Genomic DNA, 143,692 nt, shown 5'->3' with positions numbered 1-143,692 from the left:
TTGTTAAGAACGGGAAGCTTTGTGGGGCTACTGCCCTTTGCAGCCCTGAATTGATCTACCACAAGAGGAGCAGCTAAAGGCACAGACTCAGGAGTTTCCGTGGTTGTAGTTGAAGATTCTTCTGGAAAGTTGGGCAAAATTTTCTTTTCATTTTCAACTACTTTACCCATTTTAAGCTTTGGACAGTCCTTTAGTTTCAACTCAAGAAACGGGTTTTTTTCTTGGGATTTGGATCCCAATGCAGATTCAGATGAAGGTAGAGAATGAATCAATGGCTTCTTCGAATCTAAAGCCAAACCCGAACTTGAACTGGGGTCAATTGCCTGCAATGGACATGGGTTTTGTTGATGGGGATCATCCCCAGAAGAACCAGAAGGGTTATTCGGATTCAAACAAACATGTTTCAGATTATCAATACATCCACAAACAGAGCACAAAGAATCTAAACCCTCATACTGAACTTTCTGCAGAGTTTGCCCAAATTGGATACTATAAATAAGGGGATTGCATAAAGTAATCCTGATGCAAATTCGAGCAAACATACATTTCTGTCTTCTTTCAGTTACCGGATCAATTTTCACGAGACAAACGCCGATGGCTTCCGCAATTTTCTCCAGTATCTCCTTGTCGTAATATTCGATACCGAGCTCCGGGAGACGAATCCATACATCGACATGAAGAATTAAGGCTTCCGAGGGTTTGAAATTAGGAACCCATGGAACCACATGAATGCAAAGGTGAGAAATCGACCAAGGAAGCTCTTCGAGGGCTTCAGTGTAGTCTGAAGAGTTGGAGAATTTGAGAACGAAAAAGCCAAGCTCTAGCTCGAAGACGTCCAAATCTCCAGTCAGACGAAGATAACGGCGAAGACGATGGGCGAGTAGCCGTGAATGGACGTTGTTGCCGAATACACGGGCTATGAGAGAGTGATGGAAGTCTTGAGCGATACGAGCTGTTTGTGAGGGAGTAAGGTCAAGGGTTGGATAATGGGGATTGGAGTTTGATGAAGAAGACATCGGCCTCTTGTACTTCTTCCTGCTAGTGGAGGTGGGTTCGTCGTCGGGGGTGAGTCGGCGGCTGGAAAGAGAGTGTTTGGAATGAACCGGCGCCATGAACAAGAGATTGGAATTAGGTGGAGAAGAGGGTTGCGATTGAAGCGAAGGAATGGAGGACATATGAAGGAACGGAGACCTAATTTTTCCATCTGGGTATCGAAATCCATGGAAATTTCGAACAGAAGGTGTAGAGAGAATTTGCAGAGAAATTTGGAGACGATGGTTCGCTAAAGCAGTCTTGCCCCGAACTTAAATAGACCTTTTTTTCACGATACTCTGACCGGTTCGGTTCTTTGAAAGCATAACATCAATCCACCGGTCGGCAGGTTTTGGAAAACTTCAAACAAAATTTTCACTGTACTCCCCAATGATATATTTTTAATTTAGAGTTATTTTTGCAGTCATTTCATATATTAACTATGAGAACAATCTTTTAATATTTTTAAACGAGTATTTTTGAAACTTTTCAATAATAAAAACAAAACTTTAACCGTTTTCATTTGAGATTTACGACCAAGATGTTTTTGAACAATTTTTGTTTATAGTACACTTGGTAACTTTGCAATACATGAGGTTTAAAATATCTTCCATATAAATATTTATAATAAACTTTAAACTCTAATTTAATAGCTTTTTAACATCAAATTTTGATCCAACATCGATTAAGTTTGAATTAGTAAATATTTGACATAAAAATAAGAAATTTAGAAATAGTGAAAAGTTATATATTTCTTATTTTGAAGTTAACTGACCATGAACATGAGATCAATATTTTTAATGTAATGTTGCTGAACGTTTTAAAAGTAAATAAATTTACTTATAATTGAATTTAAAATCTAAATAGTTGATATGGAATTAAAATCTATAAACAAAGACGTATATATTAATGAAAGAAATTATTATTTCATGATATAATTGTTTTGGTGACAGGCGAAAAACATATTTTTATATAATTTTTCAAATAAACCTTCTTGTTAAAGATGATTTCTTTTTAGATTGAAAGGAGAAAAACACTATCTAATTTTCGATAATGCTTTCTCAAATGTATTTTTCATACAAATTTGTTGATTTGTTATATACTTGTTAATGTTAAAATTATTATAAAAGACGACCGTAAAATATTATGAAATATTAATCATCGGTGCAGGTTGTTGGAGATGGTTATGAGAAGTTCAAGGTCGGCAGTCATTAAACATCCAAGAACAACACAATGAAAATAAGGTAGATGACTAGTGAGGGTATTTTGATAGCGGTATAAATTATACAAATTAGAAAAAAATTAACCATTAAACACTCTATTCTAAAATTATTTTGGCCCATGGTCACACATTCCAATTTTCTTCAAAATGACAAACAATTCAAAAGTTAAACAAAAGAAACACCTTAAATCAAAGGGCAACAGCTCCAACAATTCACTATCACATCATCATCTTGAATCTTACACAATCCCCCTCACCCAACACACACACACACACACACAGACACACACACACACAACACAATCTTTTCAAATTATTCTCAACAAAACACGAAATAAAAGCTCTAAATTAATTGTATTTCAAATCACTAAGAAGATGGTATCTAATGCTTGTTTACTTTCTCTCCACAGTATGCCATCATGATATCCATCAACCTTGTTGAAGCATAGAAGAAAGTGTTTCCCCACAGCTCTGGTTCGTTGAGTTTACAATGGAAATGCACTGATGCAAAAACCTTCTGTGAGCTCTGGGAATTCACTTCAGTTTGCACATCTTGCCGTGACAACATCATCCAAACACCACCATTGTAGCCGTCTGGCTTTCTACTATAGAAACCATCGAAACCAAGCTCTCGCATAACCTCATCCGCATCAGAACTGCTGATCTTGGAGCCAAAGATCAGCACAATGGATGGCTCGTGTAGTCCAATCAGATCTTTCAATGCTTTTTTTAGCAGTGCAATGTCCTTCCCATCAAAATTCCAGCACAACATTTTCTTGGAACACAATGAAGGCATTGATGCAGCCTTAGAATCGACTTCATTCTCGTTTTCCCTTCCTGGATTCAGCACAAAATTGATAGCATACTGGGTTTGGTTTGATCCTGTGGTTGTTGGGACTTCTGAAAATTCAATTTCAAGGCTCATGGTCGTTGGATCAATCGTATAAACAGTCGGCCAACTATCAACAAAATTGACTACTCCAAATGGCGTGTTGATCATCTCTTTCACTGTTGTTAATTGTTGACTCACAGTCGAAAAGAGATTGAGCCCAGCCTCGACAGCAGATGATGAACGTGATCCATTGTTATGAAGTGCAAGCTTTGTGGGGCAGCTGGCTTTTGCAGCTCTGAATTGATCTTCAACAAGAGAAACAGCTAAAGGCACAGACTCGGTAGTTTTCATGGTTGTAGTTGAGGATTCTCTTGGAAAGTTGGGCAAAGTTTTCTTTTCATTTTCAACTACTTTAACCATTTTAAGCTTTGGATAGTCCTTCAAATTCAACTCAGGAAATGGGTCCTTTTCTTGGGATTTGGATCTCAATGCTGATTCTAATGAAGGTAGAGAATGAATCAATGGCTTCTTCGAATCTAAACCCAAACCCGAACTTGAACTGAAGTCAATTGGCTGACATGGAAAAGGGTTTTGTTGATGGGGATCATGCCCAGAAGAACCAGAAGGGCTATTCTTATTCAAACGATCATGTTTTAGATCATAAACAAATCCACAAACAGAGCACAAATAATCTAAACCCGAACTTGAACTCGGGTCAAATGCCTGCAATGGACATGGGTGTTGTTGATGGGGATCATACTCATCATAAGGGTTATTCTGATTCAAACAAATATGTTTTAGATCATCAACACATCCACAAACAGAGCACAAAGAATCTAAACCTTCATATACAATGTTCTGTCGACTTCCCTCTATGTGGATATAATGAATAAGGGGATTGCTTAAAGTAATCGTAATGCAGATTCGTGCAAACACATATTTCTGTTTTCTTTCAGTTACCGGATCGATTTTCACGAGACGGACTCCGATGGCTTTCGCAATATTCTCGAACATCTCCCTGTTGTAATGCTCCATACCGAGCTCCGGAAGACGAACCCAGACATCAACAAAAGAGATGAAGGCTTTCGAGGGTTTGAAATTGGGAATCCATGGAAACACATGGATGCAAAGTTGAGGAATCAACCAAGGACGCTCTTTGAGTGCTTCAGAGTAGTCCGAAGGGTTGGAGAATATGAGAGCAAAAAAGCCAAGCCCTAGAGGGGAGACGTTCAAATCTCCAGTGAGAGGAAGATGACAACGAAGGCGAAAGGTGAGATTCTCATGATGGATGTTCTTGCCGATGACACAGGCTATGAGAACGTGACGGAATTCTTGATTGATACGAGCTGTTTGTGAGGGAGTAAGGTTAAGGTTGATGGTTGGATGATGGGGTTTGGAGTTTGGTGAGGAAGAGACCGGTCTATTGTACTCCTTCCTGATAGTGGAAATGAGTTGGTCGTCGACGATGGATTGGTGGCCGGAAAGGGAGCATTTGGACTGAACGGGCGCCATGAACAGGGGATTGGAATTAGCAGAAGAAGAGGATAGGGATGGAAGCAACGGAAGGGGAGATTGATGAAGATAAGAAGATCTAATTCTTCCATTTGAGCACTGAAATCCATCAGAAGTTTGGATCAGAAATTGGAGAGAAATTTGAAGACGATTGTTTCCTATGCAGTGTTGGCGTGAGCTTAAATAGACGCAATTTTTACGATGGCCGAACATTCTCCGCGAAATAAATTGGTCAACGGTTCGGTTTTTTTTCTTTTCAGTTTTGAACCAATTAATTAATTTATAAAAGAAAAAACCGGTTTTTAGTTTTCGGTCTTTTCTTTCAATTTTTCTTTCTGGTTTGAATTATATTATTTCCTCAAATCAAAACTCAATTCCAAAATAGTTTTTTCTTTCGTCAAATAAAAACCAAAATGTTGATTTTTATATTAAAAACCAAACCAAGGGATTGATTTGGTTCAATTTGGGTTTTTGGTTATTTTGTTGCACTATCCGTTACTCTTCCTTTTAAAAAAAATTCCTAAATTTAGAAAGAAAAGAAAATGTAATAATCTCGTCGGTTTGGTCAATGAATTATTTTCTTTTGCAATTTTTAAAAACAACATTCGAAATAGTCTATTTTTTAAAAAAATTATTATCCAGTAAAAGAAATATACATTCACCTGATTCACGTTGAAAGTTTAAAAAAAAAACCTTTCCCTATCTATTTTGGCTCACTTTAAGTGACTGTAAATTTGAAAGATAAAATAAAAGATAAAAATATGATGTTATCTAGAAAACCATATCTTAATTAAATTCATATTAAATCGATAAATAATTTTAATATAATATGTTAAAAATTCATAAGCTTAATTGTGACAAACCATAATGTTAAAGAAATTGATTTATAGGAGTATAAGTGTATCAAATGACATGTTTAGAAGTAGTCTTTGCAAACTTTTTTTCTTTTGGATACATTATATATGTAGAAGAGTTAATCAAAATTAATGGCCTAAAGTATATAAAATGTAAATCTTTGAAAATTTGTGTTTAAAATTTTCTTCTCTACCATTATCTTCTTTAAAAAAAAATATTTAAAGTAGTCATTAGAATGATGCAATTTGTCTACTATCATATATAAAATAAAATTATAAAAATAAAATATGATACTTATAAGAAAAAAATAAATTTTGAACATGTATCGAATAGTTAGAAACAGTCGCACCGAAGAACTACGTTAAATAATTAATTAAAAATCTTATATCTTCTCGTTTTGTGGTGTGGTTGATTGTATAAATATGAACAACAAAATAAAGGGAAAAAAAATCTTGAAAGTTTGGTGTTGTTTTTCCAATTTTCATTTTGGGAGGTGCATTTTCTTTTACTATGTATTATATAATTATAAAACTTGCATGGTTGGAATTTAAGATGAACAAAGTTTGGGCCTGGAGAAGATGGTAAAGTGGGCTTTATAGGCCCAGCCCAAGCGAAGAACCTTTGTTTTTAATATCTATTATTATTATTTTAAGGTATGGGGAAGTGAGGGTTGTTAGGGTTATTATTTGAAGGGATGGGTATAATTTGGGCTTTTTGATATATCATAAATTCTTTGGACTTCTCAATTGACACTCAAAAATACTTTACCCAGAATTTGTTTTATGTGTTTCATTTTAAAAAAAAAAATAAAAATAAAAATGACATTTCTCAAATCGTTTTTGAATTATTCAATCTGAGTGATAGCCACACCACTAGCCATTTTATGAAAATGACTCCAAATGAAGCAATTGAAATGACAATCCAAAACACCTTAGTTTAATTTAGTTAATTTTTAATTATAAAATTTCAAACAAATTGAAATTAAAACTTACCATTGTAAAACTTAATAGTGACAACTAGTTTGGGATCAAATTTAATATATTAGTCATCAACTAATCGACAAATAACTTGAAAATTAACAAATTAAAAACTCTAAAAAGTCTAATAGAACAAATTAACACCTCAAAAGTTGATGAATGTCGTCCACCTCTCAGTTGTCAAACTATGAAAAGAAAATAAAATTCATCATGATTGGCATCTTTCTTTTAGAACAACAAATAGAAGTATGAAAATTTAGAAAGAAGATCATGCATCTCAATTGTCGATAAACTATACCCGAACCTCCCAGAAAAATGGATTTACATTCAAAGAAAAGAAAGGAAAAGGGTAAAAGAGTAAAAAGTGCTTGAATCAAACTGAAGAAAACTTATAAAACCCTGTTGATTGAAAGGACCAATACTCATAAAAGTAAATTTGGTTATATACAAAAGAACCCTTAAAGAAACGACATATTGGTCTTTTTCATCCACAAAGTTCAGGTATTTTTACCCTTTTACTCCTAAATCAATCATGCGAAAGTGGCCATCACCATGGAGTAATTTCTCCTCTGAATATCAAAAACAAGTAGTACTTTGTTTACGATTGGGCAGGGAGGGATGACCTAGACGATTATGCCATAGATTTTGTATGGCAGGAAGCAGAGGTTGTCATTAATGCGATAGGTTTGTTTAAACTGATGTTGGAATTGGGATGAGCTTTAGCTAGTGATAAACCGTATGGTCGTTCATGAAGTTGTCATTGTAGTAAAATTTTCCCAGTTCCCTGTGCCTTAACAAAACAGACATTTGGATGAAATTCAAAAAGGCAATTGTTGTCTTTGGTAAACTAACACTCAACAAATTTTTCTTTATGTGACGTACATGTAGAAGATTTTGAATAGAGAATATAGGTGAATTTAATGTGGGTGAGTCCAACGTATTAGTAGGAATAAGAAAAGAATAGCCAGAGTGAAGAATTTTCAAACCTGTTCCATCACCAACATGGACTTGTTCTGCTCCATTGTAGTTTGTACCTAAAGATAGGTTAGCTAGATCATTGGTGACATGATTTGATGCTCCTGTATCTGGATACCATCCATTGGTGTTATTGCTCTGGGATGTAGACGCCATGTATGCTTGAAAATGATTATTTCCAGTTGTGTTCTGGCGGTTGAAATGGTTGAATCTTTGGCCAAAGTTAGTTTGATTGGGTGCTGGAGTGTTGATGAACTGGCGCTGAAAGTTTGGATCATATAGAGAGTAGCATTTCATGGCTGTATGTCCAAATCCATTGCATTTGACATTGTGGTTTTGAATTGTTCCAAAATTTCTTTCCTCTACCATGATTACCATTGCTATTTCATCTTCCTCTGTTATTTTGCCACTGATTGTTCCACTGAGGTTGATTTCGATTTCTTTGATAAGTTTTCTGAGAATTTTGTTTTCTTTCATCTGGTCCAGAAACAATATTTGCAGTGGGTTGTGTTTCATCTATATTTATCATAGAATTTCTCTTCAGCCTACTTTCATGACTCATTAGTAAGGAAACAATTTCTTGTAATGGTTTTGTTTTTGATTTTGCAGAAATAGCAGATACAATTGCATCGTATTCTGTACCTAGTCTAGATAGAATGTAAACTATATGTTCTTGCAAAGAGATAAAGCATCCAACCTCATTTAGCACAGCAACGATGTTCTTTATCTTGGTAGCATAATCTTTGATAGACTGACTTCCTTTCTTTGAAGTTGGCTTTTCAACTGCATAATTTTTGCTGTGTTTGAGGTGAGTATGTTTGCTCGAGCATCACCCAAATTTCTCTTGCTGTTTTGCACCCAATCATATTTGTGACAATGTCTTCAGTCATCGAACCCATGAGCTAAGAACATAATAATCGATCTTGCCTCATCCAAGAAATGTATTCTGGATTGTCAACTAATTCTGAAGAACTTTCGACGCTCCTCCTCTCCGAGCTTCCTTCTGTAGCTTCTGTATTTCTTTCTATTGTAATTGTATTCAAGATTTTCTTTTCTGGTTGTGTTTCTTCTGAGTACACGATTTTTCAAAGAGTGCCCATATACTGTGTTGATAATCTGCAATTTCCATGTAAGGTAATTGTTTTCTATTAGCTTGATTACTGATAGGTGGTGGCTTGGATTCACAATCAGACTGTTGTTCTTGTTTACGGGTTGGAAACTTTCATTGATTTGTGTTGAATTGAGAGAAACCATTGCTGTTAGGCTGAGGCTCTGATACCATCAAACAAAACCAGTAAATGCAATTGAGAAGAATATTTTCTTATTGATCTTTGATTGAAGAACTATCCAGTATATATAGAGAGTAGTTCTTGAAACTGTCAAAACAGAATTTACATCAAAGTTATAACTACAACAGTTATAACTACTTAACTGTCTCTTTAATGGGCTGCCTTAATATAAGTCAAACTGCAAAGACAAAGGAGAAGAGAGAAGAACAAATGAGCACAAGATTTACCGTGGTTCAGCAATAAATGCCTACATCCACCTCCAAATAATCCATTATATCAACAACAAAGTTACAAGATCACAACATAATATAACCCCTCACACATAAATGCCGGTCTTTCCAGCCATTCTTAGCATATTATCAACAAGCAAAAGCAATCAATAAGTAACACAGTTCTTGAGATTATAGATCTCCAAGAAGATGGTATCTAATACTTATTTACTTTCCTAGTTTACTTCATCAATATGCCAATGAAGTCATCCAGTTCGTTGAGGTATAGAAGAAAGTCGATCCCCACGGTCCAGAAGATGTTTCGGTATCTGCATTTGAAGGACTAAATGGTTGTACATTGGTTTCAGAATGAAACGTTACTGATGCAGAAACCTGTTGTGGGCTGTATGAGTTAACTTTAGTTTGCACATCTTGCTTAGACAATAACAACCAAACACCACCATTGTAGCCATCAGGCCTGCTGCTGTAAGAGCCGCAGAAGGCAAGTTCCTGCATGACCTTAACCGCATCAACACCGGTGATCTTGTTGCCAAAGATCAGCACAATGGATGGCTCATGTAGCTGAATCAAATCCTTCAATGCTCGCATTAGCTTGGCATTGTCCATCGCATGAAACTTCCAGACCAACATCTTCTTAGCACATGGTTCGGACCCTGACTCCACCTCCAAACCAACTCCACCCTTGTCTCCCCCTTTCATAGTTGGAACTAACTCGATTGTGTATTGATTTTGATTCGACATTGAGGTTGTTTGCACTTCAGACAAAGAAATGTTAAGGCTTGTGATCTTCTTGGGGTCGATCGTGTAAACAGTGGGGAAACTGCTGTCATTGGTCTCTTTAGATGGCGAGTTGCATATCTCTTCCTTTCTTGTCAAGCATAGGATTGCATCCGAAAGGAACTTGAGAGTAGCCTCTGAAGCAGGAGATGGTTGTAGGAACGGAATGCTTGCGGTTGGTGATGGTGGTTGGCTATTATGGTCTGCAATCATGGTGGAGTTGATGGTTTTTGCATCCTTTAACTGATCCTCAACAACAGAAGGGACTACACATTTTAACTCAGGAGCTTTAATGGTTATCGTTGAAGATTGTTGTTTTGGCAAGCTGGGCAACGGTTGAACAGAGATTTCACATTTCTCCTTTTTCTTTGGAATTGCTTTATCCTTCACATGGACATGTGGAGAACTTATTCTTACACTAGTACCTGCTTTTCCAGATTCACTCTTTGGAAGGTTAGGCCAATTAATCGACTTCAAATCAAGCTGTGGGTTTTTTTCAATGAACCTAGAAGATTCCCAAGCTGACACCCGTGAAGATTCAGGAATCAATGGCTGCTTTGAACTTGAAGTTGACCCAAATTCCTTAAAATATCGAGTTACAGAGTGATGGGGTTCATCTCCATGGGGATTGAATCCATAAGAACCAGAAGGATTATTCAAACTCGAACAATCATGTCTCAAATCACCAACACGATTACACTTAGCACACAACTCAAAACCCTCATACTCAATCCTTTGTCGAATTCTACCAAGTTCGATCATCGATGGAAGAGGATCGCACAAATTTACCGAAATACAAAAGCGAGCGAACTTACATTTCCAGCGATCTCTAGTAACAGGATCGATCTTAACAAGACGACCACCAATGGCGTCCGCAATCCGTTTCAAAATTTCCACGTCGTAATACTCGATGGAAAGCTCAGGGAGACGGATCCAAACATTAACAGAAGAATTGATAGCTTCAGAGGGTTTGAAATCGGGAGTCCACGGAAAGGCGTGGATACAGAGATTAGGGATTGACCAAGGAAGGTCTTCCAGAGCTAAATAATCAGTTTCAGAGAACTTAAGTACGAAATAGCCGAGACCTAGCTCGAAGACCTTCACATCTTGAGTTAGACGAAGATGATGGCGAAGGCGAGCGGCGAGTTGACCTGGACGCGTGTCCTTTCCGACTACCCGAGCTATGAGAGAGTGAATGAACTGTTGAGTGATACGAGTGGTTTCAGAGGGAGTGAGGTTACAGTTGCAGACAGTGGCGATGGTGGTTGAAGGGCGAGATTCGAAGTCCGATGAGGGAGAAATCGGGGGTGGTACTTTGGGCTTCTTCCTGCTGAGATAGTTTCTGGCAGCCGCTTCGTCGTCGCCGGCGCCGGTGGGTGGGTGATCGGATTGAAGCGCCATTGTTGGTTGAGGAAGTGACGATGAACGTTGGAGGAATAGGATTGACACCGAAACTAGAAGATGAAGGAATTATGGAATTCTTAAGAAATTTCTGCTTTCATTTCCACTTACACTACTCCACACCGCACCCAATCAAATAAATTAAATTTAAACAAATAAATAACACACAAACTATCAAATTTTTTAGATTGAATATTAATTCTTTTAACAAATAGTTATTTGGTTTCGTTGTTCTAAACCATCTCTCAAAGTTCCAGATTTTTTTTATTACAACTTTCATCTAACCTAAAGAAATGTTGTAATTTTATCATGTATTTAAAGGTTGTTTGGGACCCTAAATCGAATTAAGGAGTTTGGAGTTAGAAATTTAGTGTTTAGAATATAGAATTGTTCAATTTTGAATTAGAAGAAAAAGAAGAAGTTATGTGCAAGAATTTAATAATGATCAACTAATAAAACTTGGTAGAATTAAAAATATTTAACCCCAAGGATATTTCTTTTGCAAACATTTATGAATTTTGGAGTGTTATTCGATGGTTAGTTTGTTTATTATCCGATCTTTATCTTTGAACAAAATTATATTTTTATTAAAAATATTTGTCTTATGAATGGTTTTGAATTTTTTTAATTAGTAGATGAATTAATTAAAAAAAGTTACATCGATGGTTAAAATTGTAACATATCGTAAGTTTAAGGTCATGAAAGTGAAAGTTGTCTAAATTGATATAACATAAGTTTAGGGTTAAAATTGACCATTATCTTTTATTTATAAAAATAAAAACGGTTTTTGGTTTTTTTAGAGTTTTTTTTTTAGGACAAAAAGAAACTACTAAAATACAAAAAATTCATATTTTATTCTTGAGTTGCGAATAAAAAGAAATAAATCAACTTAATAGTTTTTTAAATCAATATTACTTTTATCTCAAGAAATGAATTATGGTGAATTTTATCTATGTATTCCAATTTTCCATTGGAGCTTCTTCTTATAACTTTTCTTTTGAAAGAAATAAAATTCAATTTTACATCTCTTCTCCAAAAAAGAAAAATCAAATTTAATCTATTAGTTTTTAAAATAGATTATTTTATTTATAAATTTATTAAATATAAAATTAAAAAGATAAAAACTTATTATACGTTTTTTAAAAGTTTATGAACCAAATGGATACAAATTTTACATAATCGAATTTGTCCCCGTAAATATATTTTCACTTCATTATGCTCCAACTTAGATTTGGTATTTTTTCCTCGATAGGGGAAACTGCCATAATAATTTAAAAATAGCCTTTTGTAGTATGCCATGAAACAAAGCCATATTTCAAGTGGGACATGTCATAAAATTGTCTATATCAACCCATTTAATTTTTTTTTCTTTGTCTTTTTTAGTTAACCAACCAAACTTATATTTGATTGAAGAAAAGAAATTAATGTAACATTTTTTTTTGTCTTTTGTCAATAAAAGACAATAAATCAATAATGTTCAAAGATCCAATTATCATTAGAAGTAAATTGATTGATTACAATATTTATGATTGAATTGAAAAAAAAAAATGACTCTAACTGAACTGATGGGAGAAAACTTTTAGAGTGTTTTCCACCTAATGAAATGGTTAAGGAAATGGTCAGAAGTGGTGATTTTAGAGTTTTGATCGTAATTTGTTTGATACAACTCTAATTTAGCTAAATAACAACTTACTTCATACATTTCTTACGTGTTATTTTCAAATTTGTTTTAACTGACCAAAATCTCGACTTTCCAATTCTTCGATAATGCTTACCTGATTCTAACCTTTGAGGTGAGGCTGTGCGTTATAATTTAGTTTATTTCATCGTTACTTATTTTGGAGTAACAAGTCTAAGTGATTGAAGTTCGAAATCCAATTTCCAACCTTATAATGTCCGCATATCTCAAAAGTGATAGATATATGCTGAAATCACCTATAAAATCACAATCAAACCACACTCTCTCAATGTAATAGAGTTAGAACAAGAGAGCTCAGAGAAGAGAAGAACAATTGAGCATATGATTTTCAAGTGGTTCGGCAATAAATGCCTACACCACTTTCCAATAATCCATTATAGCATAAACAAAGTTACCAGATCACACCAACATTTCATACCACACTAACAGGATGCATAAACTTCAGAAGCCATTTTCAGCAAATCATGCAACAGAAAGGTTACAAAACTCTGTGATTAAGATCTAAGAAGATGGTTCTTATATTTCTTGAAAATTACCTTATCAGTATGCCAATGCATTGCCCCTCGAATACGTTGAGTCACAGAATGAATCCAGTCCCCATGTTTGCAATGATGTCCTGATCATATCTGGATATGAACGCCTAGCCATTGGTTCATTGATTTCCAATTGAAAATATGTTGATGCAGAAACCTGTTGTGTGCTGTATGAGTTAACTTCAAAGACTTCAGTTTGCACATCTTCTCGGAACATAAACAGCCAAACACCGCCATGATAGTTATCAAACTTCTTAATATATGAACCAGGGAAAGCGAGCTTGTCCACAACCTCCTCCACAACATCATCAGTGATTCTGGTGCCAAAGATCACTACAATGGATGGCTCATACTTTTGAACCATGTAGTTTAATCCTTCTATTAGATTGACATTGTCCATCCCACGAAAATTCCAGCCCAGCATTTTCTTAGAGTCCAATGCTGATATCGCCTTCGTTCCACTTCTTGGAGTCGACACAAAGCTGATAGAAAACTGGTTTTGTTTTGGAGCAGAGTCAGGATTTTCTGAAAGACCAACTTCAAAGCTCTTGATAGATTCAGGGATCGTGTAAAGAATTGGGCGTCGATTGATACCAAATCCCTGAGATGACGCGCTGGTTATCTTTTTCTTAAGAATTGAGCGTGCGATCCCACTCGAACAGAACGTGGGGATGGTCTTTGAAGAAGGAGATGATGGTTGGGTTGAAATGCTTGCAGCCAATGGCGATGATGATGGTTGTGGTTGGTTGTTGTGAACTTCAAGCTTGATGGAGCAGCTGGTTTCTGCTGGTGTGAATGGATTTTCAGCAGGTAAAGGGGCTAAAACCATTGACAGATTCAAATTCTTCTGTTCGAACACAGGAACTGAAATGGTTGATGAAGATGATTCTTCAAGGTTTGAGGAAATGGAGAGGGATTGAGGCAGGTCTTCTTTAGGCAAGTTGGGAAATATTTCAAATGAACCTCCACATTTCTCCTTCTGCTTTTCAAGTGGTTCATTTAACAATCCAGATGATTGAGGTAGAAGAGGGCTTGAGCTCGTTCTTGTAGCTGCTTTTTCAGAGCCTCCCATTGAAGGGATTGACAAAGCTTTCAAATTCTGCAATGGGGACTTCGATTCTGTTCCAGGAACTTCAAATCTAGAACCCCATGCCACTGAAGATTCAGAAGGAACCAATGGCTGCTTTGAATTAGAGCCATTCCTTGGATGATCGGGTTCAAAACTACTAGAAGAACCAGAGGAGTTCAAACAATCATGCTTCAGATGAACAACACATTCACAGCGAGGGCACAACACATCAAAACCCTCATACTCAATTTCCTGGAGAATTTTTCCGATTCTAATCGAAGAAGGAAGTGGCTCATACACATTGATTCTAACACAGATCCGAGCGTACTTACATTTCTTGCGATCTTTGGTTATCGGATCAATTTTCACAAGAGCTTCACCAACGGTCTTCCCAATATCTCGTAAAATATCTTCCTTGTAATACTCAATGGGAAGCTCTTTGAGTCGAATCCAGCAATCAATAGCAGAATCCATGGCCTCGGAGGGTTTAAAATTGGGAGTCCACGGGAAGGCGTAGATGCAGAGATTAGGGATTGGCCATGGATTGTCTTCTAAGGCTAGAAAATCAGTCTCACAGAATTTAAGCACGAAATAGCCAAGACCTAGCTCGAAGACATCGGGAAGTTCAGTAAGACGAAGATGACGGTGAAGGTGACGGGCGAGTCTCAATGGACGGATTTCCTTCCCAACGACCCAAGCTATAAGAGAGTGAGCGAACTCTCGAGCAATAAGATCGGTTTGAGAGGCAGAGAACTTACAGACAGTGGAGCGGGTGGTTGAATGAAGCGAATTGAAGTCCGGTGAGTGAGAAATGGGTTGCTTGGACTTCTTCCTGCTTCCATGGTTTCTTGAAGCCGCTTCGTCGGAGCCGGCGCCGGTGGGTTGGTGTGGGGAGTAGAAAATCTGGGCCATTGGATTTGTCGGGAGGATGAACGAAGATTGAAGTGGGTTGATTGTTGTAGAAACTCGAAGAATGGTGGGTTGAATTTATAGCGATGAAATTCTTCCATCTCGGACTTCCTCAAGTGAAAATGAAAGAAATTTCTTGAGATTTTTCCGAAAGCTCTACAAATTAATATGGTCTGCGTAATGAAAAGTTTGTACGATCCTTGTTTGGACGTTGACGACTATGTAGATGATTTTTATTTTTACAATTATACCCCTTCCCAATTACTTATTTTTACAATTTTAAGGGTTGAAATACCATTTTTGGTTATTATTTTAATTCAATTTTAACTTTTCTTTTTTAAAAAACAAAACTACCATTACATTCTCAACCATTAAAACTAAATTTCGGTTTTGTATCGACTAAACTCTCAGATTTATAATAATTTATAATAGTGGTACAAATTATACAATCTTTTTTTTTTTTTTACGAGTTTGAAAACTCAATTTTAATGCTCGTATATACCTTTGAGTTCAATGTTTATAATTGAAAATTAAATCGTAGGGTATAGTTTCATATTTTAAGGAAAAGTTTTGTGATTTTTCTAAAATCAATTTTATTTTTCATTCTCTTAAAATTTTAATTTTCGTTCTATATACTTTTTTTTTTTTTTAAATCTTCACTTTAGTAGTTGGAAATTAATTTTTGGTTAAAATTGATTTAATAATAACAATAATTTGTGTGTCAAAAAAATATTGCAGGTAAAAAAATGTTGATAAATGATAAAAAGGTAAACTAAATTAGTAGTAGATATTAAATTAAAATCTTTATAAACACATAGAAAATCAATCCAAATAATATTTGGATTTATACATTAATTAATATCTGATTGTTGTGAAAAATTGGACAAGAAAGAAAGTGAATAGCATTTGAAATTAGTTTTTTCTTTTTCCTTTGATTTTGTTTAGTCAAAACAAGTGTAGTTCAATTCAAGTAGTATTTATACATAGTATCAATTTCAATGTTAAAAGTTTCCTTCTCCGAAAAAGATTAAAAAAAATATCATATTGAAAATTTAAATAAAATATTTTAATTATTTAACACAATAAAATTTTGCTGAAAAAGTTAGTTTGTAATGATTTAGTTTCGATACTTTTGATTTTATGTCAATTTAATCCGTAAACTTTGATATGTAATAATTTAGTCATTTTATGTTTAAATTTTATAAAAATTTAGTCCCTAATGTTTAAAAAATTATCAAAATCTGGTGTCAAATAATTTTTTTGTTATCTTATGGTGTAAAAGTTTGTATTTTATAAAAATAATTGAATCTCTAATTGGCTTGATGTAAATTTATATTGATTTATGTAATAAATCTGATTAGATTTTCAAACTAAGTTTTAAGATTGGATAAAATTGTCAAAAATTTCAAGACTAAATTATTGTATATTAAAATTTATAGAATAAATTATTACAAAATGGTACGCTCAAAAACTAAATCGTTACAAACCAACTAAATGGTTAATTTTACAAAAGTTTAGAGACTAAAAGTGGTTATAAATCTTTTAAATATGATATATCTTACCATAAAAAATTTGGACTTGAACCCTATTAAATTTCTCGATAAATAAATTTGTTAGTGTTAATAGGTTGATAGTTTTTTTTTTTTTTTTTTTGTTTTGTTATCATTAGAAATTAAAAATTATAAAAACAAAAGGCTATTAATTAATATAACCAAAACATTTATAAAAGTAAGGCATAAAAAACCAATTACTCTATAGAGATGAGAAAGTTAGGACTAATAAAGGAATTTACTTTGAAATTATGGGTTTGAAGTGTAAAAACCAATGAATGGGTCAAATAGTGGATATATGGTTTCCAATGGGTTTGTTTGATTTTGTTAGAATTATATGATTGCTGAGGTGTATATGAGTTGTCTTTTTTTGTATTTATCCTATTCATCCTCTCTATTTCTCATTTGACTTCTATTCTTTTTTTTAAAAAAGTACTTTTTTGGTCATTTTTCTTGGAAATTAATAGATTGTTTCTTTTTATCTTTACAATGATGTATGAATCAACCCTTTTTGATCTCTTTAAATCATAATTTTTGTGTTTATAGTTTTTCAATTTACTTGTTAAGATTGAAGTATAGACTAGACGAACTAACAAATAATTTTCTATTGATATTTATATTTATTTACTAAAAAGTTTGTCAATTCAAGACATAGCATTCTAAAATTAAAAAAGATTATAAACTACATTCAAGGGCCAAGATCCATCAACATGTCAATTATCGGATTGTCCATCGAGAAAAAAGAGGATTGTCAACTATATAAATTAATGTTCTTAAATCTTTAAAATTTACAGTTTTATTCGAAGATAAGATAAATATTTTATTTGTATAGGAGAGTGACCATTTAAACTTTTGACTTTTGATTAAGGATATATATATTTTAACCATTTTAACTACATTAATGTTCATCATTTTCGTGCTTCATTATCGGTTAATATAGGGATGAAATTGTTGGAAAAAATATTGACACAAAAACTTGAGATTCTGTTTAGTAACCATTTTGTTTATTGTTTTTAGTTTTTGAAAACTAAGCCTATTTGCTCTCCATTTCTTACTATGATCTTTATCATGATAGTTGAATCATTAGCCAAACTTCAAATGCAAGTTTTTAAAAGCTATATTTTTTAGTTTTTAAAATTTGACTTTGTTTTTAAACCACGTTAAAGAATATATAACAAATAAAAAAAATTTGGAGGTAGAAGTACAAACTGATTTAGTGTAAGCCAATGCAACTCGAGCCCCACTCCTTATATAATATTATAGAAAACTAACTTTTCATTAATATTATTAGTTATTTCCACTAATTGAATAGAAGATATCTTAATTTTAAAAGAAAAAACAAAAAAGCAAAATGGTTATCAAACTAGACATTATTTATTAATGGTAAAATACATTTAAAAGATGATAAAAGCAAACAAACAATGAACCTTTCTTCTATCTCCAAAACAAAAAAGGAAGGGAAGGGAAAAAACATGTTGTAATGTGGAATTGCATTAAGGATGTAATTATTTATGGGAAATGGCTAATAATAATAATAATAATAATTCACCAAGTGAAGCTGATGGAGTGAAAATGAAGGTTTTTAGCTGAAGCAGATCCACAAATGGCAGCAACCTCTTGCCTCAATTTCTTTGGACCTGAAGCAAGAACTCCAATGTTTTCCCCTTTGCATTCTCCAATTATTCCTACACCACCAAAATTTAGGGTTTAGGATTTAGGGTTTAGATAATAAGTCGAAATTTTAACTAAATTTTGATTTAGAAAATACTTACTTGGAAGATCAGGCCTTTCACCATAATGAACATTAACAGATTGATCAATAACTTCTAATGGATTACTCTCCAGTTCTATCTCTCTCTCACACCCAATCGCACATGGCGATCCATTAGGCGTACCTCCTTCAACATTCTGAATTTGCTTCCCTTCCTTCGCCGTTTCTCTTTTATTCCAAATCACCGCCGCCGTCGCCACCGTGAAAACTCCAAAACACAACCCCAGCATATGCAAAAATGACTTCAATCCTAAATCAAACACATCGTTCGTATTCCCATCAATTGGGTATATATAATATCGATTCAAAACCCCAATTAAGATCAAGAAAATCCCGAACGACGAACATATCACCCCTGCTAGCCACACCCATCCATTTCGCCCTAAGATTGCCGCCGCAGCCGACTCCCCAATATGGGATTTGAAAATCACTGATCTGATTTGTGGGTTTTCGTTTTGAGGGGATTTCTCTCTCGTTACATAAGCTTCGATTTGAAAATTGTGTGGAGTGGTGGGAGTTTGGAGGAGGTGGAGGAAGGTTAGATCGGCGGTGGTTTTGAAGGCGGAAATTAAGAGGAGTTTGGGGGTTTTGTTGTGATGGGAATTGGAGTTGTGGATTATGTGTTTGATAATGGAAATAAATGGGGTGATTCCACTGCCGCCGCTGATCATTAAGAGAGTGTCGAATTGGAGGAAGGAAGTGGAAACAGGGCCGTATGGACCTTCGAGGGAAACTTGAAGATGGTCGTTAATGGCGGATGATGAGGAAGATGAAAGGGTTTTGTAAAGCTTGGAAGACCATGTTCCTTCGCATTTGATGACGACGGAAAGCTTTTCTGGTTCTAAATCGCTGTGAGATGTGATTGTGAATGGATGCCATTGGAGCTTTGAGATGGAAGGGATGTTTATGAACATTGTGCTTGTTGGGTTGTACTTCAATCCTAACAAAATTGAACCAACCAAAATCTTAAATCGTATTCAATTCAGTTAACTCAATTTAGTTAACTTACCAAGTTTAGTTATCAAACTTTTGGACTACCAAGATAGATATTTTTCAAATAGAAAAGTACTAACACACTACCAAGTAGACTATATATGAATGCAACTCTGTTTATTGTAAGACTTATCAAACCTGGGTGCTTTGAGAAGTTGAGCTCTAGCGTTTGGCAGGGGAGGAGGCGAGCAGATTGTAGACGAACACGACGACGAGATTGGAGGAATCGAAGGTAACGATCGATGACAAATAGGTAGAAACCAGGGAGCATAACACATGCGTAGGAGATGCCAACATGAAAGATGAAGAAGACGATGAATAGAATGTAGAGATAGTGAGTGTAAAGAAAGAGTTCAAAGAACTTTCTACGAACACGAGGAATAGTTGTTGCCCACATTATGAGACCAAATACTAAAGCTAGTTCTCCAGCTATGTTTGATACATCTGTTTTAGCCCATTTAAGCATCTGTAAAAACAAATATCAATAATATTAGGTTAACAAGTCTTACTTACAAATGCATCTTAAGCTACATCTATCTTTGTGCAGTTCAATCCAATCACATTTAATATTATCAAATATTGACGTATGGTTGTTTTTTTTTTTCTTTTAAGTGTGTGATGTTTGATTAGAAATTACTTTTTGAAAAATTTAGTGTTTTTTTCTCTCTAAATTTTGTTTTTGGGTGTATTAGTTATCTTGTTCACATATTTTAACTCTTCAAAACTTTCTTTTGTTGAACGGTTGAAGAGAAAGTGGGCCTGAGGAAGAGAACCATATGGGCTTTGCAGGCCCAGCCCACTTGATGAATTTATTTTATTTTCAAAGAAGTGGAGGATTTAATATAATTTTATCTCATGGGTATTAATATTAATACTAATTTCATGCTTACATCAAACAATTCCCAATTAATAAATTAAAAAAAAAATGCATTGTCAAGTGGGTCCCAATTTCCTCAAATTATTGGACATTTGATCTACTTGAGAGAGAACTTTATTGACATTATTATTTTATGCATTCAAACTAGAGGAAATCATATACATAATGATGATTAATTAAAAATTTGATAGATATTAATTGCCTTTTTTTAAAAAAAACCAATTAAAATCTCTCTTTCCTATTGCGTTTGTTTTTGGAGTTGTCAAGAATATAGCAGCGGTGATTAGAAGGAAATTCTAATTAACCAATTAAGATCAGGAAAGTATTAGTTCCAATTTTAATTATAATGAAGTTACACAAATATGATATTGAACTAAAAGTGAAATTTGAATTAATATTAATTTTAATAGCAAGTATTACTAATGATTGGTGCTAAAATTGAATGAAGCATTGACGTCGGGTTGATATTTAATTTAATTGGATAGTTATATAATATAATTTATTGATGGTATTGCTAATATCGTGATTATATATATATATATATATATAGTTATAGTTATAATAGGGATTCTATCTTATCCATAAACAAGCTTAGAATATGAATAATGAAAAAAATATAGAGCAAAGAGTGTATTTTTTTAAATAATTTTAATTAATATAGTAAATTAAAAACAAAGAGTGTATTTTAATTAAGAAACAAAATTTGGATGGTATAAAAAAATAATTGGTTGTATATATTCAACAAAAACATTTGTAGTTTTGAACAAAAAAAAAAAAAAAAATTATATTATAGGGAAATTAATTAAAGGAGAATATTAGAGCAATCTTTTTAAAATATATTTTTAGTCAATAGGACGTTGTAATTGGATCAAGAATCCAACTTCATTATTGAAGACGTTTATTATAGTTAGAACGGGAACTCACTTGAGAAATATTATTAGTAGCAACCCAGTAAATAACGAAGCAAACGCCATGAGCAGAGAAAAAAGCCATTGTCATGTGGCCAAGCCATATGTGATACTTAATGCAACCCTCTGAGGTGAGACCAAGCAGCGGTAGTAGCGACGACCCGCGTGCGACCGGAAAGAACAAAAAGACCAAACAAATATTTCCAACAATTCCCAACCAAAACCCTGCACTTCCCAATCTAATTTCCCACCTGTCCTCAAAATCAATATTTTGATTGGATTGCTTAGAATTTGAACAAGAACAATAATAAATATGAATCATAATATATATATATATATATATATATATATATATATATATATATATATATCATGCAGCAGAAGTTTTTCTTACATTTTCTCGCTGATGAAGCTGTTGTGTAAATATGTGGCAAAGGACCAAACTAAAAGGGTAATGAACATAGTCAGCAAAGTTAATTCGGTCCATGATACGATCCCGAGCGGCCCTTTTACGATTGCTGGCTGCTTCCACATCGCCAAACCATGGTGCTTTGTTCCTTTTCTGTAAAACCTCAAATCTTTAAAGACTTGTCACGTTTTCAATATTGGGCTTGTTTGGTAACATTCATGATCTTTTTCTTCTCCTAATATTTTTATTTTAAAGTTTTATGTTTTGTTATTCACTATGCTTCAACCAATATTTCCCGAAAACCCATAACAAATGTTTTTGCTATTAGTTTTAGAATTTTATAAAGAATTCAAACTTTCTTCAATAAGTTATTCTGAAAAATGAACATGCATATATAGTAAGGAAATTAAAAATAGACTATTTTAAATGATAAAACTAAAAATGTTGAGTTACTCTAAAAACAAACAATTAAGATTAAATTGTTTAAGAAAATACGTACAATTTTTAAACCTTTCTTTGAAAAATAATAAGAAATAATTAAAACAAAACATTTATATTTCTAAAAAATTTAAAAAATAATAAAGAACATTATATTTACGTGTAATAAGTAAGAAGCCAATATTTTTTTTTGTAGAAAATAGAACAAACAAAATCGAGTTATCAAACAATCTCTTTTAGTCTACATTACCTGGTTTCGATGTTTTGATCACTACGCTTTTTTTCCAAATGATTGTAAACACAACCCAAAATAGCAATGAACAAAATGGGGAACGTATACATCAAAAGGGAAGTTCCTATAGCAAACAAAATCAACAAAAACTTTGCATCAACTTCAAACATAAAATTAATTATACAGAATAATGTAGAAAAACCAAAATCATAGATAAGAATGAACAAAACCTTCTGATCCAAAATAAGTAGATTGATAAGTTTTCTCTCTAATTTTGGGAAGCCATTTTTTTCTATAAGTATTTGTAGGCATCATAACCCAAAGAAAAATCCACCCCAAAAATAAAATTAACACCAAAACCCTAATGGCTAAGCTCAAAACCCTGTCTCTATCCATCACTTTTTAGCTCCAAAAAATGAATTTTGTTTTGTTCTGTTTTGTTTTGATCCAATCAAATTTTTATAGAAATCTTAGTGAAATGAATAGTTATTTATAAGAAGAGAATGTTGGGATTGCTTAATTAATTAGATAAAAGGTTGTTATAAGAAGAGAATTAATAGAAGTTTATAATATATAAGCATGGTTCATGGCTTGGTTTTGCACTTGATGAAAGCATTTCTATTATAATATATGGTGTTATCCAATGATACGTCGCCACGTAAGTTTGGGGGAATTGAGTTGACTTTGTGTGGAGAAAAATCAGCAATTGGAAGAGTGAGATTTGAAAACAAAAGCAAGAATCATGCAAGAGAATTTGACACACAATTTGATGATTCTTACATTGTATTATATATAGAATAGCATCAAATTTTGTAATCATATTTGTATATAATAGAGTATATGTCGTAATACATGTGAATGATATTGATTGCTTTGTGTATATAGATTTGATGACTACATAATTTGAATATGAGTTTTTAATAGTTAATTATGCCCTGGAGAATGAAAACCTATGTCATCAATATTTCTTATTGAATTGATGAATTGCATTTTTCTAAAGTTCAATATTCGATTATGTATTTTGAATTACTAAAAAATACAATATTAATTTATACTTCATAAAACTAATAATTCATAATTGAAACTCTTGTCTTTTTCTTTTCTTTTCTTCTTTTTATTTATTATGAATTCTTTATTAGTATATAAAGCATGTCAGTATTGTACAATTGATATTATTTGGTTTTAAGAAAAAAAAAAAACCTTCCACTCAAATAAGACTTTGATTTTTACAATTCTTCTCATTTTGATTTCTTCGTAGAGATAAAAAAAGATAAAATAATAATAATAATAATAATAACTCACGATCATTTGTAGTTCAAAATTTTAAATCTAGGCTTAAAATAGTATTGAAAAACTCTGATTTTCTCTAAATGTTTCGAAATTTCAATAGTTTAAGTTTTTTTTTTTGACAATATTTAAAGTGAGAGAATTGAATCTTAGCCTTAAAATTGATATGACAAACACTATATTAGCTAAACTAATATACTCGTTTTGAGGATGAGAATGAAATTTACTGTTATTTTTATTGCCGTTATCGTTATTTTATTATTATTATGGGCTCAAAACCCCCTCCTAATTAATAAAAACAATAATTTTGGCCACTTGAGATGGAGACAAAGTTAATTAGTGTAACTAAATATAATTAACAAAACAAAAACATTAAGGAAGTCAAGAAATAATGTAATGGTTTTTGATAATTGATGTGATTGATTAACTAAACTAAGTGCAAAATTATGGAGAAATTAAGAATGGCACGTGGAGTTAGATGTGTGGTTAGTGTATTTAGCGTGGCTTCCACGTGCACAAGGCCACACGTTGTGAAGCCTAGTCACTCTTACACGTGGGATTCCATTCCCTTTACAAAAACTTCATATCAATTTAATGTATTATTATTATTATTATTATTATTTTCTTGGAAACTCCAATTGTATTTTTCATATTCTTTGTTATTAATTTAATTTATTATTGACAAATTTTGTCTTTTTTTAAAGAGAAAAAAAAAAAAAAAAAAACTATAGTTTTATTCTCATATCATTCCATTTCCACCTTATCTCAAGCGATTTCTATAGGATCCTCTGATCATATTATCCTTCACCAATTTTTTTTTCTCAAGCTTATGATGTTAGTTTAATTTGGAGTATATATTCCCATCTCTTGAGTTGCAAGAGATCATGCTTCAAATTTATGTGTACCACACACTCATAAGATCTTTCTTTATCCACACACACAAATATATATATAGATCCAAAATTATTTAGATAAAGTCAATGGGTGAATTCACAAGATAACCTTCATATTCGAAACTCGTAACACCATATTTATACAAACAACATGCTTTAAATTATTAGCTCACCAAAGTTTTTATTAATTATATATCACCTAAGGTGAAACAAAAATCTTTGTTTTTTTTTTAATCTAACCTATAACATAAATTCATACCTTAAAAGTTAAACTTAAAAGTTGGTTATATATCATGTTGAAGAGTAATTATTAAATTATATATCACTTTTATTTATTTAAAATCACATTAAAATTAAACCTACTTAATTTTATGATATATTGGGAAGTGATAATTCTAAAATTGTTAATATTTCTCATCCAAAATCTAATATTGAGTCTATGGAAATGGAAAAATTATATCGATAGAAATATCGACATGTCGATGAAAATTTAGTTTTATGAAATTAATTGCCTGGCTATTTATTTGATAACATTCCTAATCTAAATTTGATCTCATATTTTAAAATGTTTGTTTCATTAATTAGGTCTCAAACATTATGTTTTTCTTTTGAGACAAAAAAAAAAAGTTTAAACTATTATCAGTGAATTTTTCACCAAACATGTAATTATAAAAAAAAGAAAAAAAGAAAAAAGAAAAAATGATGTCTCTTTTAAAATAAAATTTAACTTGGTTTTTGTTACACTGAATATTGGTAATTTGAAAGTAAATTATACTTTTAAATTTTAATATCTCGAAATTATTCATTATTCTAAAATTGAAAAATTATACATATTTTCAAACAAGATTATTAAACTACATATAGATTAGGTCTCTATAATACTACATGCATATATATATATATATATATATATATATATATATATATATATATTAAATGAAAAAAAATTAGTCTGATCACAAAGATAATATAATATGTGTAACTCTACATTTCAATTGAAAAACTTTGTAATTATAAATTTAAAAAGAAATTTTAGGGAAGAAAAAAAGAGATGAGTAGAAAAGTAAAAGAATATGCTTATAATTAGGCTCTCCTATGGTGTGATCCTCTCTCAATGATAGTTTCAAATTTTTTAGTGTGTCCAATAATGAAGACTACTTCACTTGATATATATTTATAAGGTTCTCCCTAAGTTTAAGCATCATTCCGATGTTTGAATATGATCAAGAGAAACAATTTGAAATTTATAGACTTTCTTACTTACAACAGTTGTACAAATCGACGAATTTATTGTTTTCGATCTAATTAAACACAGGAAATGACACACATTTTCTCTTCAAAGTGGCCGTAAAATTAAACTATGAAACCAATATGTTTAAACAAATCATGCATGATGAAAGAGAAAAACCAAATCGTTACCATAAATAATAACCAAACCTAAAAGAAGGAAAAAATCCTTAAAGAGAATCATATATACTACATATTTTTTTAGATAATGAAAGAATTTCCAAACGAAAACAATATCGTGCAAGATGGCCCTAGAGACTATCATGAGGGGGTAAGATGACAAATATCACATTAGAGAAGATGAAGAATAGGTTAACCAGCAACCTTAAATCATACATAAAAAAATATAACCAACGCTGAATTAGAGAACTAACGAATTATCCCTAAAATACCATTAATCTAATGAACATGATTGACTTCAAATTTTGGTTTGGTTCCTCGTATACTGCTTATTTATACAATGATAGGTACGTTCCAAATAAACAAGTATTAATAAAAAATCCTTTTGAATGCCAAAAAATTACCCAAAAATTCCAACCATATTAAATATAACAAAATAGTGAAAAATATCTATCTCAGATTATTTAAAAGAGTAGGTCTAGCATGAAAGAAAAAGAACTTGCCAGTTAGCTATAATGACACGCCTGCATTTGAAACTAGTATTACTTAAGACAATGTATTCACAAACATGTTCAGGAACTATTGTAGGCAAGTCACTATCACACAATGCTCTTATTTTCTCATACTAATACCTTCTCTTCCGTTTTACTTCTTCCTCATACGTAACCTCCAATATTTTAAACCTAATCACTCAACAATTTCAAACATTTTTTTAAAGATAATATCGGAAGAAAAGACCTAACATGAAAGAGAAAAGTTTATGAAGTAAGCCAAAGATAACTTGCCAACTTAAATATGAAACAATGAAAGCTTCATATATACTTAAAGCTCTCCCATTTATATTATATGTTTCTTATATTAAGGCAAGTCATCTTTGGCTCACCAAACAAAACTTTCATATCTTCATGTTAGATCTATCCTCCTTCTTTAAAACTTCTCGACAATTTCGAGCTTTGGGACTCCATGAACTTTTATATGCAAAAATGTCAACCAAATGGGATGAAAGCAAAAGTGGAATATATTCCCCCTATAGTTGCTTTATAGGTTGACTTAAATGCATGATATATGGATTTACTTTTTATTTCCTTCCCTTAAGTCAACTGTTCATTTACAACTTTTTTTTTCAAAAAATAAAATAAAATTTAGAAAAGGGTCCAATCCATTTTGCTTTTCTCCACCAAAAATAATATATTTTAATATATTTTTCTAATTACGTAGAGGTATTTGGGTCACAAAGTTAATTATTATAGTATGTAGGTTATAGTAGTTTGTGTTTAAAGTGTATACTATTTAAGTTTAAATTAATAGGAAGGAGAGATGATGAGTTATAAACAATAAACACTTTAGCAAAAAGACATTTGAAATAATAATCTTGTAGTTAGTTATGAGTTACAAAATGTAGAGACGTCAACTATTACGGTTCAAAACGTCTATTCCACCCATTTACAATTGAGGGCCCAAACGATCCACGTGATTTTAAATATTGAACAATGACCATGGGAGAGAACCACTAGATTTGATTGTGGAGTGTAGTAAAACTTAAAAAGTGTTAGTGTAGAGTTTAGACATCTTTTAGATGCTACTTCTTCATATTAATCAAACATGTTGTATTGAGAAAATTACTATTAACATATGGGAACGATAGTCACGTTTTAAGTGTTAATCTATCGATCTTAGACAAATTTGAAGAAATTTTAAAAAGTAGGCGAAACTAAACATAAACAATATAATTTAAGAGAAATCATTGTATAAATGACGAAAGTTGCTTAAAATATTTACAAAATTTTATACTATCAATGCCTATTTATGAAAAAGTTAATAAAAGTCTTTCAGTGTTTATCTATACACTTTTAGACATTTATAAGTTAACCATAAATATAATTAAAAAATTTAGATAGGTTTGCTAGTAAATGAAACTTAGACATATATATCCATGCATGTATGGAAACTACACGTTTAGTTTAAGAAGAATCTAACCTTAATATTTTTTATTCCTATACCAATATTTATGGTTCACTTAAAAGTAGGAGCCACTTTTATAAGAATATATCAATTGAAGGTTAGATCTAATATTTCAATATGCAAAGAGTTGACTTAAAAGAATATATTAGTCAACGTTGAAATGGACCTTAAATCCTTGGATAGGTTTAGAAGTAAAAAGAACTATAAAACATTACTTTATCGATGCACCATGCAACAACTTTGAAGAATATATGCAAATTCCTTTCATGAATTCCATCCGGCCATTTGCTTTGCTTTCTCTATAGCTATAAATATGGAGACTATCTAACCCACTTCAATGTCAAATACATTCATTATTTTTAATAGAGGAAGATCGATCTAACATGAAGATAAAGAGCCTCGTTTGGTAGCCAAAGATGACTTGCCTGTAGGACGTTATCTTCTTAATATTAATTTTGAGTTTCTTAAATATAGAGACTCTTAATTAGTTATATTACAGGCAGTTGTCTTGGGCTAATTTGACAAGCTCTTTTCGATCATGTTAGATTTTTTCTTCCTTTTAACTAAGAAAGTATCAAAAATTTCTTATTAAGAAAGAGTTTAAGATCAAAAGATCAGGTCCATCCAAAAAAGAAAAGTATTGTTTGATAGCCAAAAATGACTTGCCTGCTAATTCGATGAGCAAAAGAGATCTATTTTATTACTTAGAACTTGAATGAGCTTCATTTTCAGGCAATCTTTTTGGCTAATCTAACAAGCTTTTCTTAGTCAGTTTGCCCATACATCCTTTTTAAGGTCGGTGAGATATCCTCAAAATTAGTTTCATAATCTATATGTTCTTTAACATGTATAAACATTTGAAATATTAATTATTCTACCCCTCACAAGAAGTTTAGTTTGTTAATTTCATTATTTTGTTAAAAAAAATAATTTTATTGAGAAATATCAAACAAATGACATTAAAAAAATATTGTGATTGGTAAATGAGCCAATTAATAAAATTTTATAAGAGAAGTTACCAAGCAAATGAATATAAAAGCTTCTAATAATTTTCGGGGGAAAACAAAAACATTTGAAATTAACTTCACTATTTAAATAGTATTTAGTTTGCAATATCATATATACATATCAATTAGGATCTTGAAACTTTTATTCTATATATGTCTCTATTTATAAATTTTTTTTCAAATGAAAAGGTATATAGTTTTTGCGAGACAAAGAAAGTTCAAGATAAATGGTTCAGAATAACGAGTCTTTCATTATATTGGAGTCTAAGTCAATATTCACTAAATTAGTTAGGTTATTTGTAAGTATTTGCATATAATAATGTTCTCTTTTAACATACGAGAACGAAGAAAAACCATCAAAAAAGAAGAAGAAATGAACAGAAAAGAAAACTAACTTGGTTCTTGAAGAAGAAGAAGGGATTAGGGGGAAGGGCGTTGATATTTAATAAGGGTTGAAGAGACACCATTGAGGAGTTTAGACTTTGAATGAATCGATGAATTTAAAGGGATTTCAGTGCTCGTTTTTGTTGTGTAGAAAAATGAAGCCAAACTCTATTAACATATTTCCAAACAAAGGCTTCTTGAAAAGTTGCTACTTCTCTCAAGATTAATTGGCAAGTAAAACTTGTCATATATATAACGATAGGGATTATTTCTAGAATCGTCATAATGTGACTGACAGGATTATACATATTCGTTGCATGTAAGAGAGAGAAAATTTTAGGTTAAGTCATTTTGTAAATTTTGTTGATTTGGAAAAACAGAAATGAGAATTTAGACCATATCTTTCGATAAAATTGTATTTAGAAACAAAACCATAATAGTTTGTTCTAATTTTTAATATTAAAAGGTAGATTCTATTTCTTTTTTCAAAACCATAACCACCAAGTTTTAAATTTAACCAATTTTTTTTTTTATAAAAAAACTAGTGAAGTTAAAGTCATATACTCACATTATAAATAAACAATTTCAAATCTCTTTCATCTTATATGTTCAAATTCACAAATAATAAGAACGATAGTAATGATAATATATCATAAATACAATAATAATAATAAGGAAAGAATGAAAATAAAAATATAAAAAGAAACATTTGTGTTTCTTTCTTTTAAAATTATCTATATTTTCTATCTTTCAAAATTATATATATATACACATGCATATAAAGAAAATAATATGATAATAATTAAAGAGAATAATATTAGTTTATTAAACCAATACATTTGTAATACAGTAATTATAGGAATAAAGGATAAACTTTCCAACTCAAATAAAGAAGTGAATGATTGAGATTATCTCACTAAGTCTTACAAAATGAGTAATCTCGTTATGTACAATTTTTTTTGGTTAAATTTTCAACATTTGAATTTAACAAATGTTCTATATAAAGTGCAACTGCAACCTATAATTGTCTAGTAGGAAGATAAATTTCAAAATATGTATTGTTTGTCATTGAAGATTTGTTAATGATCCGTTATAAAATTGAGCATGCTTTGTCTTCCCTCAGATGTATAAGTAGAAATTTTTAATTTTTTAAAATCTTTCTTAATCTTACTTTTCATGTCCTCAAGATCCCTTTTATTCAAATGCGATATTGGTTCATTCATGTCTTCCTCATAAACTCGGGTGTTAATAGATAATAAATAAAGTAAAAGTTTGAATTTTGTATATATGTATTGATTATTAATAGAGTAAAAGAGCGACGAAAAAGTATTGTATTGTAATAACATTTTAAGTAACTTAATTTATTAAATTATAAATAATAAATAAATTTGAATTGTATGGTTATCGTTTTAATTACAATGACTTTTAACATCTCTACAACTTCTTCATTTTTTGTTTTATATCTTTTATTTCTTTTGAAATTCAAAGTATTTTGAAAAGGTTTCAAATACTCTATTAGAATGTTCATCATCAATCCTACAAATTTACCACAATGTATTAGGAGCCATTTAATAGTTCAAATAAAATTAAATAAACTATGATAAATCTAAAATTTGTCTAAGATACATGGTTTTTTATTTAAAAAATTCAATGATTGACATAATACGAATGCATGTTTACCATCAAATCTATAAACTTAACCACAATGTATTAATAACAATAATTTAAATAACAATTAAATAAACTATGATAAAATCTAAAATTCATCTTACACGTGATTTTTATTATTAGAAAAAATTCAAGGATGGACATATATACTACAAATGAATCAACTTAGCTTAGAATACTAATTAATTGGTGAAGAGTTACAAAAGCCCACATTTCCATGGCTTACCACGGTGATTGGTGAGTAAAAATAATTAAGTAAATAATTGCTTCTTTGCAAAAAAAAAAGGAAAACACATCTAGTGAGTAAAAAAAAAAAAGAAAAAAAAAAGAAAGAAAAAAGAAAATAAAAACAACTTAATAAGTAAAAAGAAATTCAAATATTTACAAGAAAATGGTTGAAGAAAGATCTTTATTTATATATAATTGAAGAGGATAAAAGGTTACAGATATTTTTAGATCTCATCATTAAATATAAATACATAAATATTAGAAATTAAATTATTGAAATAATTAGATAAAACTTTCATATTCTAACGTTCTTTATTTTTTAAATAATGTGTTAGGCATGGAGGTAAAAATTATTTGAAAAGGTAATCAATAGTTAATATTAATTTTATTCATTATATTGAATAAATAATAAATTAATTATAGAACAATATAATTAATAAATTTCTTTTACCAAAGATATTGAATGCATGCGAGTTATTTATTTATTTATTTATTAAATTTTTAATGTAAACAATAACTGATGTTTATTTTAAAATATAGGATCGTGTTGTAAATTATTTAAAATTTGACAAGGGATAGAATTGTCCAAAAATGATCTTTCCCTAAACCACTTTTAATATAGCTATAGTGAGGATAAGGATTAGGATACAAACATTGTTGTAATTGTTTAAGTTTATATTAGTGAAGTTTCGTTTCTCTATAACACATTGCCTCTCATATTATTTTATATCGAATCGAGTTATTAAATTTTATGTCTCTCTATCAATGCCTTTATTGTTTTGTTTCATATACGTTGTTATTACTGTTAGTTATAACATATTATTGGTTGTAATTTGTTGTAATTTGTAATAGATAAAATCTTTCGATTCGACATAAATATTATATACGTGTGATAAATATAGGACGAAAATATCCTTTGCCTTACTCTAGCTAACATATAGTAGGAAGATGATTTTGATATGATTTTACGTATTTTGTTATTTAGTGATTATACAAATTATAAAGCTCAATTCATAAACTTTCAAATATGTGTACGAGTATAGTTTCTAAACTTAAGACAATTTTTAGTTAAGTTTCTAAATCCTATGTTAGCAATTTAGGGCCCGTTTGGTAACGTTTTTGTTTCCTGTTTCTTGTTTCTGTTTCCATTTTTTAAGAAACAGAAGTGTTTGATAATGTTCCTTGTTTCTCGTTCTCAAAAAAAGTAGAAACGTTTCTCATTTTATAAAGAATTATTGGGAACAAAAAAAAGTAGTTTCTTCTGTTCCGTTTCTCAATTGCTTTTATTGGTTTCCTTTTTCTCAATTTATTTCTATTTGTTTCCTTTTCCTTTTTCTCAATTATTTTTTTTTCTTTCATTTTTCTCAATTATTTTTATTGGCTTTTTCTTTTTCTCAATTATTTTTATTGGTTTCCTTTTCATTTTTCTCAATTATTTTTATTTCTTTTATTTTCCTTTTTCTCAATTATTTTTATTGGTTCATTTTTCTTTTTTCAATTATTTTTATTGGTTTCCTTTTCCTTTTATCTCCATCGTCTTCTCCAAATAATCATCCTCTTCCTCTTTTACTCATCGTTTTTCTTTGCACTCTGTCTTCCTCTTCACCTTTCATCGTCTTTCTCGACAACCCGAACTCTTCCTCTTCGTCGGATCCATAGTTTTTGCCTGATTGTTCCTCTTCGTCGGATCCATAGTTTTCATCTTTCTCTTTGTGCAAATCTGGATTTTCGTTGTGAGTTTTTCTCTAAAGCATCATAGGTTAAGAGTTAAAGTTTAAATTTTGTTTTGTTTCTTTCAATTCTGAATATTGAAGACATAATAACTTACTTTAAAATTAATATTAAATTCTAGATGTCACGAAATAACAATGAGATTGTAGAAATTGATGGATTAAAAAGAGAAATTGCCTGAGTAAGAAATGATATTGCCAATCAAATTTGGTAACATTTGCAGGATAAATATAATTTTATGTTTATGTTATTATTTTTATTCGTGCATTGATACTTCTTCGTATTAAATGAATAAACTTTTGATAATTTTATTTGTTATGTTTGATGGATAAACCTATATTTTTGTTTAATGTTTAATTGAAGTAGATGTGAAAAATAAAAAATAAATCTAGAAGAAAATCAATAAACAAGAAACAGTTATTGAACACTTTTTTTGTTTCTGTTTCTTTTGTTTTTCAAGAAACAAAAAATAGAAACAGTTATCAAACGCATTACTGTTTCTTGTTCTAAAAAAAGAAGAAACAGGAAACAGAGAACAAGAAACAAGAAACAAGAAACAGAGAATAGAAACGTTACCAAACGGGCCCTTTAGTATCTAATTAGATTTTCAAACTTGAAAGAAAAAGCAATTCTTTTGTGTATAATAAAAGTTTAAAACATATTAAGTTACAAAATAAAAAAAATTCGAAATCTATCAAATATCAATTATTTTTAAAGTGCAGACATACGTTAGCCAATAGCCATAGCCCTAAAATAATATATAAAAAAAACACAATTTATTATATATAGTTTAACTTACCAAGATATTTATGCCAAGGATCCTTTATAAGGTCTCTTATAAAAAGAGATTATTTATTTTATATCACAACCCGTTAAGTTTGAGATTTAAGAATAATTTGGTAATTATTATGGATATTTATGTAACGACCCAACTTTTCGAACTAAGCTGAGGTCGTTACTTTACTACTAAGATACTTCATTCAAACATAAAACTTATAGAACATGTTTAAAAATTATTAATCAACCAAAAACAAAACAAAATCGTCTTCAGGCCCTATTTCAAAACAAATTCAGACATTCATATCGTCGTCTAGGAAATTATCAAAAACAAAACAACAAATAAATATCCTAAACAATATGACTCATTTTCACTCCTTAAAACAATTAAATTTAAAGACGTTTAGCAGAAGCATAAAGAAAAAGATATCTCCATATGGCATTCACGAATCTTTCTTGTCCCTTATCGATCTACCTCGCACGTTACCTTTACCTGAAAAAGTTAAACATAAAAGGGTGAGTATAAGATATACCCAATAAGAGACCCACTACTGGTCCCGTTAGCGGTAATAACAGTTAACTTCCTATTAAGGGGTACCCTGCAACATAAAAGTCTAGTGATCCCGCAGAATGCACACATCAATCAATCTAGTGATCTCGTCAGATACACATATCAGTCTAGTGATCCCGTCGAATACACGTATCAGTCTAGTGATCCCGAGGGATACACATCTCAGTCTAGTGATCCGAAGAATACACAACATGTGGTGATCCCGTAGGACACCGTGTTTGTAAGGTACGCTACCCCATAGGTAAAGCTAACAGTTACCCATCGGTCTAGTCTAAATAGTCCATGACAGTCATATACAAAACATCTCACTATTAGTTTAGTCTCTATACATATAATCAGTCAAGCAATCTAAATTTAGTCAACAGTCTAAGTGCAGTCAATAATCTAAGTTCAGTCAACAATACTGTTCCACTGTATATACATATATCTAGACTGTACATCATAGTCACACCATCTAACTCCAATCCATAGTACAAACCATCAATATGCAACTACCCCTGACAGTCATAGCATCTACATTCAGTCAACAACACAACCCATCAATATGTATAAACTACATATAACAGTTAAGTCGTCTATACTCTGTCAATAGCGTAACCCATCATTATCCAAACTACACATGACAGTCAAACCACCTAAACTCAGTCAAAAACACGACATATATATATATATATATATATATATATATATATATATATATATATATATATATATAATCTACACATAAAAGTCCAGACATCTAAACTCAATCAACGGCACAGTCCAACAATATAACTAAACTACACATAGCAGTCATGATGTCTATACTCAGTTGAAAGTATAACTTAGCAATACTTTTTATTTATACAAACAGTCGAACAGTGTAGTCATTATATTATAACTATCATATCAGTCAATACGTGTCAATCTAAAATTGAGTCCATTAGTAGAAGTCCCTTACCTCGAGATAGCTAATAACCCACAATTCTTACCACACAACTTACAATAAGGTAAAAGTGGACACTTGGACGAATGGACGAGGAAGACGGAGAAGCCAGTTGGAGAACCCACGCGCGACTCAACGGAGACGAGCTGAACGTGGATGGAGTAAAGACCGATTCAGATGGAAGACTAAACCACGCTCCCTGTCTTGACGCCTTTGATGGATGGAGGATGGGTCATGACGGTGAGCGGCTGGGGCTAGAGTTCAACGAACGGACGAAAGATGCGACGGGGATGAAGACGGAGTTGTGGCGAGCAACGCTAACTGGAACTCAAAGGCGGACAAAGAAATGGCGACCGATGGCGGCTTGCGTGGACGAAGAGACGGTGACCAGTTGCAACGAAGAAGAAGAAGGAAGATTGAGAATGAGGGGTTGTCAACTAGGATGAAGAAGAAGGAAGATTGAGAATGAGGGGTTGTCAACTAGGATGAAGAAGAAGGAAGAAGATTTTAGGGTTTTAAAAAAAGAGAAAAAAAAAAAAAATATAGTAATAATAATAATATGTAATAATATAATTATATTATATCATTTTATATTATATTTTCTTATATTATTATAAAAACATATTTTCCTTTTTCTTTCCTTTTTCTCACCAAACTCAAATAACACCATTTCCAACAAAATAAAATCGTGTTAAGAACTTACCTCGAAGTTTTGGGGCGTTGCACTTCATTTGTTAATCTTTTCATGAATATCAAGTTAAATAATAAAAAGAAATCTTTTTGAAGAATCTTAAAGATCATTTAATATTTGTGGATTGAGAGACCAAATCTCTATTTTTCACGTGATACATATGTATGTAACCAAAATTATTTATCCAAAGTCAATGAGTGAATAATTCACAAGATAAAACCTTCGTAATTGAAACTCACAACACCATATTTATACATGCAATATGCTTTAAATTAAACACACAAATGTATATACGATGTTTAACTTTAATTATATATTACCTAATAAGGTGAAACAAAAATCTTTGATTTTTTTGTCTAATGTATAACATTAAATTCATACCTGAAAATTCAAACTTAAAATTGAATTATTAAACTATCACTTTTATTATATTTAAAATCACCTTAAAATTATATATATAGGGGTTTTTTCAAAAAAAAAATAAATAAATAAAATAAATAAATACTTGACAAATTATTTACCCTCCATAGAACAAAATCATTAAAAGATAAAAATTTTTTACACTTGATTTTTTTATAAAGGGTAAATATTTTGTCAAATGTGTTCTATTTTTAACCATTTTTCTTTAACATACTTAATGAGAGTGATAGCTCTAAAATTGTTAATATCTTTTTTATCCAAATCTAAAATTGAATCCTACCTAAAAAAAATATAACCAACGCCAAGTTAAAGCAAACTAACGAAGCTTATCCCCAAATACCATTAATCAAATGTGATTGACTTCACATTTTCTCATACTCCTTATTTTGATGCAATGATAGCTCCAAAGAAACAAATATTTAATAAAAAATCCTTTTAAATGCCAAAACATTACTCAAAACTCCTACCATATTAAATATAACAAAATAACGAAGAATATCTTCCTCAAATTATCTAAAAGAGAAGGTCGAGCATGAAAGAAAAAGAACTTGTAAGTTAGCCATAATGACATGCCTGCAGTATTTAAAACAAGTACTACTTAAGATAATAAAGAAAGTTATTTCATAGACATATCCACTAACTATGTTGCAGGCAAGTCATTTTTGGCTATCACACAATGCTCTTATTTTCTCATACTATACATCACTTCCATTTTAGTAACATCCAATTTTTTAAACCTAATCACTCGACAATTTTAAACATTTTCTTAAAGATAATATCGAAAGAAAAGACCTAACATGAAAAGAGAGAAGTTTATGAAGTAAGCCAAAGATAACTTGCCAACTTAAATATGAAACAATAAGAGCTTCCTATATACTTGAAGCTCTCCCATTTATATACGTTTCTTATATTAAGGCAAGTCATCTTTGGCTCACCAAATAAAACTTTCATATCTTCATGTTAGATCTACCCTCCTTCTTTAAAACTTCTGGACAATTTTGAGCTTTGGAACTCCATCAACTTTTATATACAAAAATGTTAACCAAATGGGATGAAAGCAAAAGTGGAATATATTCCCCCTATAGTTACTTTATAGGTTGACTTAAAATGCATGATATATGTATTTGCTTTTTATTTCCTTCCCATAGAGTCAACTGTTCATTTACAACTTTATTTTTCAAAGATAATTAAATTTAGAAAAGGGTCTATTTCAATGCATTTTGCTTTTTCTCCACCAAAAATAATACATTTTAGTGCACTTTTCTAATTACGTAAAGGTATTTGGGTCACAAAGTTAATTATTATAGTATGTAGGTTACAATAGCTGTACTATTTTAATCTGAATTAATAGGAGGGAAAGATATATGATGAATAATAAACAATAAACACTTTAGCAAAAAGACATTTGAAATAGTAATCTTGTAGTTAATTATGAGTTATAAAATTTATAAACATCTGAACTATTATAGTTCAAAGCATCCATTCCACCCATTTAAGGGGTGGGTCCAAACGATCCACGTGATTTTAAATATTGAACAATGGGAGAGAGAAGCACTAGATTTGATTGTGGAGTATAGTAAAACTTAAAAAGTACGTTGATATAGAGTTTAGTCATATTTTAGATGCTACTTCTTCGTATTAATCAAACATGTTGAATTGAGAAAACTATTAATATATAGCAATGGTAATCATGTAATTTAAGTGTTAATCTTTCGATATTAGGCGAATTTGAAAATTTTTTAAAAAGTAGGTGAAACTAAACACAAATAATATAATTTAAGAGAAATCATTGTATGAATGATAAATTAAAACTGCTGAAAATATTTACAAAAAATTTCATACTATCAATGTCTATTTATGCAAAGATTAATAAAAGTCTTTCCGTGTCTGTTTATGCACTTGTAGACATTTATCATAAGTTAACCATAAATATAATTAAAAATTTTAGGTAGGTTATGAGTAAATGAAACTTGAACATCCATGCATGCATATGGAAACTACACATTTAATATAAGAAGAATCTAATCTTAATACTTTTTATTCCTACCGTAATATTTATGATTCACTTGAATGGACGAGTTGATATTATTGTTGTCCCTTTTATAAGAATATATCAGTTGAAGTTCGATCTTCTCTAATTTGTCAACATGCAAAGAGTTGACTTAAAAGAATATATTAGTAAACGTTGAAATGGACCTTAAATCTCTCAATAGGTTTAGAAGTAAAAAGAACTATCAAACATTGATTTCTCCATGGCACCATGCAACAACTTTGAAGAATATATGCAAATTCCTTTCATGAATTCCATCCGGCCATTTGCTTTGCTTTCTCTATAGCTATAAATATGGAGACTATCTAACCCCACTTCAATGTCAAATACATCCATTATTTTTAATAGAGGAAGATTGATCTAACATGAAGATAAAGAGCCTTGTTTCGTAGCCAAAAATGACTTGCCTGTAGGACATTATCTTCTTAATACTAATTTTGAGTTTCTTAAATATTGAAGAGACTCTTAATTATTAGTTATATTACAGGCAGTTGTTTTAGGCTAATTTGACAGGCTCTTTTCGATCATGTTAGATTTTTTCTTCCCTTTTAACTACGAAAATATGAAAAGTTTCTTATCAAGAAAGAGTTAAGATCAAAGAGAGGTACATCTCGAAAAGAAAAGTATTGTTTGATAGCCAAAAATGACTTGCCTGCTAATTCGATTAGCAAAAGAGATCTAAATTTATTACTTAGAACTTGAATGAGCTTCATTTTCAGGCAGTCTTTTTGGCTAATCTAACAAGCTCTTCTTAGTCATCTTGCACATACGGTGAGATATCCTTAAACTTCATTTCATAATATATTTGTTCTTAATTTGTATAAAAAATTTGAAAATTTAATTATTCTACCCCTCAGGATAAGTTTTGTTTGTTAATTGCATTATTTTGTTAAAAAAACAATTTTATTGAGAAATATCAAACAAATGACATTAACAAAATATTGTGAGTAGTAAACGAACCTATTAATAAAATTTTATAAGAAAAGTTTGCAAGCAAATGAATATGAAAGCTTCTGATAATTTTCAGGGAAAAAAACAAAATTATTTGAAATTAACTTCTCTAGCTATTTAAATAGTATTTAGTGTGCAACATCTTCCTTCTGAAACTTTTCTTCGATCCGTCTCTATTTACAAAAGTTTTTTCAAACGAAGGATATCTAATTTTTAGGAGACAAGGAAAGTTCAAGATAAATGGTTGAGAATAATAAGTCTCTCATCACATTGGAACCTAAATCAACATTCACTAAATTAGTTAGATTATTTGTATGTATTTGCATATAATAATGTTCTCTTTTAACATATGAGAACGAAGATGCCATCTACTTATTATTAAAAAAAAAAGAACATAAAAGAAAAGTAACTTTGTTCTTGAAGAAGAAGAAGGGATTAGGGGAAGGGCGTTGATATTTAATAAGGGTTGAAGAGACACCGTTGAAGGAGTTTAGAATTTGAATGAAATAATGCATTTAGAGGATTTCCAATGCTTGCTTTTGTTGTAGAAAACGAAGCCAAACTTCATCAACATATTTCCAAACTAAGGCTTCTTGGAAAGTTGCCACTTCTCTCAATATTTGGCAATTAAAACTTGCCATATATATAACAATAGGGATTATCCCTAGAGTCAGTCTCAATATGACTGACATTATTATATATACTCTTTGCAGGTAAGAGAGAGAAAATTTCAGATTAAGTCATATTGTAAATTTTGTTGATTTAGAAAAATAAAAATTTGAAATTAGTCAATATGTTTCGATAAAATGGTGTTTAGAATCAAACCATAATATTATATTCTAATTTTTAATATGAAAAGTATATTTTTTTTTCAAAACCATAACAACCAAGTTTTTAATTTAACCTGTTTTTTTTTTTTTAATAAAAAACCTAGTAAAGTTAAGTCATATACTCACATAAATAAATGATTTTTAAAATCTTTCATCTTATATGTTGAAATTTCCAAATAATGATGATGATAATAATATCAATCAATAATAATAATATAAAGAGAAACCTTTGTGAGTTTTCTAATTATAAACTCAAGCTTTTAATACATGTGTCACTTTTTATCTTTCTTTTGAAATTATCTATATTTTTGTTTTGGAATCTTTTATATATATATATATATATATATATAAAGAAAATAATATAAATAATTAAAGAAAATATCAGTTTATTAGACTAATACATTTTTAATACAATAATCATAGGGATAGAGGATAAACTTTGAAAGGAAGGTATGAATGATTGATATGATTTCACTTACTCCTATTAAATGAGTAACTTCGTTGTGTACAATTTTTTTTTGGTTAAATTTTTAACATATGAATTATTTAACAAATGTTTTTGTTGTTTTTATTAAAGTCACATTATAAAGTGCAACTGCAAACTATAATTGCGTAGTAGGAAAATAAATTTCAACATATGGTATTGTTTGTCCTTGAAGCCTTTGTTAATGGTCATTGTTAAATTGAGCAACACTGAAAACTACGAAAAATAATAAAATTAAATCAATAAACCATGCAAACTCAAATTTAATTCTGATTTACAATGTTGTGAAATCAATATAACAAGCATCAAAATGGACAAAACTTTATAAGTTTTTTGAAACTAAAGTTTGATTTATATATATATATATATATATATAATCGATTATTAATAGAACAAAAGAGTGAAGAAAAAGTATTGTACTGTGATAACATTTTAAGTAACTTAATTTATTAAATTATAAACAATAAATAAATATGAAATGTACGGTTGTCGTTTTAATTACAATGATTTTCAACCCCTCTAAAGTTTATTATTTTTTTGTTTTATATCGTTTAACTTCCCTTGAAATTCTAAGTATTTTAAAAATATTCCAAATATTCTATTAGAATAATGTTCACCATCAAACCTCAAATTTACGTCAATGTATAAGTAGCCATATATAATAGTTTAAATAAAATTAAATAAACTATAATAAATCTAAAATTTGTTTAAGACATGGTTTTTTACTAAAAGAACAATGATTGACATAATACGAATGCATGTTTACCATCAAATCCACAAATTTACTGCCATGTATTAGTAACAATAATCTAAATAAAAATTAAATAAACTATGATAAATCTAAAATTCATCTAACACATGATTTTTTTTATTAGAAAAATTCAAGGATTGACATGTATACTACCAAATGCATACAGCTATTTATAGAAAATGAAAAATTGATTTGCTTACCAAATGCATATCACTATTTATAGGAAATGCAAATACTACCATACATATGTTACCTTTTTTTTTTGTATGTTTGATAGAATTTGAAATGGGTAATAAACAATATCTATCAAATTTTAAATATTTGTGACAATTATCTAAACTTTTTCGAAGACAGAGGTTTCTATACTTATTCATTCTCAAATTTTAAATTAATCATATACCTATAATCATAAATCACATTATCATAAATGTTTAAATCAATACTAATTAATTGGTGAAGAGTTACAAATGCCCACATATCCATTGCTTACCATGGTTAGTAAAAACAATTAAGTAAACAATTACTTCTTTGCAAAAAAATGGGAAGACACATCTAGTGAGTAAAAAAAAGAAAAGTATAGAGAAATTCGAATGTTTGTAAAGAAAGCGGTTGAAGATAGATCTTTATATATAGTTGAAGAAGATAAAAGACTATAAAATTTTTATTAAAATCTTAATATGTTATTTTATGTTTGCTTAATTTATTACAATACTTTTTACCTCTTATTTTTACTTATCTAATTTTCCTATTAAGTCTTATTTTTATTTTTATTTAAAATTTATAAATATTTCTAATTAAAAATTTTCTAAGTTTCAAAATCTTTCCCAAAACTCCTCTCTTTAAAAACCATTTGGAAATTTTTCCTTTTAAAGTTATAACTTTCTATTTTTTCTCAAACGTTTAAAATTTAATTTATGATTTCAATCTTTTCTAATAACTTATATCGTTTTCACTAAACAGAATCCTACGACGGAATCTAGGAAATTTAGAAGTCCAAATTTCTAGAATTCTTGAGGTGAGGGGTCACATGTTTAGGAGTCCAAAATTTGATCCCAAGAAAAAATTATTTTACTGAATGTTTAAAAAAAACATCTATTTAGTAGAAGGCTATTCCTACGATGGATTTTGAAAAATTGTACTAATTTTTCACTTTTTTTAGGTGAGATGGTCTAATTGATGAAATGCTTTCCACTCATTTTATGAGATCATTGCTTCAAATATTGAAGTAATAAGGGGTAAAATGAGACATTGTTTTTTTAAAAGAAATTAAAGAATATTTTCAATTCAAGATTTTGAAATTTGACCATCGTTTTTTAAAATAAGTGTTGTGAGGTGCTAACACTTCTTCATATAGAAATGACTCCCGAACTCAATTCTAGTTTTTACAGACCATTTTTTGATCTCATATTTTAAAATGTTTTGTTTCATTAGGCTTTATATTTCTCAAACATTATGTTTTGATTAAAAACACTATTTAAACGACGAATTTTTTAACAAACATGTAATTATAACAAAAAGAGAAAAGTGATGTCTCTTTTAAAATAAAATGTAATTTGTTTTTGTTACACTGATTATTGGTAATTTTAAAGTAAAAATATAATTTTAAATTTTTATATCTTGAAATTTATTGAATATTCATACGAGTAAGTCGTTTTAAAGACAATTTCTTATTCTAAAATTAGAAAATTATACATGTTTTAAACAATAATTGATTACTAAACTACATATAGATTAAATCTCTATACTACATGCATATATATATAATGAATGAAAAAAAAATATTATTTTGATAAAGATAATGTGTGTAACTCTACATTTGAATTGAAAAATCTTTGTAATTGTAATTTAAAAATGAACTTTTAGGGAAGAAGAAAAAAGAGTTGGAGAGAAAAATAGCTGAGACCATCCAACTTTGGTAAAAGAATATGCTCATAGGCTCTCTAGGTGTAACTATCTTTCAATGATAGTTTTAAATTTTCCGGTGTGTCAAATGGAGACCACCTTACTCGATATACTTAAGATGACTCACCTTAAGTTTGAGAATCCTTACATGCTTGATGTTCAAGAGAATCAATTTGAAATTTATAGACTTTTTTACTTTACCAAATTTGTCGATAAATTTGTTGTTTTCGGTTTAAAACACAAGAAATAACACACGTTTTCTCTTCAAAGTGGCCGTAAAACTTTGAAACCAATAAGTTAAAACAAATTATGTATGATGAAAGGAAAAGAACCAAATCGTTACGATAAACCAAACCTCAAAGAAGGAAAAAATCCTTAAGAAGAAATAAGAATCATATATTACATAACTTTTTAGATAATGAAAGAATTTCCAAACAAAAATAATATGGTGTAAGACGGCCCCGTCGACTATCATGAGGGGTAAGATGACAAATATCACATGAAGAATAGGTTAAATCCAACAACCTCGAATCATACATAAAAGAAAAATATAACCAACACCAAATTAAAGTACTAACAAAGCTGATCCCCATATACCATTAATCTAATGTGATTGAATTCAACTTTTTGTTTGGTTCCCCATACTCCTTATTTGATACGATGATGGTTCCAAATAAATAAATGTAAAAAAAAAAAAAAAAACAAGATTCTTTTAAATTCCAAGACATTACCCAAAACCTCCAACCATATTAAATAACAAAAAATATATATATAATTGAATTACAATTTTTTTTAAAAAAAGATTTGACGGTTTTTAAATGTCATAAAAAAGTACATTCTTGATGTTTTTAAAATATCATAAACAAGTACATTCTCGACGGGTTTTTAATTTATAAACAATCAATTTCTTGACATTTTTTCCGTATCAAGTAAAAAACATTTCTTGACGGTTATTAAATATCATGAACACTCATACTCTTGACGGATTTTAACTGTCTTGAACATTTGTATACTTGATGTTTATAAAACGTCAACGTTTGATATTCTTGACGTTTTATTAATTGTCAAGAACTTTGACTTTCTTGACGCTAGCTTCAATAACGATTTTTAAATCGTCAAAAATAACACTTCTTGACAGTTAAAAACGTCGAGAGAGTCTATTTTTGTAGCAGTAACATCTTCCTCAAATTATTTAAAAGAGAATTAAGGTAAAGCATGAAAGAAAAAGAACTTGTCACTTAGCCATAATAACATGCCTGCATTTGAAATTAGTACTACTTAAGACAATAAAGAAAGTTATTTCACAGATATATTCACGAACTTCTGCAGGCAAGTCATTTTTTGCTATCACACAATGCTCTTATTTTCTCATACTATACCTCTCTTCCATTTTACTTCTTCTTTATATATATGTAACCTCCAATATATTTTAAACCTAATGATCTCACTCGGCAATTCCAAACATTTTTTTAAAGATAATATTGGAAGAAAAGACCTAAAATGAAAGAGAGAAGTTTATGAAGTAAGCCAAAAATAACTTGCCAAATTACATAAATATGAAACAATAAGAGCTAGCTTCCTATATACTTGAAGCTCTCCCATTTATATTATATGTTTCTTATATTAAGGCAAGTCATCTTTGGCTCACCAAACAAAACTTTCATATCTTCATGTTAGATCTATCCTCCTTCTTTGAAACTTCTCGACAATTTCGAGCTTTGGGACTCCATGAACTTTTATATACAAAAATGTCAACCAAATGGGATGAAAGCAAAAGTGGAATATATTCCCCCTATAGTTGCTTTATAGGTTGACTTAAATGCACGATATATGGATTTACTTTTTATTTCCTTCCCTTAGAGTCAACTGTTCATTTACAACTTTTTTTTTCAAAAAATATAATAAAATTTAGAAAAGGGTCCAATCCATTTTGCTTTTCTCCACCAAAAATAATATATTTTAATGAACTTTTATAATTACGTAGAGGTATTTGGGTCACAAAGTTAATTATTATAGTATGTAGGTAACATAGTAGTTTGTGTTCAAAGTATATACTGTTTTAATATGAATTAATAGGAAGCTGAGGAGGGATGATGAGTTATAAACAATAAATACTTTAGCAAAAAGACATTTGAAATACTAATCTTATACTTAATTATGAGTTACAAAATTTAAAAACATCAACTATTACAATTCAAAACGTCCATTTCACCCATTTAAAATTGAGGGCCCAAAGATCCACACGATTTTAAATATTGAACAATGGTCGTGTGAGAGAAGCACTAGATTTTTTGGTTGTGGAGTAGTAAACTTTAAAAGTGTTGGTGTAGAGTTTAGTCATCTTCTAGAGCTACTTCTTTAATATTAATCAAACATGTTGTGTTGAGAAAATTACTAACATATGGCAACGATAAACACGTTTTAAGTATTAATATATCGATATTAGGCAGATTTGAAGAAATTTTAAGAAGTTGGCAAAACTAAACGTAAACAATATAATTTAAGAGAAATCATTGTATAAATGACGAAAGTTGTTGAAAATATTTACAAAATTTTATACTATCAATGCCTATTTATGAAAAAATTAATAAAAGTCTTTCGGTGTTTATCTATACACTTTTAAACATTTATAAGTTAACCATAAATATAATTTAAAAAAATTAGGTAAGTTTGCTAGTAAATGAAACTTAGACATATCCATGCATGTATGGAAACTACACGTTTAGTTTAAGAATAATCTAACCCTAATATTTTTTATTCCTATACCAATATTTATGGTTCACTTAAGAGTACAAGCCACTTTTATAAGAATATATCAATCGAAGGTTAGATCTAATTTTTCAATATGCAAAGAGTTGACTTAAAAGAATATATTAGTCAACGTTGAAATGGACCTTAAATCTTTCATTAGGTTTAGAAGTAAAAAGAACTATCAAACATTACTTTATCAATGGCACCATGCAACAACTTTGAAGAATATATGCAAATTCCTTTCATGAATTCCATCCTGCCATTTGCTTTGCTTTCTATATAGCTATAAATATGGAGACTATCTAACCCACTTCAATGTCAAATACATTCATTATTTTTAATAGAGGAAGATCGATCTAACATGAAGATAAAGAGCCTCGTTTGGTAGCCAAAGAGATGACTTGCCTGTAGGACGTTATCTTCTTAATATTAATTTTGAGTTTCTTAAATATAGAGACTCTTAATTAGTTATATATTACAGGCAGTGTCTTAGGCTAATTTGACAAGCTCTTTTCGATCATGTTAGATTTTTTCTTCCTTTTAACTAAGAAAATATCAAAAGTTTCTTATTAAGAAAGAGTTTAAGATCAAGAAATCAAGTTCATCTCAAAAAGAAAAGTATTGTTTGATAGCAAAAAATGACTTGCCTGCTAATTTAAATTTGATGAGCAAAAGAGATCTAGTTTTATTACTTAGAACTTGAATGAGCTTCATTTTCAGGCAGTTTTTTTTCACTAATCTAACAAGTTCTTCTTAATGATATGTTGAATACATTCTTTTAAAGGGCGGTGAGATCTTTAAAATTCATTTCATAATCTATTTGTTGTTAATTTATACAAAAATTTGGAATTTAAATCCTACCCCTCACAATAAATTTAGTATGTTGATTTCATTATTATTATTTAATTTTTAAAATAGATTTATTGAGAAATATCAAACAAATGATATTAACAAAATATTGTGAGTAGTAAATGAACCAATTAATAAAATTTTATAAGAAAAGTTACCAAGAAAAATGAATAAGAAAGCTTCTAATAATTTCGAGGGGAAAAACAAATTTTGAAATTAACTTCACTATTTAAATAGTATTTAGTTTGCAACATCTCCATTACTTTTGTAACATCTTATATAAATATTAATCAAGTCTTTTTGAAACTTTTCTTCATCTATTTCTATGTTGGCTTAATTTCTTAAATGCATTTCCAGATCGTTACTGCATTATTGATGTTTGGCTATATTTTTTCTCCAAGCACTATTGTTGGCGAGTTTATGTCCTTTCATTTGCTCTTCGTAAAAGCATATGTGATGCTCCAATTTAGTGCAGTTTTTGCTTGAAAATATTTCCTTTTGTATTTAATCACAAAGCAATCTTATTCTTCTGGATTCTTTCCTTTTTTTTTTGTTGTTGGTTGATCTTGATCTGCATTTGTTATTTTCCTAAACCTGTCTGTACTTAGTTGGATGTTCCCGAAGCTTTAAGGTTTGCCATTTATTAAAGGGAAAAGTTGTATGTGATTCAAAAAGAGGAGTTTTGTGCAAGTGGTATGCATGTGATCTCTTTATACAAGATTGTGCTAACAAGCTATTGTTCGTGCTTTATCTATATGTGCTTGAAACTTTTGAGATATTCATTTATTTGGTAGTGTGAAACATGTTCTCACAATTAGGGTACCTAAGTTTCTCAAGTGAAGGATATACACTTCCTACGAGACAAGGAAAGATCAAGATAAATGGTTGAGAATAATGAGTCTCTCATCACATTGGAACCTAAATCAACATTCACTAAATTAGTTAGGTTAATTATTTGTAAGTATTTGCATGTATAATAATGTTCTCTTTCAACATATTAAGATACAATATTGTTGTAATTGCTTAAATTTATATTAGTAAAGTTTCTTTTCTAGGGCACATTGCCTAGCAGACAAAGTGATATTATTGTACATTGAAATTGAGTTATTATATTTTATGTCTCTCTATCAATGTCTTTAAGTATTGTTTTGTTTCGTACGTTGTTATTACTATTAGTTATGACATATTGGTTTTAATTTGATATAATTTGCAATAGATAAATTTTTTTTTTAGAGATAAATATTATATACATATGATAAAATAACAATTCCTATTTCAAAACAAAAGAATTTTCTCCATCTCTCCTACGTAATAAAGTTATAAGATTTGGTTTTGGCATGGTAAAGAACTTCCTGGTTCATCCTTCCATGAAGAATCCTCTAGTATATGTGTATGAAGAGATTGATGTTTGAAATATAAAGGAAATGGTTGAAATTGCTTATGGTTAATATTCAAAGGATATATCCAAGTGGTTTCGAGAAATTACTTAAGGAAGCTGAGAAAGTAGTTATATGAAGGATGCAAAAAATTCCCCAAATTGTCTACATTAGTAAAGTTGTATAACTTAAAAGTCAGACGTGGATGGAGTTAACTTTTTTTTTTTTTTTGAAATGTAAATAATGCAATTTCTTCTTTAATTTATACATACACTATTTTAGCATTGCAATGGAGTTAACATTTAGTTTCTCAAAACTACTAAAAGCATTAAAAGACATCTTACCTTCTACTAATGACCTCCCTACATCAATATCTGAAGCAAAGAAAATATTGGGTGCACTAGGAATGGAATATGGAAATAATCATGGATGCTTTAATGATTGTTGCTTGTATTGAAAGGAATATGCCAACTCAATTATGTACCTGAATGCGGTGAGTCTAGGTGAAAATATGGTAAAGATGCAAATAAGAAAGAGAAAATTTCTGCTAAAATAATGTGGTACTTTCCACCTATTCCATGATTTCAAAGGATGTTTAGAAGTATGAATGTGTTAAAAAAAAAAAAAACTTGACATGCTAATGAAAGAGAAATTGATGATAAATTATAGCATCCTACTGAAACTCTAGCTTGGAAGTTAGTCGACACCATGTGACCGAATTTTAGTTCTGAACCTAGAAATCTTCGTTTAGTATTGTCAGCAGATGAAATAAATTCACATAGTGATATGAGCTCCAAGTACGGTCGTTGGCCAGTTGTAATGGTGATTTATAATATTCCTCCATGGTTATGCGTGTATGAAACGAAAGTTCATGATGTTATTAGTAAATGACTAACACCTAAATATGTTCTTGTTAAATTTGATTTCGTAAAAACCTAGATAAGTTCTTGTTAATTTTGTAAATGGCTAACATATAAGGATGCCCATAACCTTTTTTATGTAAATGTTTTTTGTTCATAGCCATTATGCTTATATACCTGAGAGGCAAAAGATGTAAGGGTAGACTTTAGTTTTTGGAATACCACACATATTTTTTGTCATAGGTAACAATTATTATTGTAATTAAATTTTGGAATATGCCACATATAGAAAATTTTAGTTTGATATATTGGATTCAAATATTAATTGTGTAATTGTTGATGACATATTGTTGAAGAATGAAATTATTGTTGGTTTACTTATTATACTAAACTATATGTGTCACCGTTATCTATTACTCGACACAAATTTATTGTCATGAATAACCTTATATTGACGCTTTAAATGTGTAATCGTTATCTATACCTTGACACGAATATATTGTCATTAATACCCTTACATTGGCACTTTAAATGTGTCACCATAACCTATAACTCACGAATATATTGTCATTAATACCCTTACATTGACACTTTAAATGTGTCACCGTTATATATCACGCGACACAAATATATTGTAATTAATACTCTTATAACGACGCTTTAAGTGTGTCATCTTTCAATATAACTCGACACTAATATATTGTCATCGTAAATGTTTCGTTACACAATTCTTGTCAAGAAATGTGTTTTGACGACACTGTTTCTATTTAATAAAGGTTTATATGTCGACACATGTTTGGTGTCGTTATTCTTCATTTTCGCAAAACATATTTTTCTATCATATATTTCTTCTTTCAAAAAAATTAAATACTAAATTTCAGCATTACCCACATATGTTTGGAAATATATTTATATTGATAATAAAAAAATATAACTTACATTGTCGATAAAGGTTTTACAATAATCCAAAAGATAAATTAACTGTAATGTTACATGTATGTGTGACTTATTCTAATCAAATTGACGCATAAATGAACTTGATTGATACCATAGTCCATGGATTCTTCAACTACTTGCAAATTTGAAAAGAAATGAACCTTAACCAACATTCATTACGGAAAATGCATAAGCATAAGCATAAACATTAAATACATGTTAAACAGAAATCACCTTTTTAATGAGCATACTAATAAACTTTTCAAAATAAGCGCTCAAAGTTCATACAACTAAGGTTTTTAATAAAAGACTCATAAGGAACGCAAAAGATTAAAAAAAAAAAAATCGACTACATAAGCATAAGCATAGTATATAAATGTTGCAAATGTAAGTTTCATTTCAATCTTTAGATTTTAAGCAATATTCTAATTTGCATCAAGTTGAAACTTAGTATAAATTTACCCTTAGGCTCCCCTCCTCCAAAGCCATTACAAAACAACATGATTCCTATAACATATGTCTAAGCGAATCGAACGAAACAACTTTTCAATGACTACCATAACTGCTGGATGGTCAACGTAACAAAGTATCAAGTTTCTAAGTACATGTTAACATGATTCCTAAAATATATATCTAAGTGGATTGCACAAAATAGCTTTTCAATGGCTACGACTGTAGGATAATCAAAGCAACATTCCTAAGTACATGTCAACATGATTCCTAAAACAAAATAGTTAAGTTATGGTTGCAAAACATAAAGCATGCTTACTAAATCCCCACCCTCATATCTTGATTACCCTCCACAGAGGCTTATCAAAGTTATTCCAAGAACAAAAGTTGCAACCAATGTTATGAGAAAACAACAAACAATGTAATAAATAACGAACATTCTAAAATTTATATCAGAAGGAGACTCCAAAAATCCAAATAATATATAAAATGTCGTTGCAAAATAAGTAAGTTTCAAAACTTTCTTACCATGAGGATTGGGAAGTGTTGTTATCAAAGATATCTTGTAGTTCCTCTTCTAACAAATTCAACCCAAAAAATCGAGTAGACATGTAACGCCCCAAAAATTAAGATAATTTATTGGGCGTTATTTTGAATCCATTTAATGAGAATTATTTGTTTTAGGTGGGAATCGAAATTAATTAAATATTTCTTGGATGAATATTTAATTAATTAGAGGTTTTGGCACGTGGTGTTTGTTAAGTTTTTGTTTAAATGGTAGGTTAAGAGAATTAAGTAAAGTTGTGGATTTTTAGTGTTGTTGAAGTTGAATTTAATTAAATAATTATGGATGTTATTTAATTAAATTGTGGGGTGGAAAGTTTGTTGGAGATTGAATAATTATATGTATATGTGGAAATATATATATAATTATTATGTTAAAGGAAACGATAATTATATTTGTTGAAATATAATTATTTAAGGAAAAAATAGTTGTGTTTTGGGGAAAGGATATTTATTAAAGGAGAAAAAGTAAAATAATTATATTTTGGGAAAATATAATTATTTGTAAAAGGATAATTAATTATTTTGGAGAAAGATAAATAATAATTAATTTTTTTTTGTGGAAGATAATTAATTATTTTGGAGAAAGATAAATAATAATTAATTGTTGTAGAAGATAATTAATTATTTTGGAAGAAAGGTAAATAATAATTAATTATTGTGGATGATAATTAATTATTCTGCAGAAAGATAAATCTTGATTATGGAGTGAAGTTGTTATGGTTGGTTTAAGACAATTCATGTTGTGGAAGTTATAAGTGATTTATTGGAAAAGATTTGATTGATTAAATTAATTGAGGACTTAAGTTAATTTGAGATTTTGGAGGGAAAAGTTAGTTTTTGTGGAATTGTAATTAATTGAGTATATATATATGGATATATATATTTAATTAATAATATGGAAAAGTGAAGTTAATTATATGATGGAATATAATTATATTTGTTTGGAAAAGAAGATAATCCATAAGGAGAGAGATGGTTGATTTGATTGGACAAAAAAGATATATATTTATTTGCAAGAGAGAATAATGGTTTAAATAAATATATATTTATTGTAGATTTTGGTGAGAGAAAAATAATAATAATAAAGAAGTATTATTATTATTACTAATAGTTATAAATGCCTAAGATTAAGGCATTGATTTAGGAAAGATAATGGGAATAATGATATATGTATATTTTTTTGGTATTATATATATATCCTAAAAGGAAAAGGAAAAGAAAATAATAATAATAAATATTATTGTTATTATATATATCCTAAAAGGAAAAGGAAAAGGAAATAATAATTATTATTATTATTGTTATTATTTGGGTCTATAAATAGATTGGAATGCTTAAGTTGGAAAATAAAGGAAAAAGAAAAAGGTTCTTCATCTTCTTCTCTAAGATAACCCTCTGCTGTCGCCGCCTCAGTTGAAGTTAAGATTGGTCTCTTTGGAAGCTTGAGGATTTAAAGTGATGAATTTTTCATCAAGGATAAGAGGATTTTTCAACCTCCATTTGAGTAACCTTGGTAAGCAAATAAAATTAAATTAATATTTTATTAATTTAATTTTGGATCTATTTGAGGTTTCTTTAAAGGTTCAATTGGCTAAACTTTTTAAGATTTAAATCTTGGATTTTTCCCAATCAAGGTTGAATTGGTTTCAACCCCTTTTTTTTAGAAAGTTAATTAATTTGGGAGAATTTTTGGATGTTAGCCAATTGCTAATTTCATTAATTGAGATACTAAGTGTTCCTTTTATGATTAGGATCAAGTTAATTGGAGAATTTTACTGTCAACTAGGGAGTACCTTTGTTTGGCTAAAATCTCCAGGTAAGAGATTCTCCTACTAGACCTTCGAACTGAATTCAAGAGACCGCATGTAATTATGATTATGCATTGATGGTAGCTAAAATGCATAACTTGATGCTACTGATAATGACTGTCATTGTATTGATGTTGGTGATGATGACTGAGATTATTATGTTGATGATTGATGATGATAGTTGATGTTGATGATGATGACTGAGATTATTATGTTGATGATTGATGATGGTGACTGATGTTATGTTAATGACTGGTAGATTGATGTTGATGATTGTTAATGCATGATATATTAATCACATGATTAAGGACGTTAAGATTTATACTCATGCCATGTTATGATGTTATGTTATGCTACATGCTATGGATAGGGTGTTCTGTTAACTTTGTCTATTAGAGTCGTACCTGCATGGGTGTCCTTCGGGATCACCACCTATTTAGGACTGTGTGGTCCGACGGGACGCCAGTCTAGCATGTATATAGATATGATTCGAGTGATTCGACGGGGTCCTCGCATCCCGATTGTCTTAGTGTTACCCCCGGGTTCACTACAGACCAGCATGTCCTAGGTGCTCCCTCGGGACACCGAAGACCAGATTTTCGTTCCTACGGGAGCGCATGTTGCACGTGTTCGGGAACGTGCCAGAGATTGGGTACCATTTTCAGGACTCTAATGGGAAGTTAACAGACACCTAGCGGGACTAGTAGTAAGTCCCTTACTGAGTATATGTTTATACTCACTCTTTCTATGTTTAACATTTCAGGCGAAGGTAAAGGTAGAGGAAAGCTGGCGAGCGACAAAGAAGGATCCGTGACATGCCATATGGGGACTCAGTTTTGCTTCCGCGTTTATGTTTCAGTGTTTTAATATTCCGTTTTTAATGAAAACTTGTTCTTCCCTCGTTTCAAAAAGTGTCTCTTGTCATTGTTCCGTTTTAGTAACGACCTCAGCTTAGTATAAAGAGTTGGGTCGTTACAAGACAATACATTGATTCAAATAGTCATTGTTTTTCCCTAGGAACCATAGCACAAGAAAACATCATTATTGACATACAACACATAAACAAATCTTTAATGGCTTAAATTGAGAAGTCATACTTTTGTATCTTATCCTCGTATAGTTTTTAATTTAGTCTATCACTATTCATAAATGTTAAAATTAGATGATAATGAAACTTACATAGCATGATACTTCATAGACTAGCACAAGTTTGAAATAGTAAAAACAAATCATCTAAGTAAGGAAAATTAAATTTTTTTACTAATTAGAAAATGTAATATACTAGTTGCAAGCCAAGAACCAAGAAAAGGGATAAGGAACTCACCAATTTAACTTACAAAAAAAAAAAAGATTTACTCTTACTTTTTATCGTAGCTTGGTGGCAAGTTAGGATGTCAGATCTAAGGGAATGATTGCTAATAAAAATTCTTGAAACCAAAGCTTGAAAGGAAAGTGGTTAATAGAAAAAGGAAAACATAAAAGAATATGTAGGGAATATCAAGAGAATTTGTAACAAGAATCAAAACAAGTTATTTTTTAGATGCAAACTTAATTCGCAAACAAAAAGTAGAAAAAAAAAAAAGGAAGAAACTCTCAAAGAAATTGTTGCGCTCTTACCTCTTAGAAAATTACCTTTCCATTGGATCAAAAAAGATTGCTGGAGTTTTTGAGAGAAAAATGACAGAATGGAGAGAGGAGAGTAAAGAAGATTGCTAGAGTTTTTGGGAAAAAATGGAAAAATGAAGAGGAAAGAGTTCTGGCAAAATGAAATTTAGAGAGAACTTTGGTGAAAATTGGTGTTGGATTGATGAATTTTGAAAGGAAGGTGGTTAGTAGAAAAAAGAAAACATAAAATAATAAGTAGGGAACAGTAAGAGAATTTGTAACAAAAAAATCAAAACAATTTTTTTTTATATGCAAATTTAATTCCAAACAAAAAGTACAAATAAATGAAAGAAACTCTCAAACAAATTGAATACCCATTGCCTTCTTACCTCTGTCGCGACGTGGAGCAACCAACATCCTCGATTATTTAATCTTAATAAATAATAGATCCTGAGTCACAACCAATCATATTAAGGTGTGATTGGTCACAAAAAAAAACATTGGTCTACGTAAATTCAGATTTACGGTTTGGAAGTTAAGGTATAAGGAAGGTGTTAGCACCCTACCACACCAATAAAAATGGTTACCAAAATTTATCTTTTAAACTAAATTACAAAGATTCACAAAACAAGGTTTTTCATTTGATTTTTTTTAAATGTCTCGTAGTTATCGATTCAAATCTAAGAAAAAATATGAACATGAATTGATAATTAGATGGGTGGCATGAGAGCCATTAGAATAATAGAATTTGTTTTTTTATTTCAAAAGATTTTTTTTTATTCACCTCAAGAATACTAAAATATCAAACTTTGATATTTTGATCTCCATCATAGACGTTTAGTGGGACATTTCATGTATTTAAAGAATTAATAAATTAAAAAAAATTATTCAATATCATTTTAAAATATAAAATTGTTGATGTATTTTGTTTATAAATAATTTATTAATTAATTTTTCAAAATGAGAAATATCATGTATTTATGGAATTTAAATCATAAAATCCATAAATGAACATCACTTTTTTTCTGTCTCAAATTTTTATATCCATATAACAAAAAAACAAATGAACTTTTCATACATTTTACAATTATAAAAATTTAAAAATAAATATTAATAATAATAATAATAGCAAAACAATGTGAAATATGACAAATACAGGTTGACATATAAAACAGTTGACAAATGATTTGGCAAATAATACAGCAAACAATACATTTGACAAGTAATACAGGTTGGAAATAATGTACAGAGTTGGAAAATAATATATTAGAAATAATATACCAGTTGAGAAATAATATACTGAAAATAATATATAGGTTGAGAATAAATATATTGAAAACAATATAAAACAATATATTGTAAATAATATAAAATAATATATAGAAAATAATATAAAATAATATATGTGAAATAATATAAAATAATATATTGAAAATAATATAAAATAATATATAGAAAATAATATAAAATCATATATTGGAAATAATATATTAAAAATAATATAAAATAAAATAAAATAATATATTCAAAATAATATAAAATAAAATATTGAAAATAATATATTGAAAATAAAATATTGAAAATAATATATTGAAAATAAAATATTAAAAATAATATATTAGAAATAATATATCGGTTGAGAAATAATATAGGTTTGGAAAATAAATACAAGGTGTAATATGCAGTCTGTGAAATAAATATCAGACCTAATAAACTATTCTGAAGAGGGAGAGGAGAAAAATCTTAGAAGAGAAAATTAGGTGAGTTGAGGGAAATTAAAATATGTAGGAAGGAGAAGTGATATTCGTTTTTTGTTTTTTTTTTTTAAACAAAATGGTTAGATTCAGATTCAAATCCAACTTTCAAAATAAAATAAAAATAAAGTAAAATAAAGTAGATAAACAAAATAATAAATAATAAATAAATGACAAATGTTATATCTACGACCTCTTACCCTTAGAATATTACCCTTCTATTGGATCAAAAAAAATTGCTGGAGTTTATTCTTACGACGCAAAATTTATGTCAAGAAAAATTAAATAACGAGGCAAAAACTGTGTCATTAAAAATTCCGCATTTGTTATTTTTAACAACACATTTTACTTCCACCCCCACCCTTTTTTATTTTTAACGACACAATATTTTGATTACTTGTGTCGTTAAAACCCAAATTTGTACTAGTATATTTGTCCCTTATTTGTTGTGTAACTACTAGCTGGAGAGTTTATTTTATTAATAAATTTGTTTATTGAAACGAATTATGTACGTAATACAGGAAATAGGAAATGGAAAATTAAGTAATATTTAATATGTTAATAAACGGTATACATGATGTTAGGTACATGTCAAGAGTTAAATAACGTGTCAATTTTGTAGTGTCAAGTATTCTATCTAACTCGACATGTAAAATGAATCAAATATACTAGTGTCAAGTATACAATTTTACTTAACGGGTAAATAGTGTCAAGTATACAATTTTACTTGACGTGTAAAACCTGTCAAACATAACATCTTACTTAAGTACACTATCTTACTTGATGTGTAAATAGTGTCAAGTATACTATCTTACTTGACGTGTAAAAAATGTCAAGTATACTATTTTTATTTGATGTGTAAAACCTGTGAAACATAACATCTTACTTGACACGTAAAAAAGCATCAAGTGTGATATCTTACTTCACATAAAAATGACGATAGGAAATATAATACTTGACGGGTTTTTACTGTCAAGTAATAGGACTATACTTGCAGTCGATTACTTAACGCTTTTTAAAATGTCAAGTAATCCAATTTTTGTAGTAGTAAGTAGTAACTTTTATTTCTTTTAAGTCATTGTTAACCTTACTTTCATGTCCTCGGGATCTCTTTTATTCAGATGTGATATCAGTTCATTTATTGTCCCCTCCTAAACTCGAGGCATTACATTCATATTGAGAAAACTATTAACATATATAGTAATGATAATCGCATTTTAAGCGTTAATCTATTGATATTAAGTGAATTGGAAGAAATTATAAAGTAGGTGAAACTAAACATAAATGAAATCATTTAAGAGAAATCATTTGTATGAATGACAAAACTATTATTAAAATCTCCCCACCCTGCCTTTATTATAATATCTTTCCAAAAAAAAAAACTTAGCTCAACTGGCACCTCTATGTATCCATGGACAAGAGGTACAAGGTTCCCCATCTTATATTTATTACGATACCTTTCCAAAAAAAAAATTGTTGAAAATATATAGTGGACATTTATTATAAGTTAAGCATAAACACAATTAAAAGTTTTAGGCAATGAAACTTGAACATCCATGCATGCATGGAAACTATACGTTTAATCTAAGAAGAATCTAACCTCAATATTTTTTATTCCTACCATAATATTTATGGTTCCTTAAAAAGATGAGTTGATATTGTGTTGTGACCACTTTTATAAGAATATATCAATTGAAGGTTAGCTCTAATTTCTCAACATGGCAAAGAGTTGACTTAAAAGAATATATAAGTCAACGTTGAAATGGACCTTAAATCTCTCAATAGGTTTAGAAGTAAAAAGAACAATCAAACGTTACTTTATCAATGGCACTATGCAACAACTTTGAAGAATATATGCAAATTCCTTTCATGAATTCCATCCGGCCATTTGCTTTGCTTTCTCTATAGCTATAAATATGGAGACTATCTAACCCCACTTCAATGTCAAATACATCCATTATTTTTAATAGAGGAAGATTGATCTAACATGAAGATAAAGAGCCTTGTTTCGTAGCCAAAAATGACTTGCCTGTAGGACATTATCTTCTTAATACTAATTTTGAGTTTCTTAAATATTGAAGAGACTCTTAATTATTAGTTATATTACAGGCAGTTGTTTTAGGCTAATTTGACAGACTCTTTTCGATCATGTTAGATTTTTTCTTCCCTTTTAACTACGAAAATATGAAAAGTTTCTTATCAAGAAAGAGTTAAGATCAAAGAGAGGTACATCTCGAAAAGAAAAGTATTGTTTGATAGCCAAAAATGACTTGCCTGCTAATTCGATGAGCAAAAGAGATCTAGTTTTATTACTTAGAACTTGAATGAGCTTCATTTTCAGGCAGTCTTTTTGGCTAATCTAACAAGCTCTTCTTAGTCATCTTGCACATACATTCTTTTTTAGTTCGGTGAGATATCCTTAAACTTCATTTCATAATCTATTTGTTTTTAATTTGTATAAAAATTTGAAATTTTAATTATTCTACCCTTCACAATAAGTTTAGTTTGTTAATTTCATTCTTTTGTTAAAAAAATAATTTTATTGAGAAATATCAAACAATTGACATTATCAAAATATTGTGAGTGCTTGGTAAATGAACCAATTAATAAAATTTTATAAGAAAAGTTACCAAGCAAATGAATGTGCATGAAAGCTTCTAATAATTTTCAGGGGAAAACAAAATTTGAAATTAACTTCACTATTTATTAAATGGTATTTAGTTTGCAACATCTCCATTACTTTTGTAACATATCAGCTTATATAAATATTAATTAGGACCTTTTGAAACTTTTCTTCATCTATTTCTACGTTGGCTTAAATTCTTTAAATGCATTTCCAAATTGTTACTGTACTATTGATGTTGGCTATATTTTTTTCTTCAAGCAACATTGTTGACGAGCTTACGTCCTTTCATTTGTTCTTTGTAAAAGTATTTTATTTTAGGGTTTACTTTCTTAAATCTGTCTGTACATAGTTGGATGTTCCCAAAACTTTAAGGTTGCCATTTATAAAGGGAAAGGTTGTGTGTGATTCAAAAGAGGAGTTTTGTGCAAGTGGTATGCATGTCTCTCTATACAAGGTTGTGCTAAACAAGCTATTGTGCTCATCTATTTGTGTTTGAAACTTTTGAGAGATTCATTTATCAAGTAGCCAAAGAAGCGTTTTCTTAGATCATATCTTATCGTAAAGAATTTTTTTGTGAGAGGGGTTGGGATTCTCATACTTAGGGGCGTCTAATAAGTTTCTCAAGTGAAGGGTATGTAGTTCTTACGAGACAAGAAAAGGTCAAGATAAATTGTTGAGAATAATAATGAAGTCTCTCGTCACATTGGAGCCTAAGTCACTATTCACTAAATTAATTAGGTTGTTATTTGTAAGTATTTACATATAATAATGTTCTCTGTTAACATACGAGCACGAAGAAGTCATCTACTTATTATTAAAAAAAAAAAAAAAAAAAAAAAAAAAAAAAAAAAAAAAAAAAACTAACTTGGTTCTTGAAGAAGGGAATAGAGGAAGGGCATTGAATACATTTAATAGGGTTGAAGAGATACCATGAAGAAGTGTAGAATTTGAATGAAACGATGCATTTAGAGGTTTCTAGATCTTGTGCCTTTTGTCGTAGAAAACGAAGCAAAACTCCATTAACATATTTCCAAACTAAGGTTTCTTGGAAAGTTGCCGCTTCTATCAAGATTTGGCAAAGAAAAACTTGCCATATATAATAATAAGGATTATGATCTCTAGAGTCGTCATAAATATGACTGAGAGTATTATATTATACTCGTTGCATGGAAGAGAGAAAATTTAAAATTAAGGCATATTGCAAATTTTGTTGATTTGGAAAAAACAAAAATTAGAATTTAGTCCCGATCTTTTGATAAAATTGTGTTTAGAATCAAAGCCATAATAGGTTATGATATTTCGAATCTCTTTCATCTTATATGTTGAAATTTATAAATAATAATAATGATAATGATAATGATAATAATATCAAATAGTAATGAAAGAAAAGAAAAGAAAAACAGAAAAAGAAACCTTTGTGAGTTTGCGGCTTCTGAGTCTAATTATAAACTCCTTTGTGAGTTTCATCTTATATGTCAACGCCTTTCTTTTTGAAAAAAATTATATATATATATAAGAAATAATATTAAATCGAGAAGCATTAACTTTGAGATAAATGTTTTGTTATTTTTATTAAGATCAATCTATAAAGTGCAATTGCAATCTATAATTGTCGAATAGCTAGGAAGATATAAATTTCAACATATAGTATTGTTTGTCCTTGAATTTTTGTTAATAGTTGTTGTAAAATTGAGCAACACCGAAAACTACAAAAAAAAACAATAAAATTAAATTAATAAATTGCACAAACACAAATTTAAGTTTGATTTATAATGCTGTGAAATCAATATTGAACATCAAAATAGACAAAACTCTATAAAGTTTTTTGAAACTAAAGTTTGGATTTTGTATACATGTATTGATTATTAATAAAGTAAAAGAGCGAGGAAAAAGTATTGTATTGTGATAAAATTTTAAATAATTTATTTATTAAATTATAAACAATAAATAAATTTGAAATATATTGTTATCGTTTTAATTGCAATAATTTTCAACACCTCTCAAACTTCTTTCATTTTTTGTTTTATATCTTTCAACTTCCTTTTGAAATTCCAAGTATTTTTTTGAAAAGGTTTCAAATCCTCTATTAGAATGTGCACTATAAAACCTGCAAAGTTACCGCAATGTATTAATAACCATATAATAGTTCAAATAAAATTAAATAAATTATCGTAAATCTAAAATTAAATAACCATATAATAGTTATAAACTATGGTAAATCTAAAATTTATTTAAGACATAGTTTTTTATTAAAAAAATTCGATGATCGACGTAATAGAAATGTATATTCACCATCAAATTTAGAAACTTACTCTAATGTTTTAGTAACAATAATTTAAATAAATATTAAATAAACTATGATAAATTTAAAATTCATCTAACGCGTGGTTTTTTTATTAGAAAAAAAATTACATATATACTGCAAATAAATCAACTTAGCATAGAAATGGAAAATTGATTTGCTTACCAAATGTATATCACTATTTATAGAAAATGCAAATGCTACAATAGATATGATATGTTACTCTTTTTTGGTATGGTTGATGGAATTTGAAATAGGTAATAAACAATCACCACTAGAAAATAGCCTACCACGACAATTAAAATCTATCATCTTTATCAAAATTTAAATATTTGCAACCATTATCTTAATTTTTTTCGAAGACAAAAGAGACTTCCAACTCATTCATTCTCGAATATTGAATTAACCATAAACCTATAATCGTAAATGTTTAAATGTCGGCTTTTAAGTAAACAATACTAATTAATTGGTGAAGAGTTACAAATGATACCCACATATCCCATATTGGCTTAACATGGTGAGTAAAAACAATTAAGTAAACAATTGCTTCTTTGTATAAAAAATAAAGAAGAAAAAACACACATCTAGTGATTAAAAAAAGAAAAGCAACCTAATAATTAAGCAGAGGGAATTTCGAATGGTCGTAAGAAAATGGTTGAAGACATATCTTTATACATAGTTGAAGAAGATAAAATGTTACAAAATCTTTTCGGATCTCATCATTATTAATTATAAATTTATAAATATTAAAAATTAAATTATTGAAATAATTAGATAAAACTTTACATTTTCTCTCTTAAATAATATGTTTGGAAGGTAAGTGTTTGAAGACATAATCAATAGTTAATATTGTCTTTATTCTTTATATTAAAAAAAACAATAAATTAATTATAGAATAATATAATTAACAAAGGTTTTTTTTCTCTTCTTTTTATTTATTTAAACAATAACTAGTGTTTATCTATAGATCTGGCTGTAAATTTGACGGAGGTAGAATTGTCCAAAAATGATTATCCTCCCTAGCTACTTTTAATATAGTAAGAACTAGAATACATCGTTGTTGTAATTGCTTAATATAAGTTTATATAAGTGAAATTTCTTTTCTATGGCACATTGCCTCACAAGTGATATTATTGTATATCGAATTGAGTTATTAAATTTTATGTACCTCTCTATCAATGTTTTTATTATTTGTTTCATATACGTTGTTATTACTATTAATTAGTTATAACATATTATTGGTTGTAATTTGTCGTAATTTGCAATAGATAAATCATTCTTTTTTAGATAAATATTATATACGTATGATAAAATAACAATATTTCTTGTTTCAAACAAAAAAGTTTCCTTCATCTCTCCTATGTAAAGCAAGAAAATTAAAATTTTAACATGAAATTGATAGCACCGAAATATTCTTTGCTTTGATCAACATATAGTTAAATGAATTATCATAAGGGGATACATGAGCCATTTAAATATATACGAGTAGATTCAAAATACTTTATCTCAATGGTACGTTATGGTATGAAAATTAAATAATTTTGATATGATTTTACGTATTTTGTTTTTTATTATAAAGCTCAATTCATAAACTTTTAAATATGTGTATGAGTAGTTTCTCTTCTAAAGTAAATCTTTAGTAAGTTTCTAAATCCTATGTTAGCAATTTAGTATCTAATTAGGTTTTCAAACTTTAAAAAAACATAGCGATTGTTTTGTGTATAATAAAAGTTTAAAACATATTAAGTTACAAAATAAAAAATTCCAAACCTATCAAACATCAATTATTTTTAAAGTGCAGAAATACATTAGCCATAGCCCTTATAAAATAAAAATAAATAAATAAAAACACAACTTATTACATATAATTTAACTTACCAAGTTTTTTTACTCTTTTATTGAAAAAAAAATTATCTATTTGATGTCACGATTCGTTAAGTTTGAGATCGAAGAATATTTAGTGTTAATCTTTTTCTATACATCAAGTTAAATGATAGAAAAATCTTTCTGAAAAATCTTAAAGATGATTTAATATCTATGGACTGCAGAGACCAAACCTCTACTTATTTTTCTTTAGATTATTTTGTTTTATAATTTTGAGCATTTGAACATCATTATATTGCATGAAAATATTGACCACAGGATGAGATGAAAGTTATAGTACAGGAAATGGAATGTATTCTACTTAAAGCTATATTATTATATGTTGACTTAGAGGAGGTTTGAATATATTCTTTCCCATATTCCTTCCTTAAGAGTCAATATTCCATAGTTTACATTAAGAAAAATGTTCTTTTTTTTTTTTCCAATCAGTAATTTACTTGTCGTATGATGTTTAATTTGAATGTGATATTCCATATAAACCATGCATTTTGCAAAAGAGAGATAAAAGATAAGACTAATTTAACATACAAGATGCCGTTATTCATCGCATAAAAAAAATATGATAAAAAGCTGTGAACGATAATAATATTTTTAAAAAATTTAACTAAATTATGAGAAATAGTTCAAGAAATTAAAACAATTAAATTTCTTTTATAAAGATGTATAAATTCAAATTAAACATAACCTAGAATTGAATTAATCTATATATAACTTAACTAAGATAATTAAAGGTTTGGAATACATGTAATTACCCATTTTAATTAGGAAGAATACAGTACTTAAAAAATGTCTAATGTAGACTGAAATTTTCAATACATGTATGTCATTGTCTTAAACGAATAAAGGCCTAATTTTTTCAACCTAAAATGAGTTGACTTAGAGAGAAGGTTTAGAAGCAAATAGAAGCATCAATTTTTACCTAAGTCAATGCCACCTTACAACTTTGAAGAATAAATGAAAATTCTCTTGATGTTTTACCCCCCCGTCCCATGCAATTAGCTGGCTTTTATGGGTTATAAATATGAAGAACCCCACAACTCAATATTGTCACAAAAAACACACATTCATATTGAGACAGAGAGAGAGAGAGAAAGGAAGATAGATCTAATATGAAGAAATGAGTTTTGTTTGGTAGCCAAAGATGACTTGCCTGTTACATAGCTTCTTAAAGTTTATGTATTTATTAAATATTCTAGAAACTCTTAGTTTGTTGCATTACAGGCAGTCGTCATTGGCTAATTTGACAAACTCGTATCTATCATGTTAGGTCTTTTCTTCCATGTAATTAAATAAAAAGAGGTTGAGAGGACTTGACAACTAAAAGCTCGTAAGTTCTAAATCTAATAGTCTCATTATATTTGTGTGATATATCTTCTTTTAGATCACATTTGAATAATCATTTCGTTATAAATTTTTACTTTAAAATTTATTTTCGTTTTGTTTCAATTTTTTTATCATAGTTTTGCTAACACAATATATTAAACTCAGTTGGGATCTTATGCCTACTGCCTTGAGATTGAACATAAAAAGGTTGATTCTTGGGTGAGAATGTGACATTTTTTGGCTCTTGATTCTGTATTCTTCTCAAGAACTTCATAGTTTTTAATAACTTTTTTGTTATTTATAATGTATGAGGAAATTTGATGACAAATATATAGAAGAAGCGAGATAATAAATTTTGATGAGTTTGAGTTGGTTATAAAGTGTTTGTACAATATTAAATCGAATGTATTTGCTTTCGTGATTAGTAATAGACCATTTTTTCTTCTTAACCAATAACGATGCGTCTCAAACATCCATTTTGATGTCTAAGTTACCATTAGTAGGTAGTGCATAAAACTAGGAGTAAAACAGCATCTCATTTTCAATCCCATATGACCCAAAATTTACTCTTATTTTCCTTTCAATTAATTTTATTTTTAAATACCACACAAGTTCAAAATTTATGCAGTTATGAAGTCTCTTTTGGATACTATTGTGGTTCTATTGGATGTGGCAGGCTATATGCATAGGTTGTTGAATAGGGAGTGGATTTTCATTCGAACATTGGTACACATAATGATCACATATATGATGCATGCATTCATGTTGCTAATGCTAGCTCACTCAATGATCGATGTAGAATCATAGTCTGACAGAGGCCCACCAATCAATGAAGATTTGATACACTAGACGAGATACAGACAAAAACAAGGAAAATAGAAGGGGGAAGCATAGAAGATTTGTTAGATTTTTCATACATCTTTTAAAGAGTAACAAGTTTGATGAAAATACAAATCAAATGTATTTTCGTTCTATCACAAAAAAATAGATTTTTAAGTCGAACATATGGTCACGATCATGGACAAGATGGTCAGAAGAAAAACCATTTCAACGAATTTTAAAAAAATGATGTTAATTTTTTGAAAATATGAAAATCTAACTGGGTTATTTCTCAAATTTAAAAAAGGGGCAAAAATCATAATACAATATTCAAAGCCACTGCCCTACTCTCTTTCTCTCTCTCTCTCTCTCTCAGTTCTCAACTCTCAACTCAAATTCCTCCCCGGTTTGAGCTCAGTTGACATGGAGCTTCGCATCATCCATCTGTGGATTTCACCATTCGCTCAACCCATCACTGAATCCTATGTTTTATTAACCCATTTGCGAGTTATCCCCACTTTCTCTCTCGCTCTCTCCCCATTTTCAGACGCTTGATTCTCAAACCAAATAAAATGGCAAATGCTTTGTGCTTGATTCGGCAAATGGCTGTAAACTCCTCCCCTCGCGGAATTCTCTCTACTTTCCCTTTACGAACTACCAATTTTCCCCAAATCTGGAATAATTTTTCTATCCGTTTAATGTTTTTCTCGACCAATAACCCATCTGATCATTACGAGGACACTGTTCGTGAATTTTCCATGATTCTGAAGCGTAAAGATTGGGTGATCCTTTTAAACAACGAGGACAGTTTGAGGAAGCTAAACCCAGAAGTCGTTTGCTCTGTTCTACAGAAGAGCGAAATCGATGACTCTGTGCGGCTTCAGAATTTCTTCTATTGGTCGAGTTCAAAAATGAGTACGCCACAGAACTTGCTTTCTTATTCGATTCTTGCAATTCGTCTTTGTAATTCTGGGCTAATACACCAAGCCCAGAACATGCTTGAGAAATTGCTCGAGACCCGTAAGCCACCTTTGGAGATCTTGGATTCCTTGGTTAGGTGCTATAGAGAATTTGGTGGGTCTAATTTGACTGTTTTTGATATTTTTATTGATAACTTTAGGATGTTCGGTTTTTTGAATGAGGCCTCTAGTGTTTTTATAGCTTCCATTAGTGAAGGGTTCTTTCCCAGCTTGATGTGCTGTAATAATTTGATGAGGGATTTGTTGAAGGGTAACATGATGGGGTTGTTTTGGAAGGTGTATGGAAGTATGTTGGAGGCTAAGATAGTCCCTGATGTTTATACATACACTAATGTGATCAATGCACATTGCAAAGTTGGTGATGTTATCAAGGGAAAGATGGTTCTTTCTGAGATGGAGAAGAAGGAATGTAAACCTAATTTGATCACCTACAATGTAGTTATTGGAGGTTTATGTCGGACTGGAGCTGTTGATGAAGCTTTAGAGGTAAAGAAGTTGATGATGGAGAAGGGTTTGGGTCCGGATGGCTATACTTATACTTTACTCATTGATGGGTTTTGCAAACAGAAGAGATCAAAAGAAGCAAAATTGATATTTGAAAGTATGCTTAGTTCAGGTTCAAATCCTAATCATTTTACCTGCAGTGCTTTAATTGATGGGTTCATGAAAGAAGGCACTATTGAAGAGGCATTGAGTATCAAAAATGAGATGATTACTCGTGGACTTAAGTTGAACGTTGTAACTTATAATGCAATGATTGGGGGCATTGCTAAGGCTGGTGAGATGGGGAAAGCAATGGCTCTTTTCAATGAGATGTTGATGGCTGGCATAGAACCAGATACCTGGACCTACAACACACTGATTGATGGATATTTGAAGTCTCATGATACGGCTAAAGCGTGTGAGCTACTAGCTGAGATGAAAGCAAGGAATTTGATGCTATCGCCGTTCACTTGTAGTGTGCTGATTAGTGGCCTTTGCCATTGCGGTGATTTACAAAAGGCTAACGAAGTTTTGGACCAGATGATCAGAAGCGGGGTGAAACCGAGTGTTTTTATGTATGGTACCTTGATTAAGGCTTATGTCCAAGAAAGTAGATATGAAACGGCAATAGAATTACTAAAAGTAATGATTGCAAATGGGGTCCTGCCTGATTTGTTTTGCTACAATTGTCTTATAATTGGTCTTTGTAGAGCCAAAAAGGTGGAAGAAGCAAAAATGTTGCTTGTTGATATGGGTGAGAAAGGAATAAAACCTAATGCACATACTTATGGGGCTTTTATTAATTTATATAGTAAATCAGGTGAAATCCAAGTTGCAGAAAGGTATTTCAAAGACATGCTATCTTCTGGTATAGTGCCTAACAACGTAATCTATACTATTTTAATTAACGGGTATTGCGATGTTGGAAACACGGTAGAAGCTTTGTCAACTTTCAAATGCATGTTTGAGAAAGGGTTGATTCCTGACGTCCGAGCATATAGTGCAATCATTCACAGTCTCTCTAAGAATGGGAAAACCAAAGAAGCCATGGGGGTTTTCTTAGAATTCCTTAAGAAGGGTCTGGCGCCCGATGTTTTTTTATACAACTCCCTTATATCTGGTTTCTGCAAGGAAGGTGATATTGAGAAGGCATCCCAACTTTATGAAGAGATGCTCCATAATGGAATTAATCCCAACATTGTCGTATACAATACCCTAATTAATGGGTTGTGCAAGCTAGGTGAGGTAAAGAAAGCTAGGGAACTTTTTGACAAAATTGAAGGAAAAGATTTGGTTCCCAATGTTGTGACTTATTCAACAATCGTAGATGGATATTGCAAATCTGGAAACTTAACCGAGGCGTTTAAACTGTTCGATGAGATGATATCAAAAGGAATTTCTCCTGATGGTTACATCTACTGTATCCTCATTGACGGTTGTGGCAAGGAGGGAAATTTGGAGAAGGCACTTTCATTATTTCACGAAGCCCTGCAGAAAAGTGTTGCTTCCCTTTCTGCTTTCAACTCTTTGATTGATAGTTTCTGCAAACATGGAAAAGTGATTGAAGCGAGGGAGTTGTTTGATGATATGGTAGATAAAAAAGTGACGCCAAATAGTGTGACATACACGATTCTGATCGATGCATACGGCAGAGCGGAAATGATGGAGGAGGCAGAGCAGCTTTTTCTAGATATGGAAATGAGAAATATCATACCAAATACTCTTACATATACTTCACTTTTACTCGGTTATAACCAGATAGGAAACAGATTTAAGATGATTTCATTGTTTAAGGATATGGAAGCTAGGGGGATCGCGTGTGATGCAATAGCATATGGTGTGATGGCTAGTGCCTACTGCAAGGAAGGAAAATCTCTTGAAGCCTTGAAGCTGCTCAACAAAAGCTTGGTCGAGGGTATAAAGTTGGAGGATGATGTGTTCGACGCATTAATATTTCACCTTTGCAAGGAAAAACAAATATCTACAGTACTGGAGTTGCTTACAGAAATGGGAAAAGAAGAACTTTCTCTTAGCTCTAAGACATGTAATGCTCTTTTACTTGGTTTTTTCAACTCAGGTAATGAAGACGAAGCTTCAAAGGTTCTTGGTGTTATGCAAAGGTTGGGATGGGTTCCAACCTCTTTAAGCTTGACTGATTCGATAAGTACTGGTAGAAATGATATGAAATCCGATATTTCCCAAGTATTGTAATGCAAGCAGGGTCCGAGTAGTCCATTACTGGAAACTGTGCTGTTTGTTTGAAGTGTTCTGATTTATGCAACGTTTGAGCAATAAAAATGATGATGGCCTAAGCAGAATGCTAGTGAAGTTCTACTGTCACTTGGCTACTAGCTGAACACACGGGGAAACGAGGAGCTTCATTTTTGCAACATCAAGTATAAATTTTGTCGTTTTGTAACGATATGGAATCTATTGCTGAAGTTCAGTCACCGAGCTGGGAATCTTTAGACCACTATGGAAGAGGGAAAATCTGCAGGCCTTCTGCAATAGGTCCTCTTTTATTAGCTCTCTAATTTTGCTGAATTGAAATTTATGCATTCATTTGAAGTTCATATTATACCTGTTTGATTTGTAAAGCATGCAACAAGCTGACAATGATGCTACTTTAGTCCTGCGTAGTTCAGCGAAAATGGCGAGCAGGCATTGCTTGAAGACTACTTCGGATATGTGCGACAGTTCATGGAAAATGTTATGCAGATGCTTGCTCTTTATCAATGTCTTGCCATGATCTCTGACTGCTTTATATCATCTTTCATATATTTTTTTCCTCCCTTAAACTTAGATTTGAAAGGTTGTAATTTCAGGTATGAGCCGTCTTCCATAGATTTGCAATTTGGGCTATTTTCTTGACTGCAGACACTAGCGGACTAGCTACTGACAAAGTAACAATACTATTAGCTAACTCAGTTGTAAATTTGTCTTCCAACCCCCAAGCTCTAATTCTTATATTGTTTTTATTGAATTATAAAGCATCCGTCAACAAAACTTTTGGATCTACTGCTGCCTACAAACTTGAAATTTGAACATTTTATATATTAAGCAGCGGTTAAAATGGTTCGAGGATTCAAATATGTATACATATATTTCTATAATGGTTTGAGGCTTGTAATGGATCCGTTTTGTCTGTGTATACAGAAATAATTGTTTTATGTTCATGAATACCCGAACTTCATTAATGTCTTCTTGATTTGATGGTATAAAAATGTTTTATGATAAATAATTTTATTGATTAATTGTTTGACCACTAAGTTCAGAGTATCTTTCGATCAAATAAAGGGGATGGACTATTCTTACGACTATTTCATCGATCCCTTTGTAATTGTTAGTTATTCTAATAGTGGTTGAACCGAAAATCGGGTGAATTTAGTTTAATATAATTAACATGATCTTTATTCTTGAAGGTTGAACGCTTGATGCACATTATGTAGTTGTTATACTAATTATGTAGTTGTTATACTAATAAAAATGTTAAATGGAAATCAAACTTTTTCAAAAAAGAGAGAAAATAAAAAGATTGGTTTTATTTCTAGTCCCTCTGTTTGTTTACGAAGAATGTAAGGTTGATAGAAAAGGATTGGAGCTATTTGTTAGAAAATTAAATCTATGTTTGCTATACTATAATGTAACTAAAAATAAATAAAAGCAATTGACTGGTTCCCATATTAATGTAAAATCGCTTTGGTAGTCTTCTCTGAATAGTAATATTTTGTCAAAATGAGCTTATTTTTTACTAATAAAATTAAAAATAAATGACATTTTCCTTTGGAATATTTCTCTTCGTCGTTAAAAGATTATTGTTAAATCGTAAAAATTGATCCCTCAAAGTTGTATGATTCTTACTATTTCTACAGTTATACGAATTGTGAGGGTTCATTTTTATTACTTATATAAATATGAGAGTTTAATTTTTTTACGATCGAAAGTTTGATGAAAAGCAAAATCATAAAATTGATCCCTCAAAGTTGTATGATTTTTGCATCTTAACCTAAATATTACAACTATATCCTCTTTTCAATTGTTTGTTTGATGAGATGCACTAATATAAATGCTACTCGAGATGCACACCTAAATATTATTATTGTTGTGACATCTAGGGTCAACTACCTAATACGAAAAATAACATAAATATTAGGGACCATACAATCTATATATATATATATATATAAAAGCATAAAAAAGATATTAATGAAACTTACTAACAATATGATTATAAAAAAAAAAAAGTAAAGTAAAAATTATAAATTAAGATCCAATTAAGTAGTAACAATGTTAAATTTGCACCTTCATCCTACTCTAGAGTCTAGTGAAAGAGAAGGTCTAGAATGATGGAGAAGAATTCGTTAGTTTAGCGAAAATGACTATGTGATACGAATAAAATTATGTGTCTTTTAACCCTTATCGTAATTTAATATAGTAGGCAAGTCATTTTTGGCTATCAAACAACATTCTTCACATACTAAACCTCTCTACCTTTCATTCCTTGTAAATCCATCCACACATTTAGAACCTTTTCAAGATAGGGAAGGAAAAAGAGGATATAACATAACATTGAAAGGGAAGAATATCTAAACCAAAAAATAGTAATAATATTAGACAAAGATGATCCAACCCCTTCTCATGTTAATTAAAAATTTTCTTCTTCTCATCTTCCAATCAAATAGAGTTGCAGGGGTTTTTGATAAACTCACTATATATATATATAGTTTCCTTGAGCAAAGTCTATGCTTTGATTTTGCTTTTTTTTAAAAGAATATATTCTAATTTAGCATGCACTTGATTGACTCAAAACGAGTTATCTAAAATTTTCACTTTCAAATTATTCTCATTTTGTAAAGTCAACCATAGTAATTTGACATACACTATAGCTTAAATTATAAGTTTTGTAATCATCTCAAAACTTTTAAATTAAATTTGTGTATATCTAAATTTTGTCTCAAAACTTTTAAACTTGTATTTATATCATCTATTTTAGTGTATCTCGTTAATAGGTTTTTTTTTTTTTAATTAATCTTCAATTTTGTAATGAAATAAAATTTTAAAGGTCGTTGTTCTATATATATAATTTTGTGTATAATAAAATTAAACCTCAACCTATTCAAATTTTTACTAAAAGAATGTATTTTATAATATTTTAAAGTTTATTGATTCTTTGTTTAATTTTATTAGTACAATACAACTCGTCATAGTAAAGACCCTTCCCATCGTCATACTGAACATCTCTTCCTTTGATCATCTTCTATATGGAGTTTCTGAACAACTTTGCAACACTCAAAAAAACAATGAATCGAAATTAGGGTTTTATAAGAAAGAAAGAAAGAGATAACCTTAGCATGAAAAGAATGAGTCTTGATTTAGAAGATCATAAGCCAAAAGATAGACCTCCTATATTGCCCCTTTGGTAACATCTCAATAAAATTGGAACAATAATACGAAGAAGATCTAGAATATATGACAACACACAAACTAAAAGAATGATTTCCTACTCCATGGAAACCATATATACACTTTGGATCTTAATTAAGTTGCAGGGCCTGTATAGTATTGTGTTGATCTCTAAAAATTAAAATGGAATATATTCAATTAGGGTTGCATGGTTGACTCAAACATGCATGAAGAATTTTGCTTATTAAAATTATTCCCTATTTGTAAGTCAACTCTAAGTTGTAGTTGACATCAGAAAATTCAGCTTTTCAATTCAAATTCTTTTGTCAGTCCAAATGTATACTTATAAAAGTAAACAACTCCTTGTGGAAAATGTTGTAAATTGTAATATATACATAGACTGATAGACACATATTTCATAGTCTACCCATTTGAGAGAGTTATTTCTAAATATTAATACTCGAGTGATTTTAGGACGTTGTGTGCTAATATTACACATCATAAAAGAATTCAAAAGTATACTTTTTATAAATGATCAAAGTTTCACTCGTTGTAATTACTACGATATGTGGTTATGTTAGACATGAAGTGCAAGAGTGCAACCACTAATTATACTAAATTAAGGAAAAAACAATTATGTTTAAAAAACGTTAAAGAAAGCTAAAAATTGGCCCAATCAGTCTTTTCATAAAAATTGTTGACGTTTTATCTTTGGAATCACTCATTTTTCGACGTTTTTCTTTCAAAAACCATCAAGTATTTAAAATCACAAACGTCAAGAGAGTCCCTTTATATATATATATATATATATATATATATATATATATATATATATATATATATATATATATATATATATATATATATATTCAATTAATTGATTTGAATGGAGAGGAAAATTATAAATTTATGATAATAACTTTTCAATTTATTTGAAAATATAACTTTTTTTAATCATAATTTCTATTAATATTTAGAAAGGAGTGACGTGGGAACATAACTACGACAAAAAATTGGTTACTTGACGTTTCTAAAATGTGACATATCATTAGTTTTTTTATGCTTTAAAAAACGTCAAATATGATCTACTGTACATAAGGTATAATAAGATAACTTGACCAGAAAAAGGAAAAACGTTAAAGCAGTATTCTTCTTAATATAAATTTGAATAGTCACAAAGATTTACACTAATTATATATATGTCAAGTGTGTATTAACTCTCTTGACATTTAATCATGTATCATTTGTAGTAACTGTCCACGTTTTGTATTTGTCAAGTGTATTGTTATCTTTAGAGACATAGATAATTGACAAAGCTATTCAGGTTTTGACATAATCTCAATGTCATGTATAATTTTTCCATTTAAATTAAATATTCACTAGATGATATTCTCAATAAGTACCTTTGTGTATTTCAACAATCCAATTTCATCTACTAAATAAACATTACGCATTTAAGATATATATATATATATATAATAACCTAATGTACATTCACTTAATCTTTTCATATGTTCATCTTTATCACAACCTTCATTCCAACAATCCCAAAATTACAACAATAATATTTCTCTTTTCACATGCACAAAATACAACGACGTGCTTGTTTTGACAATTGTTTCAAAGTGCTTGTTTTGACAATTGTTTCATTTTCCACTTCCTAAATCCTTTTGTTTTTTCATTATTTCTCAAAATCAGTTTAATTTGGGCTTCTTATTTGAGATTTTAACTCTCGTATATACTTGAATTTCAATCCTTATTTGACCTAAAAAAGTTTTAGACCTCCTAATATTTTAGATCTCATAGTCTTACTTCGTGCTTTAAATATCTCTTTAAGGTTTACAGCTTCACTTATTTGACTCATTGTTAAGCTCGCCTTTATCATGTCTTGGAGATCGTAGATCCAAATCAACTAAAACATCCTTTTAAGAGAGCATTTGTATATATTGTATCTACATTATTTTATAACTAAATTCATTGTTAGGCTCAACATAATTGAAGTTCCGATCAAATTCTAATAAATAAGTTCTTTAAAATGATTGTTTTTACTTTTCAAACTCTACTCCTAATTTTGAAAACATTTGTAAAAAATAGATAGATATATATTGAAAAATAAAAAAACTTGTAAAAAAGAATAATAGTGTATACAAGCTTAATTTTTAAAAATGAAATAATTGTTAACAGATAGGCCAGATGTTAATTTAACTGAGATTTATTTGAACCTCATATTTCAAAATTAAAAGTCCTATAACCCAAATATGAATTCAAAATCCATCTTAGAGTAGTTAGAAACTCTCCGAACCAACGGTCAATTTGCACATCCTTTCAAGCTCAAAAAGAGAGAGTCTAGCATGATGGAGAAGAGTTTATCAATTTGGCCGAAAATGACTGCCTGATACGAACGTCTAATATGAGCATTACACCACATAGTTTGCATACCGGGCAAGTCATTTTTGGCCGTATTGTATAAAACTCTTCCCTTCATACTAAACCTCCCTTTTCCTTTCATATCCTTCAATGGAAACTTCTTCTAAGAACGAATTACGTTGAAACTTTGCAGAACCCCACACTACTAATCCATGGAAATTATAAAGAATGAAAAGAATTTTTCGATAAGAAAAAATTACAACACAACATGACAGGGCAAAAGAATTTATTTGTTAGACCTATCTTCTTCTCTCACATTTACAAATGATCTACACTCAGAGGGCTTCGTATTTATAGAGGCAGTTGCATGGTCATGGCCAAAATTATGAAGGAATCTATGTGTTGTTTGGTTGCAAAGGTTGACTCTACGTGTAGTTGTTGGAATTTTTCTTTTTAGATTTATTCTCTTTATTAAGTCAACTGTTATCGATAAGGTTGAGAGCTTTTTGGTGAAGAAAATGAATACATCTTCACATTGATGTCGGTTTAATAATGTGATGCTTTTGTCTTTTAAACTTTATCCAAAGGGACTTCATGTTGCTTTAGTCTTTAAAATATTATTACTTTTCAATATAGCCCTTTATGTTTTCATAATTTTGGAGACCTATGATAAATATAACTTAGAGTATTAAAACTTTAATTAAGAGAATTAAGAATTGTATCTATTTAAATTTGCAATTTATATCTTTCATTAAACACCTAAACTTTTCTAAACAAATAAATTAATTTGAACTCTCGATTAAATATTCTTTGAAAATCATTCATTTACGCAACTTTTTTTCTTTTTGTTAAACTGTCAAAACGAGTGTAAAATTTGATGCATTAACAGAACTTGAACATGGTATTGAGTCCTGACAAATGAGCTAAACTGATTGATTTCAAGAATTTACTAGTTATGTTACAATTAAAAGTTTCAAGATAGTATTTTGAGTTAGTACACTTATGAAAATGAAAGTTTGGTAGTTAAATTAATTGAGGATCTTAATTAATATAATCCCCAAAGTATTTTAACATTGATTTGGACCAAAGCAGAGTTCTTTAATAGAAATCATTCGATTTTAACACCACAATTAAGCTCTTAAAAAAGGTTGGCTTTTTTAATGAAATATGCAAGTGAAAACCACATAACACGTTCTACCATACTTATGCCATACGACAGGAGACATGATACGACCTATTGAAGAATTGTAACACATGTTGGACACATTAAAACCTAACAAAGGACCAAACATTCTAACGATACCTCCCAAGATTCTACCCTTCCTCTCGAACCAAAAACCCCACTCCAAAGTGCATACCTTCTCCAAAAACAGAAGCAACCTCTATTATCAATATGTCAAGCCCAAGCTCAACCCAATAAACCTTGATTAGGCAATTCCAAAACGAACAACATTTATGGACTGCACCATGATAAATGGCCTAGGTCCTCATACGATTCCTTGAAGAGAATAGACACACTGTGACCTCTAGACAAAGGAAGAATGTCTCTAAATTCGAATTCGACCAGACACACTGTGACCTCTAGACAAAGGAAGAATGTCTCTAAATTCGAATTCGACCGGTAGTTTTAACACCCATCACAAAAGAACCTGCCAAGCAAAGAATTGAATATGTTACACGTATCAAATGTTCTAAACTACTTTGAAATTCTTAAAACATTCCGTTTGTCTTTCAACTATCAAATGCCCTCTTTTCTATCTCTCTCCAAGTTTAAGTACGAAACAATCTTGATTCTTGCATAATTTTTTATCAATAAATCAATGAAAAATCAAACGTATTTTGAAACTTGGCATGTAACCTACCATAAGTAGCTTTAAACATTTCTTTAAGTATTCATTCACTTTTAGATAAATTGTAAAAAAGAATGTATCCATGTTAGATTTCTAATAAATAAGTAACCTACTAATAAACAGTGAAAGAACACTTGATAGTAACAATTTTGCCACTTATTTAAATTCATAGTCTAGGAACATCAAATTAAAATTCTATTGTTAAATTTGTTTATTATATGTATGTACACACACATATATATACATGTACATACGCATGTGTATATATATGATGTGAATACAAGTGGGAACTTATAATAGAATAGAATAAACGCCCAACTGATAATCAAAATAAAATAAAATACAATAATCTGTAGAATAAACGCCCAACTGATAATCAAAATAAAATAAAATACAATAATCTGTTTTATTTCTCTTTTCTTACCTTTGAGAATGTAATGGGATTGAAATTATCGTTCATACTTTTCCCCATGTATCATCATCCAAAATACTTATTTACCTAATCGAAACAAAAAAAAAAAAAAAAAAAAAAAAAAAAAAAGGTATAAAACGTTATACGAACTTCGTTAAAAGAAGGTAGTAGGAAAACATTTTACCAATAACTTTGGTATTTAGTATGATTGGTAAGACATTGTACCTGTTTGCATCTATTCAACTTCAGATTTTGTTGCACGTCTTCTTTTCAACTATACTACCAATTATAGACTTTCTCTTGATTCAGTGCTCTTGTATATCCTTTTCCTCATTCTTGAACTATTTCTAAAGAAAATTCGAATCCCATACATTCATTTACATGATTATTTTCCACAAAAGAAATTTTTCTTCATCTCCTCTAAATCTTTGAGCAATTGAACAAAAGTTTGAGAAGCGTGTTCAAACAACTTTTCATGTTCTGCTGCTAGTGAAGTAATTTGATAAAATTTACGACACAAGTGATTATAACGTTCTCCAGTTGACTTTTCACAAACATTGAGTGTTTGATCATTTGAAGCTCTTGCATCTCTTGTCCATCTTTTCAAAATATATGAGGCAGGAAGCTTTTTCACATTCTTCCTATCAAGTACCTTAAGAGCATGGCTACATAGAATACCGGTGGATGTGAATTTCATGCAACTACACGTGACTGTTTGTGTTGAAGCCTCATATTTAACTAACCAATGACAAGAGCTGCCATGAACTAATACTTTATACTCTGATACGCCGTCAAATTTACCTATCTTGAAGGTACTACAACTAAGAATATTCATATATTCTTTTTCAAACAATTTAAATACTGTCGGTGTGTATATGTCTACCACATGTAGTAACATTTCTGTATCCATTGGCAAGATAGGTGTTGTATGATTCATCTTAAAATCCGCAACCATTTCCTCACATCTTCGATCGGCTAAAAATCTATCATATTGTTGGAGAAATTGCAAAATGTCATAATCCGGCCTTAAATATTTTTTCAATACCTCATTCATACTTTCACTACATTGTGTGCTTTTCATGTCGGCCGTAAAAGCATGTCGCCCATATACTATTGCCCATTTTTCTCGCAATTCAAACAAATATGTCAACCACTTGTTATCTGTAAGAGCATATTTATCCAACATTTTCTGCCATGCTAACAACCAATCATCTTCATTTTCATAATCAAATAAACAACTGCTAAAGTCCTGAACAAATTGATTTTGTCCATGAAACACATGACTCAAGGTCTTAGCAGCACTTCGAAAAATATGCCAAACACATAGTCGATGTTGGGTTTCAGGAAAAACATCACATATTGCTTTAGCTATTGTCGAAGACTGATTTGTAAGAATTGTCTTTGGTTGCTTTTTAGACATTACACTAAGAAAAGTATTAAACAACCATTTAAGAGACTCGATTGTTTCATCATAAAGTAAAGCTGCACCAAACATTGCTGATTGTTTATGGTGATTAACTCCAAAGAATGGTGTAAAAGGTCGACCAAGTTCATTTGAACGATAGGTAGTGTCAAAACAAATGACATCTCCAAAACACTCATAATCATACACTGAACGTGTATCGGTCCAAAAGATACTAGCAACCATGTTATCTTCGTTGAGTTGCAATGCATAAAAAATAGAAGAGTTGTCCCTCTGTTTTTTCTCAAAATACTGTACAAGTGCTTCAACTTCTCCCTTTTCAATTCTTGCTTTTTTTTCTATGGGTACATAATTTATGTAATCTTTGTCCACGAATCCCGTTCCTTCTCTACCATCCACCTCTTTATTTATTAGTCCCATAGTAGCTCTAAATGAAGTTCTTGAACTATCTGCATCATGCACTTTTTGAGCATTGGAAATGTTCATATCAACATCCATTGTACGCTTCATCTTCATTTTACCAAGGTCATGATTGTGATTTCCTTTAAAAGACACAACTCTGTATTGACCATTCTTTCCAAGCAAGCATGCCAATGAAGCTTCACATCCTGTCCTTGAAATTGGCCGAGTATAATGATCAAATTCTTTTCTCTTATTTACTTGACGAAACCCTTCCTTTGAGCAACAAAAGGAAGCTCTTGAAACAATTCCATTCTTTTTCTTTTTGTGATATTGTTTCCTAACAGTAAAACCAACTTTTGTTGCATAATTGACATAGAACTGATACGTTTCCTCAACAGAACTAAACTTCATCCCAATCACTGGCTCCACAATTTCAAGTTGGGGGTCAATCCTAGCCTTTCTATCATCTTCCAGATCAACAACTTCAGAATTATTACATGGTTGCCCAATTTTCTCCATGGCTTCAAGAAGAAGAAAAACAAAACCCAATAGCAAAAGGCAGAAACCAGAAGAAGATAGCTCACTGGAAACTTATAATCTCAGAGATTCTAGCAAACAGCATACCAAAACCATAGATTTTGTTCTAACATACAGTACAGTAAAAACAACAAGAACATACTAAAATCAGAGACTCTGACCCAACAGTAGTACAGTGATAACAACACCATAAGGCATGGAGTATCAATTACCAGAAATCTCTCCAAGCCTCTTGCAATCCACCAAGTAAGCGAACCCATAAGCCAGATTTTTCAACGTAGCCTCGTGTAGCTCCAAGTCCACCGTCGCCGTCGCATCCGTGGAGAAGAATACTCTATACCCTCTTACAAACGCCTCACGTGCCGTTGTCTCACAGCAAATGTTCGTCATAACCCCAGTCACAATCACCTCTTCCACGCCCTTCTCTTTCAGGCAGTCCTCTAGGCGCGTGTTCCGGAATGCACTGTAGGTGTTCTTCCGGATGACCTCATCGGCGTCCTCCCGATCAAGATCGGAAATGAGACCGGCTGCATGGGTTCCATCGAGGATAATGTCGCCGTTCCACCACTCGTTGAGGATGGGGTTGTCGGAGGCAGAGGCGTGGGCGTGACGGGTGAAGATGACAGGGATGGATGCAGCACGGCAAAGGCGGATGGTGGTGAGGATATTGGGGAAGATGGGCTCGGCCATGGCGGAGAAATAGTTCTGCATGTCGATCACTAAGAGGGCGGCGATTTTGGGATTTGGAAGTCTGTGGCGGATCTCGTATTTTTTGTATGATGAAGAGATTGCGTCGGTGGAAGTGGCGGCGGCGGGCTTTGATTTGGGGTTTTCCATAGGCGGCGGAGTGAGTCGGTGGTGGCCCCTCCGATATACGGCAATTTACCGGCGAATGGGTGATTTGAGCGAAGAAGAAGAAGAGGCGATGGAAATGGGTAGTCTTCACGAATGCTCTTTTTTTAGAAAAATAGCATTAAAGACAAAAATGAAATTTGACCTTTGTTTGTAAAAAGAAACGTCTTTTTGGCTTTTTGTTTACGTCATTTATCGTGAAATTATCAAAAGCATATCCCCATTTTCTTCTCTTCTCCTTTATTTAAATCAAATTTCTTCTCTTCTTCTTCATCTTCACTTTGAATTTGTTCCTTCTTCATCTTCCAATTTCGAAGCAATGAGTAAAAGGAGGAAACCAAAGAAAAATAAATGTCTAATGCTACATCTAGATGAAGAAACAATGAGACGATAGAAACGAATGAAAATGCGTTACAACATTTGACTCTCACATAAGTAATGGATATAGATCAGAACTATCACACATAATTGACATTAGCAAAAGATAATTATTTGAGCTTTGTGTCATTTTTCATTTGTTCAATTTAAAAAAAGGTTATTCATAGAAATATCCCCTTTCTTATTCTCATCGTCGAGGAAAATGTCAAAATAATAATGTTACAAAACAAATAGATGCAACCAAGTTTAAATTTTGAATTTGGACGAAAATACCTCTGTCTAAAAATATCCATAAATTGTGGATTTCGATAAAAAAAATTTGAAAAAAAATATAAAAGCAAAAAAATAAACTTGAATTAGTATAAGTATTTTATTATTATATTTGCATTACAAACATTTTGTTGTCGTTGTCTTTTTAATGTTTTATAGAGTTTTTTTATGATGTAACGAAAATATTGATTTACATTTCTGTTGATATTAAAATAAAATCGTGAAAACAATGAAATAGTAATAAAAATTTAATGGTATAGTTGAAGCTGATCTCTATGATCATATTATATTTTAGTATAAAAAACGGTCGAATCGTGGACATTTTAAATTATACCCTATACACAAAAATACATGTGAGGTGGCATTTTTTTTAAATAATAACAATAATAATAAATTTTTAAATTTTGGATATAGTTTTCATGATTTTTCTTTTTCTTTTTGAAATAATGTTAATAGAATGATAGATCATGGATTAGCAATTTCATGTCATGTCACACCACCTTCTCACCTCTACTCACTCTTGCCTTTTTTTTTCCCCTTCTCAATGTATATATAATTTTATTTACATTAATTATTTAATATCCCAATCAAATTTCCAATCCTAAAAATATGTTTCCTTATTAAAATTTTGGTTTCCAATTTGATTCTTTTAATTAATTTCTTTCGTGAAAGATTTTAATTTTCATTTCTCTTTTCCTTGAAATTATGTTTTTACTATTTTCATTTTTAAATAATTTGATTTGATTTTGAAATACTGACTATAATATATATAATTTTATTATTAAATAAATAATTAAAAAGGTTCAAAACAAATAAATAAATTATTAACAAAATATTGAAATCGAGTATCCAACATTGGTCTTAACAATTTATCAAATTAGAAACTGACATGGTTGCCCACGTATTACAATTGGGTACACCATTTCACTCCAAACTAAAACTATCGTATTTTTGTTAATAGTTTGGATTTCAACTCCTACTTTTGTTTATTCTTTTCAATGTACCATATTTTTGTCAATAATTTGAAAAACAACCTTATTCTTGAACTTTCACCAATTTTTATTAAGCATGTGTTTGAGATATAATATTAATTGTAAGATAAATTCTTAAGGTAGTTTCTAAAGCTCTGGGTCGGCGTAAAAGTTGCATGTTTAGGGATAAGAGTAGAGTGGAGTGGGCTATAATAGTCAACTCCTTGTTTGAGACAAGGTTTGGTTCTAGTTGAGGATTGAGATTATGATTTAAAATAACTCACACGTCATTGCTATTCTTTAACCTTAGGGGCACTTGTTTCGAGGGTTGGGAAGTTTGTTGACCAACTTTCAGAAACTCCACCTACAAACTTCCAACAACCAACTCTGCACAACTATCGCCCACTGATCACCTTGAAAAACTTTAATAAAAACATTTTTAGGGTTTAGGCTAATCTTTGATGGTCGTCGTTGGCCAATCTTGTGACTCTATCGACGAACCACCGACAACCAACTCCAGCTATCGTCGTCATCGATCGGTCTTGAAAAAATTTAATAAAAATGATGTTAGTATATATATAAAAAAAAAACTTGTATATACAAATACTAAAAAAAAACAGTTTTAAAATGCATTGTGTTTTTATTTTAAGAAGTTTTGGTAAAAAAATGTTTAAATAAAAACTCAAGTGTTAAAAAATCTTTTTCTAAGTTATTGCAAATATATTTTTAGTTTAATTATATAAATAATATTTTTTAAAATACACTTTCTTATGTTTTTTTTTCTCTTACAAAGTAATTTTATCTGCTCGTTAAACTTGGCAATAGTCATTTATGAAAATTGTAATTAAATTTATTAAATTAACAACCTAATTAACAAGATTAATTAAATCACATATCAATTTCTATAAAATATGTCATAATATAAAATTATAGAAGACGTGCATCTCTAACTAGTAATAAACTAGTTTGTATAAATTAGTGTAAGCTACAATTTGAACTATGTTTTCAAAAATGGTATTTCTTGTACCTAATATATGTATGCCAAAAAATAATAGTGAAAAAATAACTATTATGTAACATAGACTACAATATTATGTATTCCAAACACATACTATAATAATCAAAAAACTATAATAATCACATATTATAATAACTCTCCCATTAGAGAATTACAAAAAGTATATTAAGATATAAATATAGAATTATGCGATAAATGTACAAATTTCAATAGGTTTATCATTAAAGTTGAGTTGTCTACGCCAACTTAAGAAGGTGGTAGATTAAAATGCTCCTAAATTCTTAAATACTTCATTTGGTATTAAAAGTTTTAAGTTTGGCTTTGATTGAGATATTAAAGTACTGTTTCAATTTGATTTCAAGATTTGTATTTTTATTACCTCAACTTTTTACTAAACACTCAATTTCAATATTGGTACTTAATTACAAGTAGTATGACTATTATCAAAGAGATTGTAAAAATTTGAAAAATTGATGGAAGTTTATTTATTTCACTGAAAAAATAAGTGTAATAAATTTTATCTTTTAATAAATCTTTTTTGTGTGAAGTTTAAATAATTTTTTTTTAATATTTTTGATAAACATCTTTATTGTTACTGTTATTGTTATTTTTATATTTGATTTTAGCAAATTTTCGTTCTTGTAAACAAGTTGGGTTGGAGATATATTTTCAGGTTGGTTAGATTGATAACCTGAATGAATTATTTCTCAACCCATATAATATGGTTTGGGTTGGGTTGTTTGTATTGTTTTTTTTTTAATTCTTAATGTTTGTGAAGTTTAAAATTGTTCAACATTTATAAACTCAAAATTTCAAATATACACAAATTCAAGAAACTCATGATATAATCTAAACGATCACTTACAAAGTCAACATGATCGTTCAGATTTGGAGTATTTTTTCTAGTGAAGACAATCATTTAGATTTGAAATATTTTTTTTCCATTGTTAAGAGAACGATTATGTTAATCAATCAAATAAGTCAATTCAACCGTATAATATGGTTTGAGTAATTTGGATGATTAGAATATTCAAACATCCCTACTAACAACTTTGAAACGACGACAATCTTAACCAAAATTGAACCTTCAACCCTCCTACGGTTCCCTTTTTCCTAAACCCTATTTCACTACCTCCCAGACGCTGTACTCCACCTCGCCACCCCTCTGCCCGCGGCCGCCGCCGTACACTACACTCTCTGCTTCCCCAGTCCAGCCTTTCCACAAACTTACCGCTGCACCCTCCCTTTCGCACTCTCTCGTCTCTCCCAGCAATCAAAGTTACCATCTTTCTTAGAAACACAGTGATTCAGCCCCTAACCCGAACTGACCTGTACCTTTCGGGCGAAAATTGCAACGTTCTGTTCGCCAATGGAGTTTGTGACCCCCGAAGGACTTCGCCTAGACGGTCGCCGTCCCAGGGAGGTAGTTGTTTCCTTTCTCATTCTCTTGCTTGATTCTTTTTCCCTCTTGTTTGAATCATTTGCTTCTGTTCCGTTCAATTTTTACTCTGTTGTTTAATTTTAGCTGAGGGAAATGCGAGCGGAAATTGGGGCTGTTTCTAAAGCAAATGGGTATCTACTCTCACTTTTCTTCCCCTTTTAGCTTTTGAGATATCTGTATCGAATACTAAGTTACTGAATATCGTTACTTTTTTCTGAATTAGGTCTGCTCTTTTTGAGATGGGTAACACCAAAGTTCTTGCTGCTGTATATGGTCCAAGAGAGGTATAACATCTCAGCTATTATTGTATCTATCTCATTCAAAATGGCATGAATACAAGAACTTGTTGACCGCTGTATTTCTTCTATTAAATCATCTGGGTGTTTATTTGAAAACTTCTGTATGGTTGGAATGAATTATTTTGTTGTATGTGTAGGTCCAGAATAGGAGTCAACAAATGAGCAACCAAGCACTGGTTATACTTTCTTCTTGATATTCAAAGTTTCAATTCTTAATGATCGTTGGTTGTGCATTGCCTGAATCTCTGATCTCTTTCAGGTGCGTTGTGAGTACACCATGGCTAATTTCAGTACTGGAGATCGCATGAGAAAGCCCAAGGGAGACAGGTATTTTTCATTTTTTATGTGTCTCTGTTTGGTACATTTGATGATTTGATGCCATCAATGATTGTAGTTCATTCTTGGAATAGGAGTATGGTGAACATTCATATCTTAAATCATAAGAAAATTGTACCCATGAAAGGTAGCATTTAGATTATTCTCTTCTGAATATGGTCAGGGTAAAACTAGTAGTGTAGTAGTTCCCAGTTCAATGACATTGCTTAGGTCTCACCAAATAGAAGGACTTATAAACGGATGGGAAAGAAATATGTTACAGATTCATTCATATCTATTTTGTTAACCGTTGTATTAATTTATGGCATTTTTACGTTCAGGCGATCCACAGAGATATCTTTAGTTATTCGCCAGACAATGGAGGAATGCATTCTAACACATTTAATGCCTCGGTCTCAGGTTTTCTACAATAATCCAAGAGCTGCTTATCTATGATTTCAACCTTTTTCTTTCCTCATTCCTAGTTTTCGTGTGCAGATAGATATTTTTGTCCAAGTTCTTCAAGCAGATGGAGGTACGGTTAGAGTTATTGATTAAGTTTATCAGATAAAGCTCTTCAAATTATTAGAATATCAATTCTAGTTCAGATATTTCAATTGCATATTCTCTTTTATTGCCATCTTTCTGTGTATTTGTCATTTTCTTCAAATATTCCTCTTATTTTTATTCTCTTTCACGAAATAGATTCTGAAAGGTTTTTCTCTATACTCCCCCTTACAATAAGATGTTTGGAGCCTGCAACCATATTTTTGTTCACTACCCAATCACTCAGTGATTAGCCTCACTTTTGTCACCTTCTCTCCATGGCTTGTTCAATTAAAGTCTTTTTAGGCCATGCCCCTAAAAAAACTAGGCCAATGCTCTATAGGAAACTTGGTTTGAAAGATTCAAGTAGAAACAAAAATGAAGTTTGAGATATAACCTATTTCAAGCCTCAGTGTTTCACCTCCATTTTTTTTTTGTCGAAATTACAAATTTTTAAAGCCAATATGAGCGCAACTCAACAAAGGAGGCATCATTTTCATCTTTTGAGGTTGGAGATTCATATCTTCGTCGCCATGTTTATTATATTGTTTTATTTTCCTTGAAAAAATTTAAGTCCAACAGAGAAACTTTTTATCATCAATCACTGATACCTGATTTCTATCTCACATTTATGTATTTTCTGTCATCAAAGAAAGTTCTCGTTACTTTTGTATTTATTCAAAGAATACATCTTAATTTATCCATAAGCTGCAACTAGTGTTTTTTATGCCGTGCATAATATTCTGCCTTCAGTGATAGTGACTTCTTGAAGCATCTAGACTACTTGGCTTAAATGTTAGTAAAACTTGTTTTGTTTTTGAGAAATGAAACTCAATTTTCAAAAACCAAATTATTATCAAACGGGGCCTAAGCAGTGTTTTAGAAAGCTCCTTCAGGCCCCATTTGCTTTATTTTCGTGAAGAATTTTTTAGACATAACCTGGAAATTTCTTGTGTAGGTACCAGATCAGCTTGCATAAATGCTGCAACTTTGGCGCTTGCTGATGCTGGAATTCCAATGCGTGATATTGTTACTTCCTGCAGTGCTGGATACCTTAATAGCAATGCTTTGCTCGGTAATTTAGACCCCCCCGGGTAGATTTTGCTTCGGCATATTCTTATTACTCTTCTATTAATCCTCTATGTTGGACGTGAAGAACTCTCTCTCTTTTTTGTCCTTTTCCCTTCAAAATATTGCTTACAACAACTAATATGGATTGGCATTACGATATGGACAGATTTGAATTATGTAGAGGATAGTGCTGGTGGCCCTGACGTCACTGTAGGCTTTCTACCTAAGTTGGATAAAGTTACTCTTCTACAGGTTCATTAACTTCTACCTTTTCCTATTCCTATCCACCTTGACCTGTTTTGTGATTTTGTAATGACCACATTTCGCTCATCTTTACATGATCTCGGTGCAGATGGATGCTAAATTACCTATTGATGTATTTGAGGATGTGATGGAACTTGCAATTGAGGGCTGCAAAGCCATAGCTACTTACATTCGAAAAGTAAGGACTTAAAACAGTTACACGACTTCTCGTTTATTTGTCTATTCAGATTTTACTAAAAGCCATTATCGTTGAATCAGTTTTCACTATAGCAGTACAGTATTTTACATAGAAAGCGCAATATTATGATTAATGAGGTTGGATTATTCAAATTTTGTGCTGTTTTTGTGGACAGGTAATGTTGGATCATACGAAGCAACTCGAATATCATCGCGATGGATAGCCAAAAACTGTTTTGAGCACTCTTACCCATAGGAAAGAGATTTCAATTGTTTTAAGGGATAATGAAGTTATTGATGCCTCTTTTTCTCATCTCTCAGTTGTGAATTAATCTCTCTTACCCTAATCAATGTACAGAATGTGTTTTTCTCTTTCCCTTATATTTCACCAAATTTTTTTCTCTTCTTTAATTAGCATGATAGAAAGTTGAATTCATATTATCTCTTACTTATTTTGTTTTGTTCCATAAATTTCATATCAAACCCAAATTTGTATAAAAAGTAGCCTACCAAGCAATATGGCTGGTGTGATTGATTACTGACGGTCTGTTAAATTATTTAGGTTAGTATTTGATAACTTTTTCGTTTTTTTAGTATTTAATAACTATTTTGTTGTTTGCATTTTAAAATTAAGTGTAAAAACATTTCTTCTACTCCTGAATCTTTGCTCTTTAAACAAAGATAAATTTGGGAACTAAATTTATTTTTTAAATACATGCTTTTTCTAAAAGAAAATTAACTAATAATGAACCATTATTGAATACACTTAACTTTAAAAATAAAAAATAAAAAAATTAAGGATGCGTTTTGTAAACATTGTGTTATTATTATTTTAAATTTGTACATATTTGTACATCTAAAAAAATTGAATGTACAAACACTCTATATGTTAATTGCTTTTTACTCAAAAAATCAAATTAAATTTTGAAAACTTAAAATAGAATGACTCGTCTTTTTTTAAATTTTGTTAAGAATTCAGTCATAAATACGTAAATCAATGTAAAAAATGTAGAAAAAATAGAATGACTTTATTTCATTAAATCTCATTAGAATTCAACCATAAATATGTAAATCAATGAAAAAAAACGTGAAAAAAATAGATTTTGTTTTTAAAAATAAAAAACAAAATATAAAATAATTACGAAACGAATTAACAAAAATGACTATATATATTTGTGTATAGTAAGATTTGTCCTTTACATGCCAAAGTTTCTATTATCTCTAACCAAAATGAATCAAAACTTAAGTCTCGCAAAAAGTAAATGGTGTTCAAAGTGTATCTAATTGTTTAACTATAACTTATGGAGTGGTAGGCACAGGTGCACAAAATAACTGTATTATTACCCTTCAAGCTAATGGTAGAATCGGAAGGAGATACAAGATAACACGTGGAGCGATAAGATTGGAAGTATGGTAGCTTTTGGAAGTTTCCAAACTCTTCCAGAGGCTTCTTCCACTCTCGCAGTTTACCTTATAAAGATTCTTCCGTTTAAAACTCAGCGAACTTCCCTTCGTTCTTCACAGAAAGAAGAAGAAGAAGAAGAAGAAGAAGAAGGACGAGGAGGAGAGAAATTGGAGAAACTAGGGTTTGAAGATGTCGTACCTTCTACCGCATTTGCATTCAGGATGGGCTGTGGATCAAGCCATTCTCGCTGAAGAAGAACGTGTCGTCATCATCCGTTTCGGCCATGATTGGGACGACACCTGTATGCAGGTAAACCTCATTTTTCAATCCTTAACTCTTCTTCTTCTTCTACTCTCCATTTCACTTTTGTTGTGCCCATTCTGTTTGCTGATCGAAAAACCGAGGAGGAAAGAGAAAAAAAAGAATTGTTTCATTGTGGTTAAATTATTATTTTCTTTGTATTCATTCCACTTTTAGTTTTTAGTTCAAGATCACGTTTTAATTTCAATAAAAAAACACTTTTCCTAAATTCTGAACTAATAATTGTATAAATTATGTAGCTGTGTCAATTTAAACCCTTCTCTACATGACTAATATTGACTTAATTAAACTCTGAAGTTTTCATAAGTCTATTAATCTAGATCTTTCATTAGCGTTACTTTTGAAAATCATCTACCCATTCATGTTTAAATGGGTAGACTTCTTCAAATGCTAGATTTTCAAAATGGATGGTTAGGTAATTGCATGCACAATTCTCACCGAAATTTTGAATTATAGTATAAGTTCATTTATGAAAGTTTAGTGGTTTAATTGACAGTTTTACCCACGATTTTTCTAGATTCAGTGTAATAGGCGGTGTAAATTGACGCACTTAGTCTAGATTTTAATTGGCACAACATTAATATTTTTCCATCTTCGAATTGAAGAAAAAATCTCAACCAAATTTCTTTAGAAAGTAAAGGGACCAAGTTTAGTTCTAAGTTCAGTTTGCTTTATGCTCGTTTGTGTTTTACATCCAATTTTGTGCTTAATAAGTTTTAAAAACCTAAAATCCGTCTGGCTTCTATTTCCATTTCAATTTTATGTGTAATAGATTATGTAATTTTTTATTTTTCTTTTAAATTGTCTTTGATTTTTTAATATTTTCTTTAGCATTCAAGTTTAAATTTTTATTAAATATGACAATTTAAATTTGTATCTACTAGATTAATTGTTTGTTTTCAAAAATAAATTTGAATTCCCGTAGAAAATGTTATTTAACTGCGAGTTAAAATTGTTGACTAAATTACTGGTGAATAGGAATAAAACAGACCGAAGAAACCCTGGAGCCCATTTTCCGTCCTTCAACCAACCTCCTACGATTTGGGCCGAAGAGTTGTTTGTGTATATCTCTCTCTCAACTTCCTTTTTCTTCTTCTTGCTTTTACTGCAACTGAATTTATTCTTTAATGTCTTTTCATCTTTTTTTAGTTCTTCAAGTTCTGATGTCTAGGTTGGTTAATGTTTTTCTTGTTCCCCTCTTTCTTTTTGTATTTTTCTCATCTGGGTTGGAGCTTTGAACATTCACTTGCTCGAATTGATCAGACTTCTCAACTTGAACAATGAGTGATGTTTTCTTAACTTGAATAAGTGTAAAACTTCAATTTTTTAGGCAATTCTAGTGGTTCTATGTTAGATTTCATACCTTTCTCTCAGTTTCCATTTTGTTTCTATTTATCTTTTAGGACTTATTTTGTTTAACTAGGGCCCTTCTTAGAGTTGTTGAACTTTTCTTGGGTCGTATTATTCCATTTATTCTTAATGAAGGCATAGCGTTTTATTTTATTTTATTTTTTGAAAAACCTTCTTCTATTCATTTGTAATTTATCCTATCTCCTCGTTGCCTGTGTTCACTTCTCTGTTATCTTCTGTTTTAAGTATGATTCTTTATCATTTCTCGAGATGCTTGATCTGATTGATATGTTTTTTTGATGTAGATGGATGAAGTGTTGGCCTCAGTTGCGGAGACAATTAAGAACTTTGCAGTAATATACCTTGTGGATATCACAGAAGTTCCTGATTTCAACACAATGTATGAACTGTATGATCCTTCCACCGTCATGTTCTTCTTTAGGAACAAGCACATAATGATTGATCTTGGTACTGGGAACAACAATAAGATAAATTGGGCACTCAAGGATAAACAAGAGTTCATTGATATTGTTGAAACAGTTTATCGTGGAGCAAGGAAAGGACGTGGTTTAGTCATTGCACCTAAGGATTATTCAACCAAATATCGCTACTAGGACATTTTGCTGCTTGTGCAAGCTCTTATTGATTTTAGATTTAAGAAATTGCATCTAAACAATCTCTCTGTATGACATCTGCTTTGTTTGGATGGCATATAATTCTTCATGACATATGTTCTCCTATTCAAGGATTATGTTTTCTTCATGACATATGTTCTCCTATTCAAGGATTATGTAGTGGATTATAATAGTTGGTCGAAACGACCAGTGAACTACATGTCATGTATATAAAAGGGTATAATGTAAAGTTCGTTCACCTTTTCTCATACACACATGGCTTCTTAATTCTGTCATTTGTGATCACATATATGCTAGTGTTTTTCCATTTTTATTATTGTACAACTGCAGCTATACATGCAACTTGTCTTTTAAATAAATTTACTATCTGTGTAATTCTCAAGGTCTAAACTTTCTTGCAATCATTTCTACCATCCCCGTCACTGCCATTCCAATGATATACCAAGTGACGCCTGTTAGGATCACCTGCATCCAGTGACTATTAACCAACTCCAGAGCCATAGAACCTGCAGCGTGTTCCTTCAATTCATCGGCACCATCATTTCTCACCATTTGCTGAATTATAGCAGTTGCAATTATCGATATAGAAACTGGTAATATCAATCTCATGGGACTAACATGAACACCACTACTAACATCAGAACCGAGGTCTCTTGATTGCTTTGTAGGTTTGGTCTCCACACTAGGCTTTGAGATTGGGTTGTTTGGACATTGAGTTGAAGCTGGAAGTGCAAAGGTGGTTGGAACCCAATAATCATCTCTGGATAGGTATTTTGTTGTAATTCTATTTCTGCCTTCTGCTTTTTCCCTGATTTGTTTCCTTGCAGTAACAGCAGCCTGAAGTTTGTTGATTTCGGGTGTGAATTTGCTGGCACTGCGTGTCAGGCTTTGGCTTTGTTTCGATCCAGGTCCAACTGGTGTTGCTGTCTGCCAAAATAGCCAATTTGAGATTGATCTGATAGCCTGAATTGCAGCCAACTGTCCTTCGCTATCAAAGGTTGCTCCCTGTAAAACCAATCATACAACTCGATGATCTCAGTAAGCCATTAAAGAAGGTGCCATCAATTACTGAACTATTGCCATTACTATATCTAAGTATAACCTTGGATTGCTCTTTTGTAGCTTTCTCCATAGCCTCATTGAACCTGATTTGGAACTTCTTCACGTCAGTGAAGATGTTTGACACTCGTTCGCCAGCTGTGTTCCCCATTCCAACTCTTACGTTCCCACGTGGTTGCTTCGACATTAAGAACTCCAAGGCTGCCAAGTCTGTCCTTTCCACCATGCTGTGTTGAATTTACCGAGAAAAAAGAGAAACTTATAAACTAATCAGGAGAGAGAGACAGGAATTCTGAAATCGAAATATAACAACACAACTCACGAAATGCAGTCAACTGGGCAAGCTTCAATAGCCTCCATGACTTTATATTCAGGATCAGCCCATTGAGCCACAACTCTTGCTCTCCCATACACAGATTCAACAGCAAAAGTTTTCCCAGCAAATAAAGCACATTTCAAGCAGCCAATACATTTCACTTCATCCACAAAAACCGCCCGTTGTTCGCTTTCTGACCCCAACCACACTGAATAAACTGGCTTCCCTGTGTAACCTCGAAGTTCTGCCATTTTTGCTTGCTCCTGTGGACATAATTCTCACGTCAAAAACCATAGTTTACCGAAACCAATTAAAATAGTGTGCTACCCATTCTGACCTTATCATAAGCCAGCCTAGAACTAGGATCTGATAGAACAGAATATGCTTCATTAAGAATGATGGCCATGTCATGGCCAGCAGGACCGGCGATGTCGGGGTGACAGTGTTTTTGGAGTGCACGGTAGGCCGCCTTAATCCGTGATGGATTGGAGGTGTTGTCGATGCCGAGAAGATCATAAAGATCAAAGTCTGTGATAGAAGAAGCTGCCTTGCAGGACAAAGTGTTGGCATGAAGCTTTCTGGAAGTTGAAGGGTTGTATGATCCTAACTTTCTTTGAATTGGATATTGTTTTGTGGGTGTGTACAGAGGAAGCCAGGAGGCACTCATTCTTTCTAGTTTTTTCAAAAGGATAAGAGAAGAGAGAAGCGAGAAGAGAGAAGAGAGAAGAGACAGTTGTGTGAGATAGTCCTAAAAAGTGGCAAGGAAGATATTTTAAATAATTAGACAAGATGAAGTGAGATATTTTGCTTGCATCATGTGAGAAAGTTCCAAGTGGGGGAGCACCATTGACGAGGGATTTTGGTGGGTGCTTGTTTAGAATGACTTTGGCACCGATACAAATTATATTTTAGGACAAAAAGGAAAGGAAAAAGTTTTGTCAAGTGATTGTGCAAAGGCAAGGCCCAACGATTAGGTCTAAGCCCATGAACGCCGGAGTCTATTCCTTAGAAATAGGAAATGAAGAGAATCCGTGGAAATAGCAAATTTGAGGATAAAAAAAAGAAAATTTGACGATAGAAAAAAGAAAAATAATAAACTGTTGTATTATTTTTATTTTAATTTATGGTAAAACTAACCGTTATAAATATATTTTCACTCTTTTTGGTTCAAAATTACACCTCCAGATATGACAATTGTTTATGTACAAATATCACAAAAAATTATGATAATTATTTCAACAATTCCTAAACATACCCACTTATGATAATTATTAACTAAATCAAAAAATTATTATATTATTTCAACAATTCCTAAACATGTGTCATTAGTCTCGATATTCCCTAATTATCACGATAAAAATCAACAAATTAACGAAAAATAACTTAAATGTTCAATTTTTTATTTTTTGGATTATAGATTCAAAATTGGATCACTTTCTAAAATCTAGGCAAAGTAATACAATAATTAATTATTATAATAAAAATTTAAAAATTAACGAAAAAGAATTTCAAATATTCAATTTTTCATTTTTCGAATTATAGGTTCAAAATTGAATCTCTCGTAAAATCATGTCAAAGATAATGCAATAATTAATTGTTAGGATAAATATTAAAAAAATAAACAAAAAAGAATTTTAAAGATTCAATTTTTTTAAGAACATAGTACCGATGGCTCTCTAAAATCATGCCAAATAAAAATCAGTTAAGTTTAAATTCAAAATACAATGCAATAATTAATTATTATGATAAAAGTTAACTAATTAATGAAGACTAAATTAAAAGATTTAATTGGAAACAACGGTGGAAAGCTACCTTAACAATCAACCGAAACGGAGGAAAGAAAGGAGATGGGCGCGCGAACGAATAGGGAAAAAAATCCAAAAAATACCTCACTGATTTGAAAACGAACAAAAGGTTGAAGAACAAACAAACGTAACGGTTGAATACTTGAACGAATGTCGGTGGAAAGCGATCTTAAAAGTCACTGAAACAGAGGAAAGAATGGAGATGGTCAGGCGAACGAAAGTTTGAAGCAATGGAGATGCTAATCGAAATGCTAATCGAAGACTTGAAGAAACGAAGATGATAAAGGAACAAAGATATGAAGGAAAGGAGATGGCACAAAAACATTCTAGGGTTTTCAAAAGTGGAGGAGTAAATGCAGATGTGAAGTGGTTGCATGCATAAGATGTGATATGTTGCAAAAGATGTTTTGTTATTTTATCAATTTAAAAATAAAATTGTCATTTATCTAAAGTAAACCTCTAATTTTGTTATTCTTCTTGTCAGCTTGACAATCAAAGTCTAAGTCTAATTAGGTTCGTGTAATAGTTGGGTCCAGCTCATTAAATAACATCCCTGCAATTTTTGGGCTACAATCTGATAGAAAATAATAGCAAATCAATCTTACTCAATTTAGACCATATATTTTAGGGTCGATAAGAAGAATAGTAAAATAGTAGGTTTACCTCGTATAAATGACAAATTTATTTTTAAATTGACAAAAATAGCAAAACAGAAAAATATCTAATGTATTAAATAAAAAATATAAATTCAATAGATTCATATTTTTTATATTTTATAATATTTATCAAAACTTAGGGCTATCATCTAAAATTTGAATTCAAATCGCTATTAAACATATCTATTAAGAATTATATAAATAAATTGTTAATTAATTAATTTAAATCCTAAGAATCTAAAATTTGGTAGAAATTACAACGTTGTTGGTGCAATCTTTTCCAGCAAGAAAATATCTTTATTCGTATCATTTTTTTAACTTATATTCGTATGAGAAGAATTACCCTTTATAAGGGTATTATCGGGCAAAAAAAGTAAAAAATAAAAAAAAATATGACGATTTTGGTATAAATCAAATTATTTTTGGGATCGGCTATTTTTTGTGGTTGCTAGTTTTCTTATCTATTTTATTGAGTAGTCCTTGAGCGAATTGCACAACAAATTGAAATTTGTACGCTTAAAAGAATAGATAAAATAACCTAAACTTCAAAGCAATAAGAACAATGCTAAACCAAGTTACCTAAACTTAAAAGCAGTAAGAACAATACTAAACTCAGTTCAGTGAGGGGTACATTCAGCTGTTTGCAATGCTCAAAGATGAACTACTCTTACTGAGAGAAAATAAAAATGCTGTTGAATCACTCTCCTGCAATAGCTTTTTTACTTTTTAATGGAGAAAAAATACATACTACAGCCAAGAAAAAACTCTCCAAACAATCAATATTTTTCTTCTTCTTGATGTGGAAGACACTCATGGCAGAGAGCAGAAAAGAAGAAAAATATCACCACTGCCTTCCTCACTACTTTTTTTCCCTCTCTTTTACATTTCTTATTTACGGCAACGGCTCACAGGCCCATGAGGCTGTTTTCTTTTTTTCTCTTTATTTTTCAGTTATTTTAGAGGGCATTTTGTTTTGGGTTAAAAAAAAAAAACTTAACAATCTCCAACTTGGAGACTAAACAGGCAACATGTCTCTCCCCTGTCATGGTAGCGACTTCTTTTTACTCGTGAAGAAGTCCAACTGAAGTTGTGCACAACTTCAGTTTATGGAATGATTTTGGTATACATATCTGCTAGATCCTGACACCCTAAAATCTTTTCAAGCATCCGAAAGAATGTCATTTTTCAAAACTGATCGAATAAAACGGTAGCTCATCTGTATGTGTTTCTTTCTTGAATGAAACATTGGATTATTGGCTAAATGAAGAGCACTTTAACCGTCACAATGCAAATTTTCTTTTTCCAATTTCAAGCCAAGTTCTTATAAGAAAGATGGCGAAGTCATATCATCTCTTTATTTGCCTTAGTTACTCTCAGCCTCTATAGTAGAAGGAGCCATTATCTTCTGCAGTTTGAAAACCCAACTAATACCAATATTATTGATCTGCATCACATATCATATATATCTACATCCACACATTACCCTACAGTTTGAAGTCTGACTTTTGAAAGTGCAAAGCATAGTCAGTTGTCTCTCTCAGATATCTTAAGATCTACTTCACAGCCTCTTCAGTTCTGCTTTCTTTGGATTATTACTCATATATTTGTTGACTAGCTAAAGAGAGAGGAAAGCAAGACAACGAGACAGAGGGGAGCAAGAGAGCAAAGAGCAAGATTAACCATTTTCCGTGCTCGCGAGGATTTTGAAGAAGAAAGCAAATGCAAATTGATAATTTTACATATACATGACACCAGCAAAGGGTCAACTGAGACAATGGTTTTAAAAACAAATGAGGCTTTGTCATTTTAGGCTCCAAAATGAGTCAACAATGTCATATTTCCAAAAAACCAAGCCACACTCTTCACGAAGGTAGGACGTGGAGAAATGAGAAGAATAGTATATGAAAAACAATTACCGCGTCTCTAACTCTAAAAGGGAATACCCCCAGAAAGATCTCAACCTCATCAAAAACCAATATGATGGGAGTCGGTTCCTTAGTAGTGAAGTCAAATTCATAGAATCAAATAAGTACTGTTCAAAGTGCAAAGGTTTTAGATGAAAACTTTTGGTGGTATAACTTAACTTTAGAATGAAGTACTCTAACTAAAGTATGAAAATGGCCATTGGGAAACTACATAGAAAAGCAGACAAAAAGACAACACCCATTTTTGGACATTTCACTAAATTACAAATTAAAATGCTCTTTCTCCAACATACACAAATATATATATATATATTGATATTATTGCCGACTTTACGTTGTTGGATGTCTATGGAATTACCCAAACACATGCCTTTGCCTTTGCCTTTCCTATCCTCTCGTTCAAACCTTACTACCTCACTTCTAATAATGTATTGAGTATAATTAGATGTTCCAAACAAATCAACATCCAAAATTTCAACATCTTATTTTATTTTTTCCTTTTTCTTAATAAATTGAATTTTAAGAAATTTGAATCACACAAAATCATATATATTAGTTGAGTTACTTTTATTATATAATTTGTTTGACTTAAAATCATATATACATATATAAAGTTAATTCTCACTTATCATCATTTAAAGATAGGACATATTATAACAATGTTCTGAATCATTTTATAAATATAAATAGTAAATATAAAAAAAACTATTAAAATAAACTAAAATATTTATAAAATATCTCAGTTAATTTATGATTAACCATGATAGATCAAAATAGGCTAATATCGATATCTATTTGTATCATGATAAACACCGATAATAGTTTATTACAACTAGATTGAGATATATTTGCTATATTTATAAACATTTTGAAAAAGTTTATTGTTTAAAATAATTTCCTATCAAACATATAAAATCAGGGTTTTTATCTTTCTTTACTCAATTGAAACAAGTATGTTGTATTTGTAGAGATCTATAAACACTTAACCATTTTCGGTAACCTAACAATATCATCCTTACATGTCTTAAATACTTATTAGCATGTTTTTTCATCATTCACATGCATTCCAATATAGAATTGCTTCAAGCTCTCAAAATCCCTCTCAAATTTGGACGTTACATGTCCACTAGCTTCAAGCTTGGTTTGTGACAACGTGTGACAAAGCTTTATTTCTAATAAGATTTTCGGAATGAGAGATGAGGTTACCTACAAATACTAAAGAATAAAACTTAAAGATTAAATAGTTTTATTTATATATAAAGTTGAGGGGCTGATGCTAAATCAATCTATTGGTGGTGACCATTTATATCTTATAATTTGATACTTAGTAGAAGATGATTGCAAGAAATATGAGTAGAATTGAAGATAATAGGAGTATGAAAGGATAAAGATTGAAGCCACATATCTATTGTTTTTATATATTAATTGATCTATGATGGTAAAATTAAAATCTTCGAGCTTTTAAATGTAACGTGTGAGTGATTTGAACTTTACAGCAGATGTTATGTGCAATGTATTTTTAACTCAATAAAGACAAATATGTTCCGACATAAGTTTAGCCAATGATTCATATATTAATATTTCTTCTCAATCCTCTCTCTATATATAATACAATTTCCTTCAAATTCCTTTGATCTCCATCACTTCAAAACCTCTCTCTATTCTATTTCAGAATTCTCAAACCCTTTCAATGGCCGCAAACGGCTTAGACTTGACCTATGCCTATAGATCAAGAAAACCCATTTCTTCAACTCCCTCTCTTCTAAATTCCTTTTTCATGTCCACCGTCAATGTCGCCGCCAACTCTCTCGTCTCCGTCGCCTCTAATGCTAAGAACGAACTTTCCGGCCGGAAATGGCGACCCGCCGACCACTTCCGGTTCATGCTTATGCTTACTTCTTGGTTTACGGTTTGGGTTTTGAGAATTGTCATGGATTGGTTCCCTGTTGCTCTCGCCCCTTCTCGCCGCCTTTTAACTCATTTCTGTGGCGGTGGCGGCGGTGGTGGGTGTACAAGTTCGGCGCCTTTGCTGTTGACGGCACCACCTTCTTCTGAGTCGTCGTTGTCGTTGTCGTCATCGATGTCGGCGTTGGGCTCTTCGGCTTTGGATCCTCTTTCTAAATTGGATTTGGTTCCTTTTGAAAGTATCGATTTTGTTGCTTCCTCCGTTAATCCTCTCACCCGAGCTCTCTCTCAAGTAAGCTTTTTCTTTCTTCCTTTTCATTATTATTATTGTACTTTTTGTATCAATTAAATATATCAAACATTAATTATTAATTTCCTTATACTAAAATACAATTAAGCAAATTTTAAATGGTCTGATCCAAATTTCTTCACATTTATTTTTTTAAACTAAGGTTTTACAAGTTTTCCCTATTTAGTAAGTTTCCTTTTGAATGAATGTCGGTTCATCTTGTCTCTATTTCATGCCACTTCATTTTTGGATTCCTTTTTTTTCTTCTTTTTGTCTATAGTAAAATGTCACAAAATGTCTCCCATATAATCTAATCTTAATTTAAGATAATGACGTGTAACAAGATTCAATCAAACTATATCACTTTGATGTATTTTTTTTTTTTATTTGTTGTAATTAAATGAACCAATATGATTTGATCTTCTAGTTAATTAGTAGGGAAAATATTAAAAAAAAAAATTTAAAAATATCACACTATAATATTTCAAAAGGATTTAATATTAATTCTTGGGATTATAAAGAATAGTTTAGATTGGGTGTTTAAGAAAACTCCAAAAGAAAAATTTACCATAGAGATCAATTTAATTAAGGGATTGAAATGGACCATTAATAATTGAACACAAAGTTTTGCTTGACCACCAAGTTTAATTCTCTTGATATAATCCGACCGGAATGGGATGAAAATGTGGGCGATGCGGCGGCCTGAATGCTACTCGTTACGCCACGTGTCATGTCCGAGGCGGCACTGGGATGACGTGTCAGTTGTTTATTTTTTGTTGTTTGCGGTTGCGGCGACGTGGATTCACCTTCGAGAACTTCGGTCCACGTGGTTTGGGAATATTCTGTGTCTTCTTCTTCTGGGAAATTATAAGAAATTGTTTTTTAGACAATATCAAAATTTATCCATGTAGACCATCGACTATGATAAATCTTATTATTTTAAAATACAGAAAAAATAAAATCTAAAAACATGAGATTACATTAAAATATAAATGAACGAGAATGTTAATTTAAATCTTTTAACTTTTGAAGTAGTTAAATACTAATATCCATATCAATTTGAAGCTTAGCCTTTACAAAGTATTTCTCTTTTGGTTAAGTCCTAATAAGACTATATGCTCCAAAATTTGAACTTAAAAATTTGTTCTGTTTTGTTTTAATCTTACATAGATTAGATTAGAATAAATTAAAAATATTTTAGTTTTGTTGGGGTTTATTTGAAATTTAAAAAAAAGTTGCCAACGAGAATATTTTACCAAGTTATACTTAATAAAGCTCTAAAATATAGAAATATATTTATAAGATAACAAGTTTTCAAATTATAGATCTCTATCATTATTTGCTTATACTTTTGTATAAAATTTTGTTCTATATTTGAAGACATTTTTTTTTTTCAGTTTAGTCCACTTTTGGTGCCTTTTAAAAAATAAATTGAAATGAACGGTGCAGATCTTGGCGATCCTGAACGAGATGCCGGCGAGTTGCCAGAAGTACCAATTCACAATGGCAATGGCAGAGAAGATCATGGAAGAAAACGCCAGAAGCGGCCAAATCGAGCTTCTACAAGTAAACCGAGCCGCCCTCTCCGCCGCCTTTGCTCGAACCTCCTCATTTCTCTATGACTCGCTCCATCGGACCCGACAAACCGAACAACGAATCAGAGCCGGTACGTGGCCGTCACGGATCATCGCCGCCCTCCCATTCTCAGCCTACGTCACTCCGTACCTCAAATTTCTGGATCTGGCCGTCAGTGCCGTGGGCGCAATCGTCCCGAAGGCGGAGCCGTTGAACGGTAGGAGATCGGAGAGGGGAATCGTGGAGGGGGAGTACGGTGGCGAGGTAGTGGCGGAGAAGCTGGGGCAGGAGTTGGTATGGATGGCGGAGAAGCTAGGGGAGTATGGGGCGGCGGATGAGGCTATGGTGCAATGGAGCTTTGCCGGCGGCTTGGCCTCCGCTTCCGTTGCTTGTAACCCTAGAATCCAGTGGTGCTTCGTCAAGATCTCAGGTAATAACAACAACAACAACAATAATAAGACATTAACTTTATAAAATGTTCATCGAGAGCTGTCCATACTGATTTAAATTTATATGATGAAAAACCAGCGATGCTGTTTAAAGAGCTAACGAGCAAAGAAATGGAGAAGATGGTAAGACCGGAAGTAAAATTCAGAATGCTATCACTATGGCTGCCGTTGCTATGCCACGCTCGAAACGGATTCACCTTTCCAGCTCTAATGAGGTTCGAGAAAGACGAGACCGAAAGAGCTGTGAATCACATTATTGGAACCTTATCACCCATAGATCAAGAACTCATCTTAACAAATTGGCTCCAGGATTACGCAATTTCCGCCTCCGAATGGCCAAATCTTCAGCCCTCTTATGACCGCTGGTGTAATTCCACTCGATTACTAGCCGCCTGAATCTGATCGGCCGTCGAGGTCTCCAAATTATGGCTTGTTTTTGTAAGGACTTCTCTTAGCTTTGAATTAGGGATTTTGGATATTAATTATGTAATACATGTTGGGTGGTATTTTGGTTTTATTTGTATGATTCAATAAAATGCACTTAATTTTAGTTGAGATTAATTTAGCTATTACGAAATAATTACGAATTCTTCACTTTTGAGATTGTGATGTTAATTAATGTCTTAATTACTAGGGTTATATGTTCTTACTATTCTTATGTTTTAGAAAAATGTTCTAACCCGCCATTATCGTCATCGTCATGTCCCTTCGTAGTTCATGAAGATGATAAGTGTTTTTTTTTCCAACAAAAGAAATAAGATGAAAAGCACGATTGATTGAATGTAATAAAGATAAAGATTCTTTCCAATAGCATATTTATGTTTTATGTATAAGCCAAGTAGGATGTGTGTTTGATAACTATGTTTGTGGTTAAAGTATCACTTTCATTTTTATATTTCAAAGCTTGTTTAGATTTTGTTCATATAATTTTAGTTAGAAAAATTTTCTTTTTCCATACTCTCTCTTTCTTTTCTTCTTCTCTTTTTAGGTCGTTGAAAAGATCGTGTACAAAGAATAAACGATCGTATACTAAAAGAATTAGAAAAAATAGTTTAGTCAAGTCTGAACGATTGTGTACTAAAGAATGTTGAAAAAATAAATGATTTTGTATCTCAGAATCTTGAAAAAAATTCGTTCAGTCAAATCTAAATACTGTGTACCAAATTTGAAACGTATAGCCAAATCTAAATACGGTGTACCAAATTTTGAAACGTGTAGCTAAATCTAAATACTGTGTACCAAATTTTGAAACGTGTAGCCAAATCTAAATACTGAAACGTGAAAACAAATCTAAACGATCATGTAATCAAATTAAATGATAGAAATTAAAAAAATAAATCATTTAGATTTGGCTAATTGAAGAATGAATCGTAATTTGACTCCAAATTTGGTTGATAGATAATTTTGGTATTTTTCAATATGGGTCTATGAGATTTTTTCATTTTCGAAATTGTTTTATACAACATATCTTTAATTATTTAATTTTAATCTTTATATTTTCAGTAAGTTATGATTTATTATTGATTGTTTCTTATAAAATATTTGAACTCACGAAAATTCATGGACACTAACGATTTCTTAAAAAACGAATTAAACATTGACTTAGATGGTGAATAATATACTTTTAAAAAGTAAATAGTTACATTATAATAATAAAAAACAAAAATGTTGTTTACTTGAAAAAAAAATTTGACTAATTCTAGGTTGCTATAGCATATCTAAAAGATTTATCAATCAATCTGAATAATTAAAGTTGTTCGAATCCAATCTAGCTCAAATTTGTTGGTGAGACAACTAAAAGTTGAGTTAATATTAAATTGAAATAACTAAAGATTGAAGCTCAAATATTAAAAATCCGAAGTTTAGAAAATTAGCGAGATATAACTTCAAGCTCTAAAAACCTAAAATTCCATATATGGAAGCTCCAAAGAACCTAACTTTTCTAAAGTATTAAAAACCTAGAGGTTGAAGAAAGCTTTGAGAAGTAGGAAATTATATATATATATATATATATTATTAGTAAAATATCTTTGGGGAAAAATAAAGAATTTTTCTATTAATTAAATTGGACCAATAATCAATGACTATAAAGTCGATGTGAAGAGAACAATTCTAGAGATATTTAAAGGGAATAGATATAGAAAAATGGATTCCAATAATAGATAGTATTGTATATCAAATAATTTAAATAATAAGTTATACAACTTATTGTTAGTATTTATATTTATATCAGTGGTTAGATGATGATTTCTTTTTAATAATTTCTAAGATGTTAATGTCCCACCCTCCAATTTTAAGTATATAATTGATATATATATATATTCATCTCAATAAATTTGGTTATGTATATGTTTTCTTCTTTTTCTCTCCTATTGGTTATCCTCAAAATTAATGATCTATATGTCTCTCTTTTTGCTTATTAAACTTTAATGACATGTTGTTTAACATACAATCAACTACTAACGTATAACATTGATGAAACATTATATATATATATATATATATTTAAGAATTAATTAAGCCATGAGATTGTTTGTTGAACCCAATAATATTTTCTTTCTTTCTTATTATAGAGAGCCAATGAAAGAGAGAGAGGTGATGGATTGTAGATAAACAACAATTCACAATTTAATTAACTTATAGTTAACCATTTCTGTTCATATATTTCCAAATAAATTAACTATACCCTTGTTTAAATCTTTAATTTAAAAAGAAAATCTTCTAAAATATATACAATATTTTAATAAATAAATGAAAATGAAAATGAAAAAGAAAAAGAAAACAAAAACATTTTAATTCTTGTACCATATTCTATCGTTGCTGCATGTAAAAATCATACGTATTTAATTATAGTTCCATATAAAACCAAACAATACCAATTGTTTTTTAAAAATTACAATTATAATAATCTATCTATAGTAAACAAAAATAACTTTATTATTTTCTATTTCTAATTTTCAAATTCTATTTTAAAGTTTTGTTTATTAAAAACAAAAACCATTGGATAATAATGATTTTGTGTTTTTGAAAAACAAAATGAGCTTCTTTTTTTCTTTTTCTTCATAAGTCTAAAAACAAAATTCTTGTTAAAAAAACGAAGAAAAAGTAAATTAGTTATCAAATATGTTCGTTTTTTAAAAATCAAATTTAACGAGTTAGCAAAACTTATACTTTAACGAGTAGATTTTGCACATAAACATGACTATAATCCCATGTACTTAATTTTATTTTCGATCATTAAAGTTAGTATATAAGTTAACAAATGTTAAATAGGACATATAAATTACAACATTGAACTTCATCACAAAATATATTATCTAAAAGAGGCGAGGGGAAGAAGCTTTATATATCCACGTAAAAACTAAAAAAATAAAAAAAATAATAAAATCATACTTTGATACTATTTTTGGTAGATTAAAAAAGATAAATTCAAAATAGATATGATCTATTCCAACATTTTGTTTCAATTATTTAGTAGTATGTATAAAAGAATAATAAGTGTTGTTTTGAAATTAGGAGGAACCCATTGCAAACATACAAATAATAAGTTTTTAATCTTTACTTTTAAATTAAATTTGAAATTTAGAAATTATCCAAATCAAAATATAGTTACAAAATCTAACAACAATAATAATAATAAATCATGGATTTTCACAAAATCTAAGAAAACATATTTATGATAAAAATTATTCCATTTAATATATATATAAAAGAGGAAAATCATATTGGTTTGAATTAAAATTTAAAATCAAGGATAACATCTAAAAATAAAAATAAGAAATGTTTAAATTTTTAAAATTTTACTAGGAAACATGAAATGAGGGTAAGTAGGAAAACGAAAAGAAAAGAAAAGGAAAAAAAAGAAACTTATGAGTTTCCATCGTAGTTTTAATATTTTGTTATTTTTGAAAAATGAATAAAAAATATAAAAGAGAAGGGAAAAGAAAGGGTGCGTCTGTTTGTTTGTTTGTTTGTTTGTTCTCTCTCTCTCTCAAAATTTATATATGTTCGTCGTCTTCTCAAAATCTTCCCTTTTTACTGTAATTTCTTCTCTTTTTGAAATCTTTCTTCTTCTTCTTCTTCTTCTTCCATTCTTCTTCCCGTAAATCGCCCCCCATTCCCTTTCTTCTTCCATTTGTCAATTTCAAATCCAAATCCAAAACCCCTTTTCTCTTTTTCATCTCAAATCTCCTTCTTTTATGGAGAACGAAGCCGCCACCACCACTACCGCCACCAAACTTGGTTCTGATGGAGTCAAGCCAACCCCCGCCGCCTCCTCCGATAATGATCAAAACCCCAATTCCAATTCCAATTCTAATTCCAATCCACCCCCTACCTCTGTTTCTGACCCCCAGAATGACACTACTGGATCCGACTCCACCTCCCTTCAAACCCCTTCTCGCCACTCCTCTAGAACTCCCTTCACTAATCTCACCCAGGTCGATGCGGACCTTGCCCTCGCTCGTACCCTTCAAGAACAGGTCCTCTCTCTCTCTCTCTCTCTCTCTCTCTCGGTTCTAATCTCTTCTTGTTCCTCTTCAATTTCCGCTTTCGTTTCTTTTGTTGTTCTGTGTTCAATTCGTTGTTGGCTGCTTTTCTAGCTTTCTGATGAAAATCCTATCTTGATTTTGTTTCCGTGTTTAAGAATTTTAATTTTGTGGTGGACTTGATGTTCTCCTTTCTGGTTTTCTCAGTAGTAAACAATTATCCTGATCCCTGAGAGTCTATTTGTTGTTTAGGTTCTGGATTTAGCTTTACTTTCTTGATTATCTGGTTGCGTTTTATTGTCCTTGATTGCCCTGGTTTTTAGTATCGACTTCGTTTGACTTTGTTAGTTTTCTTCTGGGTTGCGTAGGGAAGGGTGGAAGACTTGGGGAAGTCGTTCACAAGAAAAAAAAACCCAACTGTATAATGACTAATGAGGATGGTTTTTTTTTCTTTCGTTTATCTATTGGTATTGATTTATAACTTTGTTTTGTTAATTATGAGCATATGTGTGCCAGTTAATGCAAAGTGTTTGAATCTTGATTTGGAACTGATGACTTTCCAGTTTATGGAGGAGGGGGGATTTAAGATACATGATTGACCGACTCCAGTACTACATTGTTGTTCAGTTGAAATTTTGTTTTCAAATGTTGTGTTTGTCTTATTAGTAAATGAAAGAGTGATGGGTGGGAAGAGTTCAGGCAAGACTCTATCCTCATCTTACTTGGTCAGCATGTTTTTCTCGATATTGGTTGTAGGAGATTCTATATTTTGGAGGAAAAGGGGGTTTTAGTTGATATTTTCAATTGACAATGACTAATTATGAGCAGGAAAGGGCATATCTGATGCTTAGAATGACAAGTGAGGGGAGTGATTTTGGAAGTTGGGAAGCTGGAAGTTATGTATTAGATGATGAGGATGGTTTTGGTGATCCCCATGATCATACAGAATCTGATGGGGATGATGATGAGTTTGATGGAACAGATGTCAATGATGAAGACGATGTGTTTGATGTGCACGCACATGAAGATGGTGGAGAGCATAACAACTCCAACTTTGAACTTGATCCAGGTAATTTTTCAAGTGACGAGGCCTATGCTAGAGCCCTACAAGATGCTGAAGACAGAGAAATGGCCGCCAGATTATTGGCCCTTGCTGGATTACAAGATCGTGAGTATGCTTGGCCATGTGGCTCCCCTTGTAATACATTGTTACTTAAGTGGATGTTTCTAAATCATGTAAGACTAAAATATCTTGTTTCTCATGTTACAGATGACGCAGATGACACAGATGATCAAGGTGAAAACTCCCAGGTATTTTTTTTCCTTTGATTTTCCACTTCATTCTTTGTTGCAGTGAATTTTTTTATTAACATTGAAGATATTTATATTCATTTAAACGTACTTACATAGGCTACATTGGTTCTGAAAATTCTCACTATGGAATCCATGTGGAATAAGGGAAATCTTATCAGACAAAAAAGGGGAAATCTTATGTGGAAGTCTTTGCTATGACTGTTATGTAGCTAGAGGTTGAACCTTATGGCATTGGTGCAGAATGAGAAAAGTATTATGTTGAAAACCTTGCTCTGGCTTTCCCCTCTTTGATAGCTTGGAAACTACAACTTAATTCATTTATGGATCTAAAGAGGCTAGCGGCTAAAAATTTCTATTCCCTTAATTTTATAGTTAGTGTTGTTTGCTTGGCTCATTTTGCTGGGCTTTTCTTTTGAATGGTTCTTTTTATTCCTTCCTTTCCACAATTAAAAGTTGGTCCTCTTCAATTTGTTTAATAGCCCTGTCCAACTCTCAAGTACTTGATTGTAGAAAAGTGTCATCCACCATTCTACCTTGAGCATAAGATCCTGCTGCTTGGCTGCCCCTTTACTTCATTAACATTCATACCTCACAAGTTCTAGTATGCTTTTCTATGTCATCAATGCCATGGCTTCCTTCTTTTTGCCCCCTTTGAGAACTAGGATTCGGATGAATAAAAGGAATTTCAAAACCTGTTCTCTTTTGGATGAATTTTGGGATCTTGCCAGATACATTTGCTTTTAAATTTTTCATGTTGTTCCTTGCCCAAACCTTCTTTTTTATTTTACTTCTTTTATCAATGCAAATTTGGAAGTTCTTTTGCAGCCCCATTGGTTTCTTGAAGAATTTCTAACCTTCTTTTCTTCTCCTTATCATCTAATTGATGTTACTTTTCTTTTCCTGAGAAACTTAAATGCTACTATATGTTTTGATGTCAAGTTGTCAACCAATCGTCACTCCTCCAAAAAGTGTCCATGTGTCTCCATGCTTCTTACTTCTTAGGCTGGTTTTCACCATCCAAACGTCCTCCTTCCAAGCCAATGTATTTTTAAATTGGAAGTATTCTTAGTAATTGTAAGTAGAGCTTCAAAAGTTAAGAGGAAATTGTGTTAGCGGAGAGTTAGTCAGCAGCCTGTGCCTTAATGCTGTGGAAATAACCGCTGTTATCACCCATGAGAATGTGATTCAAAAGTAGTCCTGTAATCTTCATATGCGGCCTGGTATTCCAAATTAGTATTTGGGAGAACCGTTTTTAATCTCAATGGTGGCTTTGGCCACAATTTTGTTGAGACATACACTATAGTCCAGCCAGCAGTGGAAGTTGTCAACAACTTCAAAAACAATTTTCTTTTTTTGGATAAAAAACTTCAAGATAGATTTTCCTGAGGATGAGGCAGATGAAAGTTCGTTTGCACTAAATTTGATCATATTTCTCTAAATAAGTTTGGAACAGTTTTATGAAATTATCCTTGAAAACTTTTTGACCCTTCATATAGAACTCATTCAAATAGCCAGACAATCTAAGAAGATTTAGATGTGTTTTAGATCTATTATGGTCATGAAAATATCCTTTCGTGAAAGGTGCAATGGCAGCCGAAGAATCTTCCCTTTGAGACCTCTTGGCAAAACTCTTCTTCCTTTTATTTAAAAAAGTTAATATTCATAATTCCCGAATTCGATCGCTACCCTGTTTGACCAAGCGACGTTCTTCATGTGCTAACCTGATTTGAATTTTGATAGAGGGCTCTTTTTCTTTAAATAAAATTAATATCCGTGAGTGTCTGGCTTAGCTTACGCGTACCTTGACTAATCTCATCGGACAATCTACCTAACCTGACAACATTTAGGTGTCAACGTAACTCCTAGAATATTAATTCCTAGGTGGATGAACACTATGGATTGAACTCATGACCTCTTAGCCCTTTACCGTGACGTCTTCTTTTTTACCACTAGGCCTCTAATAGAGTTAAAGAAATGAATTTAATGTTAGTATTGAATTTTTACAAAGAGTTAAAAACTACCATAAATTAAAGTTCTATCCAAAATGAAAATCAAAGACCTTAAGTCCCATTTGGTAACCATTTGGGGTTTTGGTTTTGTTTTTGAAATTTCTTACTTTGTTATCTAATTTTTGCCAATGGTTTAAAAAACCAAGCAAAAATTTTAAAGCTACTTTTTTTAGTTTTCAAAATTTGGCTTGGTTGTTTAAACAATTGATAAAAAGGTAGATAACAAAGGAAGAAAGTTGGAGGTGGGAGTAGTGTCTTTAGACTTAATTTTAAAAAAGAAAAAAAAAATTGTTAACAGACGGGCCTTAAGTTATTTTCTACTAACGAACTAACTACCACTTTCTTTTCGTACTCACAATCTCTTCCCCCCATGTGTCCTATCACCACAATCTAAATTCTGTTACTAACATAATTTAAGGAGGAATAGATCCACATGCTTTTTTTCTATACCTGCTATACATTCCATTCCCACCTTGTTTGAATGACCCACAAAACTTTCTTCAAGCGAAAGTATAAAGACCCTGGAGGTTATTATTTTTGTCAATATCATATTTGTATTTCAATTCTTATGTGAAGTTCAGTGAGTGGCACTATTTAATCCAATTTTTATTGAGAATCACATGAAGAAATTAGGCACACGTTTTCCAAATCGCTGTGGAGACAATCTTTTTCCTGGATACGATTACTTGAAATATTGCTTTGATTTTCAACACTTGTATTTGTTCGACAATTATTTACTGCTTCCCCAACAGAGACTTCTGCCCTGCAGACAGCTGCTCGGCAGAAAACTTATGCCCAATGATTCATAAGGGGCCAGTCAAAACCCTTATTCCATCTCTTGCTTCAGTTGCCTGATAAGGCTGGAGAAGGGGATAGAATTTCCCAGTTGATAAAATGTAACTGCCATATCTGAGATTCTTGTAATTTAATTACTCCATAATGATAACTGATAAGGTATCTTCTCTTTCCAGCTGCCGATCATGAATTTCTAATAAAACTGGTCTTATCAGCCCCTTCTCTGAGCCATTTCTATTTTACATATCTGTCTCAGAAAGAAAAAGAAGGAAAATAAAAGAAATTTTTTTTATCTGCCACATCCATAGGCTATATTGTTTAGAGTTTTCTTTCTGTTCAATTTGCAAATTCAAGCCTGCCTTCTCTATATTATCCAACAAAGAGATCTTCTCCCTTTGATCTTGCTTTTAGTGGATGTTATTAAAAGTTTATCTTTCTAACTCTTAGGATAGTGATGAAGTTGTTTCTTATATAAAGAGAAAAAATGGTGACTCTGGGCCCTGGAACTTCAGAATTCTGAAACCATAACATTTTCCGTTATACTCACTAAATTTCTTTTCAACTAGTGAAAAATACTCTTCTCTCAAATTTGACATAGTGGAAAAAATATTCTTTTTCGCCTTAGTTTATTTTTCTTCTTAAAAAAATCGAAATGTAGCTTTTTGAACTAGTTAGGATAGAAATAAGTTTTCAATCCTAGCCCAAAAAGTAGCTATACTCAGGATATTAGATGACATCTGATTATCGTTCTATTAAACACTCATTGGGCTTTGGTTTTCAGGATACATGGGAGGACGTCGACCCAGATGAACTATCGTATGAGGTGAGTTTGGCTTGCTGGAGTTCTGGTGCTTTCTTACTGTTGATTCCTGAGAGGCTTATTTATATTTCAGGAGTTGCTTGCATTGGGTGAAGTGGTAGGAACTGAAAGTAGAGGGCTATCTGCTGATACAATTGCTTCTCTACCCTCCATAAACTTCAAGGCAGGGAGCGATCAGACTGGAAGCAACGATTCGTAAGTGATCTTGAGCAAGGCTTTTTTGTCCTTTCTTGCTATTATTTTTGTTTACTTAGCTTTTGGTTCTGGTGCTCATCTTTTCAGGTGTGTCATTTGTCGATTGGATTTCGAGGACGGTGAAACCTTGACTGTTCTCTCTTGCAAACACTCCTACCACTCTGACTGCATAACTAATTGGTTAAAAATAAACAAGGTAAAATCCATTCACATCCATGTTGCACTAAGTTACTTATGGATGTATGCACATGGTACAATGAACACCCATCCCGACAAAGGGGGTTAATAGTGTAGCATTTAGCAACAAAATAATCTTTAACTCAACAAAGTGTTCTCCAAACAAAGCTAGATAGTTTTCTATCCCTAGAGGCTCAGCAAACCAACCTGGACTTTGATTTCGATTATTCTTAATCATATCAAAACTATAAGGATAGGAAAATAGCTTGTTCTATTTTTTGAGATCTTTAGATTCGTAAGATCATGATGGAGTCCCCTTTGCTGTATAATAAATTATTAAAGCTCTCACTACCCTACAACTATTATAGCATAGCATGGAGGGTTAAATCTTAACAATACCATGGCAAATATGAAATGATAACGTACGTATAGCCAACCAAACTCAAGATAACTAAAGCTTGGTGGTTGTGCAGGTCTGCCCTGTTTGCAGTGCTGAAGTCTCCACAGCTACCGGAAGCAGTTAGTCGTAGCATGTAGTATTATTGAATGTACTAAACGAAACATTTTACATATAAGTTAAAATCAAGAAGGATCTTAATTTCTGTTTTCATCATTTTGGAAGTACCAATGTCTACGGAAAATGTGTATGGTGGGTCATCGTACAATCTCAGGTTTCGTTCTGTAAACCAAACCTAGGAAATTAGTTTTGCCTTGTTCTTGTTCAGCATATATGAATCTATTTTTTTTCCTCGTTTTGAGTCTCTCGTTAATATATCCTAAATCTTGCCTTTGTCTTCTCAGTTTGTAAACATAAGATTTGCTCAGGTGGAAGAGCTATGAGTTGTGAATCCTTTCTACTGTGGGTTTTCAATTGTTATATCATATGGTAAAGATTTTACTGATGTCTGGACACGAATTCTGTCTAATGTTGCTCCATTAGCATATGGGTGTGTCAGTAATCACGAGATTTGGCTTAGTTGAACTCAAAAAAGGAAAGAAAACCACACATAGATTTCGATATTGTACGAATCATATCTAAATTATGGGAAATCAAAATAATTTTCAAAAATAGAAAAATTAAACACTTAGTTTGGTACAATTAGAGTGATATGCACAGAAACGTGAGACATAATATACAGATTTGTTTAGATTTAATCTATACTATATATAAAGAAGACATGATGATATATAAATTTGTTTAGATTTAATCTATAGTATATATAAAGATAGAATATGGAGAAACTTTTTATGTCAACTTTTCTCAAGTAATCTTTTCACGTTACTTTCATTTTTCTATTCCTTCCCTTGCATGACATTTTATTTCCTCTTGATTTATTTTTCTATACCATAAATGCTAATATTAACTCATCTTTTCATAATTAGTGGCAATATTTAGATTTTTTAATTTACTGTAAATAGTTCTAATATGTTAATTAATGATTAACAAACTAACTCTCAATTTTGTAGTCTTTCATCTTTTCACAAATACAATTACGATGACTATTCAAAATTAAATAAAACTAAATATAATTAAATTGTTAGTTTCCTAGTAAGTTTCTAAAAGACTATATATAATGTCAAAAGAAACAGACATAACACATAAATGGAATGCAAAAGGAACGCAAAAGGAACGAGAGTTCAATTATAAAAGACCACCTTATTTTCTGAATATTTTTCAATTTTAAACGATTTCATTTGTATATTCTGAAACTACGAAGGAAGTGGATAATGTCAGTCGTAGCAACATTATTTCTTTTCGTTTTTCATATTATAATTGTCTTCGGTTGGTAAACAACCAAATTCGTCTTCAGAAGCGCTTGTTCATGTTATGATTTTAGCATGCAGTGGGACAAACCAAAGAACAAAAAGAATAATGGTGGCAACAAATTATTAGAACTAAAAGGAAATTAAGGTTTATGATATGGTAAAAATGTGTTATGTGAACTTTTGGTATCATGAGCTAATAACTTCTGCAATCCACACATTTGAGGATGTTTTTCCATTACAAACTTTTATTCTCTTTACAACTTTTGTACCTCTCCTTCTATTACTCATTTTTACTTTTCTTCATTTATTTACATATTTACATTTTATTTATTTTTAAATCATTTTAATTTGTAACAATGGCCACTCAATTATTTGATAAAATCATTTAAATATAATTTTCAAAAATCAAACAACATATTTCATATTTTTAACCCTTAAATACATATTTTAATTTTAGATTTTGACTAAACAAAAGTTATGGTATGGAAATCAGAGAAGATGAGTATCATTTTTCAAAAAAAAAAAAGAAATAAAAAACCAAAGGGTTAAAATAAGATTTAAATTATTAGCTACTGACTCTATTTTATTTATCAACCAATGGTAAGAAAATTTGAGTGTACATGAATCATAAATTTTATTTATTTATTTTACATGTATTTGGAAGATTAGTAAATAATCAATTAAACATGACGGACAAAGGTTTGATAGCTTAAATTTTCTTCCTTTTTAACTCTAATTAGAGCGTAAAGATAACTTAGTAAAATAAATAGAGATATTTACTATCTAATAATAATAAAGACCTGTTATATAAAGAACTCTTGAGTATTTTTTACAAATACTCGGATATTCAACACTCTATTAAAAGATTATTAGATTGTTTAACTTAATATTCATTTTTAGTATGCTTGAAAACTCGAAATATAAACATGACTTAAATCATAAAAATAATAACAAGGCATGAATTTATAAAAAAAAAATGTTACAAAATATTAGTGGTGCTGTTTGGTATGTTTTTTTATGTCATTGACGAACTCTTTTATAATATTGATTAATCTAATTAAATAATTTAAGGAATGTATTAAAGCTTTGGATGTTTAAATATCATTTTTCTAAATTGAAAATATATACAATTAAGAGGAGGGGTTGTACGGAACTACTCGTATGGTTAAATAGAAAAGCGGAGAATAGGTTTTGGTTTTCACTCCGTTCGTGGACCTCAAAACCCTAACCCACACCCTTACTTCAATTTCTTCAATCTAACCCCCAAATGTTCAAACTTTCCTCCAATTTTCTTCTACATTTCACCCATAAACCTTTTCTCAATGCCCTTTCTACTTCTTCATTGCCTTTGGCCTCTCTTTCTACCATCCAATTCCTCCAAAACTCATGTGGCCTTTCTTCAGGATCTCCTACTTCTGCCGGTCGAAAGCTCCAATTCGATGAAAAAAGCCTCCAGAAGTACGAAGTCGTTATCGATTTCTTGAGATCACATGCATTCGAGAATCCACAGATCGCCAATTTGGTCTCGAGGCGACCTTCGATCCTTCAGTCCAAAGTATCCAACAATCTGAAGCCTAAATTTGAGTTCCTCCAGGAAGTCGGGTTCGTCGGTCCTTTACTTCCTAAGCTAATTCTAACAAACCCTGGGGTTATTCTGTGTAGCTTAGATTCTCATTTGAAACCATTAATTCTTTTCTTGAAGGAAATTCTTGAATCGGATGAACAAGTAACTGCTGCTATTCTTCGTTATACCTTGCTTCTAACTTATGATTTTAAGGGTGTTTTAAAACCTAACGCTGATGTTTTAGCCAGTGTAGGAGTACCTTCTAGGACTATAGCAAAATTGATTGTATCGAATCCTAGAATTATAGTGCAAAAGGTTGATAGAATGATTCAAGTAGTGAAAATGGTTAAAGAATTGGGCTTTGAACCAAAGTCGGGTATGTTTGTTGATGCACTTAAAGCAAGGATTGGAATGAGTGATTCAACTTGGAATAAGAAAATAAATGTTTTGAAGAGTTTAGGATGGTCTGAGAAGGAGATTTTTACACTATTTAAGAGAATGCCAGAATGTTTAGCTCGTTCAGAGAAGAAAATGAGGGATGTTGCAGATTTCTGTTTCAACACCGTAAAGTTGGAGCCAGGAACCGTAATTTCTTACCCTATGTTCTTCAAGTTGTCAATCGACAAGCGGCTCCGACCAAGGTACAAAGTTCTTGAGGTTTTGAAGGTGAAAAAACTTCCTACGAACATAACGATTGCTCGGGCGCTTACACAAGTGGAGAGTAAATTTGTGGAGAATTGTGTTCTTAAGCACTTGGATGAAATACCAAACCTAATGGACATATACCGGGGCAATGTCACAGCTGAAGCCCGTTCTGTTCTATAGGATTGGAAAGTTGTAAGTTAATAATCTTCTTATAGTTTAAATTTCAGCATCATGATCTTTAGATGGGAAACCATTTTTGTCGTTATTGAGCCTACTGTTTCAAAGAACACTACTTTGTCAGATTTTCAAGATCTCTCTCTTTTTCAAAGTGGGAGAGTTCTGTTGTTTTCCCTTTCGATTTAAGGCTGTTAGCTAAATCTATTGTTGTATATTTCTTAATGTTGCTAAGTATGTAGCCTAACTCTAGTTCCTCTAACCTTGAAATGAGCGGCCTTTTGTATTTCCCTTCCTAATCTTTCGGACAAGTACCGGGACTAGTATTAAATGACCAAAAGCAATGGCAAGCTTTTTACTATGACTATTCAGAAGCTGCTCTTGCACATTGCCTTCTACGTCATGAATCAAGTTAGTGTCGGGCACATAGCTAGCTGCCTTGATTTCATCCCCAAGTTTTTAAAGAAAGGCACATAGCTAGCGACCATAGCACCGTAGTGATCCATTGAAACCTCCGATCCATGGTCTTTAAATAACGAAGAAAAAGAGATACATTATGTGTTGTTTAGGAGCTCAGGATTTATATCAAATATAATTATTTTGACTATTTTTTTTCTTTTTTTCTTTTTTAAAAGCATGTGATCCATTTCCATGTTTGTACTGAAAGATGATTTGTTTTAAACTGTGTAAAGACTCTCCTTTCTTTTGCTTGTTTCAAATTAATACTAATCTATTTCTTCACATTAAAGCAGGGATGCTTGTGAGTTAGAGTTGGGTTTGTTTGTATAAAGTTTTGCATTCATGGGCATGCTTGAGTTTGACAATTGTGAAAATCTTAACTTATCTTTTGAGTTAAGTTGTAAGTTATAATACTCAACAAGTTGGGGAATATTTTAGGTTGACAAGATGTTGCAATAAGTATGTAAGAATTGAACATATTGGAATGTTATAAATGTCAAAGCATAGGGTTCTATAGATTGTCAATTTAAAAATTGTATAGTTGATTAAGACTATCATTAACCAAGAGATTGAACAAACGACCGTAGCTGTGACAAGTCACGGTTACAAACATTCAGTCTTTTGTCCATGTTAATGAGACCGTCCATGTTAATAGGTCTCCACATCTCAAAATTAGAGTTTTCCTCATCATGTGACATGGAGTAACTTTTGAAGCAAAAATGGATAAACTATCCAATAAGTTTAATTTTACAACAAAAGAATGTTCATTCTATTTTGGTAATTTATATCGTAAGTTTTCAAGTCTGTTTAATAGCATCTAATAAACAGTTTTAAAAATGTAAACTTTCTCAAATTTTTAGATTTATATTTAGTTAAGTTGTTAAACTTTAGCAGTATCTTACGAATACCCATTTTATGACAAAATCTGTGACAACGTGGGATTGAATCTTCATCTCCTAAGACGGATGTAAGGAGTTTATTTTGGCTATTTTACAAATACTTATATTTATAATTTTATATATTTTTTCTTTAAGAAAATTAAAAGCCTTAATGGATTTTTAACAGATTAAAAATAAATTAAATTAATTGAACTATTACATGTAAAATTCCATATCCTATAGAATAAAATTCATGACTTTCGTTTGTGTCAAGTGAGTATAAATTTTTTTTAGAAGTTGAATAGATAACCTATTAATATACAAGGTTTTAGACGGTTCATGGACTCAAATTGAATTCTTTCAGCGTCGATGCATCACTTTAAAAGCATGGTATCTGACAAACTAATGAAAGTGATATTCGAAGAATAAAAAAAATTTCAAAATTGATCTTTGAAGCAAATATTTACATTGTAAGACTTTAGTAACAGAATTTATAGCAAATAAGATACCATAATGTATAGTCATGCCTAACAGGAATTCAAAAATTTTCAAATTTATAAGTATATACAAATAGCTTCACTTTTCACTTTAGGATCTTCACTATTTTCTCCTAAAGTATCTCAAATCTTAACACTTAGGCTTAAAAACTATCCATTATTTTGAATACGACGATCATGTTCTTACATTTGATCAAAAAATTTCCATTACTTTCTTGATAAAAGTTTCATTTCTCAACCTGAACTTGACTTGAGAAGTATATAAAAATAAAAGTTAAGCCTTTTTCAACCTCAACAGGACACACAAGAAGTATGTGTGAACACGCTATGTTTTTGAACAAGATACAGCGTAATTCATTTGAATAATACAATATTAAGATAATCCAATTTTTATACTGAATAAGACAACAACTAAGGGATAAGAATTATGGTAATAACTTGAACACCTTTCATTTTGGTTAATGAAATAAGTTGAATTTGGACAGAAGCAAATCTGCCAACTCAATCTGAGAAAAATAAAAAGAGAAAAAAAGATAATGAGTAAATATATGATAAGATAAATATCCCAAAAATAGGAAAAATGGGAAAGCAGTTATGCTAAAACTAATAGAATCCACAGGAATTGGTCTTAAAAATGGAGGGTAATTAATAGGAAGAAGTTTTTCTAAGTTGAGACAGAGGAAGGAAAGAGGAGGAAGAAACCCATAATTTTAGGATAATATTGTTTGAACAGACAAAGAACAAAAGGAGGAGAAAAAAATGGGGGAAATGATAAAAATGGAGAATTGGAAAAGGGTATATAAGAAGGGGAATGCAGGAAGAATTTGAGGATAAAGTTCTTATATTTCTAATTTTCTTTCCTGAGAAATGACATAACTAAGGGATTTACATTTTTATTTTTGTATTAATTCTTTCTTCTTTTGTCTCAGTGGATGTAAGGGTCTTCAGTATCACTTATTATATATATATGTATATATATTATACTACTACTTATTAGTTAATAGTTGTGTATATATATATATGATACTCTGATTCTGAAAGACCCCAATATAATCATCCATCCACTGGTGAAATCTGTTTTATTCAAATTCTACCCTTCAAATTGAGTATTTTGGAAAGAATTGATATAAAAAGAAAACATATTTTATGATTAACAGTGCAGATTAATATATAATCTGTAATTTCTAGTACTTCTGAAGTTAATCCCTTTTCCTTTAATACAATTTACATATTTGATTTGAAAAATAAATAAAAAAATGGCTGGAGGAGGATTTGCTGTTGAAGGAAGAGGAAGGAATTATGAAGGAGGAGTGACTGGTTTCGTGATAGTGACATGTTTGGTGGCCGCCATGGGAGGTCTTCTGTTCGGTTACGATCTTGGAATCTCAGGTGGGGTTACTTCAATGCCAAGTTTCTTGGATCAGTTTTTCCCATCTGTTGTTAAGAAGATGAAAAGTGCCCATGAGAGCGAGTACTGTAAGTTTGACAGTGAACTCCTTACTTTGTTTACCTCTTCTCTTTACCTTGCTGCTCTCGTCGCTTCCTTCGCCGCTTCCGTCGTCACCCGTAAATTTGGTCGGAAACCATCCATGTTCTTTGGAGGTCTTTCCTTCTTACTTGGTTCCATTCTTAATGGTGTTGCTAATAGCATTGCTCTCCTCATCATTGGTCGATTGTTGCTTGGTGTTGGTGTTGGTTTTGCCAATCAGGTATGTATACAATTTATCCTTAATTCCCTTTCTTTCGTTACAAACACAGACATATTTATACATGTTTATGAATCAATCCATCAATCATTAGTTCATTCTTGGCTTTTGCATTCTTGTTCTTTCAGTCTGTCCCCGTTTACCTTTCTGAAATGGCACCAGCCAAAATCAGAGGAGCTCTCAATATGGGCTTCCAAATGGCCATTACAATCGGCATCTTGGTGGCAAGTCTTGTCAATGTCGGTACAGCCAAAATCGAAGGCGGATGGGGATGGAGAGTTTCACTCGCTCTCGCCGCGGTCCCCGCCGTGATGATGACCATCGGAGCCATCTTCCTTCCTGATACTCCCAACTCCATTCTCGAAAGAGGATTCACAGAGAAGGCCAAGACGATGCTCCAAAAAGTTCGCGGTACCGATAATGTGGAAGAAGAGTTCCAAGACCTTATGTATGCAAGTGAAGCTGCAAAGAAAGTAGACCATCCATGGACCAACATATTGAAGCCACAATACAGACCCCAACTCGTGATGTGCACCATAATCCCATTCTTCCAACAACTCACCGGCATTAACGTTATCATGTTCTACGCTCCTGTTCTATTCATGACTCTAGGATTCGGCGACGACGCATCTCTAATCTCGGCCGTCATCAGCGGTGGTGTCAACGTCCTTGCAACCTTAGTTTCCATCTTCACAGTGGACAAATTCGGACGCAGAATCTTGTTCCTCGAAGGTGGAATACAGATGTTCATCTGCCAAATCCTAGTGGGAACCCTAATCGGAGTGAAATTTGGACTGAATGGAGAAGGAACTCTATCAAAATTCGACGCAAACCTGATTCTATTCCTGGTGTGCACATACGTATCGGCATTCGCTTGGTCTTGGGGACCATTGGGTTGGTTGGTACCAAGTGAAATTTGCCCGCTGGAAATTCGATCAGCAGGACAGGCAATAAACGTATCAGTGAACATGTTCTTCACGTTCATCATCGCACAAGTGTTCTTGGCGATGCTTTGCCATATGAAATTCGGACTGTTCTACTTCTTCGCAGGGTTTGTGTTGATAATGACGGTGTTTATCTATTTCTTCTTGCCGGAGACAAAGAATGTGCCGATTGAAGAAATGAACAGAGTGTGGAAGGCGCATTGGTTTTGGGGGAAGTACATTCCCGACGAGGCGGTCATTGGCGGCCCTGTTGAGAAGCATAACCACGATGTTTAAAGAACAAATCTATAAACCTTTACCCAAAAAAAAAAATGGAGAAAAACAAAGATAGTATTTTATTCAACCTATTAGCCTCATGTCTTTCTTTATATACATTTCTGTTTGTTTGGGGCCCAACGCTTGTTTTTCTCATTGTACATTTCTTCTACCTTCATTTCATTTGTAAAAAAAATCATAAATATACAAGTTTACTTACAAACAAAAAATACCAATTAGATCCAAAAGTATGAATGTATATATATAAATAACAACATTTAAAAAAACTACAAGTATAACCAAATGAGTCAAAAATCTATCAATGTTTGATTTCACAAGTTAAATACAAAACATATTTTTTTGTTCATAAAACTCTAACGATATTTTTTTATGTATAACCAAACACGTTTGACATTTTATTCATTAGTATTTATAAAATTGTAAACTGAAGATGAGAATTATGGTAATTTTGTAGTGCTAAGAAATTTTTGAGTTTAATAATCTAAAAATATGGGATTAAATGGTGATGTGAGGGATTAATGGGTGGATTTAATGTTGCCATTTTGGTTTTGAAAAATTGATAGAACATTTTGTACATACTTGAATCATTGTTATTTATATATATTTCGCTTCTAAATGAATTTTTCATGCTTAAAAAAATTATTATAGTTAGTAATACACTTGAAAAGAAAATTTAAGAGAAATGAAATTATTTTAAGTCTAATGTTTTAAATTAATTTTGGAGCCATTATATATATATATATAGTTTTTAAAACATGGGTTTTCAATTATTATTATTTTTTTATGATAAATATTTGTTTTTGCTTTCTAAAAATGGTTGGAAGGCAACGTTTTCAAAAAATTTAAAAAGAAAAAGAGCATTCACATAAATATAAAGATTAATTGAAATGGTTGGAACTACGGTTAAAAACAATGAAATAAATGCATATCAATTTCTCAATGTTTGTTAAACCAACCACCACACCAGCAAAAATAAAAATAAAAAGGAAAAAAGAAAATGGGAGCGAAATTAAACTAAGATTAATTTTCGTAAATATAACAAACCTTTAAAATATTTACGATTCGAGTAACAAAATAAAAAAGGTCAATAGAAAGTTTCATAAATTCTAGTTTTGTCCTTGATATCGTGGACGATTCGTCAATTCTCTTTCTTCATTTTTGCGATCTATTCATTTCTCTTCCAGATTTCTTTAGCTCTTTCTTCTTCTATTTTTTTTTTCCAGATTTCTTCAACACCTTCGCTCATCTTCTTTTAGATAAATAAAGTACAGATTTCTTTCAATATTTTATTTCTTATATTTTTATTCATCTTCTTTTTCTTTCTTGCCACATCTCTTTCAGAATATCATGATTGTTTAACTATCAATTTGATATGATGATCTAAACGATCATTAAGATTTGAAGTATTTTTTCCATTGTTAAAAAAAACTACACGATTGTATTGATACCTACCTACACAATAATGTGTAATTTTCTATATGATCGCGTATCATGATCGTTTAGAAAATGAATTACACGAAACATTTTTTCCATTGTTAAAAAGAACTATACGATCGTGTATTATATCCTACACTATCATGATCGTTTAGAAGAAGAATTACACGCGCGCAGGTGGCCGATTAATCATGTATTGATTAGGACATCTTTTGTATTTTTCATCATCGGTCTGTAAGTTTTTTCTGTTTTCAAAATTATTTTGTATGGTCTAAATATTTTGCTACCATTAATTAAATGTTTTTATTGAAGTAGGAAAAAAAATTGTGAGATATACTAAATTACAAACTTAATAACTTAAATTAAAAACTTAAAACCAAACAATAACGCCAAACATTAAATGTGAGATAGAAAAAACTCTCAACTCAACACAAACCTTTTTATGCTATAATCAACCATATGAAAAATAACCAAATACAATGGCCTTAAATTACTCAATAAACCCAAAACTCCAAACTCCAACCTAATGTCCATACCCTAAACCCAAACTAAACCTCCTAAACCTTAAATCGAAATTCTTAAACCTCTAATCTTAAATTCTAAACTCTAAATTCCTTTGGCCTTTAATCCTAAACCATAGTAGCCATTGTTGGCATCATTGCAAATTACCATTTTTCAAGGAATTTGCATGTGAGTTAAAAGTAGAGTTCATAACGGATGCAATAACAAGTGGGTCACACAGTTGCATTTTAGGATTGATTCTAATAGTTTGCTCCCACAAGAACTACCAACATTATTGAGTACGGTCTCTCGAGTTCTTAGTGCCAGTTACAATTGTTAACTAAACGATCATAGGAGGATTGAATATCATGGTACCATACATTAAGCATCCGATAAAACATTTAGCATGCTTTTGAATAGTCTATGAATCAGATTTGTGTTGTCGCAAGAGTACAAGAACAGAACAGATAGAAGATGTTTTGTCGTATGTTGTTTTTTACTTAGAACAATTGGTGGCTTAGTGGGCATGGAAGTGGTAGATGGGGAAGAAATGATGGTTGTGTCTTTTTGCACATCTTGGCTCACGATGTTAAGAATCAATCTCCAAGTTCCCAAAAGACAGTTTCCAAGCATTTCAACTTTGTTCTAAATGTAATGTTGCAATTGCACGAGGCACTGCTGAAAAGACCAAAACCAATCATGTCCTAATAAAAATCCTTCGAGGTACATATCCCTTTAATATCCAATATTGACTTGACATCAAGTCTTTGCTATATTAGAATAGCAAAATGATGGAATATTCCATGAAATCTATACCTACATAATTGTCTAGGTGCCATTGAACAATATATGTATCGAGGTCAATAATATCAGTGTTTGTGATCGCTTAAGGTATATAACAAGTAAAGGGGATATAGCAACGAACGTCCATGCGTTTTTCGCACGATACAAAGGGAAAATTTTATGTTCATGCTAACGGGGCGGGAAGGTCCAATAATGGATTCTCGAGTGCTTAGAGATGTAATATCACGTCCAACCGAACTAAATGTTCTAAAAGATATAACACACTGTTGAATATAATCTAACTTATTATATTATCAAGTCAGTGTCATAAATAATAAGTCTATGTCTAGCTATCCCAACGCATAAGAATTGTTGAGAGCAAACTCATTTATCTTGAATGGCATAGAGAAGAAAACATACGAATTAATCCACAAAACTTTATCAACATAAAACATTTATATGCTATAAATGTAATAGGTCGAACAATCAAGTTGTATAAGAGAGGCAGTGGGTCATTCTATTGGGAGAAAAATCGTACTATTCAATACACATCCAATGTTGGATCATCACATCATTGTGTAATCGGTGACTACTTTACATTGATATATAGTGTCCATTGAAGCACTTCCTTTAGTTATAAGCAATGAAATTTGGTTCAAGACTTGTGACCCATTTTCATTGCTTCAAATACATTTTAGACTATAGTTACACTTTGACATGCATATTTAATATTTTTTTTTTAAATTCTAAGACATCCAAGTTCCAATATATGCATGTAGAACAAAACAACACAGATTAACTAGATAAATATATAATATAATTATAAATTAATTTACAAATAAAAGTAGAAATGTACAAGGAGAAAAACAAGAGCTAGGACCTCAACAAAATAGAAATTAAATGTAAATAAAGAAAGACATGAGGCTAATAGGTTCAATAAAATACTATCTTGTTCTTCTCCATTTTTTTTTTTTTTTTTGGGTGAAGGTTTATAGATTTGTTCTTCAAACATCGTTGTTATGCTGCTCGACAGGGCCGCCAATGACTGCCTCGTCAGGAATGTACTTCCCCCAAAACCAATGTGCCTTCCATACTCTGTTCATTTCTTCAATCGGCACATTCTTTGTCTCCGGCAAGAAGAAATAGATAAACACCGTCATTATCAACACAAACCCTGCGAAGAAGTAGAACAGTCCGAATTTCATATGGCAAAGCATCGCCAAGAACACTTGTGCGATGATGAACGTGAAGAACATGTTCACTGATACGTTTATTGCCTGTCCTGCTGATCGAATTTCCAGCGGGCAAATTTCACTTGGTACCAACCAACCCAATGGTCCCCAAGACCAAGCGAATGCCGATACGTATGTGCACACCAGGAATAGAATCAGGTTTGCGTCGAATTTTGATAGAGTTCCTTCTCCATTCAGTCCAAATTTCACTCCGATTAGGGTTCCCACTAGGATTTGGCAGATGAACATCTGTATTCCACCTTCGAGGAACAAGATTCTGCGTCCGAATTTGTCCACTGTGAAGATGGAAACTAAGGTTGCAAGGACGTTGACACCACCGCTGATGACGGCCGAGATTAGAGATGCGTCGTCGCCGAATCCTAGAGTCATGAATAGAACAGGAGCGTAGAACATGATAACGTTAATGCCGGTGAGTTGTTGGAAGAATGGGATTATGGTGCACATCACGAGTTGGGGTCTGTATTGTGGCTTCAATATGTTGGTCCATGGATGGTCTACTTTCTTTGCAGCTTCACTTGCATACATAAGGTCTTGGAACTCTTCTTCCACATTATCGGTACCGCGAACTTTTTGGAGCATCGTCTTGGCCTTCTCTGTGAATCCTCTTTCGAGAATGGAGTTGGGAGTATCAGGAAGGAAGATGGCTCCGATGGTCATCATCACGGCGGGGACCGCGGCGAGAGCGAGTGAGACTCTCCATCCCCATCCGCCTTCGATTTTGGCTGTACCGACATTGACAAGACTTGCCACCAAGATGCCGATTGTAATGGCCATTTGGAAGCCCATATTGAGAGCTCCTCTGATTTTGGCTGGTGCCATTTCAGAAAGGTAAACGGGGACAGACTGAAAGAACAAGAATGCAAAAGCCAAGAATGAACGAATGATTGATGGATTGATTCATAAACATGTATAAATATGTCTGTGTTTGTAACGAAAGAAAGGGAATTAAGGATAAATTGTATACATACCTGATTGGCAAAACCAACACCAACACCAAGCAACAATCGACCAATGATGAGGAGAGCAATGCTATTAGCAACACCATTAAGAATGGAACCAAGTAAGAAGGAAAGACCTCCAAAGAACATGGATGGTTTCCGACCAAATTTACGGGTGACGACGGAAGCGGCGAAGGAAGCGACGAGAGCAGCAAGGTAAAGAGAAGAGGTAAACAAAGTAAGGAGTTCACTGTCAAACTTACAGTACTCGCTCTCATGGGCACTTTTCATCTTCTTAACAACAGATGGGAAAAACTGATCCAAGAAACTTGGCATTGAAGTAACCCCACCTGAGATTCCAAGATCGTAACCGAACAGAAGACCTCCCATGGCGGCCACCAAACATGTCACTATCACGAAACCAGTCACTCCTCCTTCATAATTCCTTCCTCTTCCTTCAACAACAAATCCTCCTCCAGCCATTTTTTTAATTTATTTTTCAAATCAAATATGTAAATTGTATTAAAGGAAAAGGGATTAACTTCAGAAGTACTAGAAATTACAGATTATATATTAATCTGCACTGTTAATCATAAAATATGTTTTCTTTTTATATCAATTCTTTCCAAAATACTCAATTTGAAGGGTAGAATTTGAATAAAAAAGATTTCACCAGTGGATGGATGACTATATTGGGGTCTTTCAGCAACAGAATATCATATATATATATATACACACAGATATGAACTAGTAAGTAGTAGTATAATATATATACATATATATATATATATATATAATAAGAGAAACGGAAGACCCTTACATCCACTGAGATAAAAGAAGAAAGAATTAATACAAAATTAAAAATGTAAATCCCTTTGTTATGTCATTTCTCAGGAAAGAAAATTAGAAAGATAACAGCTTTATCCTCTATTTCTCCCTGTGAAATTGTTTTTTCCCCATTCCTCATTCCCCTTCTTATATACCCTTTTTCAATTCTCCATTTTTAGTGTTTTCCCCCATTTTTATCATCTCACTGTTCAAACAACATTATCCTTAAATTATGGGTTTCTCCCTCCACCAATTCCTGTGGATTCTATTTCTTTAAACACAACTAATTTTCCCAATTTGCCTATTCTTAGAATATTTTACAAATTTATCTTTCTCTTCTAATTGTCCATCCATTAATCATCATCATCTGTTGTTTTGATCTTAATTTATTACTTGCTTATCCTTTGATTATGGCCTTATTACTCTAGTTTTCCAAATTTCAAACTAATAGGTTTTGAACTTTAAACTTTTCAAGCACTTCTTCATGTTACATATTCATAAAAGTAACTGGTAAATTGGATGATGTTAAATTGAATTTATTGTTTATTCCAACCCTAAACTTTGGAATTGAGAGTTTAGTAAGTCATCAACATTCAATAGGTTGAAGACATATTAGACCAAAAAATAACTTATTTGACAAAAAAAAAATGGATAGTTCCAAGTACTTATTAGAACAACTTTGCTCCCATATGCTAAAATATTCTATTGTTGTATCCTTCTAACTCGAGCAAAGCTTAATGGGCACCAAGAAATACATTGACAACTAAACGTCGAATGGTATATATTTTTTTATTTTTCCAATGTAACGTTAAGAAGTATCTTTTTTTTTATGACGGTTTGTAAACGTCAAAGAATATTTGAAGAAAAAAAAAGGACGAAACCTTTTGGTGAAAATTGAAATAATCTTCTCTCTCGTGCCCTCACTCCTCATTTTCACCATTTATCTCTCCAAACACTCCCTCTCAAAACCCTCCTCCTTCCTCTGCCGCTTCCTGCTTTCCTTTCTCCTTCTCCAAATCCTCAGTTAGAACTTTTTTCTTCTTCTCTGAATTAATAATAATGTTCCGGCCTGGATGATCTCTATTTTTTTCTAGATGGTAGTGTGTATCTTCTCTTCATCAGTGGTCTGTAGCCCTATTCGGTGTGTATCTTCTCTTTGCCGGCGGTCTGTAGCCGAACATAGATCTGGTATTTCGCAGGCGGCCGGTGTGTAGCGGACCTTCTCCTCTTATTTCTCATTGTTTTCTCTTTGTTTAACAAATATTGAGATGTTTCTGCCACACTTTTCCAATTAATTTCAGTTCTTAATCGTTGTAAATGTAATATAGAAATGTAAATTATGGATATCAGTTTGTAAGACGAGAATGTAGTGAAGTGTAAATTACTTGATTGAAAGTTTATGGTTTTTGGATTGATATATAGCATGGCATGCATTTATGAGTTTGAGATTTCGATTTATATATTTCTTAGTTTAGTATTTTCATGTATTTTCTTTCTCCATCTCGAACGAAGAATTATAAGACCACATGAACGCTATATTCTAAAATCTACGGAGTGTAGATTAATATCACTTCATACAATTTTATTAAGTACTTCATTTTCTTCCACATAATTTACATATTATAGTTTTTTTTAGTTTAGTTTATTCAATTTTTAAACTTAATTCACTCTAAAATAAAGTTTTCTATTAACCCAAATGCTATGAATTTCATGATAAAATAAATAACATTTCATGGGAAAAAATATAGAATAATTTTTAAAATAGAACAAACCTTTAAAATATTTATATCGTATAAAATAATTTTAAAAAAAGAAAACAATTTTGTACCCCATGTTAATCAATCATGCACGGGTGAAAAAATAATTTTGTATCCAGTCTAAACAATCTTGTAACCTTGTACCAAATCTAAACAATTTTGTACCCTTATACCTAGTTTAATCTTGTAACAAGTCTAAACGATCTTGTAGCAAGTCTAAACGATCTGATCTTGTATCAAGAAGAAAAAATAAAGAAGATAAGAAATATTGAAGAAGAAGAAAAAATTCTAGAAGAGGAAACGAAGAAATTGATAAACATTTACATAAATAATCATAATATTGTAAAATGAAGAAGAAGTAATAGTAAGAAGAAATTAATAATATAAGAGAATATGAATAAATGGCAAAGAAAAAGAATAAAAAGAAGTGAACATGGTCAACATTATTCACTTGGAATATTTATGAAAATATCGTGAACTTTTTTATTTTATTACACGGACCTTATTTGGTGCTTTACTATGTTGAAAATTAAAAATGTTTTAAATAAATAAGTTATATGTGAGTTAATTTATGTAAGTTAGAGAAGGATGTGAGTTAAAAATGTTAGAGTTAATTTAGTAAGAGTTTCACCTTAGTTAAATGTAGGATTTAATTTGTTGTATTTAATTGTGATATGAATTGTTCTTATGACAATCCTATAAATAGGATTGAAATGTTGTAATCTAAATCATCCAAGTGTGAGTTGAATATACACAACAAGTCTTTCAAAAAGGTTTTTGTTTTCTATCAAATATTCTATTAGGTGATTATTTATTTGGGGTGTTCATCAAACGCTTCCAACATACTATATTTACAAAATGGTTAAAGTAAAATTTAAAATGGCTAATAGTTAAAGTTATATATATATATATATATATATATATAAACTATATTAAAACATAGTAAAAATGAACAAAAAAAATTTACAAAATTAGAGTAAAACATCACAATCTATCTAGATGAATTGATCAAAATCCACCTTATTATATTTTTAAATATTTTTCAAAAGTTTCGTTATTAAAAAAAAACCATCTCAATAAAGTATCATTGAAATATGGTCCCGGACGAAAAATGTAAGCGGTGTGTCCATGGTGTTAGTTAATAGGTGAAAAACTGTCCCGGATGTGTCCTCCATTTACCATCCAAATTGGAAATTATCTATCTTGTTTGAGGTGAGTTTCATAGGGTGTAGTAAATGGGCATAGCATCTCTTCTAGTTATCCATGTCCAAATTCAAATGTGGAAAGCCAAAAACTACATAATTAGTATTTAAAGCAAAATAATGTTTGGGCAGAAAGGAGCTATGTAAACTTGGAGTGTCTTCTAGAATTAATTAAGGACTTTACTTAAACAAAATATATATACACACTTTTTTACCGAGTCAATAAGACCATAGATCAAAATCAAATATTCTATTTTATACATATAATATTAAATATATATACAAATATAGTACTAAAAAAAGTATGAATTTATTTCCCAAAGTTTTTTAGGGCAAAACGTGGATCTTATTCTTTATTTAAAATTCCTTCTAATACTTTTAAAATGTTTCCACAATTGAATGCTTCTTAATTGATATATTTTATATTTTTTTAAAAAAAAAAAGTTGTGTAAGATGGGTGACATATTTATATTAATATGTCATCTTATTGGATTTCCCTTGTATCGTTATTTATTATTATATGGGTTCTTTTCAAACATAGCTTTTCAGTATCTAAACCATAAGTTGAATTTAAATTTACCCTTTGAGATTTGTGTTTAGTGATTTCCTAACTTTAAATAGCTTTTTTTTGTGATAATTTACTCCTTTTAATCTTGGGTATGATTTTTTTGGTCGAGTTTTTGAAAAGTTTGAATCTTTTAAAAATCAATTGCTTTATTAGATATAAATTTGTATTTATATTTTAAATATAATAAAAAAAATTAAAATTATTTAAAAATGTAGCTTTTTAAAGAAAAATATAACAAATTGCTAAAATATATACAACTGTATAAGAAAAAAAAAACTAACAAACTCGCAATAAAAAAATCATTAATATATTATTAAAATTTAAATTAAAAAAAAAAAAAGAACTGAATAAAAAATTCATATAAGATAAGAAGTAGTTTTAAGATCTAATGTTTTTAAAGTCAAAATTATAATTTTTTTAATTATTGAAAATTTCAAAAATATCAATATCTTTCATAGTTACAATGTTACTTTTAAAACTTTCATAAAAATTTTAAAACAATAACAGATTACTATTTCATCGTTTTATGTCCCAATTTCCACTTGAAATTTCAAAGAAAAAAGTATATATATCGGAAGAATATACAAATGAAACCATATAATCAAATTGCAATTAGAAAAAGCATAGGGGGTAGAAGATAAATAAATTGTTCTCCATTGTTTTAAAAAAAGAAAAAGAAAAGTAGGATTGATGATGTAGCACAATAAAAGGAGATTGAAGAATGTTCCACCAAAAATGATTAAAAGAGAAAAAAATGTATATATAAAGATATATATTAAAAAGAGGGAAAAGAAAAAAAAAGTACAACATATCATATCAATCACACAATCCTCAAAAATCGTCGTGTGACATATTAAATTAATAGAATAAATTAGAATGTAGTGGTTAATAATTAAGACAAAAAAGAAATATTATTAATATTAAAAACAAAGTTAATGAATTATTATTATTAATTAAATTAATGGAAAAGGAAGGAAAAGGCCAAAACACGACATTTGGTGAGTTGAATTTTTATTTTTATTTTTATTTTTTTAAATTTTTTTAATAGAAGCCGCATTACACGGGATTTTGTTGGCAAAGTACCATTGGTTTTCGTCTAATCATCACTAATTATTGTTTTATTTCTATATGTATCAATCAAACCCCCTCCTAATTCTCCTTTTCCTTCTTCTCTCCCCCCCTCCCTAAATAAACTACTCTTTAGGGCTATTTTTGCAATTCTACTTTCTTATCTCTTTCTCCCTTTTCCTTACTTACGTTTTTATGTCTTCCTTTTTCTTCTTAACTACTTTTCAAAATAAAATATTTATATATAATAAGTCTTCTTTGGCAGAGTGTAAATAATTTATTAATTTTTTTTATTTTTAGAAAATCTAAAGTTTCTTAATTTTAATAAATAGATCTATTTAATTTCTTGATTTTAAAAATGTATCATCAAAAGTTTTCTAAAATTTATATTTTAAATTTTAGTTCATCTCTAAAACTATTTTTTAACGTTAGATAATTATTATTATTTTTTAAATCAAAGGAATAAATGATCGCTTAAAGGGATTTTTTAAAAAATCGTAGTAATAAAAGCAAGTTATTCAAAAAAAAATTGCTAGAAGACAAAAATCTATTGGAGTGGTTTTTTTTTTATAAAATGTAAGTATTTTTTTTTTTTTTACTATTTCCCTCTTTTAAACCTATTTATTTAAAAAAAAAAATAAGAACTAGAAAGGTACTTTACAAAATTGAAAGATGAAAACAAATTTATGTTTATAAACTTGAGACTAAAATTGACATCTTAAAACTTGGGATCAATTACACATATATTCTTCAAATTTTAAAAATTAAAAAGATAGTTTTTCTTTGGAAATTTCATAAGGGTAAGAAGATTATTATAAGAGAATGGTAAATTTGGGTTTTTTTTTTCTTGTACTTTGCTACAATTTTATTTGGTGGTAGCTTTTCAAATAGCTTTCTTGAAAATCACTAATATTCTCAAACAAATTATTAAAATAAATCGGTTATATCATTTTTTCCTCAAGAGATAAAATCTTATTTAGTTTTCTTTTTTTTTTTTTTTGAGAAAATTTTCAAATAAAAAAGAAAAAGTACAAAATATTTACCCTAACACTTTGTCTTTAATAATTTTTTCCGAGAAGTTATGTTTATATTTTTTATTTTTGAAAAAGCTTCAATTTTTTTACGATTATTTCTAAACTTTTTCGAATGATTTAGATTGAACTAAATAATTTGTCATTAAATTTTATAAATATTTAAATTTATATTAATCATTTTATTTTATACTTTCGAAAATTAAATTTATAAACAATATTTTTTTATCATTATTAAATAAAAAAAATTTCAAAATTTTGCTAATGTTTTTTAAAATGTAACTACAAATCTATTAATTTATGAGAAAAAAATATAAATTTCAAATAACAAAACAAGACTTAAATAATAGTCCAATAATAAATTAGATATTAAATATCACTACACAAATAATTGAAAAAGTAGGAATATACGACACCATCAATATTTTCTCCAAAATAGGTTTAAAAGAACTTTCTAAACATGTTGAAAATGAAATATCCAAATGGTTGGGGAAAAAGTATATTTATCCTCTTTAATTACTTGGTTTATATCTTATTTTTCTTTGATCTTAGAAAAATTACTCTTTTATTATTTTAATTTTAAAGAATACTTGTTTTTCTTTTTTTCTTTCTTTCTTTCTTCTTTTTTTTTTTTTCCTCACTTTACAAAGTATACATTTTTTTAGTTTTCTACTTATTCTAAAAATCATTTTTTAATTTGAAATAATGATAAAAATTACTCCATCAAAATTTTTAATATATTCTTATAAATTCGTCAAAGATTAAAAGTGTCTATTTTTTTTTTTTTTAAGTTACTTATTAGAGTATCTTATCCACTATTATCGAACACCTCATTTAATATTTTTACTCTTTAACTATACCTATCATTTTATCATAAAATATGAATTATTTATTTATTTTCTTTCTTCTTAATATTTCACTTTATCTTATTTATTTATTTTCTTTGTTCTTAGGATTTCACTTTATCTTTACAAATTTGCTGGAACAAGACTGTAAAGTTCTAACTTCAATTCTTATTTTGACCTGTAAATTTTATTTTATTTTTATTTTCCTGTGGAAACTTTTTTTAAATAAAATAAAAATAGGGAACAAGAAAATAAATAAAATCGAGCATAGATACTTGGTTGCAAAATTGTTCCGTCGAAGAATAAAAATTAAAATAACCCGTTTTTTTTATTAATTTTCAAGGAATTGAAAATTTACGAAAAGGTTTCACATGTTAGTTTAGTCGTAGAATCATGAGAAAGACTAAAGAATAAATATTGTTGATTGTTTTATTTTTATTTTTATTTTTATTATAGGAAATTTTAATAAAATTTTTAGGTTTAAATTTTAATTCTTTACTTTGATTTCTTTAAATAAATAAAATAAGTATAATGTCCAAACTATGAGAAAGAACATTATTCATGAGAGCATGCATAGAATCCCTAGGAACAATTATCGCCTGAGCGAGATTATAGAATTACATCATTACACTTCCTCTGGAGCACCTAGAGAAAGAGATTGTTCTTGCAATAAGGGACCAACCCCCTACCTCAACCTCCTCTATGGAACTCGGATTTTCAAACAAAGTAATATTGATCCAATTCAAAAGGTTGACAACTTCGATAAGTTTGATTCAACAACTAAGGGAGAGGGAATTGGCCCAACTGATCAGAGAAAGACTTAAGCCTAAAATTAGCGGTGGACTAGTGCCTACAAATCTAGGCACAACTAACACAACTAATCAAGAAGCTCATGGAGTTGCAAACAATAATCTACATGATACCTCTTACATTGCTTCAATGCAAGCATAACAAGACACATTGGTCACACGGCAAATCCTCCCATCATATTGATGACTCAATTGAATGTCAACTGTATGTCCACCTCTTGAGATGGACCCCCAATTCGAAGAAGCTTAACATTATGCTTCCTAATCATAAAACATATCTTGTTCAAGCTAGATTTTAACTTTCATTTAAGATTAACATTTTTGTAGTTACACAATGCCCACATGAACAAGGGTGTTTATGGCACTCTATTGTGACTGTCCCACCCTCTCTAAACTCATCGTTAAAACTCAAACAAAAAATTCTTAAAACTTCAATAACTAAAACGATTAATTTGAAATACGACCACAAGATACATTTATTTTTTAAAACTCGAAATCAGAAAATTTGTTTTCTCGAATATTTTTTTTATTGTGAAAATAAAACGATAAAAAAAATTTAAATATCTTCTCTCCCTCCACGCATCAATGGTCGATACCGTCATTGTCTCCCTTTTAAAATTTTTCTTTTTTGTTTCCTCTATTCCTCTCTTCTTTTCTACCATTAAAATCCATTAATAAAGATTTAAGGGGCAATTTGGTTTGATTTTGTAGGTTCTTATAAACAATTTTTGTTCACTTGTAAACACTCCCCGGTCCAAATTATAGTTTAAAATTTCAATTGAAATTTCTTTAATCGTGTCTCGAATAACTTTTAAATACAATTAGATTGACTATTCAATTCACGTATCTAATTTCTACTAAATATTTTTTTAAAAAGAAATTAAACTTAAAACTTTGTAAAATTGTTAAAGAATGATCCATCTCCATTCAAATAAACAAAAAATATATATATGTAAAATATTAAATGACAAGATTTATACATTGATTGAGTTTGATATTTTAGACCAACCCAAAAATTGAAGAAGAAATTCAATCCAATTTAATATTTAAAAATGGGGTTATAGTTAGGAAGAAAACATAAAGTAAAATACAGCAACACTACTAAAATTAAACAAACTTGATTTGAATGGTTAAAGATGTAGTAATAAAAATAAAAATAAAAATTATAAAATTATAAAATTATAAAATTATAAAATTTAGAATTGAAAAGAAGTTAATAAATATTATAAAATGAAAATAGTAAGCGCGTGAGAGTAAAGCAGGAAAGAAAGAGAGTGAGGTTTAAGAAGAGAGTATGAGCTGTGGGGATATGAATAGTGGAGCCCACCACCCATGTGCCCTCCTTCTGTCTCCACCAGCTCCTGCCTCTCTCAATCATTAGCCCTCTTTTCTTCCCAAATTACCCCTCCCTTTAACCAAAACCCCTCTCTTCCTCTTCCTCTTCCTCTTCCTCTTCCTTCTCTCTCTCTCTCTCTCTCTCTCCCTCTCTCTCCTCTCAGCTTCAGCAATGGCAGCCACTACTACCTCCTCCTTCTAACCCTTCTTCAATCTCACTCCTAATTACTCGACCCCCCCTCCCCTCCCCTCCCCTCCCATCTTCCTTCTTCATGTCTAATTCTGATCATACTAATGGCGTCTCCAATGCCGCCGCCATCGACTCTCACAAGAATCAGTCCTCTTCCAATGGAGCCCTCGCTGTTAAAAAGCCTCCTTCTAAGGATCGTCATAGTAAGGTTGATGGTCGTGGCCGTCGTATCCGTATGCCCATCATCTGCGCTGCTCGTGTCTTCCAGCTGACTCGTGAACTTGGTCATAAGTCCGACGGTCAAACCATCGAGTGGCTTCTTCGTCAAGCCGAGCCTTCTATTATTGCTGCTACTGGTACTGGTACTACTCCTGCTAATTTCTCCTCTGTTTCTCTTTCCGTTAGAGGAAATGGCGGCGGCTCTGCTTCTCTCTCTTCCCCTTCTTCCACTACTTCTACTCTTTCCCTCTCACGTCCTCAAGCTCTTTCCGGTCCCACGCCGTTTATTCTTGGCAAGCGTGTTAGGTCCGACGATGATGCTAAAGACGATGGGTTAGGAGTGGGTCAAGCGGTTGGGTCCATAGTGGGTCCGACCGGGCCAGGTGGGTATTGGGCGATTCCGGCTAGACCCGATTATGGGCAGGTTTGGAGTTTTGCTGCCGCGGCTCCGTCGGAGATGGTGGTTCAACAGGGGGGGATTTCTCAACAAGCGTCGTTGTTTGCTCAACAGCAGCAGCCGATTAGAGAGGCGTCCGCGGCCAGAGTGGGGAATTACCTTCCTGGTCATCTGAATTTACTGGCGTCTTTGTCCGGTGGAGGTGGTTCTGGACGGCGGGAAGATGACCCTCGCTAATTGTTGAAATGGGTTGGGGATATTCTTGTTCTTCTTCATCGTATTTTGTACAAATTATCTGTGTGTCAATTGCTTTCTTGTGTGCAGCTAAGAAAAAAAGGGTTAATTCTAGTGGGAATGTAGGATTCTAGGGTTTCAGTTTGCTTGGAAATCAGAATTCGTAGATCGAATTTCAATTTTCCATGGATGAGTTCGTTCAGATTAGAACTTTAGGGTTTGAAATTGCTAGAAACAAAAATTAGGGTTTTATTTTTCTTCTTCCATCTTATGAGAGTGAGAAGAAGATTCAAGATTCATCGCTGCTGCAAATTGACGATTGATGAACTCGAACAGGGGAAGCAGATTTGTTGAACATTGAATCGGAGCTTCAGTTTTTGGCCGTAATCGGCTTACTTATTGCAGTGACGACGAAACCATTGAAGACCATTCTGAAGCTTCTTCTTCAATGGTCACTACCCTTCGAATTTGAAAAGATGAAGCTCCAATCTCTCACTCTGTAAGACCTCTGTTTTTTCTTCTAAAGAATTCCATTTGTATTCTTAGAATTTGTTGGCTTGACAATAATGGGTGTTTTTTATTATTTTCATTATTATTATTTTTCTTGTTCTTGTTTATGTCAGTGGATTGTTTCTGGGATTTCTCTGATGTGAATAAAAATCCCATTGGTTTTTTCTACCATTTTTGCAAGTAAACAACATTTTTACATGATATCATCACTGATTAGTATCTGTTTCTTTCTTTCTTTCTTTCCAATGCCGCGATTATCTGATATGAGTTCGATTGATTGTTTGTGTGTTTGGTAGTTATGAACAGAGCATGTGTATTGATCTAAGATTGTGTAAAGCTTTTGAGGAACAAGAAAGGCAATGGTAGGAAAATTGATGAGTTGGGGGTGGAAATGAATCTGTTTCCTTACTTGAAAACAAATTGAGCTGTTGTTGTTAATGGCAAAGTTTTTTAGGAGTGAAATTTGGGGGTCTCTCTCTCTCTCTCTCTCTTAGAATGAAGAGGGAGACAAGGGGGTGGTTATAGGCATAACTGCTGAAATGACCTGCTGCTTCTTTTGAAAGCACATACTTATTTTCAAAATGTGAGAAACTCACAACTGCTTTAGTAAAGAGCACTTCATCTTGGAGTCCGTTGAACTGATCTGAATTAACTCTCACCTATCTACATATCTCATAAGCTGAAATCAATTTTCAATTAATAAGTGCTTAACTAATTTTCAAAATTTTCCTTCTGTTTTTAAACTTCGATGAAAGCAACAATCTATGGATAAATTTTAGTTGTGTTCAATTTTTTTTTCCTATTGTTATTGTTATTTTTTGAAGATTTATGGGGAAAGTAGAGTTCTTATGATTAGTACATCTAGGAGATAAGGAATACCTAATATCTTAGGGTTGTTTGTTTCATGGGTATTCAATATTTTTCCCGGAGTGGACATTTGAATTATCGTATTTGTTTCGTAGTAACTTAAGATGTCTAGACATTTGGTGACTCTTAGGTATCTTAGAATACTTTTTTGAAGGGTATCTTGAGAGTTTGGATGCTTTCGTTAATTAACAATCATAAAGGTGCTATTAGAATGTTCGGTAAATTTAAGGCATTTTCAAATTGAAATCTTATGCAACAAAAAAAGTAGAAACATTTCTACAAAGCAAACATGGTTATCAAAAGACATTGAACACCTATATTTTCACGCACCTACTTTGGTTAACTATATTCCTAAAGAAAACAAACATCAAGGATGTGTTAGGTTTAATTTCATAAGTCTTTAATTTTGAAATATGTAATTTTTCAGAAAGAAATTGGATTGTTTACCTGATACCCTAGGTTCTGGATTCAAACCAATATTTAGAGTTGGAATTTATACCCAACAGTCCCAATATTCTTAGTTTACCTCAATTACCCCAAACCTTGCTTGTCTTGAATTTTTTTTTCTTGAATTCTTTTTAAGAGTGAAGACTATTGTTCGTGCAAAACAATACTAGTTAGTTTTTTTTCAACATGTTTTGTGATGATTCAAATTCATGTTAAAGAAAGGGGAGTTCCGAAATAAGGGTAGCAGCCTTACCCTTTTTGAAAATTCAATAAAAATGTTGATTGTCGGTGCTTCTCACTCTTACATCACCCATACTACTAATTCTTTGGTTAAGTCTTATTAGCATGAGATTTTGGAAATCTTACTTAACCTTTCTAATCTTTCTAATATTTAAAAATTACTATTCTCAAATATTACAAAAAAAAATTTAGAAAGTGCGCATAATATTAGCAAAAAATTATGCAGACCTAGCGAAAATGATAGATGATAGTAGTCCATCGATGTCTATAACTCATATACAATCAAATTTTGCTATATTTATAAATGTTTTGGTTTACTTTTGCTATATTTTAAAAGTATCCATTTGCATAATTGGTAAATCAATTTGAAAATTCAAAACATAAGTTTGGGATAAAGTTTGCAAGATTTAAGGGAGATTTTATATAACATTTGGAAAGCATTGCATAATGTTTTAAAAGAAAATTAAATAGATTTTTGTTTACCCTTGACAAAATTGTACCGAGATTGTTGAAACATGGTCGATCAGTGTCTATCGTTATCTACTACTAACAAACAATATAAATTGTTACAACAATTATCTTTTCAAACGCAATATTTGGTTGTGGTTATTAAATTTTGGAAAGATAGGTTAAGTAAGACCTGAGTTGTGAATCTCGATCCTTAGCCTGATAAAGATTCCATCGAAAAAGTTTAAGAATATATATATATATATATATATATATATATATATATATATATATATATATATATATATATATATATAGTTTGGATATGAGTTGAAAAGATTAACTCGATATTCAATGTGACCAGGGAAGAACTTAAGAAAAACTATTTAAACAAACTTTGAAAAGCAAAGGTAATGGAGGCAACCCACTTGAGATGACTTTGATATTATGCATTTCTCTTGGTAGATATTGCACGAGAAAATGCAATGGCAAAAGAAAAGGCCATTTTGATATTGGATTGTTATATATAAGATAGTATGGGAAAATGTTATATTATGGGAATGGGACTAAGATTTTTAGAACTAAAGAAAAGAAGTATTTGATAAAATATTAAGAAAAAAAAATGCCCCCATGCAGGAACGAGTGAGGCTCTACCACTGAGATGTTGGGGCAATTGATGCTACACTAATCCAACCTTTTTATAGCTTTTCATTCTAATCTTGACATTTGGATCCTTCTCGTTTGATTTATTTTAGTTTTTGTATAGTTTTAAATCATCTTTTAAATGATTTGGTTTCTTTTGAGTCACGGTTAGTTGAAAATGTAAATAAGAGGGAGGATGATCATGGTATATAAGTATTGTTCTATATATGTGAGGAAAACTATCTCTATTAGCACGGGATCTAAATTTAGGATTGTATGCCTAAAATGAACAATATTTATTTTAGTTTCGTTATAGTTTGAATCATCCCATTGTTTACCTTTTAAATGATTTGGTTTCTTTTAACTCACGGTCCATGGATGATCATAATATATAAGTAAGGATAATTAGACAACGATCTCTATTAGTATGAGATCTTTTAGGATTGTATGCCTAAAATGGACAATATCTATTGTTGATATTTGGATTGAAGGTATGTTGTTCCTAATACACTAAGATATATATATATATATATATAAGTCAATCAGTTTTATGTTGATTATAACTTAAATTTGACTTCAATGACATGAGAATCGCAACATTAGAAACTGGCATAGTTCTTTTAACTAATACAATCGTTAAATTCCATCCATTTTTTTAATGCTCCCAATTTAGAACAAAACGACAAGAAATTCAAAGAATCAAAAAGTTACTTATTCAAAGACCCTCACATTGATTTAATTTCAAAGAAACCAATTAAATACACATACACATATCAATTAAAAAACACAAATAGAGATGAACCCAGTCGACAAAGCACAAAACGGACCTCTCATGCACTCCCACACATCACTTGCATGAATCTTGTGGTGGAGGAAGAGGCAGTGTGAGACTCACACGCTGGTTTGTTGGCTTTGAAAATTTGAGGTTTAGTAAATCAACGATTGTGCTCTTTTTTTAGCTTGATGGTGTTGAAAAAGAACAAACTTCCAGCAGCTGCTCATAGAAAGTGACGACGACAGTTGATGGACGGTGAACAAATTGATGACGATAATAAGTGTACAAAACTATAAACTCGCCCCTCCATGAAACCCTAAATGTTACAAAAGGATTTTAAATTCCCAAACCCTAATTAATTTTCTCAAATGCTCATGGTGAAGTTAGAGGAAAATATGAAATAACTCAATATGTAGACGTACATAAAAATTCTAACTAAAGACTAATAAATTACAATAATGGACAAATGAATAATAACATTCTATATATATATATATATATATATATATATATATTATAACACTTAACACAAGTCAGGAAAAATTCAAAACAAGTTGGGTATTTGGGTTGGGCCCTTTGGACTTAATCCATCAGATTTAAATTGTTTCGGACCATGGATTGGGCCTGATATGGGCCAAAACGAACCGGGCCATCCAACCTTAAAAGATGGTGAGTTGAGTCAAGTTGGCTTTGTTAGTTAGTCTTTGAGTTTTGAATTGTTTGATGGTATTAACTCTTCTATTTTTTTCTTTTTTTAAGACAATAAATTTATCAAATATTTCTTGTTTTCTATTATTTATTGAAAAAATAAGTAAAAATGTGCTTTTGATAATAATTCATTCTTTTGCTTTCTTTAAGTTCAAAACCCCAAGAAAAATTGAAACTTTTTTCTTTAAATGTAAATTGTTTTGTTTGGACATGGCTACAAATATATAGTTAATTTGTTTTATATTAATTGGCTTATATAACATTGCCTTTGCTCCTATTTAACTTATTTAAAATTCTTTTTAACCATCAACTTACCATCATCCATCAATATTTTTTAACTTTGGGTTCTTGATGAGATTTGTTATTTGATGCCAGGGTAGTCTTAGGAGAAATCAACAAGATTTGCCATCATCAAAGTTTGCATCTTCTAGAAAAAAAAAAAACTTAAACTTGTCTGAAATTCCATTACCCACCATATGATTACAACTTGAATTTGACTTCAATGACATGAAAATCTCAGCTTTAGGAACTGGCTTTGTTCTTTTAACTAATAAAGCCCTTAAATTCCATCCATTTTTTGAACGCTTCTTATCTTATTCTTGTAATATCTCAGTTGGTAGAGACCCCAAAACCATTGCCTCTGCTCTCTCTCTATCTGAAAATACAAAATCATTGATTTTAGGTGCTCAAATACATGGTCATATGTGTAAATTGGGGTTCGATTATGATACTTTCTCCATGAATAATCTGCTTAAGATGTACTGTAGATGTGGGTTTATGTGTGAAGGCTTTAAGGTGTTTGAAGAAATGCCTCAGAGAAATGTAGTGTCTTGGAGTTTGATCATTTCAAGTTTGCCTGAGAATGGTGAGTTTGAATTGTGCTTGGAGAGTTTTTTGGAGATGATGAGGGATGGGTTGATGCCTAATGAGTTTACTTTTGGTAGTGTTATGAAGGCGTGTGCGGATGTTGAAGCCTATGGATTTGGTTCGGGTGTTCATTGTCTTTCTTGGAAACTTGGGATAGAGCAGAATGTCTTTGTTGGTGGTTCAACTTTGAGCATGTATGCAAGGCTTGGGGATATTACTTCTGCTGAGTTGGTTTTTGAATGGATGGAGAAAGTAGATGTTGGTTGTTGGAATGCCATGATTGGAGGCTATACTAACTGTGGTCTTGGCTTGAAAGCCCTGAGTGCTGTATCTTTGTTAAACTGCAAGGGTATAAAGATGGACAAGTTCACCATTGTTAGTGCTATCAAAGCATGCTCGTTGATTCAGGATTTAGATTCTGGAAAAGAGCTTCATGGGTTCATCCTTCGGCGAGGATTAATATCCACTGCAGTAATGAATGCTCTCATGGATATGTACTTCATAAGTGACAGGAAGAACTCTGCTCTAAAAACCTTTAACAGTATGCAAACCAGAGACATTATATCATGGAACACAGTATTTGTAGGCTCCTCCAATGAAAATGAAATCGTAGACTTGTTTGGCAAGTTCATGATAGAAGGCATGAAGCCTAACCATATCACTTTCTCGGTGCTATTTCGGCAATGTGGAGTACTACTTGATTCCAGACTTGGGTTTCAGTTCTTTTCTCTTGCAGTACATTTAGGTTTTCTTGATGAAACTAGGGTGTTGAGCTCAATTATTAGTATGTTTTCTCAAATTGGGTTAATGGAGATGGTACACTCAGTGTTTGACTCTCTAGTTTTCAAACCTGTATCTGCTTGGAATCAGTTAATTTTGGCATATAGCTTGAATTCTTTTGAAATGGAAGCCTTCAGAACCTTTTCCAGTCTATTGAGATATGGTGTTGTAGCAAATGAGTATACTTATTCCATCATTGTAGAGACTGCCTGCAAATCTGAGAACCCACGGATCTGCAGACAACTTCATTGTGCTTCATTGAAGGCTGGTTTTGGTTCTCACAAGTATGTTTCCTGTTCATTGATAAAATGCTATATCTTAATAGGATCCCTTGAAAGTTCCTTTGAGATCTTTAATCAACTTGAGATTGTAGACATGGCGACCTATGGAGCTGTGATATCTACCTTGGTTCACCAAAATCATATATATGAAGCCATTATGTTTCTGAATATTCTAATGGAATCTGGCAAGAAGCCCGACGAATTTACTTTCGGCAGCATATTGAATGGCTGCTCTAGCAGGGCGGCTTATCACCAAACAAAAGCAATCCATTCACTTGTAGAAAAGATGGGATTTGGCGTCCATGTGCATGTTGCTAGTGCAATTATAGACGCATATGCAAAATGTGGCGATATAGGAAGTGCACAAGGAGCATTCGAACAGTCATGTCAGTCCAATGATGTTATTGTATATAATTCTATGATGATGGCGTATGCTCATCATGGTCTTGCTTGGGAAGCGATCCAAACTTTTGAAAAAATGAGGATAGCTAAAGTACAGCCTAGTCAAGCCTCATTTGTCTCAGTTATTTCAGCCTGTGGTCACATAGGTCTTGTAGAACAAGGTCGTTCTTTATTTCAAACAATGAAGTCGGATTATAGTATGACACCATCTCGTGACAATTATGGTTGCTTAGTCGATATGCTGGCAAGGAATGGATTCCTTTACGATGCTCGATATATAATTGAGTCGATGCCTTTTTCACCTTGGCCTGCCATATTGAGATCTTTGCTCAGTGGATGTAGGATCTATGGAAATAGAGAATTGGGGCAATGGACTGCTGAAAAGTTACTTTCAATGGCTCCACAAAATGATGCAACCTATGTATTATTATCAAAGGTGTATTCTGAAGGGAATAGTTGGGAAGATGCTGCAAATATAAGAAAGGAGATGACAGATAGAGGGGTTCTGAAAGACCCAGGATATAGCAGGGTTGAGACATAAGAAAAAGGAAATAGAATTAGATGCATTGATTTCCCCTAACTATATTTCTGGGAGATTTTGAAACTTATTGTTTCAAAGCAGCTTGCGAAATTCTCATGTGAAACCTCGACATGCTTTTCACTTGTCTTCTATGAAGCTCCGCGGCATTGGAGGCAAACATCTCTTTCCAAGAGTTGCCATGATCTACACTTATCACCAAAGTTTTTAAGTGCTAAATACAGGTAGATTGCTTGCGATTCAAAATCTCTCCTTTGAGAAGTGAAATGAAATGACTTGATTGTGCCTTCTCCTTGAGCAACATATGATATTCAACAAGACTAAAAGAAGCTGTTTGTACATATACCTTCTCCTTCAACTAATTCAAACACTATTTTCCTATTATTTCAGATAAGAGACAATCCAGCCTGGACATAAGCATCGAACATCGGATATCGGTTTGGCTTGCGTGGAATTATAAGGTGAGTCGGTTTCCTATTGGATTATATTTTAGGAATGACATCAAGTCACTAACAAGACTTCCACTAATGGCTGAACTCTTTTGTGAAGGATGCAATGTCTCTTGTTGATGCTGATAGACAAATAACAAATATCATGACATGTTTGGAATGACTTTCTAAGTAGTTAAAAAAATATTTTTAAACACTTGAAAAGTCATTCCAAACAAACGTTTTAATTTCATCGGTAGAATTACATAGTTTCTTTCCTTGCATCAGCATTTTTTAGTGGATTAGATGAATTTAGGCCTCAAAAGCTTTGGTGAATTTATACACTGTCATCTGTCTTGCCAAATGCTTTGAGTTAGATAATTAACGCAAGTCAACAACAATCCAAAACAAGCAGGGTTTTGGGGTTGGGCCTTTTGGACATAATCCATCAGATTAAAATTGTTTTGGACCGTTGGATTGGGCCTGATATGGACCAAAACAACCGGCCCACGTGTCGACCGGAACTCCAAAATGTTGGTTTGTATCCAATCTTAGAAAATTGATGGGTCGGGTCGAGTTGGCTTGTTAGTCTTTGATTTTGATGGGATTAACTCTTCTGTTTATTTAATTTTTTTAAAAAAATAAATTTATAAATCATTTCATGTTTTTAATTAACTGAAAAAATAAGTAAAAATATGCTTGGATAATAATTCATTCTTTTGCTTTCTCATGTTCCAATGCCCAAAAAAAATTGAAACTTTGTCTTTAAATGTAAATTATATTGTTTGGACTTTGGTACAAATATGTAATTGATTTGTTTTATATTAATTAGCTTATATCATCAATAATCATAACATTGTCTTTACTCTTGTTTAGCTTATTTAATCTTTTTAACCTTTAACTTACCATCATCAATCAATAATTTCTAAAGCTCTACATAAATGGCTTATAGACACTTAAAATTTACAACCAACATTGTATTATTAGTATAGTCCGAGTTTGTCGACGTGAGAAGAAAACCTTCCTAGTACTATCATAGTACTAAAACATTTTTTACTAAATTTCACAAACTAAAATTATTGCTTGTAATAATGAATCAATATGACTTTAATTATTATGTAGTAGAATATTGCTACCATTTTCTTTTTCTTCTAGCAGCTTTTCAATTTTATTTTTAAGTCAGTAAGGCCTCT

At 31.1% G+C, this 143,692-nt stretch overlaps 14 protein-coding genes and 5 non-coding genes across 29 annotated transcripts; 12 read left to right on the top strand and 7 right to left on the bottom strand.

Moving 5' to 3' along the window:
• Positions 1-6,809: 6,809 nt before the first annotated feature.
• LOC103488759 (uncharacterized) lies at positions 6,810-8,848 on the bottom strand. The gene is made up of 2 exons (XM_008447647.3): positions 7,417-8,848; positions 6,810-7,220 (listed from the first exon to the last, which is right to left on the bottom strand). Exons 1-2 carry the CDS (start codon positions 7,919-7,921, stop codon positions 7,177-7,179), a joined length of 549 nt encoding a protein of 182 aa, XP_008445869.1. The 5' UTR covers positions 7,922-8,848; the 3' UTR covers positions 6,810-7,176.
• Positions 8,849-18,217: 9,369 nt separating this feature from the next.
• LOC103488760 (ferric reduction oxidase 2-like) lies at positions 18,218-22,940 on the bottom strand. Its single transcript, XM_008447649.3, has 7 exons — positions 22,721-22,940; positions 22,509-22,614; positions 21,806-21,973; positions 21,428-21,662; positions 19,765-20,092; positions 18,635-19,573; positions 18,218-18,547 (listed from the first exon to the last, which is right to left on the bottom strand). Exons 1-7 carry the CDS (start codon positions 22,884-22,886, stop codon positions 18,408-18,410), a joined length of 2,082 nt encoding a protein of 693 aa, XP_008445871.1. The 5' UTR covers positions 22,887-22,940; the 3' UTR covers positions 18,218-18,407.
• Positions 22,941-26,833: 3,893 nt separating this feature from the next.
• Positions 26,834-26,970, bottom strand: MIR169Q (microRNA MIR169q). Its single transcript, NR_120692.1, has one exon. It is a non-coding gene; the product is annotated as a microRNA MIR169q (primary transcript).
• Positions 26,971-37,252: 10,282 nt separating this feature from the next.
• Positions 37,253-37,386, bottom strand: MIR169S (microRNA MIR169s). Its single transcript, NR_120693.1, has one exon. It is a non-coding gene; the product is annotated as a microRNA MIR169s (primary transcript).
• Positions 37,387-39,116: 1,730 nt separating this feature from the next.
• On the top strand, positions 39,117-39,236 carry MIR169J (microRNA MIR169j). The gene has a single exon (NR_120711.1). It is a non-coding gene; the product is annotated as a microRNA MIR169j (primary transcript).
• A 19,376-nt stretch (positions 39,237-58,612) lies between these two features.
• Positions 58,613-58,732, top strand: MIR169M (microRNA MIR169m). Its single transcript, NR_120710.1, has one exon. It is a non-coding gene; the product is annotated as a microRNA MIR169m (primary transcript).
• A 5,568-nt stretch (positions 58,733-64,300) lies between these two features.
• Positions 64,301-64,425, top strand: MIR169D (microRNA MIR169d). The gene has a single exon (NR_120696.1). It is a non-coding gene; the product is annotated as a microRNA MIR169d (primary transcript).
• Positions 64,426-65,642: 1,217 nt separating this feature from the next.
• On the top strand, positions 65,643-69,798 carry LOC103488761 (pentatricopeptide repeat-containing protein At5g61990, mitochondrial). Of its 4 annotated transcripts, XM_051091333.1 has the most exons (3): positions 65,643-69,293; positions 69,413-69,519; positions 69,608-69,798. In XM_051091333.1, the coding sequence occupies exon 1, from the start codon at positions 65,892-65,894 to the stop codon at positions 68,991-68,993; it is 3,102 nt and encodes a 1,033-aa protein (XP_050947290.1). In that variant the 5' UTR covers positions 65,643-65,891; the 3' UTR covers positions 68,994-69,293; positions 69,413-69,519; positions 69,608-69,798. The 4 variants fall into 4 exon arrangements, with proteins under 4 accessions (XP_050947290.1, XP_008445875.2, XP_008445873.2 ...); XM_008447653.3 differs by lacking the exon at positions 69,413-69,519; XM_008447651.3 differs by having other exon boundaries at positions 69,381-69,798.
• A 5,884-nt stretch (positions 69,799-75,682) lies between these two features.
• On the bottom strand, positions 75,683-80,334 carry LOC103488764 (nicotinamidase 2-like). 5 transcript variants are annotated; one of them, XM_051091334.1, is made up of 5 exons: positions 79,389-80,334; positions 77,040-79,160; positions 76,827-76,901; positions 76,132-76,201; positions 75,683-76,076 (listed from the first exon to the last, which is right to left on the bottom strand). In XM_051091334.1, exons 1-2 carry the CDS (start codon positions 80,011-80,013, stop codon positions 77,200-77,202), a joined length of 2,586 nt encoding a protein of 861 aa, XP_050947291.1. In that variant the 5' UTR covers positions 80,014-80,334; the 3' UTR covers positions 75,683-76,076; positions 76,132-76,201; positions 76,827-76,901; positions 77,040-77,199. The 5 variants fall into 5 exon arrangements, with proteins under 5 accessions (XP_050947291.1, XP_016900281.2, XP_050947292.1 ...); XM_017044792.2 differs by having other exon boundaries at positions 75,683-76,201; XM_051091335.1 differs by lacking the exons at positions 76,827-76,901; positions 77,040-79,160 and having other exon boundaries at positions 79,389-80,165.
• A 3,365-nt stretch (positions 80,335-83,699) lies between these two features.
• Positions 83,700-87,154, top strand: LOC103488765 (exosome complex component RRP41 homolog). Its single transcript, XM_008447656.3, has 11 exons — positions 83,700-84,088; positions 84,191-84,237; positions 84,330-84,390; positions 84,543-84,581; positions 84,665-84,732; positions 85,062-85,140; positions 85,219-85,255; positions 86,225-86,341; positions 86,504-86,589; positions 86,690-86,779; positions 86,955-87,154. Exons 1-11 carry the CDS (start codon positions 84,035-84,037, stop codon positions 87,000-87,002), a joined length of 726 nt encoding a protein of 241 aa, XP_008445878.1. The 5' UTR covers positions 83,700-84,034; the 3' UTR covers positions 87,003-87,154.
• Positions 87,155-88,275: 1,121 nt separating this feature from the next.
• Positions 88,276-90,739, top strand: LOC103488767 (thioredoxin-like protein YLS8). 3 transcript variants are annotated; one of them, XR_007824447.1, is made up of 4 exons: positions 88,427-88,492; positions 89,483-89,566; positions 90,160-90,606; positions 90,643-90,739. XR_007824447.1 is itself a non-coding variant. In XM_008447659.3 (2 exons), the coding sequence occupies exons 1-2, from the start codon at positions 88,373-88,375 to the stop codon at positions 90,466-90,468; spliced, it is 429 nt and encodes a 142-aa protein (XP_008445881.1). In that variant the 5' UTR covers positions 88,276-88,372; the 3' UTR covers positions 90,469-90,739. The 3 variants fall into 3 exon arrangements, 1 of the variants encoding a protein (XP_008445881.1); XR_007824446.1 differs by lacking the exon at positions 89,483-89,566 and having other exon boundaries at positions 88,276-88,492; XM_008447659.3 differs by lacking the exon at positions 89,483-89,566 and having other exon boundaries at positions 88,276-88,492; positions 90,160-90,739.
• Positions 90,710-92,720, bottom strand: LOC103488766 (chaperone protein dnaJ C76, chloroplastic). Its single transcript, XM_008447658.3, has 4 exons — positions 92,202-92,720; positions 91,871-92,127; positions 91,592-91,775; positions 90,710-91,494 (listed from the first exon to the last, which is right to left on the bottom strand). Exons 1-4 carry the CDS (start codon positions 92,529-92,531, stop codon positions 90,868-90,870), a joined length of 1,398 nt encoding a protein of 465 aa, XP_008445880.1. The 5' UTR covers positions 92,532-92,720; the 3' UTR covers positions 90,710-90,867.
• Positions 92,721-97,868: 5,148 nt separating this feature from the next.
• On the top strand, positions 97,869-101,023 carry LOC103488768 (uncharacterized). Its single transcript, XM_008447660.3, has 3 exons — positions 97,869-98,447; positions 99,894-100,449; positions 100,548-101,023. Exons 1-3 carry the CDS (start codon positions 97,941-97,943, stop codon positions 100,862-100,864), a joined length of 1,380 nt encoding a protein of 459 aa, XP_008445882.1. The 5' UTR covers positions 97,869-97,940; the 3' UTR covers positions 100,865-101,023.
• A 3,400-nt stretch (positions 101,024-104,423) lies between these two features.
• Positions 104,424-111,015, top strand: LOC103488769 (E3 ubiquitin ligase BIG BROTHER-related). The gene is made up of 7 exons (XM_008447661.3): positions 104,424-104,949; positions 105,784-106,123; positions 106,226-106,266; positions 109,855-109,896; positions 109,967-110,088; positions 110,176-110,284; positions 110,739-111,015. The coding sequence occupies exons 1-7, from the start codon at positions 104,668-104,670 to the stop codon at positions 110,787-110,789; spliced, it is 987 nt and encodes a 328-aa protein (XP_008445883.1). The 5' UTR covers positions 104,424-104,667; the 3' UTR covers positions 110,790-111,015.
• A 2,284-nt stretch (positions 111,016-113,299) lies between these two features.
• LOC103488770 (transcription termination factor MTERF9, chloroplastic-like) lies at positions 113,300-114,421 on the top strand. The gene has a single exon (XM_017044758.2). It carries the CDS (start codon positions 113,300-113,302, stop codon positions 114,419-114,421), a length of 1,122 nt encoding a protein of 373 aa, XP_016900247.1.
• Positions 114,422-117,061: 2,640 nt separating this feature from the next.
• On the top strand, positions 117,062-119,402 carry LOC127151465 (sugar transport protein 10-like). Its single transcript, XM_051091332.1, has 2 exons — positions 117,062-117,958; positions 118,084-119,402. The coding sequence occupies exons 1-2, from the start codon at positions 117,506-117,508 to the stop codon at positions 119,173-119,175; spliced, it is 1,545 nt and encodes a 514-aa protein (XP_050947289.1). The 5' UTR covers positions 117,062-117,505; the 3' UTR covers positions 119,176-119,402.
• Positions 119,403-122,688: 3,286 nt separating this feature from the next.
• Positions 122,689-125,031, bottom strand: LOC103504498 (sugar transport protein 10-like). The gene is made up of 2 exons (XM_008468840.3): positions 124,115-125,031; positions 122,689-123,989 (listed from the first exon to the last, which is right to left on the bottom strand). Exons 1-2 carry the CDS (start codon positions 124,565-124,567, stop codon positions 122,898-122,900), a joined length of 1,545 nt encoding a protein of 514 aa, XP_008467062.2. The 5' UTR covers positions 124,568-125,031; the 3' UTR covers positions 122,689-122,897.
• Positions 125,032-133,569: 8,538 nt separating this feature from the next.
• Positions 133,570-135,245, top strand: LOC103488772 (transcription factor TCP7-like). Its single transcript, XM_008447664.3, has one exon. It carries the CDS (start codon positions 133,800-133,802, stop codon positions 134,568-134,570), a length of 771 nt encoding a protein of 256 aa, XP_008445886.1. The 5' UTR covers positions 133,570-133,799; the 3' UTR covers positions 134,571-135,245.
• A 4,084-nt stretch (positions 135,246-139,329) lies between these two features.
• On the top strand, positions 139,330-143,324 carry LOC103488773 (pentatricopeptide repeat-containing protein At3g09040, mitochondrial-like). Of its 2 annotated transcripts, XM_008447666.3 has the most exons (3): positions 139,920-140,068; positions 140,148-142,295; positions 142,462-143,238. In XM_008447666.3, the coding sequence occupies exon 2, from the start codon at positions 140,152-140,154 to the stop codon at positions 142,072-142,074; it is 1,923 nt and encodes a 640-aa protein (XP_008445888.1). In that variant the 5' UTR covers positions 139,920-140,068; positions 140,148-140,151; the 3' UTR covers positions 142,075-142,295; positions 142,462-143,238. The 2 variants fall into 2 exon arrangements, with proteins under 2 accessions (XP_008445887.1, XP_008445888.1); XM_008447665.3 differs by having other exon boundaries at positions 139,330-142,295; positions 142,462-143,324.
• The last annotated feature ends 368 nt before the right edge of the window (positions 143,325-143,692 follow it).

The sequence above is a fragment of the Cucumis melo genome, chromosome 10, assembly GCF_025177605.1.
Source record: "Cucumis melo cultivar AY chromosome 10, USDA_Cmelo_AY_1.0, whole genome shotgun sequence".
Classification (NCBI taxonomy): Eukaryota; Viridiplantae; Streptophyta; class Magnoliopsida; order Cucurbitales; family Cucurbitaceae; genus Cucumis; species Cucumis melo.
Note: the sequence above shows the minus strand (reverse complement) of the source record. Positions and strands in the feature narration are given on the sequence as shown.

Coding starts and splice junctions, on each gene's coding strand:
- LOC103488759 (XM_008447647.3), bottom strand. CDS start 7,921: ATGAAACACAACCCACTGCAAATATTGTTTCTGGACCAGATGAAAGAA. Junction 7,221..7,416: donor CCATGTTGGTGATGGAACAG/GTTTGAAAATTC, acceptor TGTTTTGTTAAG/GCACAGGGAACTGGGAAAAT.
- LOC103488760 (XM_008447649.3), bottom strand. CDS start 22,886: ATGGATAGAGACAGGGTTTTGAGCTTAGCCATTAGGGTTTTGGTGTTA. Junction 19,574..19,764: donor CAACTTCTCAAAGCACCCAG/GTTTGATAAGTC, acceptor CAATTTTGTTAG/GATTGAAGTACAACCCAACA. Junction 18,548..18,634: donor TGAAAGGCCTGATCTTCCAA/GTAAGTATTTTC, acceptor TTGGTGGTGTAG/GAATAATTGGAGAATGCAAA.
- LOC103488761 (XM_008447653.3), top strand. CDS start 65,892: ATGGCAAATGCTTTGTGCTTGATTCGGCAAATGGCTGTAAACTCCTCC.
- LOC103488764 (XM_017044792.2), bottom strand. CDS start 80,013: ATGGAAAACCCCAAATCAAAGCCCGCCGCCGCCACTTCCACCGACGCA. Junction 79,161..79,388: donor GAGGCTTGGAGAGATTTCTG/GTAATTGATACT, acceptor TTCTTCTTGAAG/CCATGGAGAAAATTGGGCAA.
- LOC103488765 (XM_008447656.3), top strand. CDS start 84,035: ATGGAGTTTGTGACCCCCGAAGGACTTCGCCTAGACGGTCGCCGTCCC. Junction 85,256..86,224: donor AGTTCTTCAAGCAGATGGAG/GTACGGTTAGAG, acceptor TTTCTTGTGTAG/GTACCAGATCAGCTTGCATA. Junction 86,780..86,954: donor TAGCTACTTACATTCGAAAA/GTAAGGACTTAA, acceptor TTTTGTGGACAG/GTAATGTTGGATCATACGAA.
- LOC103488767 (XM_008447659.3), top strand. CDS start 88,373: ATGTCGTACCTTCTACCGCATTTGCATTCAGGATGGGCTGTGGATCAA. Junction 88,493..90,159: donor GGGACGACACCTGTATGCAG/GTAAACCTCATT, acceptor TTTTTGATGTAG/ATGGATGAAGTGTTGGCCTC.
- LOC103488766 (XM_008447658.3), bottom strand. CDS start 92,531: ATGAGTGCCTCCTGGCTTCCTCTGTACACACCCACAAAACAATATCCA. Junction 91,776..91,870: donor TGCCCAGTTGACTGCATTTC/GTGAGTTGTGTT, acceptor AATTCAACACAG/CATGGTGGAAAGGACAGACT. Junction 91,495..91,591: donor CTACAAAAGAGCAATCCAAG/GTTATACTTAGA, acceptor TTGGTTTTACAG/GGAGCAACCTTTGATAGCGA.
- LOC103488768 (XM_008447660.3), top strand. CDS start 97,941: ATGGCCGCAAACGGCTTAGACTTGACCTATGCCTATAGATCAAGAAAA. Junction 98,448..99,893: donor TCACCCGAGCTCTCTCTCAA/GTAAGCTTTTTC, acceptor TGAACGGTGCAG/ATCTTGGCGATCCTGAACGA. Junction 100,450..100,547: donor GTGCTTCGTCAAGATCTCAG/GTAATAACAACA, acceptor ATGAAAAACCAG/CGATGCTGTTTAAAGAGCTA.
- LOC103488769 (XM_008447661.3), top strand. CDS start 104,668: ATGGAGAACGAAGCCGCCACCACCACTACCGCCACCAAACTTGGTTCT. Junction 109,897..109,966: donor CAGATGAACTATCGTATGAG/GTGAGTTTGGCT, acceptor TTTATATTTCAG/GAGTTGCTTGCATTGGGTGA. Junction 110,285..110,738: donor ATTGGTTAAAAATAAACAAG/GTAAAATCCATT, acceptor GTGGTTGTGCAG/GTCTGCCCTGTTTGCAGTGC.
- LOC103488770 (XM_017044758.2), top strand. CDS start 113,300: ATGTTCAAACTTTCCTCCAATTTTCTTCTACATTTCACCCATAAACCT.
- LOC127151465 (XM_051091332.1), top strand. CDS start 117,506: ATGGCTGGAGGAGGATTTGCTGTTGAAGGAAGAGGAAGGAATTATGAA. Junction 117,959..118,083: donor GTGTTGGTTTTGCCAATCAG/GTATGTATACAA, acceptor TTGTTCTTTCAG/TCTGTCCCCGTTTACCTTTC.
- LOC103504498 (XM_008468840.3), bottom strand. CDS start 124,567: ATGGCTGGAGGAGGATTTGTTGTTGAAGGAAGAGGAAGGAATTATGAA. Junction 123,990..124,114: donor GTGTTGGTTTTGCCAATCAG/GTATGTATACAA, acceptor TTGTTCTTTCAG/TCTGTCCCCGTTTACCTTTC.
- LOC103488772 (XM_008447664.3), top strand. CDS start 133,800: ATGTCTAATTCTGATCATACTAATGGCGTCTCCAATGCCGCCGCCATC.
- LOC103488773 (XM_008447665.3), top strand. CDS start 139,711: ATGAAAATCTCAGCTTTAGGAACTGGCTTTGTTCTTTTAACTAATAAA.